This window comes from Dasypus novemcinctus, chromosome 14 (assembly GCF_030445035.2).
Source record: "Dasypus novemcinctus isolate mDasNov1 chromosome 14, mDasNov1.1.hap2, whole genome shotgun sequence".
In the NCBI taxonomy this organism is placed as follows: Eukaryota; Metazoa; Chordata; class Mammalia; order Cingulata; family Dasypodidae; genus Dasypus; species Dasypus novemcinctus.
In genome coordinates, this window is record NC_080686.1 from 51091008 (window position 1) to 51235186 (window position 144179).

The 144179-nt window shown below is 35.3% G+C and overlaps 1 long non-coding RNA gene and 1 pseudogene across 2 annotated transcripts; one reads left to right on the forward strand and one right to left on the reverse strand.

Annotated features, from left to right (window-relative positions):
- Positions 1–22354: 22354 nt before the first annotated feature.
- On the reverse strand, positions 22355–112492 carry LOC131273275 (uncharacterized). 2 transcript variants are annotated; one of them, XR_009180445.1, is made up of 5 exons: positions 112407–112492; positions 86921–86999; positions 82121–82238; positions 77311–77443; positions 22355–22958 (listed from the first exon to the last, which is right to left on the reverse strand). It is a non-coding gene; the product is annotated as an uncharacterized lncRNA (long non-coding RNA). The 2 variants fall into 2 exon arrangements; XR_009180444.1 differs by lacking the exon at positions 77311–77443.
- Positions 24166–25126, forward strand: LOC101410874 (Y-box-binding protein 1 pseudogene; annotated as a pseudogene).
- Positions 112493–144179: the final 31687 nt, after the last annotated feature.

The following is a 144179-nucleotide window of genomic DNA, read 5'->3' on the forward strand; positions in this document are numbered from 1 at the left end:
GCACTATGAAATCCTACTACTTATAAGTAGACATTTTCTTGATTCAACACTTGCCCTGTTACTGCAGTCCTTTAATTATTTTCTGGAGCTTTGAGAAAGATGTTTCTGCCTGTTCCAGCTGGTTGTTCACAGTTTCTGTGGGGGTACTGAGACTTGAAACATCTTACTCTGCCATCTAACATATTCTTCACTGGAAAATAATGTAATTCAGTAATGTGTTTGATGTCTCAAGAAAAGAAACATATTGCCTCAAAAAATTAGATTTGATTTGGGCTCCAACAATCCTTAGAAATACATTGATTTATATGTCTGCTACAGTTCAAAATCAGCAAACAAGCTTTACTTCTCTGTAGTGGGCATCACTACTGGTCCACTTGGCCTCTGTACCCTTGGTCTCTTTGCACATAAAAATGAAAGTGGCTGGAATAAAATTCTAAGGAGCAAATTGTTTGGGGGAAATATCTAACAATTTTAGCACTTGCTTTACTTTAAAGATCAAAATAATAAATAATACAACAGTTTTTCATCTTCTGGGGGAAATGTGTGGCTTTCAACATTTTCTCAAAGAAATTTGATTCACAGCTTAGAAGAAGGAAATCTTCTCCTTCAAATATTTTCATATTTTATTATTTTTATCTTAGAACATGGAACTAATCCATTTTTTTACAGAAAGTTAGTGTTCATCCAATTTCATGCAGTTATTGGTTCATATCACAGATGTAAAAGTGCAAGTGTTGGTTATTTCATCTTTTCTAAAAATACAATCCACTGTAGGTCAGAGTAATGGCATTTGGCTTATCTATAAAACACAAATATTACTTGGGGACCACTGATGCATATAAAGAAAGAGGCACCAATTCCTTATGCAAAACCTTATAGTTATTACTATGGTCTTTCTATTGCATTCCCTATAAATAAAGTATTTCCAATAGCCACCAGAATGCTGTTCCTTAAATTAAAAAAATACAGGTATTATTTCTAAAGTTCCACACCTTTAAAGGTCAATTCATTTAGAGGAAAAAAATGATACTTAAGATTGATAATAAATCCATCCCAAGCAATTTTTAATTAATTGCATCTTTTTTTAAAAAATTAATTTCTGCAGAATAGATTGGTGGTCACTGTAATTTGGGGGTATTTGGCATGCATACCACATTTGCATAAATGATAGCTTAATGTAATAGTTATAATACTTTAGTGCACACCTATTATCCATCTCCTTTTATTGAATGTTTTACATGCACACTGTGGTAGATTGTTTTGGTTACTCACAATTATGAATTCCCTCCTGTCCCTTGCTATGCTGTGGTATAAGCCCTCTTTCCTGCACACTTGGGCTTGGCTATGTGACTGGCATTGACTAACTGAATGAGAACAAATACAAAAATGTGGCACTTCCCAGCAGAAACATTAAATGCACTTCTGTTATTTTGCTAAGTCTCTCTTGCTTCTGTCCTCTACTATGAGAACATCATGTCCTACAAAATGGCCACTGATTAAGCTTGGTTTCCAAATTCAGAAGACAAATATAGCCCAGCTGAGTCCTAGGCTTCATCTAAACTGAGAAATAAATATTTTTATTTTAAGCCTCCAGTATTTTAAACTGATTGTGCTGCAGAAAATCTTAATAACATAGTAATTGATACTGGAAGTGTGATGATGAAATAACCAAAAAAATTAAGATATGCTTTACTAGATTTGGCCTGGCAATTAAATAAATGTTGTTCAAGGCTGATAAAACTGTTATAACTTTAAAGGTAGGTAGTATATGTAATGGACTTATATAGAGTTTTCTTGAAAACCTGTTAGCAGAGTTAGTTATTTCTTATCTGTTGCATTTTTAATTGTGGTACGAGAAAGATTAGCTTAGAAAACTGTTTATAAGTAAGACTAAAAAGCACAAAGAGAAAACCTAGAATTTATGGGATTTTTTCAGAGTTGAAAAAAGCATCTTTATCTCATCTCCAACTAGTAAAAAAGCCCTGAAATTATGACATCATCAGAACAAAGTCCAAATTACTGGTAGATATGAAGGGCAAAGACTAAATCATGGCTGTGGCTTCAAACCCTTGGGTCTGTAATTGATAAATGTACCCTTGGAAAGTATTTCAGTGGACAAAATTGAGTAAGGATTTTAAAAAGACCAAGGGTGTGTCCACAGAACTTGGTAAACTTCAAGGACATATATATTAGGCCAGAGCTACCAGAATGTCTCTGGTGTGGCTATGCGCACATGGAGGTGAGTGCAATCAAATGGATAAAAACAACGAAAGTGCCAAAGTGCTGCCAGCTTAGCTTTAACAAAAGGCTTTGTTATTTGTTATTATTTGTTATTTCAATATAAAACAACCCTTGAACTTTGAACTTTGTAAGGGCAGGAAACAGGCTGAAAAAACTACTTAATGAACGGAAAAGGCATATTCTCCAAAGATCTCTTCAGATGTAGACCAGTAGGGAAAAGATCTCTTCGGATGTAGATAAGCAGAAAAGGAGAGCAGAACCAAGATCCATAGAAAATAATGGATTGGATGTTTACAAGGAGCATAATCTTGAATAATTTCTAACCCTATGTTAGGGAGTCCTTTACAACCATGTGGTGGGATTGTAGAATTTCTAAGTGGTAGTGTCCCTTTCCAAGTGGGAGTATTTGTTGTTTTAATATTACTATTCTATGAATGTATGTTGTGTGTAAGGCACAAATAACTTGTTTTTTAGTTCACTGATCTTTAGATAAAAAGGATCTGGATATGAATATTATGTAGATCAAAATCTTAGATCTGAGTCTAAGGTTGTGGTTGGATAAGACTTTTGAGGTGTCTTGGGAAGAGGTTGTATATTTTTTTGCATGGGAGGGAAGCAAATATTTGTAAACAAGAGCATAGAGTATTGTAAATTTTACTATATGTTCACAATTATTTAACCCCTCCCTACCCTTGCCATGCTTCTGCGTAGGTATAGGTAGAATACACACTCTTGCCTCATTGGGCTTAGCCATGTGACTGGCTTTGGTCAATAAATGTGAGCAGTCAGAATGTATGCCAATTGCCGGTGGGAGCTCATGGGATTTAATTCCATCTTTCTTGCTTCTATCCTTCACCACAAGAAAAGCACACCTCAGGAAATGGCTATTCCTTCAGCCCAGGATCAGGATTGAGGAGACATATGAAGCTGACCAATGCCCAGAGAAACCATGGCAGATCTAAATCCCTCAAATCCCTCATTTAACATAACCAAGAGATAATTGCTAATTTTTCTAAGTCACTGAGAATTTGGGGAATTTGTTGTTATACCAAAGGCTCATTGATAAAGATATGTTATTTCACTCAAATGTGACAATGTAACTTCGCTATATTTATTATATATACTTGTAGATGCACTAACTGTGGCTTAGAGAAGACAAATAAAAGTATTTAAGTTAAATAGCTGCTAAGAGACAGAGATAAGTGTCATTCAATTCTGAATCTAAACCGCTACTTATTCCATTAGACTATACTTCCTTGTTCTGTCAATGTCACAGTTAACTATCTAGTTTCCTAATTAAAAGCAACACTTTTCTTTCTTCCCAAATTACTTGAAATCATATTCCATAATTTAAAAAATCACATTACACTTACTTTGATACCAAGAGTACATCATAATTATAAAGTCTGATGACTTGAAAATACAGTACATTTAATAATATATTATTTTTCAACTAACATTAGAAAGGCAGAAATCCATATCATAGTAAAGGTACCCTAGGACATTTAGGCTTGTTCAAAGAGCATGGTGGAATTCATTCTCCAACTGCTATTAGCAGTTTATTGGAAGAATAGAGTAACTGTTGCCTACTCTTTATATCTCTCAAAATTAGTTTAATCATGTCTTTGAATATCATGGTTCATCTTTTACTGAATATCTGAAGAATAAATTATGAGTTTTATATTTTTTTTTTCCTGAGAGGGATTCTAGAAATAGTAATTCATTTCCATTGTTATAGATCCTACATCATCCTTGACTTTTTGAGTTGACAAAGTCAACAGTAAAACTTCAGCAAGACTAGAAAGAAGAAGAATCATCAAAGTATAAAATCTGAGAGCCAAACCCTTCATTTATAGAAGAGCAAACTGGGGATTAATAAACCATGTATTTGCTTCATGGTCACAAAATGGAAGAAGTATATAAAGTTGCTCCTTTAAAAGTGGGGTTCTGAAAGATTGAAGAGGAGTTGAATATCTTTACATTCAAGTTGTTTCCTGAAACTTTTGCTACTGAATAGGCTGTGAGTCAGCATGGCAGTTTGCCATATTGCATAAGAAAATCTCAAACACGGATGACTAGCTTACAGAATATATTTCTTTTACAGACAGGTACTTGGCAACTGGAAAGAATGAGTAGTGATTTTAAACATTGACTCTTCAATATAAGAGGCCACAGGGTGACCATAGATGAGGAAGGTAATAGGATGATAGTGATGGCTTTCTGACTTTCACATGCCTACCAGAAATGAGAATTCTGGGTGATGACAAAACCTGTGTACATGGGGTAATCTTTATTGGACAGCTTCCCATTCATCTTGAAAACATAGGTAAAGGTTCTTTGGACATTGATTATAGCAAAGAGCAGCTGGCTTTTTTTTTTTTTTTCCTTCATCATATACCTCCTATGAATTTGACCCATTGAAGGATATGATAGAGAGAGGGAAAAGAAAAGGAAGATGAGTGAATGTAGTCCTAGAGGACAACAATTGGGTTTTAATCAAATTTTAAGATTTGTATCTTGTATGATATCAATTGGCCAATCCTGACAGGGCACCAAAGCTGTTTATTAGCATGGCATAGACAAATACAGCAGAGCCTTTGTAGAGTTTGGACACTTTCAATATAGGTCAAGAGTTCACAGAACTAATTATAGTTCCAAATATAAATATATTCAAGTTTATCTTGAGAAGACATCCCAAGATATAGGTCACAAGCTTGTAACCAAACATCCATGTAATAAATGACTACTTCACCTGATTAGCCACTTATTCCATAGCTTGGCATTCACTCTTCTCTTTTTTTTAACGTACTTTAAAAATTTTTAAAAAGATGGTTAAAGTACATACAGATTACATTAAAAATATAGGGGATTCCCCCATGCTCTGCTCCCTACCCTTCCACATTTTCCCACATTAACAACATCCTTCACTATTGTGATACCTTTGTTAAAACTGATGAACACATTTTGGACCATTGCCACTAAGCATGAATTACAGTTTACACTCTCTCCCTCACAATTTTGTGTTATAGCAAGTTATATAATGGCAAGTATCTGTCACTGCAATGTCACTCAGGGCAATTTCCAAGTCCCAAAAATGCCCCCATATTACACCTGTTTTTCCCTCTCTCCCGCCTCAGAACCTCTAGTGGCCACTGCCTCCACATCAATGATATAAATTCTTCCATTGCTAGAATCACAATGTCTACTATAGAATAGCAGTGAATCAACTCTAGCCCTTCATTCATTCCCCAATCCTGAGGCTTCTGGGATGGTGATGCCCACTCCACCTCTAAGTGAGGGGAGCTTGGATCCCATGGGGCAGATGGATGGGAATATTATGCTTGCAGTTGCAGACTCTCTCTATTCCTTGATATGGTCGTTGGCCATCATCGTCTATTTGTTAATTGTGCTCGGTGAGTCCAATGAACTGGAAAGTAGGTGTTGCAACTCTGTTGAGATTCATGGCCCAGCTGGCACATGGACAGCACAAAGGCTTAAATCTCTTGGACATACACTTACCAACTCTAGTACTACCTATAGGTTCAAGTAGAAGGGACAGAAGAGCCATGAGCAGGGAAACCAGAAATGAAATGAGTCCAACTCTGGCACACTGAGGAGCATAAATTTTAAAGCAGGGCCCACTGGCAGGGTGCCAAACTCCTGAGCTGCCTGGATATGTCTCCCCAGCCCTCAGGAGCCATACTGTTTGTGGCAATATTTACTTTGGCAGTCAATGAGATCCTACTGAGAAGTACATAGGTATAACTGCTTGAATGACCTCCTGACTCACTTTATCTGTAAATAGTATGAGATTTTCTAAGATTCTCTCATGTGACCATGAGGATGCACAAGTCCAGGTTCCACAGGCAGACTGCAAACCAGGGGCTCCGATCAAAGTCCAATGAAGATCCTTGATAATTTTCTGGGAGATTTTGGCTGTTCAAAAATGAGTTGGGAAATTTGGAGAGAATTTCTGAGCCTTCTCCCAGCCCTGAGGTAGGTAACAGCCAAACTCCAGCCTATAAGGCCCAGCCTCTGGCCTGCCCCAGGGAGTGTGAATCTCCTTCCAGCCCTAAGGCAGGTATCAACCAAATTCCAGCATGCCCTTCCCAACCTCCACTCTGCCCTGAGGAATCTGCCTTCCTACTTCTGCCTGAACAGATTAATCCTGTCTCACCAGAAAGAAAAGCAAAGGAACACCCAGAGGTCAGTAGCTTGCAAGATATTTCTAATAGTTCTCCTTCCCTACCCCCACCACCTCTCTTTTCTTCCAGATCGATTACTAGACTAAATCACAACTTGCCCCCAAAGGTGAAATGCAAGGTATGACCCATGAGGAAGTGTACTATACTCTGAAAGAACTGCACACATTTTCCAACTTACATAGACAGAAATCAGGGTAATACATATGGGAATGGATACTAAGGGTATGCAATAGTGGTGGAAGGAAGATAAAGTTGGATCATGCTGAATTTATTCATATCAGCACACTAAGCAGAAATTCTGTGTTCAACACTATAGCTCAAGGGGTTAGAAAGGGCTCTAACAGTTTGTTTGAATGGCTGATTGAAACATGGACCAAAAGATGGCCTAGCATGCTTGAGGCTGAGATACCCAATTTGCCCTGGTATACAGCAGAAGAGGAAGGTTGAACCCTTGCAGAGGTTGGCAGCCATCTTGCGCTAACATATGGAAACAGACTTTGGTGAAGGAAGTAACTTACGCTTTAAGGCCTGGTAACTGCAAGCTTCTACCCCAAATAAATGCCCTGTATAATAGCCAACAGATTTCTGGTACTTAGCAATAGCACCCCTTTGACTGACTAATCCAGAATTCGGTACTGGACAGTGGGATCATGCCTTTGCAATTATTTAACCAAAATGCTAAAATGGCTTTATAAATACATAAGGGGTATTTTTTGGAGGAATTGTGAGATGTTTTATAGAAAAGACCTAGAGTGCTTTGAAGAGACTTTTTATGATGACTTAGAAGTAAATGATGAAACTATTATTGGAAATTTCTGGAAAGGCAATCTGTGTTTTAAAGTCACAGAAACTTAGTGAGATTAACTCCTCATATTTTTTGGAGGGTAGAACTTGAAAATGGCGAACCTGAACATTTAGCTAAAGAACTTTCCAAAGTAAACTTGGAGAATGTGGCTTGGCTTCTCCTTGCAGCTTATAGCAAAATGCTAAATGAGAGAGATAAGCTGAGTACTGAACTGTTGAGCACAAAAAAACAGAAACTGATTCCAGAAATAGCTGAGGACTGAACTATTGGGCACAAATAAACCAAACACTGATTCTAGAAATTCCAAGCCTCTGGAAATCAATTCCCCAGATGATAGTGCCCCATTTGAGGACTTAACTAAGCTTGAAAATTGTAAATCAAGATTTAAAATGCAGTTATCTAGGAAAGACTTGTGGAATGTCTTACTGTCTGATGGCTTAGAACCCTGCTTCCTGCATGCTAAACCAACAAAAACTTTTTGAGAATGCTGTATGAACAAAAATGACTGTCAGTCTGGAATAACAGGGACATGAAAGGGAGAGATTAAAGAGGAAACAGCTTTAAGAGGAAAACCATGGAAGCTGAGATCTGGAACTAAGACATCTCTTTGGACCAAGAGAGGAGCCGCACCCATGTTTACAGAGAGGGTGAATTTCTGCCTAGCAGTTGAAGAGGGTGGATGTTCCCACTTGATGTTCAAGGAGGGTTTTGCCACCTCATGGTACAGAAAGGGTGGAGCACATTCCCCAAGGATTAGGGAAGTTAAGCTTAACACCCTATAAATCTGAGAGGTGTGGGCCTGTCCCCCATTGATTGGGGAAGGCCAGGTCACCAACTCATTGCTCTGAGAATGTTGGGCCTATATGCCAAAGTTTAGGGATAATCTTGTCTTTACTTCACTGTACTAGAAGGGTTATGACTCTAACCCAAAGATTGGGTAAAGTGTGGCAATCACTCCATCACTCTTGGACGGTGAAGTCTGGAGCTTGGCCTCCACCCAGATGCTTGATGAGAAGGGAAACCAAGAAAATGGGCAAGGCTGTGGGAAGGGTGGGTCCCATAATGCCCCAGGGAGAAGAAACCATTATTTTAAGAATGACTCTCAGACTTCAACATTGAATGAAGTATGCCCTCCAGGATTATGTAATTGTTCTGGACAATCCCAGAAGAAAAACAAAATTTATCCCAACCTACAGGTGATATTGGAAGAAGTTGGGACCATGGAACCTTAAGAGGAAAAGAAAGGGATGCTGACATTGGCAGACATCTTGCAGACATTGGCAGCCATCTTCTTCCAACATGTGGCAGCAGACTTTGGTGAGGAAAGTAGCTTACACTTCATGGCCTGGTAACTATAAGCTTCTAGCCCAAATAAATACCCTATAAAAGCCAACAGATTTCTTGAACATTGCACCAGCATACCATTGGCTGACTAATACAACATATAAACTTATTTGTCTTTACATTTTCCCCTTTTTGGTCAAGGTCTTCTTCCAGTTGCTTTGCTAGTTGGTGCTTGGTAGTAATCCCTCAGTGCCAGGAAGGTTCATCCCTGGGAATCATGTCCCATGCTGGGGGGAAGGTAACACATTTATATGCAGAGTTCAACTTAGAGAGAAGTCACATTTGAGCAACAAGGAGGCTCTCATGAGATAACTCTTAGGCACTCTATAATGCTAAGCTAAGTTTCAATTTCAGAAGTAAAGTTTCATAAGTACAGTCATCAGTATCAAGGCCCATCAATGGACCATCTTCCTTTACTAGTCATTGCCCCTGTACTTGGGGGATTCTTGCTATTCCATTAGAAAATGTGGCAGAGATCCCCAGGATGGGAATTCAATATTATTTTGGTTATTGTGTGACTCTCCACCCACTATGATAAAAACCCATGAACATTTGAACACATTTATATGCCTTATAGGTTTGCCCCAGGTGAACCTCCTCTCATGCATTCCCCCATCACTGAGACCTCACACCAATCACCCTCCCCTGTCACAATTGTATCCCGTCTGTGATCAAAAATATCATCTAAAATGAAGCCAACAACAACAACAAAAAAACAGTTACAATTCACAAGAAAATGAAATAATGATAATTTTTAAAATAATAAATACAAAAAATGAAAAGAATTTTGAATAATAAAAACAATGAGAAAATATTTTTAAAAACTTTAACATTGTCTTTCATCACTGAAAAATCTGTTGTCTTGTATGCACAGTGACATTTTCTTCCATTTATTCCCCAATGTCTTATTTTATTTTCATTTTGTCTTCAAAGAAGCTTTAAAATACAGAAACATAACATATATAATATAGGGGATTCCCACATACCCAACATCCTTCCCCTTTTCCCTTTAGCCCTATTAATAACATTTTTCATATGAATGGTACATTTGTTACACTTGATGTACAAATATTGAAACATTACTACTAACCACAGTCTTATTCTTAGAGAAATAAGATTCATAGTTACTTGCAACAGCATTGAGGGCTTGACATACTGCCTGTTCTCCCTTATTATGCATTGCCTATGCTGTCAAGAGACTCCCATCTCTCTATTTGAGAACATAGCAGGACTCCTCAAGATGGAAGTCTGACACCTTCCGCTCATTATGTGGGTCTCCACCAAATGATACAACCCACTATGACAAGATGAATGCTCACACACTCTCTAGAGGCCTGCCCCAGTTTTGCCCTGTCCTGCATGTCCCCCACATCCAACACCCTAAACCAGTAATTCTCCCCTGCCATATTTGCCAAAAGAACATTCCCAACATTGTCATTTCAACTACCTACCTACAAATCCCCAGAATTCACCTGCTCCCTCACCCAGTCCTGCCCCCAGTTCCATGGACAACCCAACACACGCTCCCCATCCTACCCTCCTCACAAACCAGCACCACTCAACTGAATAGCATCACTGCACCACTGTCATGCCCATCCACTACACAGCTACACCTTTCCACCTTATCATAGATTTTGCCCATATGGGCTTTGGTTCATGACCTCCTTTCCCTTACTGTCTCCTGTAAAACTGTCTTCTAGAATCTTGCTCTGTGAGTCTGCTAATTTGTTCAATTCGTATCAGTGAGGTCATGTAATATTTGTCTTTCAGTGCCTGGCTTGCTTCATTCAATGTAAGGTCTTCAAGATTCATCCACGCTATCCCATGTGTTAATACTGCATTCCTTCTTACAGTTGAGTAATGTTCCATTGTATACATATACCACAATTTGTTTATCCATTCATCTGTTCATAGACATTTGGGCTGTTTCCAACTTTTGGCAATAGTGAATAATACCATTATGAACATTGGTGTGCATATATCTGTTCAAGTTCCTACTTTCAACTCTTCTGAATATATACCCAGCAGTGGGATTGCTGGAACCATATGGCATTTCTGTAATTAACTTCCTGAGGAACTGCCAAACTGTCCTCCACAATGGCTACACCATTCTGTATTCTCACCAGCAGTGTATAAGGGTCCCCTTTCCTCCACATCCACTCCAACACTTGTAACCCTCTGTTTTTCAGTCCACCAGTCTAATAGGTGTAAGATGTTATCTCATTATAGTTTTGATCTACATTTCCCTAATAACTAGTGATGTTGAGCATCTTTTCACATACTTTTTAGCCATTAGTATTTCTTCTTTGGAGAAGTGTCTATTCAAATCACTTGCCCATTTCTTAAATGGGTTGTCTGTCTTTTTATTTTCAGGTGCAGGATTTCTTTATATATGCTGGATATTAGGTCCCTATCAGATATATGGTTACTAAATATCTTCTTTGATTGAGTAGGCTACCTTTTCACTTTCTTGATAAACTCCTTTGAAGTACAAAAGTTCTTAATTTTGAGGAGGTCTAATTTTGTTTTATTCTTTCACAACTTGTACTTTGGGTGTAAAGTTCATGAAACCATTTCCTACTACAAGATTTTGCAGATGATTTCCTATTTTATCTTCCAAGATCTTTCTTGTCTTTGCACTTATATTAAGATCTTGGATCCATCTTGAATTAATTTTTGTGTAAGTTTTGTGTATTAGTCAGCCTAAGGGGTGTTGATGCAAAATACCAGAAATTCGATGGTTTTTATAAAGGGTATTTATTTGGGGGAGGAGCTTACAGATACCAGGTCATAAAGCATAAGTTACTTCCCTCACCAAAGTCTATTTTCACATATCAGAACAAGATGGCTGCCAGTGTCTGCGTGGGTTCAGGCTTCCTGGGTTCCTCTGGGCTCAGCTCCTCTGTTTTCTCCACCAGATCAGCTGTAGACTATGAGGCTCTCTAGGCTTTGCCTCTCTCCACAAGGTCAGCTATAGACTATCAGACGAACCACTCTGCCTCCCTCCCTGGAGCACTAGCTTCAGCATCAAACTCCAAACATCAAAGCTCCAACATAAAACCCCAACTCTGTCCTTTGCCATGTCTTTTATCTGTGAGTTCCCACCCACTAAGGGGCAGGGACTCAATGCCCTAATGACATGGCCCAATCAAAGCCCTAATCACTCAATCATGTTCAGGTACAGACCAGATTACAAACATAATCCAATATCTATTTTTGGAATTCGTAACCATATCAAACTCCTATAGTGTGAAATCATGTTCCTCTATCATTCTTTTGGATATGTATATCCAGTTCTATAAGCACCATTTGTTGAAGAGGCCATTCTCCCAGTTGAATGGGCTTGGTGGCCTTGTAGAATATCAGCTGACTGTATATTCAAGGATCTATATCAGAACTCTCAATTCAGGTCCATTGCTCACTATGTCTATCTTTGTGTCAATACCATGCAGTTTTGACCACTGTAGCTTTGTAGTATGTTTTAAAATCAGGTAATGTGATTCCTCTGATTTCATTTTTATTTTTCATTATGTCTTTGGCTATCTGGGGCCTTCTGCCCTTCCAAAACATTTCAAAGTTAGCCTTCCCAATTCAGTAAAAAATGCTGTGGTAATTTTTATTGGGAATGCATTAATTCTGCAGATCAGTTTGGGTGGGATAGACATCTTAATGATGTTTAGTATTCTTAAACATTCTTCCACTTATTTAGGTCTTCTTTGGTTTCCTTTAAAAGTGTCATGTAGTTTTCTATGTACAAGTCTTTTACATCTTATTTAAATTTATTCCTAGGTTTTTGGTTCTTTTAGTTGCTATTGTAATTGGGATGTTTTTCTTGATTTCTTCCTAAGATTGCTCATTATTGGTGTACAGAAATGCTACTAATTTTTGTGCATTGATCTTATAACCTGCCACTTTACTGAACTCATTCATAAGCTCTAGAAGCTTTGTTGTGTATTTCTCAGGGCTTTCTATATATAGGATCATGTCATCTGCAAATAGTGAAATTTATACTTCTTCCTTTCTAATCTGAATGCCTTTTATATCTTTTTCTTGTATAAGTGCTTGAGCAAGTACTTCCAACACAGTGTTAAATAAGAGCAGTGACAGTGGGCATTCTTCTCTTTTTCCAGTTCTTAGAAGGAAAATTTTAGGATTTCACCATTGAATATGATGTTAGTTGTGGGTTTTTCATATATACCCTTTATCATGTTGAGGACGTTTCCTTCTATTCCTTTCTTTTGAAGTGTTTTTATCAGGAAAATGTGCTGTATTTTGTTGAATGTTTTTTCTGTGTCTATAGAGATGATCATGTGATTTTTTCTTTCAATATCTATATGGGGCATATTATATTTATTGATTTTTTAAATGTTGAAACTTCCTTGCACACCGGGGATGAAACCCCCTTGGTCATGGTGTATAATTCATTCGATGTGTTGTTTAATACAATTAGCAAGTGTTTTGTTGAGTATTTTAGCATCTAGGTTCATTAGAGAGATTGGTTTACAGTTTTCTTGTGGCATCTTTTTTTGGCTTTGTATTAAGGTGGTGTTGGCATCATAGAATGACATAAGCAATGTTCCTTTCACTTCTATTTTCTGGAAGATTTTGAGCAGGATTGGTGTTAGTTCTTCCCAGAATGTCTGGTAGAATTCACCTTGGCAGCTGTCTGATCCTGTTGGGAATTTTTTGATGGCAAATCCAATCTCATTACTTGTGATAAGTCTGTTGAGTTCATCAATGTAGGCTTGTGTGTTTCTAGGAATTTGTCCATTTCCTCTAAATTATCCATCTTGTTGGCATAAAAGAGTATCTTATTATACTCTTCCTCCCATGGAATGCTTCCTCCCAGTTGGCTGGCTGGTGTGAGGTAGGACATCCTTGGAGGCTATTTGCCTTGAGGGTGGAGTTAGCCACCTGCTGTTTACAGCCACAGGGGTAAGCAACTCACAGGTTTCCCTTGGGTTCTTTATCTCTTTGTCCATCTCCCTCCAGATCGATGCCCTGAAGCCTCCTGCTCTGTGGATTCCCAAAACAGTTTGCTTGGGTAGGATTTGCCTCTTCTCTGCCATTTTTTGTGAAAGACCCAGGCAGTGCCTGCCTATATTGACACCATTTTCCTGGAACTCTAAATATTGAATTATTTTAAGTCCCTTTCTTCAGTATTTTACATGTGCTATTCTGGCATTCAACTCTATTAACAACCAGGTCTCATCCTTTCATAAATGTTCATTCTCAATATTGTCATGAAATTAACTTTCAATCCATTCAAATGGAACTTCTTTGATTTGCATATTCATACACTGAGTTTAAATCTCTATTAATCTTTTCTAATTTTGATAACTATTTTACAGTATGCCCAGTCCAAAGGTATACATTTCTATCCTTTAACACTTTGGCCTAATAGATAAAAATAATGGCAATTATAATAATAGCAATAGTACTGTATTTCGCAGTTCCTTTTAGAATAATTTAATATTTTCAAAATGACTTTATAAGTCATAAAATGAATAAAATGATATATTTACACAAAATTCCAGCAAAAAGCAGCTTTTGAAAAACATCTGAGTATAAAAGCCTTGATATTTCATAGTGTTCTTGCAGGTATCTCTTCAAATATTTCTCAATAAATTCTTGGAAACATTTTGTTTTCTTTTATCCATGTCTTTGTAGCCTGCTAAAAGAAGAGTGATTACAGCTATACAAATAATATGAGAAAAACAATTGGGATATTCATTTCTCGGTAAATAATGCACTGTAGATTGAGTCAAGGGTTATTTCTACTTTGCCTTGCCTTCCAAAAGCTTACTGCTTTGTGGGAAAAGTAGTCATATACAAGGTAAATTTTGGGCCTAAGTTACTTTCTTAAACAGTTAATTCCTGATTCACTTTCTCTACTATCACATCAATCTCAGTACCTTTTCCTTATATGCATTCCCAGCTTTGATTGGAAGATAGATGAAAGTAGGAAATGAGTATGGAATAATAGGTTTTGCATCAGAGTCTTAACTAATCCCTAATTTCAACATGGCTTCCTTCAAAATCTTTAATTGAAGCTAAAAATTTGTCACTGATAGTATCTTTACATTGTCATTTCTGATCAAAACATATGATTTAGTAAGAAGAAATATTTACTAAATGTTGTACTCAGAGTTAAATTTTCTTATACTGTCAGAAAAACAGTTCAAGAAAAATCACAGTCATACTCGAATTAGTAATCTCTCTGTCAACGATCAAGCACCACTCTCAGGTAATACTGAAATCGATGAGAAAAACTTAGAAAATGGCATATACACAGATTCCAGAATCTCATAGGAACACCATTTGGGAGTCATATTCATTCTCTTAATATCTCAGTGGCAGTATTACAGCATTTGAATGCTCAACATAGGACTATCTTTATATTTGGCTAACAATGAATGGTTTTAAAATGATGCTAATAAGAAACTTTATGAATACATAAGCTGTGTATATGCTGTGTGATCACTATATGTGTGTGTCCAAAATCCTTCCATTTAAAATATCATACAGTGATATAAAGACCATTTAAATAAGATAGGAAAACATCATATAGATACCATAAACTTAAAAAAAATTTACTTTTTATTATTTTGGCTACACTTATACTTTGCAAAGTCAAATAAAATATCTGATAATCCATAAGTTAAAAATAGTGAAATACACAGAACTTTTCGATAATTGAACAAGAGAAGATATCAGTGCTATTGGTAAAAAGTGTTCTCTTTAAGCTTTTGTTTTTCAGACATTCAATGAGTTAAAAAATATATTTATTCTTCTACAAACTATATTTTGATGTTCATAATATGATCTTGAGAAAGTAAAAACAGGCTAAATTTCCTACCAAATTGCTAAATGAAAATTAGATTTGTTTTAGTGTAATGTTACTGAAAAATGTATTTAATGTCAAAATTATATAACTTATGAGCTCTTGTAGGAGTGTAGGAACTCAAATCAATACCTCTCATTTGTTTCTCAGTTATTTACATTCTGGTCTTGAAAACTGTTTTAAGTGTTACTGTTAATGCATACACTAGCATGTTTTGCATACACAGTGCCAGCTATACTACATTTAATCAATAAATCAGTGTTGATCCGAATTCATCTTCAAACTCTAATTACCAGAATATTTAACCTGAAAGCCTCATTCCCAAGGCAATCAAGAAAGTATCAGGTACATATTAATTTGGAAAGAGCTAATCTGGAATTGATTTTCAGATAATGAAAAAATATTTCACCATCTAATCCCTTTAAAATATCAAATCATTTAATTTTTTAATATACATACTTATATGTGAATATTTGAAAATTTCTCTTTTTAAGTTGGTAGGTTATTTCTTTCTGTTATATTAGTACTTAGTGATTGTTAAAAATATTTGTTGCATTTAATAGGAGTAGGAGGTAGAGTAAATCTCAGATGTTCTGTTTTAAAAAATCAGGACTAATCATGATAAAAATTACACAATTCCACTGAGGCACATAGGATAAAAAATGGGTAACACACACAACAGATGCACACACACAAACATGCACATACACATTCCTTCAAAGGAAAGCAACATTTTGAGACAGTTGTGTTTACCCAAATAATTTTATAGTTTGCAGTAGCTTAGCAACTTCAATAAAAATTTCGGTGTAACTCTTTTGATATTTGACTACATTGTTGTAAAGCTCAGCTGAAATTTTCTGGTTCAAGATGAGGACATAAACACATTTAACTCTCCCAAATCCCATTAAAAAGACAGACTAAGTATTAAAATAAGCATAAAAACATAGAAATATTGGAAAAGAAAGAGCAAGTCTGAAGCAAAATAGAGCACTTAAGTACTCCTGCTAAACTGAATCATATGAATTGACAACAAAACTCATCAGAACTGAGGAATTAAAAATTCCATACAGGCTATAGAACAGACATCTAAACAGTTTCCCAGAAAAACACTGGAATAATTCCAAGATCAAGTCAGCCAGTTCTCAGAGAAAGAATGGTCCATTTTTGGTGGATGGTGTGAGAGTAGAAGAACCAATCATTGCCTCCATAATCTGATAGGATGACTCAGGTATTTGTCAGCAACAGATTTAGGAGACTAGTGTAGGGATGGTAAAGAGCACTGACTCATTAGCCAAACTCTGGGATATTCTACTTGTTAACGAAATAAATTCAGACAAGTTTTTAAACCTCTCGGTATTATTGTGCCAGGTCACAATGACAAAAACCAAACAATCGTAGGTTTAAACAATGGGAATTTATTGTCTCACAGTATTGAGGCTAGAAGTCCAAAATCAAGGCATCAACAAGTCTTGCTTTTTAAAAATATGTAGTCTTCAAATGCTGACTGCTGACAACCTTCTCCGTTTGTTTCATTGCTTGGTTTCCATTATGAATAATCAGTAAAGAATTTCTTACCACTTACTCATATACATTTGTATGAGGCCATTGACAGCACTTATTTCTGGGAAGCAATTTTGTTAAATTGATTTCTCATTTCAATGCAATGCTCATTAAATACCATCATGATTTTCACGGAACCTGACAAACTGACTCTAAAATTGATATAGAAAGGAAAAGGCCCCAACCAACCAATATACAGCTGGTGAAAAGCAGTGAGTTGAGAACAGTAGCATAATTAAATATTAATACTTACTACAAAGTCATAGAAATTTTAATATTTGTGCTTTAATAAACAATGGAACTGAATAGAGAGCCAAGAAACATACATCTACATATATTATATGCATACATATATATTAAATCTTGATTTATAGTTAGTAGACACTAAAGATAAGTGAGGAAAGGATTGACTATTCCATAAGTAGTGCTAATACACCTGATTTATGGAAAACACAAATTTATCCCTACCTTACACAGTATCCAAAAACTCTATCTCAAGTAGAAAAAAGACTTAAACATAAACTCAATGCTACAAATATTTGGGCATCAATTAATGAGATATCTGATTTTAGAGTCAGCAATATTTCCTTAAAAAGACACAAGTAGTCAAAATAGTAAAGAAATATAAATAAATACAAATATATTAAACTTAATTTTTTTCATCAGAAGACACTAAATAAGAGTGAAAAGACAAACCACTTCTGAAAGAAGATATTTGCAACCCAATTAACTGATAATGGATCAATATTGAATTACATAAATAAGTTCTAATAATCAGTAAGAAAAATATTATCAATACCATATAAAATGGACAAAAGACATAATCAGTTAAATCAGAGGAGAATAAATAATGGCAAAAATATATTAAAAAGATACCGATCATCATTATTGCACAGAGAAATAAAAATTACATACAGAATGAGAAATGTAATATTTTTCCAGAATGGTAATAATTAAAATGTTTGACAATACCAATTGTGAGTATGTAGATTCACCAAACTATTTATATACTGTTTGTTAGAATGCAAGTTGGGCATAATCATTTTTTTTTTTAATTTGACAGTATGCTGTAAATTTGCATATGCACAGACTCTATCATCCAACCATTCAATTGCAAAACAAATGCTGTGAAGAAACTCTTGGACATGTGCTTCAGAAAACATGTACAAGAAAACTCAAAGTGGCAACATTCATAATGTCATAAAAAGTGTAGGAAAAAATCAATATCCGTAAAATGGATGGATAAATTGTAGGATATGCATTGACTGGAATACAGCACAATGAAAATGAATAAAATACAGATTTACACATTGCCAGGAATGAATTTCACATCAGTGTTTAACAAAGGAAGTAATAAAATAATGCATATTATATTATTCTATTTATGTGTAGTGCAAAGAAGACATATAAAATAAGTGTTATTTTGAGAGGGGGAAAGAGGGATGAAATTGGAGAGTCATATCCAGAAAGCATCCTATGTACAGGTATTTTCTATTATTTGAAGCTATGTGGTCCATTCATGAATGTCCATTTTATTTATAAACTGTTCATGTGTTATAGATACTATTTTCATTTTGTTTCTTTATTTAAATCTAATAATTGATGCTACCATTGCCTTGTTGCTGATGACTTAGGTGGTCATCTTGGTACTCACCAGGATATTCTTCTGGATATTATGCTGGATAATTTTTATCACACATTTCAGGGTCATTTCTTTTTGAATTCTATTATGAGTGATCACACGGATTTATTGTACCCATCTATAGGAATATTTTGAGTTTTCTACTATTTGTGTTAGTTGCTGTTCATAGATGCCTCTTCTGGGACCTGGAGTTATCTTTGCTTTGGTGGTTCTTTTGTCAGCCTAATTATTTTCTGGGGGAAAAAAGTTTGTGGTTTGTATTCTCTCTCTCTCTCTCTCTCTCTCTCTCTCTCTCTCTCTCTCTCTCACACACACACACACACACACACACACACACACACACACACAGTATCCCTTTTGCCCATAAAATGCCATATCTACCTTGGTGACATATTTGTTGGGATTTACCTACAACTGATTGCAATTTGTGCAGCTTTTACTCATACTTCATCAAAATGTTTTGTTTTTATGAATGCTTGACAGCAATGTCACCTATGGTCATAAAATTCCTTTCATTTCAGCCAGTCTTCTTACAGCTATTAGAGTGGGCTGAACCTAAAGAACGTTTCTATTGATGTGGGCTATGGGTGGAAGGCTCTTTGTCTCTTCAGAGATAACTAAGTTGTTTGACTTGTGGGTGTGGAACAGTAAGAGGCTGCAGTCCTGCCCTTAGGGACAGTGGAAGCGGCTCCAGTCCCAGGAAATGTTTAACAATGCAAGGGCTATAAACTTTAAGTATTTAGGGGAAATGCAAAAAGTAAATATGCTAAAAGCTTATCTAGAATATCTGGAGTCCATGCTAAAAGCTTACCTAAGATGTGGAAGAGATATATGCTAATTGAAGCCTATTGAGAACTGAAACAAAGGGACCATTTGGCCTTTCCTCTCTGTATAAAAGACGTTTGAAAATCTTGTTCGGGGCTCGGGATTCAAACAGAAGTTCCCGAGTCCGGCCGGCTGTCAATAAACCATTTTTCCTTCAAAAAACCATTTTTCCTTCTCAAAATCATTCCTGAGTCCTGGCCTCTCTATACTCAAATAATTGAACTTCTCTTAAATTCTACAACACTATCTGTTAAAATAAATAAAATTTTTCCTTCAAAATGTCATGCAACGTCATAATTTAATAACTTAACTCAAGTTGCCAGTGTTCTCTGAAGCCAATTTAATGAAAATGCAGTCTTTTTTCATTGAATCTTAGTGTAGTTCAATATATACCATTTTTAGACCACTGAAAGTTTGTCTCAATGTAAATACTTGTTTTCTCTTCCAGCTAGTAGTGGAGGATTTCCCCTACCTAACGATAATATTTGAAGGCAATCTATTTTTTTTTTAAAGATTTATTTATTTAAATCCCCCCCTCCCCTGGTTGTCTGTTCTCTGTGTCTATTTGCTGCATCTTGTTTCTTTATCCGCTTCTGTTGTCATCAGCGGCACCAGGCTGCACCCTTCTTTCGCGCTGGGCGGCTCTCCTTACGGGTGCACTCCCTGAACGTGGGGCTCCCCTACGTTGGGGGACACCCCTGCGTGGCACGGCACTCCCTGCACATGGGCCAGCCCCATACGGATCAAGAAGGCTCTTGGTTTGAACCACGGACCTCCCATGTGGTAGACGGATGCCCCAACCACTGGGCCAAGTCCGCCCCCCTGAAGGCAATCTAAACTTGCTCACCACACAATGATCTGTAGGAAAATGTTTTAATAAAATGAAGCTGAGCAATTTCCTACAAGGTGAAAAGCTGTTGTTGAGTCAGAGTGGGAGGAGTGGGGACCTCCCATTCAAATTTTCACCTCCCTGCAATAGATACTGTGCTCTAGGTTATTTTCAAGAGAAGTCTCTGTGGAAATAGTGGCTTTTTTTTTCTTTTAATATACTTTTTTTTTTTTTAAGACATTTAGATTACATAAATGTTGCATAAAAATGTAGGGGATTCCTATATGTCCCACTTCTTACCCCTCCCACACTTTCCCATATTAACAACATCCTTCATTAGCTTGGTGCATTTGTTAGAAATGATGAACATATATTGGAGCATTGCCACTAACCATGGATTATAGTTAGCATTATAGTTTAAACTCTCTCTTGTACAATTTTATAAGTTAAGACAAAATATATAATAATCTGTATCAGTCATTGCAATGTCATTCAGGACAATTCCCAAAAATGTCCCCGTATTACATCTATTTTTCCCCCCTCTCTCCTCAGGACTTCCAGTGGCCACTGCTTCCACATGAATGATAAAAGTTCTTCCATTGCTAGAATACCAATAAGTCTACAGTAGAATAACAGTAAGTCTACTCTAATCCATCATACATTCCTCCCATGTCTCCTGGGGAAGTAGTTAGTAGATTTGACACCTAGATTCTGTTAATACCTTGAAGACTCCAGGTTCAATCCGTAGAACACTCGTGATGTTTCTTCACTTTGTTTTTCCATAAACCATTCTTCAACATGTAATTCCTACATTTAATTGTCGATAAATAGAAAACTGCAATTGCTTATTATCTATTAAAGTTTTTCTTTTGATTTGGTGACAGTATGGGTAAAACAAAATGGCAGGTAAATTAAACAGGAAAACAGAAATACACCCACACAGACTGCCACCACTACCACAACCACCACCACCACTACTGCCACAGCAACAACTTCAAATTGGGGTTATGGGGGGGAAATAAATCTAGAATGATATGGCATTTCCAGATATATAAAGGTGATTAAATATTTGAAAATTAGTGGTTTTGTTTTACTTAAATGTAGTTACTACTCAGCAACATCGATTCTTATAATTAGTTGATACTTCTGAGAAAAAATATGAAATATGATGTTCAGGTTGTTATTCACGAGTATATTTTAGAATCAATTTGCAACTAGAGAATGAAACTAATTCAGATGCACCAAGTTTTTTTTTTCTCTTTTACTAAATTTGACCTTCTCAGAATAAATGCTATTTGTAATAGTTAACAAGTCTCACACAAAAGCTGTCTGAATCCAGGATTTGAAAGTGTGAATTTGGAAGAATTACTTTACCTTCTGGATTTACCATATATACCTGAGTTGAATGTGTTTGTGACTGACTTTGATAAAAAATAAACTGGAGCCTGATCCTTCCCCGACTAATGGAGTTGGATATTGCTAAATCTACAAAGACACTGATTAAATCTTGACTCAAAAAGCTGTAATGCCCATGTTACTAATATCTTTTTATTTTAATGTGCAAACTGCTCAAAACTAGTTATTTACCATAGTATTAAATATTGCAGTAAGAAAAAGGCCAAAATAACTCCTCAAATCTAAATTAGCCACAGGAAAAAAAGTACTAGAAAAACCATGAGTTTGGGTTTAAACAGGTCTTCATTCTAATTTTTTCCATAATTTACCCTTGTATGATCTGAGGCAACATACTTAAATTTTCTGTATTTGTTTCCTATAACTTAAAATGAGGACAGTATTGTTTACATTAGTGTTTGCAAACTCTTCTATTTATGACACATAGCATTAAAATGGAGGGAATTTGTGTACATTTTTATTGGGCTCTGTGCACCAATTAGGTTTATATTACATATTCACTGGAAAAATAAAAATGTTAGAGAATATATTAATATTAAATTTGTATAATGCAGTTTCATAAGCAAATTAAACTTGATCCACGAACAGAAGTTTTATTTTCAAAATCAAGTTTATGTTTGAATAAAATTTTAATGATAATGTCTTCTAAGTATTGACAGCTGTCATCAACATAAAACTTTGCACTGATGGGTAAAAAAACTGTAAATCATGTTTAGAATCATTCAAAAAATTACAATTGAATTGTATTATAAGATTGAAATGCCCTTCTTTTTACAACTAAAAATATTATATTAAATTTTCTTGTAAGAGTATGAATATATTTTGAAAATAACTGAATTTTTATAACAATGATATCAAAGTAAGATGAAGCTTTTATATGCAGAATTCTCATGTGCTTTCTGAACAATTACTCTAGAACAAGTTTTTACGGGACTCCTTGTTCTAGTATTTATTGCTTATAAGTTACCCCTAAACTTCATGACCTAAAGCAACAATATTCCCTCATTTTTTTCACAAATCTGCAATAAGGATGCAACATCTTTCCTCCAAGTAGTACCAGCTGGGACAGCTTGACTGAGGCTAGAGGATCCACCTTTAAGAAGAAACATTCACATAGTTGACAAGTTCATGCTGGCTTCCATTTAGGAGCTCATCTAGGCCCCATCAGCCAGGGGTGTTGGTTAATCTCCATGTGGGCATCTTCATGTATCTCCTTAGGCTTCTTGCATCATGATGATGGGTTCCAAGAGCTAGTAGTACAAGAGAAATGAAGTATTAGTCTCTTACAATCAGGGCTCATAAGGCTTAGGGAAGAAGCTCATGTAAAGATGGAGGCAAATATTAGAGAAATATATCTGCAAACTAAGGAATGCCAAGGATTTAAGCTGTTACAAACCACTTCTTGAAGGGCACAAATTGGAGAGGCTATGAGACCAAAGAATGCACCTGGTACTTGGTCAGGTGTAAACTTTATTGGGACTTATGAACAGGAGAGAACCTATGATGGCAGCAGTTCAGAGAATGAAGTAACGCTCCTCAAAGTGGCAGGGAACCAACGGATGATATAAGGGGTTTCAGAAGAAGGACAGTCCATAAGGTATAAGAACAGAGTCCCTGCTGAAACATCACATGAAACATCACATGTTTGGTGATGTTTTCACTATGCTTGTAGGAAGAACATTTACCAAGGACGTTTACTGCTTTGGGAAGACTATAGCTTATGATACCCATCTATGCATCCTCTCCCCTCCAGGAAGGGTAGTAACCTTTAACATATGTCTGGGTCACACAGGCAGCTGTGTGCTGAGGACTTAGAGGGGGGGCTTTGGGTCCCCATGCCAGCAGACACCAGAATCAGGAAGAGGCAAGGAAGGATTCTCCTCTGCACAGTTCAGAAGGAGGATGGTGCTGCCCGAAACTCGATTTTAGATTTTTACCTTTCAGAAGGGAGATACAAAATTTTCTCTACTTTTAAGTCACCTAGTTGTGGTAGTTTCTTTTGACAGCCCTTAGAAACTAAGAGAAAGGTCAGGTCCTGGTGCACTGGCAACATAAACCTCTTCAAGTTTGCCTGATGATAGGATCCATATTTTGCCATACACCTATAATTAATTGAGTCACATCAGTTGTGAAACAGATTTACCTGATAGAATGATTAGTCTTGATGCATATAAAGTGCATAGTAGGTCATAGAAGATATTTACATAGTTTTTAAATATGTGGGCTCTGGATTACACTATCAGAATTCAAATTCTGGTTCCCCCTTCCTGCAGTTGTGTGAACTCATGGATAAAATAGAGATTAAAGTAGTTTTACATAGAGTGGTTATAAAGGAATAGAAGAAATAATGCATATAAAGAATGTAGGAGAGAGCCCTGAGCAGTCCCGCCGCTTCTGCTGGCCTAGTTACCATCATATCCCAGGAGTAGCTGCAGATGCCAAACCATCACCTCAAGCATGAGCAGTGAGACTGAGACACAGCAGCCGCCTGCCACCCCCACTCTCACCCAGCAGCCGCCTGCCACCCCCACTCTCAGCACTGCCAACACCCAGCCCAGTACCAGGGGCAGGGGTGGTGTCCCCAGAGGCCTTACATCAGCGGCATCTGCTGGCAGGGACAGGAAGGTCCTCCCACCAAAGGTTTTGGGAAAGTAAAATGGTTCAATGTAAGAAACGGACACAGTTTCATCAACAGAAATGACACCGAGGAGGATGTACTTGTACATCAGACCTCCATAAAGAATAATAACCCCAGGAGGCACCTTGGCAGCGCAGGAGATGGAGAGACTGTGGAGTTTGATGTTGTTGAAGAAGAAAAGGGAGCGGAGGCCCTGGTGGAGTTCCAATGCAAGGCAATAAACATTCAACAGGCCAAAACCATTACAGACATTGTCCACGTCTTAGGGGTCCTCCATGCAATAATCAGCAAAATTACCAGAACAGTGAGAGTGGGGAAAAGGAGGGATCAGAGAGTGCTCCCGAAGGCCAGGCCCCCCAACACAGCCCAGTGGCAGGAGCCGATTCCCATCTTACTACAGGTGGAGACCCTGTGGGCTCCACCACAGGATCCCAGCCCTCCTTTGAAAAGAGAAGTTTGGAGGGTGCTGACAACCAGTGTGCAAGAGAACAAGGTAGACCAGTGAGACAGAATATGCATCAGGCTTACAGTCCACGGTTCCCCAGGGGCCCTTCTTGCCAAAGACGGCCTAGAGGGGACGGCTATGAAGATGATAAGGAAAATCAAGGAGTTGAGACCCAAGGTCAGCAGCCATCTTAACATCAGTACCAGTGTAACTTCAATTATGGATGAAGGTGCCCAGAAAACCCTAAACAGCAAGATGGCAAAGAGACAAAAGCAGTGGATCCATCAGCTGAGCATCTGTCAGCTCCCGAGGCTGAGCTGGGTGGGACTGAGTAAATGCCTGCTTACCATCTCTAGCCATTATCTAGTTTTGGCAACCAACAAGAAGAAATGAATATGAAATTCTAGCAATATGAAATGAATAAAAGATTGGAGCTGAAGACCTTCAGTGCCTGCTTTTTGCCCATTGACCAGATAACTAGAACTAACTACATATCTATACAGCATGGGGTTTTTATTATTTTTACCTAAAGACATCTCTTTTTGATAATGACAAACATGTTTTGTAAAAAGGCTAGTTTTTCCTCAATACACCTTTAAAGGTTTTTAAATTGTTTCATATCTGGTCAATTTGAGTTTTTTGAAACTCATCTTTAATTTGTAATAAAATTTTACAACTTGATTTCTTTTTAAATTCAACAAACCGCAAGCACCTGTTAATAAAGGTCTTAAATAATAGCCCCTTATCTCCACATCCTCCCCAACACTTGAAGTTCTGTTTTTTTTTAATAGTTGCCAGTCTAATATGTGTAAGATGGTATCTCATTATAATTTTGATTTGTATTTCCCTAATAGTTAGTGATACTGAGCATCTTTTCATGAGCTTTTTAGTCATTTGTATTTCTTCTTTGGAGAAGTGTTTATTCAAATCTCTTGCCCAATTTTTAAATGGGTTGTTTGTCTTTTTATTTTCAAGATGTAGGATTTCTTCATATATGCTGGATATTAAGCCTTTATTGGATAGATGGTTATCAAATATTTCCTTTCATTGATCAGGCTGCCTCTTCACTTTCTTGACCAACTCCTTTGAAGCACAAACTTTTTTACTTTTGAGGAGTTTCCATTTATCTCTTTTATCTTTCATTGCTTGTGATTTGAGTGTAAAGTTTATAAACTATTTCCTACTATAAGATCTCATAGATGCTCCCTTATATTATCTTCTAGAAGCTTTATGGTCTTGACTCTTATATTTAGGTCTTTGATCCATTTTGAATTAATTTTTGTATAGGGTATGAAATGGCAATCCTCACTCATTCTTTTGGATATGGATATACAGTTCTCCAAGCACCATTTGTTGAAGAGGCCATTCTCTCCCAGTTGAGTGAGTGTGGTGGCCTTGTTGAATATCAGTTGACTGCATATACAAGTATCTATATTAGAACTCTCAATTCTGTTCTATTGGTCGGTATGTCTATCCTTGTGCCAATATTGTGCAATTCTGACCACTGTAGCTTTGTAGTATGTTTGAAAGTCAAGTAATGTGATTCCTTCCTCCAGTTTTGTGTTTCTTTTTCAATATGTTTTTGGCTATTCAGCAAGGGTCCCATCCTTTGCAGGCTTTCCTTCTTTCATGCTTTCATAAACACATATTCTACCAACACCACAAATGAGAACAGCAGCAAGGCTTGTACAATTCTAGACCATGGGAAATGTGCACAGAGTTCCTAGGACACATTCATGCTTCATTTTTTGTAATATGGATGACTTAGTGAGAGCTTTAGAATTTAAGATGTAACATCCACTGAGAACTTACTCTAGGAGGTGATTTTAATTCCCATTAACAACAAAAGATTAAAATTCCTTCATTTTCCATTCAGGGAAGCAGACTTGGCCCAGTGGTTAGGGCATCCACCTACCACATGGGAGGTCCATGGTTCAAACCCCGGGCCTCCTTGACCCGTGTAGAGCTGGCCCATGCACAGTGCTGATGCACTCAAGGAGTGCCCTGCCACGCAGGGGTGTCCCCCGCGTAGGGGAGCCCCACGCGCAAGGAGTGCACCCCATAAAGAGAGCCGCCCAGCACGAAAGAAAGTGCAGCCTGCCCAGGAATGGTGCCACACACACGGAGAGCTGACACAATAAGGTGACGCAACAAAAAGAAATACAGATTCCTGTGCCACTGACAACAACAGAAGCGGACAAAGAAGAAGACGCAGCAAATAAAGACAGAGAACAGACAACTGGGGTGGGGAGGGAGGGAGATGGGGAGAGAAATAAATAAATAAATCTTAAAAAAAAATTTCCATTCAAATACAAACATCCAGGAGGTTTGATTATATCGATAATGTATCAAAAGTTAACAGTGAAATAAACTGATAGCCAAAAAAATTCTTTTCAGAGATACCTTTTTTTTTACAAGTATATTTCTAAGAACAACGTATGTACATATATATAATAGATCAAAACCATTGAAACATTTTGACATGTTATCTTAATTGCTCTAAGCTACAATAATATTTAACAATTTTAAAGATGATGAAGCTAAAGCTTAAAGAGTTCATATTTAGCAAGTCACTAAAGTTGAATTTAAATCTAATTTTTTAGACTTCTAACTCCATAGTTCATTGTTATGCATTTCTTAAAGTTGTTAAATACTATATGTGTATCCGTTTGATTGTCTGAGTTATATTTAAGCTTTTTAAGGAAAGAAATATGTTTTATGCATCTGTATTTCCCCACATAATCCCAGATTTTGTTATATACAACATTGCTATGTGATATTTATAGCCGTATGTGAAACATAAAATTGATCTGCACAAATTCCACTCACTAGCCACATGTAGAAAGCATCTCTCTATTTCAAATGCAATGAATTACATGGAATATGTCATCTGCTCTTAGTATCCCTCAGCTGGTGCTCAAAGCACTTCTTACTGAGTCCAAAGCACATACCTCATGTGGAAGGTCACAAGATGATTTGTGTCTATACTATTTGTAAATTTATTCCAGAGTTTTCTGAATGGCAGCTTTTGATAAAGTGATTGAGAGAAACTTGGTCAAATAGAAGTATAAAAAGTAAAAATAAGTACATGCCAGAGTAGTTCTGAGAAAGGAAGGTATAAGTCACTTAATTTTACCTATATTAATTCCTTAACACTCTCTGTCTCTCTGTCTCTCTCTCTGGATCTCAAATTCTCTCTTGTGAAGTTCACAAGTGAACATTAGCACCAATGTTTCCAATACATTTATGCGGCTTGCTATCTACCACAGGTTTAAATTTTTACAAACTGAACTGCAGGCCACTTACTAATGGACAGAATTAATTTGTTTGATTAGCTTGACAGACATTAAACTTGGAATTTCATGAAATTTTTTTTGTGAAAGACTAAATCTACGTTTGTGCTCCTCAAATGGACTTGGGTTGGGTTTAGTAGTACATTTTTCTACATAGCATTCAACATGTAGTTTAATGTTCTGCTCTTACCCGTTTTCTCTCTAAAGGGCCCCAGATATGATCTTGAAACATTTCCTTTTAACTTATAATTTCTCACACGTAACCATCTAATTATGAACCTTCTGTGTGTGTATTTATGTGTTGCACATTCCTGTTGTACACACATTCATTGGTAATCCTATAGTAGTGAAACATGGGCAGGACCTTGTAATCATAAAGCATTATTTTACAAGAATGTGTAGGGTAACAAGTCACATGACAATAGCACATTTGTTGCTAGCTTGATGCAGTCAGTTAGAGGAATAATGTGCTTCCTTATGGTTAAAATGCTTCAGTAGCTACTTTTCAGGAGGTAGAATACTAGTTGAACATTTTCCTGATCATCTCTGAAAGAGTTCAGAGGGCCTTTATTTTCCCAAATGAAAAGAGAAATTCAGTCTGGGACTGGAGGGAATTTACTCATGCCTGTCCTCATCATAGCCTTGGAACTGCCTCCCCATTGTCACTGACATCTTATTGCAAAGAAGCGTTCTTTGAAAGATAAAAATGCTGAAATTTATTATTACTCTTCTTCCCTAATGCGAATTGATGGCATCAGAGTATTTTGTTCTTACGTGCCATTTTTCTCCATTGGAATCTAACTGTGTTGCTCCATTACAATCTATTCTATCCATCACTATACAATCTTTATAAAATAGATGAGAAAATAAATGTTACTCTCTTCACCATCTAGGATAACATAAGCACATAGTTTAAGTGACTTGACAGAACCACAGCCACTTAGTTGTCGAGGCTGCATTAAAGAAACATGATATACAATTCAGAGCTATAAATTAAACTGTGTAACCTGATAATTGAAACATCGGTTTGTACTCACACTTGTTAAAGGGTCTATAATACGACTTGGCAAAGAAGTTCTTACTCTCCACAACATCCTTGTTAGCTAAGTTGAAACTATTAGGAAAGACACATTATCAAGAAATTTATCCATTAGCCTGATTAGCTTGCTGGAGCGTCAATCCTATTTATGAATCAGGAGGGGCTTGTGCTGATTCTGGCCTCTAAAGGGAATTACATATTAATGTCCTTCCTACATTCTCTCATGGCATATCATTTTATCACACATCACTCATACCACAGTTTTGAACACAGTTTTGAATAATTGTTTGTTTATTCATTCTTGAATGCACTACCTAATATTTATCACTCTATCCTCAGCAGTTAGCAGTTAAAAGATACTCATTAAATGTGATTATGAGTGAATAAAAATAACCCAACAATTCGAAGAGTAGACTGTAAGCTTCAAGAACATATAAACAGTCTGTCTTGTTCTCTCTCCTGTGGCCTACCTCAATGTCTTGCACATGTTTAATAAATGTGCTAAATTTATTGAATTTCACACACACAAAAAGATGGTTTTCACTATGCAATGATTTTTCTCTGAGTCTCAAACTTGTATTATCCAGTTTTCTTGTGATTGCTGGATACTTTGGGAGTTCCGTTGAATACTGATTTGCGGTTGGTAGCTTTGTTTAATAGAAAGAAAAAAAAATCAGCAAAGAGAAATTGTTCTTCGATGTCTGTACACAAAAGTTCAGCAAACATTCTCTCTATTCTTCTACCAGTGAAGATATCATACTCTTAGGTGGGGTTTTTTTAATATGTGTTTAGTTTTATTATGTATGTAAGTTATACATTCATTCACATGCCTTCTAGTTGTGAGATAAGCACCTGAAAAGTGGCATGTTATTAATCTCTTTTCAAAACATTATGTAAAGATCTTAAATTGTTGGAGCAAATAAAATTTTTTTCATTTCCTCTCTAATGTCAATAAGAACTAACTGTAGAAAAGAAGTGAAAAGATATGTAGGAGGAAGGAGACTTTAGAAGACACTAAGGACATTGTTGAATATGACATTCTGAATTATACATTAAGGACATGGGAATTTGTGGAAAGTCAAATATTCCTTCTGGTAAGTTGGTTTTTAATCAACTATTGCCTAAATAAAATCGAATAATACTGCCATCCAAATGTTATGCACATAGCAAAATAATGTATTTAATATTAATTTTGTTAAGTCTCCTATGCCTCAGAAAATATATTTAAAATATTATTTTAGAATATCTATATTTAAAATATTTTTTAAATTTTCAGTTTTCCTCTATAAAAGTTAAGTATGGGAAAATTACCAAGTATTTTGAAAGAAACTGCATGCATGTATCATAGATGTTTATATATAGCTTACATTTAAAACTAGACTACTTTTTCCATTTCTTGGTTTCATTTTACATTTGATAATAGTTGAAGCCATCGTTTTGTTCTACCTTTTGTATAGGAAGAAAGTCTCAATGAGAATTCCAGAGATTGCAAACTGTTAAACAGATATATTGATTTTCAAGGTTTCACTGCACAGGAACTAGACTAAATCTCAGTGCCAAGAAAAAGCAATTTAAAAAGTAGAAACGGAAATTCTTTAGCTTTCTAGAAACTTTAAGAAAATACTAAATAATCCTTGAGTGCTTAACCCAAGAAAAATTTAGCTTTGTTGTTCTCTAAAACTTCCCTCATCTATAAGACAGAGTTAGTAATACTTTCTACCTCTCAGGGATGTTGAGAGGATTAAGTGGGATAGTGCTTTAAAGTACTTAGACAAGGGCCCGGCATATCCTAAGTCCCTAATAAATGGCAACTATTTTTATTTTATGTCAAAAAGATTAGTTCTCTTCCTTTTTTCTCACCTATGCTTTAAAAGTAGCATTGGTTGTTTTTTTAACCACCTTTTTTTAGGTATAATTTACACATGATAAAAGTCCCCATTTTAAACCAAGTTAGATGAGTTTTGACAAATATATACAAATGTGTAACCACTACCACAGCCAAATTATAGAACATTAATATCACCCCAAAAAAACATTCTTTTTGGCTCCTTTTTGGCTCCAAGCAACCATTTAGCTATTTTATAAATATAATTTCATAAAATTATATAATACAATATGCTGTTCTTTGTTCCCTTTCTTTACTCAGCATATTATTTTGAAATCCATATAAATTGTTTCAATTTATTGCTGAGCAGTAATCCATTATTTTAATATACCATAATTCTTTATCCTTTCACCCAAAATGGACATATGGATTATTTCCAGTTTTGGGCTATTGTGAATAAAGCTGTTATAAATATTATCACAAAGGTCTTTTATGCAAATATATTTTCATTTCTCTTTGGTCACTTCTTAGAAGTAGAATTCCTGGGTCATATAGTAAGTGTATTTTTAGCTTTATAAGAAACGGCCAAACAATTTTCCAAAGTCACTGTACAACCCAATCAGCAATGGCTGAGGGTTCCAGGGGCTCCACATCTTTGCCAGCACTTAATATTGCCAGCCTTTTTTATTTTAATGAGCAAGCACTAGTGTCTTGTGGTTTATTAAGCTTATTGTTATAGCACCTTCCTGTGTATTCAGCATGATATTAGATAGTTATTAATCTTTTTTGTACCTTCTATGTGAAATGTCTTTTCAAATATTTTATCAATTTTTATTGGGTTGATTTTTTTTTGTTATTGAGTTGTAGAATTTATTATTTATTCTGGATACCAGTCTATTGTCAGATATATGTATACTTTCTCCCATTTTGTGCTGCATATTTTCATTTTCTCAGAAGTCTCTTTCAAAATGTAGAACATTTAAGTTTTGATAAAAGTGAATGTATTTATTTTTCCTTTATTATTCATGCCTTTGGATTCTCCTCTCTGAAAATAAAAAAGAAAAACAGAACCTATGACAGATTTTAGAAACTGTTCTTCCCAATGTTCCTTCAAGCAATAACATACTTACATTACTTATATTCAATTTGATTGATCTCTACAACTATTTTTATACTAAAATCAAATTGTGTTTATTATTTTAGCTTTACTAGATCTTGAAATGAAGAACCACATTGTTCTTCATTTTCAAAATTATTTTGGCTATTCCAGATTCTTTGTGTTTCTATAGAAACTGTACAATCTGTTTCTTCAAATATAAACAAACAACAATGAAAAAGAAAAATCCTGTGGGATTTTACATGTATTGTGTTGATTTCTTTGATCAATTTGAAAATAAAAGATATCTTAAAAATATTATGTTTTCTAATTTATGAACTTAGGATATATACCTCCATTTATTCATGTATTCTTTAATTTCTCAGAGAAGAATTTCATTTTACAGGTCTTGCACTTGAAAATTCACTCACAAGTATTTCATGTTGTTAATGCTATGATAAATGACATTTTTAAAAATTAATTTATTGAAATATATTACTCATACATAAACAAATATAAACAATAAATATAATAATAGTTGTGAACTTACAAAACTAACATATGTAACATCATACAGGACTCTCATAACTTACCCTACCTCCAATAACTTTCATTGTTGTTAAACCTTTTAAATAAATGATTAAAGAGCATTGTCAAAATATTACAACTAACCAAAGTATTTTTCCCCCAACCAACCCTATTATTATTATCTTTATTTCATTTATATATGAACATACATAAACAAAAAGTGTATACTAAAATTTGTGAACTTACAAAGCAAACATGCATAACATCATACAAGGGTCCCATACATCAACACTCCACAAACACCTTGCATTGTTGTGAAAAGTTTGTTACAAATTATGAAAGAATATTGTCAAAATCTTACTATTAATCATAGTCCTTATCTTACATTTGGTGTGTTTTTCCCCCAACCCACCCTATTATTATTTAAGTATATTTTTTATGACAGAAGTTGTAAATTTATAAAACAATCATGCACGTGGGTAGAATTCCCAAACAACACCCCTCCATCAACACACCACACTGTGGTGGGACATTTGCTACAGATAAGATAATATCATCTGATTGTTACCATGTCCATGTACATTTGGCTCACATTTTCCATACTCCCTCATTATCAACACAGTATATCTTTTGCATAGATACAAGAATATTATAGTATTACTACTAACCACGGCCCATAGGTCACATACTGTATTTTTCCCATTCTTCTCCAAATTCCCAACACCCTGCAGTAGTGATGTACATTTGCTCAAGTTCACAAAGAACACTCTTGCCTCTTACCATCAACCACAATGCTTATCCACCTCTTGGTTTACTGTGTTATTCAGTCCCTAGATTATTATCTAACATTCTGTCAATTGGTATTTACATACCTAGACTACCATTTTCAGGCACACCCCCATTTATAAACTAGCTGTTACTCACTATGTGTTACCATCCACTCTATACATTTCCACATTTTTACAGTAAAGCTAATTAAAACTTCTACATATATTAAATATCAGAAGTCCATCTCAGTCCTCCTCTTATCTCCTTTAAGAATACACCACCTACCACCAGATCTTGAAGATATTTTCCTAAAATTTCTTCTATAAGTTTTATGACTCTTGCTTTTATTTTTAGGTTTTTGATCCATTTTGAGTTAATTATTGGATAAGGTATGAGATAAGGGTCCTCTTTCCTTTCTCAGCTATGGATATCCAATTCTTTCAGCACCATTTGTTGAATGATTGTTCTGCTCAAGCTGTATGGGTTTGACAGGCTGGTCAAAAATCATGACCATACATGTGAGGGTCTGTTTCTGAACCATGAATTTGACTCCATTGGTCTATGAGTCTGTCTTTAGGCCAGGACCAAGCTGTTTCTACCACTCTAGCTAGGTAATATGATTTAAAGTCTGGAGGTGAACATTCACTTTTCCTTTTATTGATGTTTCTAGCTATTCAGGACCCCTTACCCTTCCAAATAAATTTGATGATCATGTATTCAATTTTAAAAAAAATTATGGTGGAATTTTTATTGCATTGAATCTGTATTTCAATTTGAGTAGAAATGACATCTTAATGATATTTAGTCTTCCAATCCATATGCATGGAATATTCTTCCAGTTATTTAGGACTTTTTAAAATTTCTTTTAACATTGCGTTGCAGTTTTCTGAATATAAGAGCTTTACATCATTGGTTAAGATGATTCCTGAATATTTGAGTTTTATCTGTCATATTTTATTTTCATCAGTCCACTCTTTTTACACTTTCAGTTACTTTTATTGATATAATCTTTATTTCTAGACTCTCTTCCAGTTCTCTCTCTCATGTCTTTTCTTTTCAGGCTCTAGCACACCCTTTAGTATTTCCTGAAAATCTGGGCTCTTGCTTAGAAATTCTCTCAGTTTCTGTTGATCTGTGAATATTCTAATTTTGCCCTCATTTTTGTAAAACAGTTTTGCTGGATATAAGATTGGCTGGAAGTTTTTCTCTTGTAATATATTAAATATATCAGACCACTGCCTTCTTTCCTCCATGGTTTCTGGTGAGAAATCAGCACTTACTCTTATTGGATATCCCTTATGTATTATGCATTGCTTTTCTCTTGCTGTTCTCAGAATTCTCTCTTTGCTTTGGCATTTGACATTCTGATAGTATCTTGGAGTTGGTCTATTTGGATTTTTTCAGATGGGAGTATGTTGTGCTTCTTGGACATGGATATCTATGTCCTTCAATAGGGTTGGGAAATTTTCTACCACTATTTCTTCAAATATTCCTTCTTCCCCTTTTCCCTTCTAGTCTCCTTCTGGGACACTCATGACATGTATGTTTGCAATTTACTTTGCTGTCCTTTAGTTCCCTGAGAACTTGTCAATTCTTTTCCCTTCTTTTCTTCATCTGTTCTTTTGTATGTTCACTTTCAGAGGCCATTTCTTCAAGCTCACCAATCCTTTCTTCTTCCTCCTCAAATCTGCTATTATATGATTCAATGTTTTTAAAATTTCATTTATTGCACATTTCATTTCCATAAGATCTGCTATTTTTCTATTGATGCTTTCAAATTCCTCTCTGTGCTCATCCAATGTCTTCTTAATGTCTCATAGCCATCTCATTGAATTCATTAAGGAGATTTGTTTGTACATTTCTGATTAGTTGTCTCAACTTCTTTTTGTCATCTGGAGGGTTATCTTGTTCCTTTAACTGATTCATAGCTTCCTGTTTCTTGGTGTGGATTGTAATTTTTTGTTGGTGTCTTTGCATCTGGCTTACTAGAATATTTATTCTGTAGGCAGTTTTTCTCTTTAGTCTTGGGCTTCCTGCCCTTTCTCCCTTACTGGTTGTTCAGTAGGAGTCAAGCATGTAGTTGGTGCTGTGAGCTGTGAAGGCTCAAGCTGCCCTCATTGCAGCAGGGACCAATGAAGTTTCTTCCAACTTTCTCCTTTGCCAGGGGTAGGGACAGAGTCACAGCTGTGTGTAATAATTTAAGTCTTGTAGGCCTATACTGTAGTTGCCCAGAGAGTCTAATGAAGCTTCATTCCTTTCTCCCGTGTCTGGGGCAGGGATGGAGCTGCAGGTGTGGGCTGCAATTTTTGCAATGAGGGTCCAAGATGACTGCAGTTGCCCCTGTAGACTTCCAATTTTTAGTCTGTGTCAGGGAAAGTTATCTGCAGTTACCTGGATAGGCTGGTGTAGGGCCCACCAGCCTCTTCCCTGCCAGAGGCATGACTGAAGTCTAGTTAGGACTGTAGGCTGATGCAGTTCCTACTCTCACTGTAATTTTTGGTCCTGGTTTCCCCTCAGGCTGGAGGTGAAGTCAAAATGGTGACTACCAGCCTCTTTCTGACTTGAGCTGATTCACAACCCAGCTATTCTCAGTGTTATATCTTAGCCAGTCAAGTCTACCAATCAGTAGCCAACATCAACAGCCAATCACCTCCTCCTCCCCTGTTTTTGGGAAATGGAGCTTCCAGTTCCAGCCACAGAATAGCTCCTGGGGTGGCTCGCATGGTCAGAGTATGATAACCACCAGCCTCTGTGGCTTGGTTGGTAATTTCCTGGAGAAGCTGGCACAGTTCCCCACAGCTTCCTCCCTGCTGGAGGTGGATCTGGGACCTAGGTTAGAGTTGCAATCTAACCTGGATGGAAAGAAGCTGGTCCCCACCAGCACTGTGATTTTCAGTCTGCCCCACTTCCCTTTGTTGAGAAATTAAAAGCATAACCTTGCAGAAAATATCTAACAAGCCACTCCTGCTCCCCCCCCCCACCTCTGTAAATCAGCCCATGAGAACATGGTCTTGCAGGAGACTATCAAACAAACCACTCCTGCCCCCACTTCTGTAATCTAACAAACCACTCCTGCCCCACTTCAGCAAATCAGCCCACAAGAGCATGACCTTGCACCTGCCTTCTGTTTCTGTAACTCTGCTTACAAAATTTTGCCTAGCAATGCCTTAGCAATGAGAGCCATGCTAGTCCTGCATAAAATCCTTTATAAACCTATGTAAACTGAGAAAAAGGGCTCAGAATTTGGAGATTGACTCGCCTCTGGCCCACTCATAATAAATCTCTTCCTCTGTCTCTCTGAGTGCTGTTTGGATTTTTTCTGCTGCTCAGAACTCCTGGCTTTGCTGCAACATTTAATTCCCTGACCAGGAAACCAACTGCATTGGCCCTTTGAGCCTCTGGTTTGGACTGGTGGGTGCTGCCAGTGGAGATCCTGTGATGCCAGTTCAGGGATGGGATCATGACAATCCAAACTCCCAGTCTTAGATTGTACATTAAAAAACTTCAAGAAAGGCTTTTCCATGGATTATGGTGTCTGTATGTCCCCTGGAACTCCCCAAACCTTGTACAAGTTAGAGTGGCCCACATTTAGTGTTAACTGGCCCTCAGAAGGGACCCTAGATTTAACCAAGGTTCGTGCAGTTTGGCATGTAGTTACTGTGACCCCTGGCCACCCTGATCAGTTTCCCTACATTGATTCTTGGGAAGAAATCTCCCAAACCCTGCCCACTTGGGTTTGATTCTGTGTCAGAAGGAAGGATCATGGTAGGGTCCTAGTGGTTCAAATGGACAGACCTTGAAAACCTATTATTCTACAAGAACCTCCAAAGGAAGACCCATTACCACCACCATATGTTCCAACCATTCCAGGACATCTCCCTGCCCTGGAACCTCCACCTTCAGTCTCCCTGGGCCTGTCAGCCCCCCCCCAAGGAGGAATCCTGAAACCCTTTTGGTGAGGAGACTTCAGTTAGTGCAGTCTGCACTTCAGATGCCCCTCTGTAAAACACAGGGTTCAGCCCAGATCATTGTAGATGGGACAGCCCAACCTGGGAGGCCAATCCTGTTTTATCAGCCTTTCACAACTACAGATCTCTTAAACTGGAAGCATCACATCCCTTCATATTCAGAAAAGCCTCAGGTTCTTACTGACCTCATAGAGTCCATTTTCCAAACCCACCACCCCACTTACAATGATTGCCACCAACTCCTCCTAACCATGTTCAATATGGAAGAGAGACACTAGATCCTCACAAAAAGCAGAAAATGGTTGCAAAAACAGGCCCCTGCAGATATCTTGGAGTCAGAAGAATGGGCCCAAGAGGTGACACCAGAAGTTCAACTGGCCTGGGACTTTAACACAAATCAGGGATGGGCTGCCCTTCAGTGGTATCAAAAAGCCCTCTTAAGCGGGGTACAAGAAAGAGTGAGGCAGCCCACAAACATGTCCAAAACATTCTCCATCATCTAGAAATCCAAAAAACCTCCAGGAGATTTTATGGGCAACTCTGCAAAGACTTCAAGATCTACAATTCCTACAACCCAGAAGCCCCAGAAAGTCAGAGGATGATCAATGCAGGTTTCATCACCCAGGCGGTGCCAGACATCGGATGGAAACTTCAGAAGATAGATGAGTTCACAGAGATAAACATCTCCCAGCTCCTTGAAGTCACAAAGCATTCACCAATCAGGACAAAAACTGCTGAGAGGGAAGCAAAAAAGTGAATGAAATAGCAGGTCTCCCTGCTAGCAGCATCCTTAGGGAATCCAGACCCAACCAATTGAGGAGGGCCACCCCAAAAGGGGGGAACACTTCACCCTGGAACACTCCACTGCTGCCAGTAAAAAATCTGACGGGGATATCAATCCATCCAAGACTTGCAGGCCATCAACGATGCTACCATCATCCTGCACCTGGTCCCTAACCCATATACCTTAATGGGGCAATTACCACCTGGGGCTGCCTAGTTTACTTGTCTGAACTTAAAAGACTTTTTTTTTCTGCCTGCAGGTGGCTCCCCAGAGCCAATTCCTATTTTGCTTTTGAATGAGAAAATCCCAAAACTCAATAAAAGACTCAATTAACTTGGACTCAGCTCCCACAGGACTTCAAAAACTCTCCCACCCTCTTTGGAGAAGCCTTGGCAGCAGATTTCATCTCCCACCCACCGAAGAACTTAAAATGTACTCTCCTTTAGTGTGTAAATAACCTCTTGCTGGCTACCAAAACAGAAAAATTGCTGGGAGGGAATTTGGGCCCTTCTACAACTTCTAACTCAAACTAGCTATAAACTGTTCTGGAATAAAGCTCAAATTTCCCAGCAAAAAGTTAGGTATTTAAAGTTTGTCATCTCAAAAGAGTACCAGATCCCAGAGGAAAACTGGCTACTCCCAAATAGCCAAGTCTTTATCCCAAAGGGGGCCACCTGCAACCTTGTTCTCAATACCACCAGCTCACCCACTTGGAAAAGACTGTGTTAAGAGCCCTGCTCAGAAAATATTACTACATTGCCCTGATGGCCTTGTTCTACACCACCATTAACAGCTGATGCCAAATCTGCACTAAAAGCAACCCCTCCAAAGGTCCCAAGGCCCCAGCTGGCATCCAACACACAGGAACTGCCCCTTTTGAAAACTTAACAATGGACTTTACAGAGATAAAACCAAGTTGAGGGTATAGGTACTTATTAGTAATAATGTGCACCTTCTCTGGCTGGATCAAAGCGTTTCCCACCTGTGCTGAAAAAGCAAGAAAAGTAACTAAAGCTTTGCTCCAAGAAATAGTTTCCCAGCATGGAATATCCTTATCCATAGGCAGCAACAATGGCCCAACTTTCATACCAGCCATTGTCCAAGAGCTAGCAAAGCTGTTAAGAATTAAGTGAAAACTCCACACTGCATATAGGCCCCAGAGCTCAGGGAAAGTAAAACACATAAATCAACCCTCAAAACCACCCTAGCCAAGGTCTGTCAAAAACTGGCCTCCCATGAATAGATTTGCTCTCATTAGCCCTCCTTAGGGACAGATGCACCCCTGGGCCCTCAGACTATTCACCTTTTGAAATTCTGTTTGAACAACCACCTCTAATTATTCAAACCTCCAAGGGAAATCTCAGACTCCTAAGAAAAATTGACCAAAGTTCCACCCTCCAGCAGTTAAAAAACCGTAGCCCAAATACACAAAACTGGCTGTCTCGTGATCCCATCCCATTAAGTCACCCAGAACACCCACACTTACCCAAACATCTAGTTTGGGTAAAAACCTAGAAAAAGGTACCTCTCCAGCCCACCTGGATGGGCTCACATACTGTTATACTTGTAACCCCCACTGCTATCAAAGTTTCAGATACTGAGTTCATCATACTAGAGTTAAAAAGGCACACTCCAAAAAAAAAAAAAAAAACAACAAGATGACAAGATAAGTCACCCTGTACCTGACTGTCCCTTGAAAATCCAAATTGCCCGATGCCACCGAAAATCGCCATCACCTGACTAAATGGACTCCTGTTCCCTGAGGTTCCCATTCCTCTTCAAACTGCTTGACTTACTCTTTGGGATTTAACTAACAACTACAGCTCCCAGAGACTGGAATGTAGTTAAAAAAAAAATACTAATCTTAATAACATACTTGTGTCTTGTAAAATGCTTTGCTATCTTAAGTTGTTTTTCCACTAAGCACAAGTGATGCCCTATAAAAATTATAAGGGCATCAAACGGGGTGGGGAAATGTTAAGAAATAAAAAGCATAAATTTGCAGAAAAATAGCTAATGAGCCACTCCTGCCCCCCCACTTCTGTAAATCAGCCTGTGAGAACATGGCCTTGCAAGAGACTATCAAATGGACGACTCCTGCCCCTGCTTCTGTAATCTAATGAGCCACTCTTGCCCCCTGCTTCTGTAAATCAGCCCATGAGAGCATGACCTTGCACCTGCCTTCTGCTTCTGTAACCCCACTTGCAAAATTTTGCCAAGCAACACCTTAGCCAATGAGTGAGAGCCATGCTAGTCCTGCATAAAATTCTATATAAACCTATGAAAACTGAGAAACAGGGCTCAGAATTTGGAGACTGACTTTCCTCTGAGCCCATGCATAACAAATCTGTCCCTCTGCCTCTCCGAGCACTGTTTGGGTTTTTCTGCTGCTCAGAACTCCTGGCTTTGCTGAAACACCCTCAGGCAATGTGTGGAGTTAAGATGGCTGCTACCAGTCTCTTCTGCCCCCATTTTTGGGAAGTGGAGCTTTCAGTTCCAGCCACAGAAAAGCTCCCAAAGTGGCTTGTGCCTCCAGTGGAGGATGGGCACTGGCCTCCATGGCGTGGAGTGCTCTACTTATGAGTCTTTTCTGCAGATGGGCAGTCTCCTTCTTCCATTCCTTCAAGGATGTTGCAGGATGCTCTCTTGTCTCCTGGAGCCCCCAAATATGTGCATCAGCTAGCTCCAGATAGCTCTGGGTGTTTATTAACTGCTCTGTAGCAGGAGCTGACTCTAGGAGCTCCTTACTCCACCACCATCTTGCTGGTTCCTTCTGTAAATGACATTTTAAAATTTCATTTTCTTTTTCTCTCTCTGTTAAATATAATTGACTTGTATATACTGACCCTACATTTTTTAATCTTGTTAAAGTCACAATTTACTGTCTTATGGAATATTTCTTGGAATTTTCTCTATTGATGATCATGCCATTAGCAAATATATTTTTATTTATTCTTTTCCTACCTCTATGATTTTCTTTTCCTTTTTCCCCTTATTGTATTTACATAACCTTCAGTCAAACATTGACTAGAAATTGTGAAAATAGACATCCTCAACTTGTTTCCAATTTTAGGAGAAAAGCATTCAATTTTCCTCAATTATATTTGATGTTAGCTGTAGGTTTTTCATAGATGTTGTTTAGCAGGTGAAGGAATTTCCTTCTAATACCACTTTGTTGATTGTTTTTTTCTTAATCATGAATATAAGTTAATTGTTAAATGTTTCACTAGCATCTACTTAGATATCCTTAGATCCTGGGGGTTTTCTCCATTATTATGTTAATATAGTTACAGCAATGATTTTTTGAATGTTAAATCAAGTTTATGTTCCTGGGAGAACCCCTACATTACAATGTATTTATCCCTTTTATATATTGCTAGATTTACTTTTCTATTATTTTGTTAGTTATATTTGCATCTACATTCATGGGGGAAATTGTTCTGGTATTATAATGTTTTGTTATCAGGGTAAGGCTAGCCTCCTTTGATGAACTGTGGGGTATTCCATCATCTAGGAGTGGGACTTGAGTGAGACATGTGAAGTACCTAGGACACCCACAGTCAGGGTTTTATAAGCACTGGTTGCATATGGATCACATACCCTGCTAATTCTCATGTCTAGTCACTTTTGATTCAATGCCAGACATTCTGAATGTTAAATTGTTTGGATTTTGTAATGTTTCTTTAAAGAGTGCTGAAGCTTGTTTGGCAAGCATTTAAGTTATTTTTGGATCAGCTTGAAACTTTTAGGCTTTTAAAATAAGATTTGTTGGGCTGGTTCAAGAGAACCCTGTACTCTAGGGTTAATTAACCTCTACTAGTAAGTAATTCCCTTTTGGGGTCTCTTCTGAATGACCCAGGTATTCAGTGAGGTCTTTCCTTATACTGGTTGGAACTCAAATCTCCCAGCCCTGTGTCAGCATTGGAAATTAGTCACTTCAAAGCTGTTGGTAGTTTTTATTTGCTTAGTCTCATGGGGTTACACCCTATGCATGTGCTAATTAGTTTCCACCCACATACTGGGGAAGACCTCCATGCAAACCATTTTGTTGTTGTTTCTCTTTAATACTTTGTCTCACAAACTCTAGCCATCTCTGCCTCCACAATCACCTATCTCTGTGTCATAAACCCAGAAAAAGTACCCTGATTTGTTTGAGTTTTTCTTCCTGCACAGATGTTAGGACATTGCCACCAAGGAAATGTCAGTGCTATCTTAAAGCTTCCATTGTTTCCCTTCTCTCTGGGATCACAATCCTGTTCCATCTGTTGCCTAATGTCAGAAAACAGTTTTTCATCTATTTTGTCCAATTTTATAGTTGTTTACAGCAGAAAGGCAAATCTAATACCAGTTGATCCTCCATGGGCAAAATGTGGTGAATCCTGTGAATTTGTATCAGGTCAACAACTACTATGAGGGTGCTATAAGTTTCTATGAGGTACCATGTCCTCCTAGAGCTGAACAAATTTCCTGACCCCAAAATAGTATAATATTGGGAACAAGAGGCTCTAATAAAGCAAGTACAATTGTAGTGGTATGTACGGGGTGATAAGACAATAAAGTATAATAACTATTAGTCCAACCTGCCTATAACCTAAGCAAGAGCAAGACGTCCATCCTGAAGTACATGCTATATGAACTAATCCTTAAAGGGTGAGTAAAAAATTTAAGAATAAAAAATAAGGCTAATATAGATGCAGCATGCTAAGCAAATTGTTAAAGTATCACAAGAAACAAGATTGGAAATATAAGGAAGGGTCAGATCACACCCTTGCAAAAGAGGTTAAAGATTTCATATTTTCCTCTAATAAAGTCATGAGAAACCATTGAAACATTTGGGATGGAAATGGCATGATTTTAGTTACATTTGAGTACAATTTATGGTCATTTTGGCTGCTGTGTCAAGAAAGGCTTGATAGGAACAACATGGAAATGAGCATAACCATTGGTAGATTCTTTTACTCCAGTTGAGAGATGATTTTAGCCTGTTTTATCAGTGATTCTACATGTGGTTTAGAGGTAAACATGACAGTGCTTCCTAATTGAGGATAGGAATAGTAGGAGACAAATAACAGGTAATGACTTCCAAATCCTAGGATGACATCTATGATGGCTGCCAGGTACTGGGTATGGATGGCAGTGTTGCTTACTGAAATGAACAAGATCTCAAGAACATTCCTTTTTTGTACATGATAAATGTGTGATACACATGAGGATCCTGGAGCACAAAGAAGAGGTCTGAGCTTGATATTTACATTTGATAAATTTAGAAAATAAATGATATTTAAAACAAAGGTCTTTCTAAGTTTTTCCTTTCACCTCCAGGGCTTTAGCACTTCTTCTCAAAGTCTGATATTTTATTTCATTTCTCGGTTCAACCTTCATCTCCTTAGTATAACACCTACTTAAGTGTTCATTATTAGCTTAAATACTTTATCTCAAGGAAGTCTTTTCCTAATCCCTTAATCTAAATTACAGTACATATTAAACTAAGGAAATAGACTAAAGTGATAATGTAGAGGAAAAAAAAAGAGGACTTGGAATGGAGCCTTGAGAAACTCTAACATTTGTGAGTCAGGCTGAAGAGAAGGATCTATCATATTCATATTCAGGTTTCACAAAACTCTAAGAGCTCTTTCAATAATGCTAAGTGTGATACAATGTGTAATTTGCTTCTGAGAAGGTAAATAAGAGTGGAATTGAAAAGTTTTCAAAATTCTTTAAACTAGCTCTCCTAAACTACCTATTGCAAACCTTGTGATTAAACTTTGGCACTTAATATTTCACATCCAGGGCATGTATCAGAGGCAAATTCACTTTTTCTTTCCTCAGCATATTCAAAATCCTAAACAGCATCATTTTTGGATTGTGACAATGATATATCCATCGATGTTTAATAATGTAGGGTACAAAAAAAAAGGAAGGAGACATGGGAATTGCTATATAAAACTCTAAAATGGAAAAGCCAATCTGCTTTTCACTTAAAAGATATTTTGTGGGTGATATTCCAAAGCAAAGATTTATATAACTTTCCTTCTAGGAAGGAATTAAAATGTGATGGAAAAATACCAATGCACAGAAAATATACTTAAGGTAATTTTAGGAAACTGGAAATAATTCAAGTAAAAGAGAAAATAATTTATCTGTTTATGATTTCCTTTATTTGTGGAAACCTGAAAAGCTATTTTCCTTTCATGATAAATACATTTTAATGAGTCATCCAGATCTGTACAACAGTCCATACAAATAAACACACACCAAAGTCTAGCAGAGAGCTTTATTTTCAAAATGAATCTTTGGGTACTCTGCCTTTTGTTCTATGTTCAAAAGACTCAGAATCCCTGGAGCCACAATTTAAAATCCCCACAGGGTTGATGCAGCTCTTTATCTTTTCAAAGATAGATACAGAGTACTAGCAGTTTTATTGTCTGGGAAGCTGGTGTTTATAAAAGCTTAGATATGCTATACAAGTTTAATTTACTTAAACTTGAATTGACAGTCATTTTTACCAGACTTTGCACTGGTGTTTTTGTTTCAAAAATAAAGGCATCGTCATCTTGTAAACTACATCCTAGATGTGCCTCTTTTTTAGCATCTGAAATGTCTGTTTCATATGAAGCAGAATAAGTAGATAACTACTTTAGAATTATTTTTCCTGAAAAGGTATATGCTAAATGTAGTTATTTCTTTCTCTGTATTTGTGTTGTTAATTTAGTGGTATCTGTTTATAATGTATAACTAACCTCTTAGGTACTGCTGACATAACCTTGAATTGTTATGTGATAATATTTGACAAATACTTGAGATTTTATTTAGATGATCAAATATAGTACTTCTAGGAGCCGATTTAGCAATGATAATGTAACTGGTCTTTTCTGGAGACCTCATCAACTAATATTTGGAATTTAAAAAATGCCCACAGGGTATTTGTTGCTGTTGTCATTTATTTGGTATCTTTGTTTATATATTTACTGGGTTTTTCCTATGGTCAGTTTTCTATTAGTTGAGTTGATAGAAACTGAGCTCCCCTTTGTTTCAAAGTAGATGATTCCTGAAGTGTTTTATAATATTGGTGGTCTGCTTAGTTCCATGTTTTCTCATTCCCTTGGTTCCTAGGTCAATGTATTAAATGTCTGAAAGTAACAACCGAGTCACTTCCTGAAGATAAATGTGTCTCCTGAAGATCCCAGGTATTACTCTACTTTGCAATCATTGCCCTTAAAGAACAAACCCCTGGCTGTCAGTGCTGGCAACTAGCCAAAGAAAAATCAACCACTTCTCCTTCCTACTTTCTAATACGTGTGGTCTCTGTCATTTGTATTGTGTTGGTAGTGGCGATTGTGTTTTTTTTTTTTCCTTTACTGGTAAATTAAACTGGTTCTGACTCCAGCTATCAGATATGATGTCTAACTGACAGGTTTATGTTTTTTTTTTTCATAAATCATGACATCTCATACATTAAGCTCCAGAGGTTGGCAAACAAACATACCTGTACTGGAGTGAGAGGTGGCAGGTGTGATTTTTAAGGACTGGCTGTTACCCTGCTGCCTCTGGAGCCAGTCCAATGACTGTCCAGGAAGGACAATACCTGTCTAAAGACCAAGTATGCAAGTATGGGTAAATCTACCTTAAATATAAAGATTTTAATTATTACTGTAATTAATTATTCACAATAACACAGTTATTTTCAAGTAACCTGAGTTTTTCTAAGCATTAGCAGGACATAATTATAACAAAACATTAATAGCAACAGCTCAAATTACATTGGATTGTTGCCCTCTCCTACTGAAGAATATCAATTGCCTCCTCAAGTCATGGAAGTTATTTTAGGAATTCCTTAAGCTCTCTCATAAAAAAATCTGCTAAAATTAATATCAGTATCCTTGGTGATGTCCATTGTCCATACATGCACTTGAAGGCAATTTCTTGCTTCTGCTTCTGCTGCATTTCCCTTTAGAAGATACTGATCCCAGGGGTCCCAGAGCTGTAACCAGCAAGTGCCCAAGCATTGTTATATTCCCTTTAGTTTTCACGACCTTAAGAGTTAGGATTTATTCTGCACAGAGAAGAAGGGATATCTACCTCATTTTGAATCTCCCATGTCTGCTGGAGTTCCATATTTCAATGACTTAAAGAAACATCTATGTTTATACATCCTACCACTTCACTGTCTCTAAGTCTCAGACCTAGCCCAGTTCACCAGAAAGGGAAGCAGCCTGTCATGGCCTCCTTCTTCAAAGACTCTTCACATTCATGAATATAGCACTTAAAACAGGTCTCCTCATTTTGGAAATGAAAACAGTAAGCATGGTTAAGGATATAACATAAAAAGATAAAATAAGGAGACTATTTTTTAATCTGTTCAAATATTGTTCTGTTTTTTCTTCTTAAGGATACATAGGAAAGGATTGGCGTTCACAAATGGATGAGCTTAAGTTCAGGCTCTGACACTTATCAGTTGTATAAATCTTTGGAAGTCACTGAAACATTTGAATATTAATCCTACAATTTTTATGAAATAATAATTAAACCTTCATCGTGTAGTTACTGAGGTGGTTAAAGAAGTTAATGTACAGAGAAGAACTGAATAGAGTACAAAAAATAGTAGAGGCATTCAATAGAGAAGATTTTCTTCCAACCAGGCAAAATACAATGCTCAGATCTCCATTTTGTCCCGGAAGCCTATGGGATAGGAGCATTATAATTTAAGACGTTAATGGGGAGTGACCATCCCCTATATGGAATTATTTCTTTAAGATTGCTACAGTCTATATGAAAGTACCAATTTCAAGTTGTAGTGCAGATAAATAGAGTCTGAGCAGAAAAATAGAAGCCAAGCAGAAAGTAGTCGCATGGGGTCAGAGAAAACAGATATTAGAGTTTTGAGGTTTCTAAGACACCTTGAATGTGGAAGCATAGTTTCATAGACATAGATAGTGAAGGAGGAGTAAAAAAAAGCCATATAAAATCTCTTTACAATGTGAGCTGATTCCTAAAATGCGCAAGAGTAGCACAAGACTTAGGGAGGCTATGGGAGAGATCTCAGAAGTAGCAAAGAACTGGTGAGACACTGGAATTCTGGCCCAGTAGAAAGTTCCTGCTGAACACCGCATTAAGTTGAGACCCCAAAACAGTCACACAAAGAGGTAAGGGCCACATTCTCAATGTAATGCCTAAGCCTAGGATTAAGTCTAGTACTAGGATACAAACTGAAAGACATCTTCCTAACAAAGCATAAAAAATCAATTCCAACATAATCAAAATAATCTGAGGATTATTATCTGCCTGCCAGATCAAAATGCAGCATCTTTTAGATAAAAGTTTAATAATGCAGAAAATTTACATTTTTAATCAATAATTTCCAGAATAAAATTTTAAAAGTGTATTAGACATGCAAAAGAGCAAGAATAGTAACTGATAATTAAGAAAAAAAAAAAACAGAAATAGACTCAGAGATGATCCAGATGTTAGAATTAACCAATAAAGAACTATAAATAACTATGATTAGTAGATTAAAGAAAATAGAGGAAATAGTAACATGTATTATAAGTAGAGTATTTCAACAAAGAAATGCAATCTCTAAAATACCAATGGAGAGTCTAAATTTGGAAAATATAGCATTACAAAACTAAGAACTCATTGTGTGATTTAAATTCAGAAAGTCAATGGAAAATAGCCACACTGGAACACAGAAAAAAAGAATGGGGAAAATGCAGAATAAAGTGTATAGACATGTGGAAAACAGTTAAAAAGTATAAAATTAAGATGACTAGATTCTCAAAAGAGAAAATGAGGTGGAAATGTTGGGGAAAAAATGGCTAAGTTTTAAAAATATGATTCTAGACATCAGTCCACAAACTTAGTATGCTTAATGACTTCAACTTACCCAATTTACAAATAAAACCTCCTTAGTAATTTTATAAACATGAGTTGAAAATAAAAAATAAGGGGAAAACCTTAAAAAGCAGCCAGAGGAAAATTACTACATATATCAGGGAACAGCAGATATTACAGAAGCCAAAGTCCAACTGAAAAACATCTTTAATGTTCTAGGAAGTGTGGCGGTGATTGCCAAGTTAGAAATCTATAATTAGCAGAAATATCCCTCTAATGTGAAGGTGTATTCATTATCTGTTGCTCCATAATAAATTACCTCAAAACTTAGCAGATTAAAGGAACACACATGCATTACTTTAGAGCAATCAGGACACAGCTTAGCTGGATCCTGTTTCAGTGTCTCTTACAGCTTGTAGTCTCTTCTAAAAGCTAAACTGGGAAAGGATCAGCCTCAAAGATTGCACACATGGTTTAAGGCAGTGGACAGTTGGTGGCAGTGGACTGAAGAACAAGGACCTCAGTTACTCACTGGCTATTGGCCATAGGCTGTCCTCAGTTCCTTGCCATAGAGACCTTTCCAATACAGCAGCTTGCTTAATCAAAGCTAGTGAAAGAGAGAACGTGCTAGTATGACAAAAGTCATAGTCTTTAGTAACTTAATCATCAATCAGATTTGCTCTGTTCTGTTGGCCAGAAGCAAGTCACTTGATCCTCCCCATGCTCAAGGGGAGGGTATAGTACAAGCGTGTGACTAGGAGAAGGTGGCTAGCATTATGGACCATTTTAAAAAGTCAAAAGCCATAGAAGGGAAAATAAATAAATATTCTGTGTCCCCCATTTGACCTCCTGCTAGATACCCCCCCTAGAAAAGAAAAAGGAAAGCAGGGGAATTGGTTGTCCACAGACTGCACTTTGCCAATGACCAATTTAAAGCATCAATAATAAAAAGGTCCTGTGGGTGTATAATGTATATTGAAATGAACTATATGGAAAAATGGCAGGAAGGATAAGTGGAATTAAACTCTTGCACTATTCTTGTAATGTTTAGGTTATTTTACAAATAAGCTAATAAAGTTAATTTACAAATAAGTTTGACATGTGTATTCAGCTGTAAAACCATCACATTTGTCACAATCATCTTGTCACAAATCAAGATCACGAACATATTCATCATTCCAAAAAGTTTTCTTGTTTTCCTTGCAAACCCCTTCTTCCTGCCTCCTCACAACCCATCCTAACTGGCCAGGTAAATACTGGTGTATTTTTTGTCACTATAGAATAGTATGCTTTCTTTTTTCAGTTTTATGTAGCAAGAATCATACAGTGTGTACTTATTTTGTATAGCTTCTTTCATTTAAATATTTTAAGATTCAGTCTTCTAATATACTTACTTTGTTGTCAGAGAGTCCTTTTAAATTTGTTGGACTCTTTCTTTAGCAAAGAATGTCACCTCTCTTAGTAAATGCTCTGTGTACATTGGGAAAAAAAAAGTTATTCTTCTTTTTTACAATACAATAGCTATTATTGACCATTCAGTCAACTTGAGAGTGTAATTTAAGAGCTCTAATATATATATTTTAGAAACTGTCACAGAGGAGGTTAAGTCATTTCAGTTACTGAAAAACAAATTGAAGTATGAGAATGCTGCACTAAGTAGAGTGTATCAATAAAGAAATAGAAATCATTAAAAATTAGAAAGTTTTGAGTTGAAATGTACTCTAAAGGTAATGAAAAAATCACTAGAGGAACTCACCAGCAGATTTGAACAGGGAGAAGAAAGAATCAGCAAAATAGAGGATAGGTCAATTGAGATGAGATAGTCTGAGGAACAATACAAAAAAAGAATGAAGGAAAAAGATCAAAACTTGAGAAACCCGTGAGACACCATCAATATGCTAACATATACATAACAGGTGTCCCAAGAGGAGGAAAGAGAGATAAAGAGGTAGAAAGAATATTTGAAGAAATAATGGCTGGAAAATTCCTATACTTGATTGAAAATGTTAATCTATACATCAATGACTTCCAAGTGGGATAAATGTAAAGAGATTCAACCTAGATCCAATACAATCAAAGTAGTGTAAAGCTAAAGTGATAATCTTGAAAGCAGCATAAGTAACCCACAACATACAAGTGATCTTTAAGATTAACATCTGATTTTTCATCAGATACTATGGCACCCACAAGTCAGTGGAATGACATATTCAAAGTCCTGACAGCAAAAGATTGTCAGTCAAGAATGTTATAGCCAGCAAAATTGTCCTTCAAAAATGAAAGAGTTAACACATCCACAGATAAAGAAAATTGAGAGAAATAATTATAAGCAGATATGCCCTACAACAAATACCAAAGGAAATTTTTCAGGCTAAAATATAATACAATAGACAGTGAAGTAAATTCACAAAGGTAAGAAAGAACCACAGTAAATATAGCAACATAGTCAAATATAAAAGATGATATAAATGTGTTGGGTTTTTTTTGTTTTGCATTTTTTGTCCTATATCAATTTAAATACTTCATAAAGCAATGGTTTTATATCTTCACTGAAAGGTACATAATATACAGAGATATAATTTGTATGATAATATCACATAAGGCAGTGAGGGAATGGGGAGGTCAGGGATAAATTTTTTCCATTTTATTGAAATTAATTAATATTTCTCTGCACTAGATTGCTAAAAATTAAGGTAATTGTAATTGTCAGGGCAACCATGAAGACCATAACTAAAATATGTATGTAAGTGAAATTAAGAGGGAATTATAATATACACTAAAAATATCTATTTTACACAAATGAAGGAACTAGTGGAGGAATAGAGGACTAAGAAATAAACAACTCATGTATCAAATATAGCAAAATACCAGCTATAAACCCGACTTTATCAGTAAGTACATCAAATGTAAATGTATGAACTATCCAAACAAAAGATAGAGATTGGCAGAATGTATGCTGGCTATATTGAGATATACTTTAGATTCAAACACACATGTAACCAAAACACAAAAGTTGGAAAAAAGATATACCATTCAAATGTTAACTAAAAGAGAGCTGGAATGACTATGCTAATATCAGACATGGTAAGCTTTAAGACAAATATTGTTACTAGAGAAAAAAGGACATTCTATAATGATAATAGTGTCAATCCATCAAGAAACAAAATAATTATAAACATATATGAACCGGAGCATAGAGGCTCAAAATGTTTGACGTAAAAGTGACACAATTGAAAAGAAAAAAGGCAATTAGGTAATAATAGGTGAATGCTATACAGAAAACCAACAAAAATGTAGGAGACATGAGCCATATAAATCAACTGCACTGAACATACATCTATAGAATACAACCTCCACCTAAAAACAGTAGAACATAAATTCTTCTCATGACCATATATGATATTCTCCATGAAAGATCATTTGTTAAGCAAGAAACCAAGTCTCAATATATCTTAAGGATTGATATAATACAAAGTATGTTTTCTGATGACAATTCAATGAAATTGGAATTTAATAACAATAAATCAAATCCAACAACATATTAAAAAATTATATCATAGCAAATGGGATTTATAGCAAAGCTTGTTCAACATATGAAAATCAATCCTTGTGATACAACCCATTAAAAAGGACAAAAAGCACACAGTAATTTCAGTACTCACAGAAAAAAAAAATCTTTGGCAAATTCTAACAACTTTTCATCTGGTATAATTCCTTTTGCCTAAAGGACTTTATTGGAGTGTGTTTGATTCAACTGGTAATACAATTCCTTCAGTTTTATCATTTCTGAGAATGTATGTTGCCTTCATTTTCGAAAGATATTTTTCTTGCTAATAGAATTTTATCTTGACAATTTCCCCCACTACTTTACAAATGTTTCTCCAGTGTTCATTCATGTGGATTGTTTTCACAATAAATCTGTTGTCATTCCTCTATATGTAACAAGTCTATTATGATTATTTAATCTCTGGCTGCTTTTTAACAGTTATTTAGAATTATTCTCTTTTTTATTGCAATTAGTTCAATTTTTTGAAATTTTATTATGTTGTGTCTTGGTGATTTTTCTTTCTTTTGCATTAAAGTTGAGCTTTTGAAACTGTGGGTTTTGAGTTTTGATAAATTTGGAACATTTTTGGCCATCATTCTTCATATATGCTTTTCTATTTGTCTCTCCTCCCCTTTATCTTCTGTTCAAGGACTCATATTACTCTTGTATTAGTCTGCTTGACATTGGCCAGATCTCACTGATGCTTTTATTTTCTTTCTTTTCTTTGTGAATCATTTTGGATATTTCTAATTGTTATATCTTCAAATTCACTAATACTTTACACAGAAATTTCTAATATCCTGCTATTCCCACCCAGTGTATTATTCTTCTAAATCATATTTATGTTCTTCCCTAAAATTTGATTTGGAATACTTTATAATTTTCACATGTCTACATAACTTTTTGAACGTATGAAATACAATTATAATAGATGTTTTAATGTCCTTGTATGATAATTGCAATGTATGTGTTGGTTATGAGCAAGTTTTGATTGATTATGTACCTCATTATTTATCTTACTTTTTCCTGTTTCTTTATAGGACAAATATTCTTTGATTGGATGACATTGTGAATTTTACTTTTATGTGATGTTCTATATTTTTGTGGTTTTATAAATATCCATGAACCTTGCTCTAGGATTCAGTCAAATTATTTGCAAATTTTTTAAAAAATTTATTGATACATATTAATAAACATAAATCATACAAAGTGTACAATTAATGGTATTCAGTGTAATTGCATATTTGTGCATTCATAGCTTCAGTCATTCTTAGAGCACTTTCATTATTCCTATAATAATAATAGTAAACAAACAAAACTCATCACCTTTCAATCTCTCCATGCTTCCCTTGACATACACAGTTGCTATTCTTTCTCCTTCTCTCTAGTATATTTGTATTTATATTTTGTAGAAACAGGCTTATATATGCAATATCACTCATATTCATGTTTTACATGAGGTTTCACTATCTTATACAGTTCCATGTTACAGGTTTTAGCTTTCCTTCTAGTAATACACATGCCTTTAGATTTTCTCTTTCAACCACTGTACTCCAGGTTCATATATGTTGTCATAGGTTTCACGACTTCATTTCTTCTTACTGCTGAAAAATCTTCCAGCATATATATATATATATATATCACAATTTGTTTATCCATTCATCAATTGATGGTCAACTGGGTTGTTTCCCTCTTTTGGCTATCATGAATAATGTCACTATGAATATTGGAGTGCAGATGTCTTTTCGTGTCTCTGCTCTCAGTTATTCTGTGTATATACCTAGTAATGGTATTGCATGGCCCCACGGCAAGTCTATATTCAACTTCCTTAGAGACTTGTTCAGGTCTTTTATATTCCTATCTGCCATATATTTTATGGTGCTCCTAATTCAGTTTCAAATAGTATTTTCCACACTTTTAGTTATTTTAGTTATTTCATTAACATATTAACAATTTGTTAAGCATTTCTACCTTGTATTCTTACCAATTTCTTTTTATATGCCCAATATTTTCCACTTATATATTATGGCGATTGATCAAGTTAAAAGTTTCATGGCTATTTACTGCTCAATACGGATTTTTTTTTTTTTAATAACTCAACTAGTTCTAGGCCCCAAATTCAAATAAAAGAATAAAGGGAAAAATGGCAAAGTGTATTTCTGCAATCAAACAGGCTTATATGATTAGGGAGAGAATGAGATGCATCAATGCTAAAGCAAATTTACAACTGCTCTCTCTTCTACCTAATTTTCTAGTTCTTATTAATGGTAGAGATTTTTGTATGTATAGAACCTTAGTGGCTTTTTCACAGTGTCATTGTTTTCTTGGAATACTTGGGTGTACTGTATTCAGGAGGGGTCTACACTTCAGCCCCCCATAAATTCCTCTAGTCCAGCATCCCTAATAATTATTACAATAATATTTAATGGAGTGCTCAGGTCCTCTCTTATGTAAACTATACTTGCCACTTTCCAGTGCTAGTGCATATTTCCCTTTGTTAATGGTTTTCTTGATCCTGGAGTACTTACTTGGTTATGAATACGGTTGGAGGTAAAAGGCAAGAAAAATAGATTTCGCTGAGTAAATTTGCCCTCCAGACTCCAGCACTTACTAGTAACTGTTTAAACACAGTGGTTACTTAACCTTTTTCTGCCTACTTATGTCAACTCTTAATAGGGTTTTGTTAATAGCTAAAACATGATGATTATGTAAACAGAATGGATAGTAACTGGCACAAATTAAGTACTGAACAAGTGTTTCCTATTTTTATTATCTTCAACTACTATCCATAAATCCAAAGAAAAACCTTAATGGAATTAGCACCTATTTTATGCTCTTTTCTATTGAAAAGAAAAGGATTATAATATTCACAAAATAATGGTTGTAGAAGAGTTCTTCTAGGTGAGAATAAATAATTCAAACTATTGTAACATTTTTTATAAAACCTTGCCCTATGAATATATATCCCGTACTTTTCAATTAATGTTTTAAAAGTTAATTTATATTTTATTTTTATGGTTGCTGAGTGTATTTCTCTGAGATTAAAATACTTATGTTTATTAGAAATTAAATTAAATTAAAATTCACTAGACATTTTTTCTTGGGGCAAAATAAGAACTAAAGTTTTTCTTATTTCTCTGAGCTTCAATTTTTCTCTTTTAAAGCCATAAAATGGAGATTACAATACCTAGCTCATAAGAAAGAAAATGGCATATAGTAAGTCCCCCATAACTAATAGTTATTATTACATAAAGGAATGAAGAATATGTATATAAATAGGTAGGAACATCATTTCAGAGACACTGAGTATATTCTGACCATACATCTGGAAGTCACATTCAGAAAGCTCTTCGTTCAGTGAGGAAATGTTTTATATTATTTATTTGTTTTTGTCTCTTTTATTACTTACAATTTCTGATAATTAACTTTTCTGCATTTTAATATTTATAATTTTTCAAAATCTTAAAAAGTAAGTGTCCATCCTTCACAAACTGCTAACCCCTTAATTAATACCACTGGCAATATATTGGAGAATATTGAAAATCAACTTCAAATTTCATTAACTACTTATAGACTTATTTGTAAAGCATTTTTCAACCTTTTTTTCCCATAATTTTATATGATTCAATTTCATTTAAAGCAGTAATTGTCTTCTTAGCATAAAACAATCATCATACTGGGTAAAGGTCTTCTACACAGTCTCACTAATTGACTAAAAATGATATTTTAAAAGGCCATATTCCAGATGGAAATTTTCAATTTGCATCATAGGAAGTTGCATGTATTTTCAGAACTCCATGATTAAAAATAGAATAAAGTAGAACTTAGATAATATCAGTGAGAATTTCCTAAGACTCTGGTCTTCTCACTACAAATTAAAAAAAGATTATTCAGTAAACTATAAAATTGATAAGGAAATGGTATTTAAAGAAAATGAGACTCCCCCCACACACACACACACAATTTAATGTGAGATTAATCTATATTTTCAACCTGACATATTCTCAGCTAAAAGAAAGCATAAATAAAAATAATAGCAATAGTCATCACACCTAAGTAACATCTAAGAGAACTTCAAATCAAGCCTTAATATTTAAAACATTAACATAGGCTCATCATCATGACAAATCCTTTCTGTTCATTTTTTAAAATGGACACTTTAAGTATTACAAGAAAAAATAATAATTGATACCATCTTTCTAAATGTGCAAAGGCAAACCTTTCTTCCTTCAAAGCATTTGACAAATAATAAGACGTCTTTTAACCTTGAAAGGGTTTGTAAAAGTTTAAGAAAGTTAAAGCTATAAAGGTATATCAGTGGGCACTGTCCTTTACCTGATTGGAATGCTGGCACTGATTTATGTTCAGAAGATATTTATCTTGACCCATACCCTTCAGAAGAATCTTAGTAACCTTAGTTACAATATCCTACTTGGTTTCTAACTTGCATGAGAACATATTCTCAATATTCACATTCACGGAGGAAGGTATCCATCTCAACTCATATTCTTAGAAATGTTCTCCCAGAACCTCAGTAAGCCTCCATAAAACACTGACGGCCTTGGTTAAGATTTTATTAAAGACCTCATTAAATCCATGGATCTAGACTTGCTACTTCAATGTGAAGATGTAGTCACCAAAAAAGATTATGTGTGATTATATCACAAAACAATGTAAGTTGGTGTATAATAAATTGTTTTGACTTTTTTTCCTGAATTTAATTTTCATTCAAAATTTCCTTTTTCAAAAAAGTGTATTTAAAAAAATTTCCTTTTCATAAATAATAAACCTGTCGTATTATGTACTTAACAAAGTTGGGAAAGGATAGGCTTTAACTTTTTTGACTTGTAGGTGAGTTAGGTGAAATATAATTTAAAAAACAAATTGAACAGATACAGTCCTGAATTGGGGGAATACAAATGTCACTATAACTGTTGGTTTTCTTTTCTACAAAGTTTTAAAGACAAACCACTTAATAAAATGCCACAGATATTCATGGCTTTGTAGAAAGTCAGAGTTCATCATTTCAAAGTAAGTTTGGTTGTTTGCTCGGCTTTTTTTTTTTTTTCCCCTGCTATACTTCTTGATGATTTTGAAAGAATATACTTGGTTATGATCATTTGGATTTTAACATTAATCTAAGTTTACCCATTATATCAGGTAAACATAAACTCTTTTTTTTGCCTCTGTGTTATTTTTCACTTCCTTATCATCTCCTTATATATTATGATTTCTAATGATATATTTGCTTCAATTATTTTTCCAATGTGTTTCTGAGCAGCTATCCTTAATGATAGCAAACCCATGGTAGTTGAGGAAATGACCAGTTCTGTCACCGTTTGGATTCCTTTTCTTAAAACTCATGTTATAAATTCGTCATTATCTGCACCCTGTAGCTCTAATCATTTTTAAATATGGCCCAAAGCCAGGTAACTGTTAGATATTACATTCCCTTATCTAAGATAAATGCAAAACCAGGGCAAAACAGTGAACCAACAGATAATTGTAATTACTTGAGAGAGTCATAACTGGACCAATAATTATTCCCCACATTGATTCCAACCTGATTCCAACAGTAAAATTTGCTTTTATAACTGGACAAACTAGAATATTTCTGTTTCTTCCCTAAACACATTGTGTCATGATATAGATATAGGCTTAATTTGAATAGGAGCACGTATTATACCATAACTGGGATAAATTGGGTTAGATTTTAATGACATTGCTCTCTATACATTTTAGAATTGTTTTTTGGATCCCTTGGATGAAACAAAAAAAACACGTTCCTGGCTTTACTTTAAATCAGTTGATAGACATGTAACAGGATGAATTCCGCCACAATTAAAGATGAATACCTTGTAAAATGAGCTGCAACTAGCCATCTGCAGGTAATAACCATTACCTATTCTTTAGAATAATCAGCCCATTCAATTGTCCACTGAAACTTGGACCTCAGAATCATTTTCAATAATATGCCTGCTATTATTCCAGAACTATTCTTTATATAACAAAACAAATATGAAAACAGACATTAGACAAACATATTGCTGTGCTTGGAGAGTCCTTCTGAAAAAAACTATATGCCCACAGAAAGAGCCTTTAGTTAGACAGTTTTGAAAGGAAAAGGGATGAAATCTGCTGTAAATTACAGCAGTATTTTCTTGGATTGAGGAGAAAACCTTCAGATGCTACTTTCCTAATTATGCCTTTGCAGTCATTGTGAAATAATTATTTTGATAGACAAGTACTCCCTCTTATCTGTATACCACCTTTAATTTATATTCCAAAAACTGGAAAAACTAAAAGCCTGGCAATCTCACTCTGGTTTCAAATTACTGGTATTTTCAGTGAGCTAACAGCAATTGTAACATATGGTGTGCTTTGTCACCATTCTTAGGTGATTTCATCTGCTCTGCATATTACTTCCCAGTAGTCCCTTGCCACTAGCTTGTGATACTGAATATTGTGTCAGGCATGGCACTGGACTTAAAACAGTGGAATGAGCTCAGATTAATTCTTGAAATGCATGTTATTTACCCCAAAGGAAGTATATGCTAAGGTCACTTCTTTAAAATATCTCTCCTCCCTTAAGGTAGAGAAACAGTTCCTGTTTCCTTTGAATATGGGAGTAACAACAAATGCAGAAAATAAATCTGTAATATATAATTAAAAATAAAAATAAGTGTATATATTTATTTGTGTGTGGGCATTTAATTGGGTTATAATGTACATTCTACTATAGAAACTTAATAGCATCTAAAGTAATAGAGAGATTATTTTCCTTCTTTTCATCACTCCAAAAACTAAGAATATGATCGATGGGTTGCGATTTATATTCTTGGTTAGGTATTTGATATATATTAGATTTTCAGAAGGGTGGTTTCCAGATCATATTTTTACTTTTTTTAATGTAAACCAAAGAATTACAAGAAAAATCTAGGAACTCTAGTTGCAAAACATTGCATTGCAATTTATTGGTGTTTCTGGTAGTAGATTAAATATTTTCTTTCTTAATATATTTTACCATTCAAAATATTTTTTAGCAGACTTTTGGGGAAGATGGCAGAGTAGGGAGCGCCAAAAGAACAGGTAGGGAGGATCTGAAACAACTATTTTGAAGCTCCAGAGGTCAGAATAACACTGTCCAGCACCCAGTGAAGAGCAGGAGAAAGAAGCTATTAATTATGATAAAGAACTGTAAATTGTTTCCCCGTGCAGTGACTACTGCTGCCCATCCTCCACTCTCATGATAGTTGTAGGGTCCCTGGTTAGAAACTGCTGACAGAAAGGGACATAAAAATCCTCTTCCTCAAGAATAGGGGTATACCTGGCTGATCAATGATCGTGGCTGCTTTTTATTAGCAAATTCAGATCGCTGGGTCCCAGCTTTGAAGGCAGATATTATTTCATCCTGTCCTAGACAAAGGCAGTGGCAGTCATTCTTTCAACCCTCCATGGACAGGTGCAGAGGTAGCAGATATTTAAAGAAAGAGGACTTCATCAGGGTTGTGGGGGAAAGTTAGCTAAATTGCAAAATGAGAGAAGAAAGACCTGTATTATCAGTAGTGACTTTAAATGTAAATGGATTAAACTCTCTTATTAGGCAGAAATTGGCAGAATGAATACTAAAACATGACCCAACTATACACTTTCTGCAAGAGACTCACCTTAAAGTCAAAGTTACAAGTAGGCTGGTGGTGAAAGAGTGGAAAATAGCATGCAAATAATAACCAAAAGAGAGCTAGAGTAATATACTAATACTGGATAAAACAGACTTTAAGTCAAAAACCGTTAAAAGGGACAAAGATGCTCATTACCTACTGCTAAAGGGGACAGTTCAACAGGAATGGTAACAATTATAAATATATATGCACCTAACAGCTCTTCCCCAAAATACATGAAGCAAATACTGACTGATTTGAAAAGAGAAATTGACAGTTCTATATTAATAGTAAACATTAACATACCACTCTCACTAATTGATAGAAGATCTAATCAAAAGATCAATAAGGAATTACAGGACTTAAATATAATTCAACTAGACCCAGTTAACCAACTAAACCTAACAGCCATATAAAGAACACTGTACCCCCCTCCCCCTCAAAAACACAAAATACACATTCATTTTGAGGTCACATGGATCATTCTCCAGGATAGATAATATATTGGTTCACAGAGCAAGTCTCAATAAATTTTTTAAAAATTGAAATTACACAATTCATATTATCTGGCCACAATGGAATCATGATAGAAATTAATGAGAGGGAGAAAGGGAAAATTTATAAATACGTGGAAATTAAACAATATACTCTTAACAACCAATAGGTTATAGAGGAAATCAGAAACAAAATTAGGAAATATCATAAGCCAAAGAAAAATGAATAAACATATAAAAACTCATGGGATGCAGTGAAAGCAGTGCTGAAAGAAGAAATTTATACCTCTACATGCTTACATTAAAAACGAAGACTTCAAATCAGAAACCTAACTGCAAAACTAGAAGAACTAGAATAAGAAAAGCAAACAGAACCCAAAACAAGCAGAAGGAAGGAAATAACAATGAGAAGAGCACAGATAAATGAAATAGAAAATATATATATATACAGAGAATCAACAAAACCAAAAGTTGGTTCTTTGAAAAGCTCAACAAAATCGACAAACTTTTAGCTAGACTGACAAGGAAAAAAAGAGAGGGGATTCAAATAGTAAAAGTCGTAAATGAAAATAGTAATTATTACCATCCTGACTGAAGTGAAAAAGGACTAAAACAACTGTATGCCAATCAAATTAATCTAGCTGAAATGGAAAAATTCTTAGAAACACCTACATTGACTCAGTAAGAAATAGAAGATCTTGACAAACCAATTACTAGTAAGGAGGTTGAAACAATCATTAAAAATCTTCCAACAGGAAAAAAAAAAAAAAAAAAAAAAAGCCCAGAATCAGATGATTTACAAGGGATTTCTATTAAATATCCTAAGAAGACTGAATTCCAATTCTGTCAAACTCTTCCAAATATTGAAGAGAAGAGAACACTCCCATGAAAACTACAGCCAATATCTTTTCTTAATATAGAAGCAATAGTCCTCAAAAAATCATAGTAAGAGCATATTAAAATAAACACACACCATGATCAAGTGGGTTTTATCCTTTGTATGCAAGGTTGGCTGAACATAAGAAAATCAATTAATGCAATACAGCACATTCAAAGATGAAGGAAAAAACCACTGATCATCTCAATTGATATAGAAGAGGCATATAACAAAGTCTGGCACCTTTTTTTGACAAAAACACTTAGAACATTAGGAATAGAAGGAAACTCAACATGATAAAGGGCATTTATGAAAAGTCCATAGCTAGCATCCTACTTAACCATGAAAGACTGAAAGTTTTCTCTCTAAGATCAGGAACAAGACAAAGATGTCCACTGTCACCACTGTTTTTCAACATGGCACTGGAAGTTCTTGCCAGAATTAGGCAAGAAAATAGAAGGCATTCCAATTGGAAAGGAAGAAGTAAAACTTTCCCTCTTTGCAGATGATATCATCCTATATACATGAAATCCTGCAAAATCCACTAACAAAGCTCCTAGAGCTTATAAGTGTATCCAGCAAAGTGTCAGGGCACAAGATCAACACCCCCAAAAATCAATAGTCCTCCTACACAAGCAACGAACAATTGAAAGAAGAAATCAAGAAATAATTCCTTTCAAAATGGTACCTAAAAGAATGAAATATCTACAAATAAATGTAACCAAGGATGTAAAGAATGTATATACATATATCTACAAAATATTGCTAAAATTAATAGACTGGACAGAGTAAATTACAATGTAAATTATAACCCATGCTTAATTGCATTGCTCCAAAATGTGTTCATCAATTGCAATTAATGCTCTGGACTGACAATGTGATAGCCAGGTCCTGAGCCTCAACAGACTCCAGCACCTACAATCTGACTTATTGGGCTCACCACACTCAGCTAAGATGGAGTTGAAGAAGGACAACCACCACACCATGGAGCCTAGAGTGATTACAACTGAAAGTGGGAGGATTGTATCCAGCATCCAGGTGGAATCTGAGCCTCCTCTTGACATAGAGGTGCAATGGACACAACCAATCCAATGTCCACATAGAAAAGGTGGCATTGGATTGAGAAAAGTGGACATGATGGCTGATGGGTATGGGGAAAGGCAGGAAGAGATGAGAGGTGGAGGCGTCTTTGGGACATGGAGCTGCCCTGGATGGTGCTTCAGGGGCAATCACCGGACATTGTAAATCCTCACAGGGCCCACTGGATGGAATGGGCGAGAGTGTGGGCCATGGTGTGAACCGTTGACCATGGGGTGCGGGGGTGCCCAGAGATATACTTGCCAAATGCAATGGCTGTGTCATGATGATGGGAGGGAGTGTTGCTGAGGGGGGGGAGAGATGGGGTGGGGGAGGTAGGGTTCAATGGGACCTCATATATATATATTTTTAATGTAATATTATTACAAAGTAAATTAAAAAAAATTGCAATTAATGTCCCACATTAATGAAGGATGTTGTTAATGTGGGTAAATGTGCATGGTATGGGGAGTGGGGCATATGGGAATCCCTATATTTTTTATCTAACATTTATGTAATCAAAATATCTTTTTAAAAAATTAAAAATTAAAAAAAAAAAGGAAAAAGTAGACCTGAATAAATGGAAGGAAATTCCATGTTCATGGATTGGAAGATGTGGCAATTTGACACTGTTTATGAATTCCAAAAATAGATATTGGATTATGTTTGTAAATTGATCTGTCCCTCTGGGCATATTAGATTATATTGGATTCAGAGGTTTCACTTTTACTTGATTAAATAATGATTAAAGCTCTGATTGGGCCACATCCATAGGACATTGCATCCTTGCTCCCTTGGTGGGTGGGGACTCACAAAGAAACTGCACTGCAGAGAAGGGAGTTTGGAGTTTTGATATCAGAGTCTGAGAAATAAACACAGAGAGAAGGAGACACATGAGGAAGGAGAGAAGTCTCCATTAAACACAGGCAGAGACCTCAGGAAGCGAGACTAGTCAGTCACCTAATAGTCTGAAGCTGGCCTTGTGGAGAAAGCAGAGCAGCTGAGTCCAAAAAGAAATGAGCCCCAGGAAGAGAGGAAACCAGGAAGCCTGAACCCTTGCAAACATTAGCAGCCATCTAGCTCCAACACGTGGCAGCAGACTTTGGAGAGGGAAGTAACATATGCTTTATGACCTGATAACTATAAGCTTCTACCCCAAATAAATACCCTTTATAAAAGTCAACAGATTTCTGGTATTTTGCATCAGCACCCCTTTGGCCAACTAATACAGAAGAGTAAATATTGTCAAGATGCAAAGACACCCAAAGCAATTTAAAGATTCAATGCAATACCAATCAAATTGCAACAACCTTCTTTGCAGAAATGGAAAAGCCAGTCATCAAATTTTTGTGGAAGAATAAGGAGCCCCAAACAGCTCAAGCTGCCTTGAAAAAGCAGAATGAAGTTAAAAGACTCACACTTCCTGATCTTAAAAGTTATTACAAAGCCAAAATAATCTGAAAAATAAATACAGTACTGGCAAAAGGACAGATATACATATTAATGGAAAAGAATTGAAAGCTCAGAAATCAACCCTTACATTTATGGCCAATTGATTTTTGGCAAGGTGGCAAAGACCACTCAATTGGAAAAGAATAGTATTTTCAAAAAATGGTGCAGAGAAAGTGCATATCCATTTGCAATAAAAAGAATGACTCCTACCTCACACCATATGCAAAAATCAACTGAAAATGAATCAAAGACCTAATATAAGAACTAGAATTATCGATCACCTAGAAGAAAATGTAGGGAAGCATCTTCAGGACCTTGTGTTAAGCAATGGTGTCTTAGACTTTACACCCACAGCACAAGCAACAAAAGAAAAAAACAAACAAAATGAATGAGACCTCATCAAATCAAAACCTTTTGTTCCTCACAGGACTTTGTCATGAAAGTGAAAAGACAACCTACACAATGGGAGAAAACTTGGAAAACATATACATGATAAAATAAAATATCCAGTACATTTAAAGAAATCCTTCAACTTAACAACAAAAAGACAAACAACCAAATTAAAAAATGGGCAAAAGACTTGGACCGACATTTCCCCAAAGAATATATACAAATGGCCAGAAAGCACATGAAAAGATGCTCAATATCCTTAGCCATCAGGGAAATGCAAACCAAAACAACAATGAAATAAAATTTCAGGGCCATTGAAATGGCTACTGTTAACAAAACACAAAATAGTAAGAAATGGAGACGATATGGAGAAATAGGTAAAATCCTTCATTGCTGGCAGCAATGTAAAATGGTCTATGTAGTCACTGTGGAAGAGAGTTTGTCAGTTTCTCAAAAAGCTAAGTATAGAACTACTATATGTCCCAGCAATAACAAAACTCAGTATTTACTCCAAAGAGTTGGAAGTGAGAGTTTGAAGAGACATTAGCAAACCGATGTTCATAGCAACCTAATTCACAATTGCCAAGAAATGGAAGTAACATAGGTGTCCATCAACCAATCAATGAATAAACAAAATGTAATATATATACACAGTGGAAAATTATTCAGCTATTAAAAAAGGAATGATTCTGGTACATGCAACATCATGATGAGCCTTGAAGACATCATGTCGAGTGAAATAAGCCAGACACAAAAGGGCAAATATTGTATGATCTTACTGAATTAAAACAATTTGAATAAGGAAACTCATAGAATCAGAATCTAGATTACAGGTTATGAGGGGGTGGAGTTGGGATAGGGAATGAGAAGTTAAGTCTTAAATTGTACAGAGTTACTATGTAGAATGATGGAAATATTTTGGTAATGGATGGTGGTGACAGTAGACATTTTGAACACAATTAACAGGACTAAAATCATACAATATTTATCTAAATATGATTAAAAGGGGAATATTAGATTGTATATATAGTAACAGAATATTTTTTTTAAATCCATGCAATTAAACTACATAAACAGTAAACCCTAAGTTAAACCATGGGTTTTAATTAGTAATACCACTACAAAAATGAGCTATCATCAATTGTAACAAATATTCCACATCAATGCAAAGTGTTGGTAGTTGGGTTGTACATAGGAATCTTGCATTTTAAGCATAATGTTTTTTGTGAATCCACAATTTCTCTAATAAAGGAAAAAAGATATAAAAATATTTTGAGCACCTGCTGGGTAGCAAGAAGTATATCATGCAGTGTGATATATTTCTGAACAGGATAGACCCAGTTTCTACCAACATGGAGCTGATGCATAGAGGAGAAGGGGAAAACAAAAATTCTACATATGACAAAGACTGTCTGAATAAAAGTGCAGATAGTGATACAAGCATACATTAGAGATATTATAGGATTGGTTCTAGACTACTTCAATAAAGAGAATGTCACAATAAATATAGTTATACAAATATTCTGGTTACCTAGTGCATATTTGTGGCAGTTTGAGATTATTTATGAATCCCAAAAAAAGATTGTTTGTAGACTGGTCTGTTCCTCTGGGTATGGTACCCTTTGACTGTATTAAATTCAAAGGTTTTAAATTTTTTGATTAAACCAATTTAGGTCTTCTGGTTCATGTCAGTAGGGCATGACTCTGGCTGAGTGCCTGCCCCTTCCTGGGCCTATATAAATGAAGACTCACTCAAGAAAATACACAGAAGAGGAGAGAACTTGGTCATTTCAGTCCTGCCATGTGACAGAAAAGAGAAGGCTGAAAGAGCTAACACCCAGGGAAGAGAGATGTGCCATTTGCCTGATAGTCTGTAGCTGAGGAGAATAGATCAGCTGAGCAGCTGAGAAGGCCTGAGAAACCAGGCAGAGATTGCCCGCCATCTTGCTTCAACACATGGCAACGGACTTTGATGAGAAAGCAGCCTTGAGTTGGACTCTTTAGGACTTGGTCATTGCAAGCAATTACCCCAAATAAATTCCACATTTAAAAGCCAGCTGAATTCTGATACTTTGCAACAGCACCCCTTTGGCTGACTAAAACAATATAAAAGTAATGCTTATACTATACTGTGTTCTATTGAGTATACAATAGCATTATGTCTAAAAATCAATGAATGTGCATACCTTAATTAAAAATTACTTTATTGCCATCATCTAAACCTCCAGTCAGTCATAATATTTTTGCTGGTGGAGAGTCTTGCCTCAGTGCTGATGGCTACTAATGGAGCAGAGTGGTACTTCCTGAAGGTTGATGTGTCTGACAGTTCCTTAAAAAAAGACAACTGGGTGGAATGCGGGAGAGTGTGGGCTATGATGTGGACCATTGACCATGAGGTGCAGCGGTGCTTAAAGATGTATTCACCAAATGCAATGAATGTCTCATGATGATGGAGGAGATTGTTGTTATGGGGGGAGGAGTGAGGCGGGGGGGGTGGGGGGTATATGGGGACCTCATATTTTTTTAATGTAATATTAAAAAAATAAATAAAGACAAAAAAGGGGAAAAAAAGAGTAAAAAAAAAAAAAAGACAACAATGATGCTTGCCAAATTGACTTTTCCTTTCAAGAAGGATTTCTTGGTAGATAAAGGGTTTATCTATAGCATGTGAGGCTTTTTGATTGCATTTTTACCCACAGTAGAACTTCTTTCAAAATTGGAGTCAATCTTCTTAAACCTTACCACTGATTTATCAACTAAGTTTATGTAATATTATAAATGTTTTGTTTACATTTCAACTATTTTCACAGCATCTTCACTAGTAGAATCTGTCTAAATTATTTTTTCTTTATTTATCCATAATTATAAACTCCTCATTCACTCAAGTTTTATCATAAGTTTACAGCAATGCAGTCACATCTTCAGGCTCCATTTCTAATTCTACTTCTTCTGCTATTTCCACCACATCTGCAGTTTCTTCCTGCATTGAGGTCTTGACTCCTCAAAGCCATCCACAAGGGTCAACTTCTAAAGTCCTGTTGCTATTGATATTTTTACCTCCTCCCATGAATCACCAATGTGTTTAATGTCATCTAGAATGGTGAATCCTTTCCAGAGGTTTTCAATTTACTTTGCCAAGATCCATTAGAGGAATCACTATCTTTGGCAGCTACAGCCTTATGAAATGTATTTGTTCAATAATAAGACTTGAGAGTTGAAATTACTCCTTGACCCATGAACTGCAGAACGGACATTGTGTTAGCAGGCATGAAAACATTAATCTCCTTGTAAAGCTCCATCAGAACTCTGGAGTGACCAGGTGCATTGACAGTGAGTAGTAACATTTCAAAAGGAATCTTTTTTTTTCTTCTTAGCAATAGGTCTCAATAGTGGGCTTAAAATATTCAGCAAACCATGATGTAAAATGATACACTGTCATGCAGACTTTCATTGTTGTTCCATTATAGAGACCAGCCAGAGTTGATTTAGCATAATTCTTAAGGGTACCAGGATTTTCAGAATGGTAAATGAGCATTGGCTTAAAATTAAAGTCACCAGCTGCATTAGCCCCTGAAAAGAGAGTCAGTCTGTTCTTGAAATTTTGAAGCCAGGTATTGACTTCTTTCTAGCTATAAAAGCCCTAGATAGCATTCCAAACGCCCCCCCACCCCCCAATACAAGGTTCTTTCATCTATGTTGAAAATCTGTTGTTTAGTGTAGCCACCTTCATCAATTAGCTTAGCTACATCTTATGGGTAACTTGCTGCAGCTTCTATATCAGCACTCAGCACTTGTTGCTTCACCTTGCACTTTTATATTATGGAAGCAACTTCATTCTTTAAATCTCTGCTAGCTTTGAACTTTTCTTATGCAACTTCCTCACTTCTCCCAGACTACACAGAACTGAAGAGAGTTAAGGCTTCTCTCCAGATTAGGCTTTGGCTTAAGAGAATGTTGTGGTTGGTTGCATCTCCTATCCAGACCACTTAAACTTTCTATATATCAGCAATAAGGCTGTTTTGCTTTTCTTATCATTCATGTGTTCACTGGAGTAGAATTTTTAATTTCCTTCAAGAATTTTTCCTTTGCATTCACAGCTTGGCTAACTGGTGCAAGAAGCCTAGCTTATAGCCTATTAGGACTTTCAACATGCCTTCCTCAATAAGTTTAATCATTTCTAGCTTTTGAGTTAAGGTCAGAGATATGCAACTCTTCCTTTCACTTGAACAATTAGAGTCCATTGTAAGGTTATTAATTGGCCTAATTTCAATATTACTGTGTCTCTAGGAATAGGGTGCCTTGTGAACAGGGAGAGAGAGAGACAGGTGCATGGCAGGGAAGTGGAGTAATCAGAACACACACAACATTTATCCATTAATGTCTCAGTCTGTTGGGGCACGGTTTGTGGTGCCCCAACACAATTACCCTATTAACATAAAAATAGGTCATCATAAATCACCATAACAGATAGCATAATAATGAAAAAGATTCAAATATGGCAATAATTACCAAAATGTGATAGAGAGATATGAAGTGAGCACATGCTGCTGGAAAAAATTGCACATATAAACTTGATCAATGCAGGGTTGCCACAAAACTTCAATTTATAAACATTACAATATCTGTGAAGTGCAATAAAGCAATGTGCAATAAAATGAGATATGCTTGTATTTGAAAGGAAGAGGCAAAAGTGTAAATGGAATAACTTCTTATCCCAGACTATCCAGAAAACCTGTCTGAAAATCCCTGAGACTCTGATTGGCTATTAAAACTAAGAAGTTATTGAAATGTTGATATGAATCAATAGGTAAATGCCATGAGAGTTGCATGCATTAAAGTTAAAAATCAGGAAGATATATATATAAAACAAAAAATATAAAAATAGAAGTAAGCAGTGGAAGAGTAGTAAGATTGATACCAAGAAAAAATTAATGTCTATAACACAGGAAATTAAAGTGCCTTATTCGACTATTACCTGTGACTAGAAGCTCAGCATTTCATAAATGTTCAACAGCTATTTCATCAATCAATATGTATATATGTATACATAACCTATAGAATTTTCTTTATGACAAGAACATCTGAGTAAAACTTGTTTCTGGATAGGTAAGTGATCTACTCTTTTTTTAAGTGCCAATTCTGCATTAATTAATCAACACCTTCAGCCAAATACTATTGAAATCCTAAATGAATTTAATGAAATGAGATGACATGTCCAAAAATTCATACATATGAGAAATTATAGAAGAATAGCTAAGAAAAGTTTGAGAAGTATATAGGAGAAATTTTTGTATTTCAATGTATATTATAAATCCTAAGCAATTAAACTTGTTATACTGATAAGTTAATAGCCATAGAAATAAATGAAAATAATAGAGAATTGAGAAAGAGATATATAAATATAATGTTTAAGCTTGTGGTATTTCAAATAAATGAATATTTCAGATAAGCATTTCACTATAGTATTCAAAATATTAACTATCCTTCTAGAACAAATAATACCGGATTTCTGCTACACATTATACACAGAGTGACTAACACGTTAGAATATTCTGATTCTATTTAGGTTCATGGTAAGAATGTACTTCTATGATTTGTATGAAGAGAGGCATGGCATGTGACTCCTTTGGATAAGAAAATCAACTAGATGGTTGATATTAAAGAGTAGGGATTTTTAAGATCCATTGTGAGAGTCTCTGCCATTCTTTTACTTACTTCAGGCATCTCAGAAGCATGTGGCTGCTGAATGATGTTCATGAGCAGAACCTTTCTGCCTACCAATAAGAGAAAACAGAGGATGGATACGAAATAAACTTTGGTTGTGTTTTACAACAGAGATTTTGGTGGTGCTTGTTAAAATAGTATACAATTTTAACCTGTTTGAGTGATACAAACACATATGAATTACTTATGTATTTAAAAATTATATATAAGAAAAAACAAAATATTTGAAGACATGTAGCAGAATATGATTTTAAGATAAGAAAGGACTTCTAAAGATTAAAAAACCTGACTGGATAAAAAAAACTCTTATATATTATAAAATAAGACATTAATAAATTCAAGAGATGAGTAAAAGATGAAAAGGTTTGTAAGGTATCAGTAACTAAGGTATATGAAAGTTGCCTACTTAAAAATCAGAAAAAAGGTAATTATCAACTTTATCAGCACAAAGAGAAATAATATGGGCAAACAATAAATGGAAATACCATTTCCAAAGAAGGGCAACCACTTACTTATGGGAAAATGTAAAGTAAATGTTATATTTTTTATGCTTCATATTTTCAAACATTGAAATAGTGTATTGTTAAAATCCAGTGCTGGCTAGAGTATGGAGGTCACTCTCATACATTCTGCTGAGATTCTACATTAGCACACTTTATTTTTGAAAGGCCTTTGGGCTAAATTTATTAAAACTTAAAATACACTTAACCTCTGTTTCAGAAATTCCACTCCTCAAATTTTATGTAAATAAATATGGAACAAGGATAATCTGTGAATCAATATATGTAAAGGAATAAAAACTGTTTTTTTTTGGTCCTTCCCTATGTATTTTATATTTTTAGGTCATTATAAGTAGCATTTTAAATTTTCAATCTCCAATTGTTCATTGCTAAAAATAGAAATGCAATAGAATTTTTTGTATTGGCTTTGCTTCCTGGAAACTTGTTAATCTTACTTAATAGAAACTGTAGCTTTTTTTTTTTTAACCTCCTTAGGACTTTCTACAGAGAAAATCATGCAGAATGTGAATGAAGTTTCGCTTCTTCCTTTTAAATATGAATGCCTTTTATATAATTTATTTAGCATATTGCACTTTTCTAGGAACTCCAGTAAAATATTGAATAAATGAGGTGAAAGCCAACATATATGCTTTGTCTCTAATTGCAGAGAGAAAACATTTAAGATTAAGTATAGTTCTAGTTGTATTTTTGTTTGTTTTTGTAGGTGCCCTTGAGAAAATTCCCACATGTACCTAATTTGCTAAGGATTTTAAAAAAGAAATGTGTATTGAATTTGGCTAAATGTATTTTCTACATCTACTGAGATCACTACATTTTAAAAGTTTCCTATTTTGGTCTGATAACATAGTTGGAGCTCATGATTTTCAAATGCTAAAATTATGCTGCATACCTGAGAAAAACCCTATGTACAGATTGGAAATAGCCTACTTTATGGTCATGATGTAATATCATATCTTATATTGCTGATTTTAATCACTATTATTTTATTAAGGATGTATATATGCATGTCCATAAAGGATATCAGCTTGGAGTTCTACTTTGCTGGTAGTGCCATTTTCTAATTTTGGTATAAAAGTGATGAAGATATCACAGAATAATTTAGGAAACATTTGTGTAGAATTGATATTTCTTTCTGAAATGTTGGGTAGAACTCCCCAGTGAAGTAATCTGGATTTCAAATCTTTCAGATATTTAAGGGCATTTAGTTTACTCATTTCATCTGAAGTGAGCTTGGTATTTTATTTCAAGGACTATATCCAATTCATTCAAGTTGTCAAATATATTGGTAGAACTGTTTATAATATTTCCTTATTATCATTTAATGTCTGTAGTAGTCCTAATGATGTCCCTTCTCTTATTCCTGACATTGGTAATTTGTATCTGCTGAGATTTCCAGAAAACTCAGATTAACCCAGTTCTTTATTAATATTCTAGAGGAAGATTTTAAAATTTATTTTATATTTTGTATTTCATTGACTCATGCTTTTATACATATTATGTCCCACATTCTGCTTAATATAGATCTATTTTTTTTCTAAGTTTTTAAAGCAGAAACTTACTTTCATCTGCTTGTAATACTTAGGTTCAGGCTAAATATTTAGGTTCAGACTACATATTTCCCTGTAAGCACTGCTTTAGCTGAATTCAGAAAGTTTGATGTGCTCTTTTTATTATTTTTAAATTTTCAAACTATTTTCTAGTTTCTTTTATGATTTTTTTCTTTGAACAATGAATTGTTTTGGAGTATGTTTAATTTTCAGATATTTGAAGAGTTACAAAACTGTGTGTGCCATTCAATTTGCAATTTAATTTAGCTTTGGGATACATACTTGTATTACTTTGATCTCTTTAAATCCTTGAGATTTGTTTTATCCAGTGAAGTAAGGTCTACTTTTAAAAATGCTCTGAGTGCACTAGAAAAATTGTGTATTATCTTGTTTTGGTAGCTGAGTGTTCTATACATGTGAATTGGGTAAAGTTAGTTGTTAATGTTGTTCAAGTATTCTATACTCCAACTGATTTCATGTCTACATTTTCCATCAATTAATGAAAGAGTGGTAGTGAAGCTATCAGTTATAATTGTGGATTTTTCTGTTCTTCTTTTTCTATTTTTATCAGGTTCCGCTTCATGCAATATGGAGCTCTTTCATGAGATATATACACCCATATGATTGGTATGTCTTTTTGGTAAATTGACACCTTTATAAAGCGTTATTTCTTTCTTCCTGTTTTCAAACTCTTTTTTCTTTCTATTTGTGCTTTTCATCATATTGATTATGACATATCTTATTTTTATTTTCTCCAGTTTGCAGACAATTCATACCAGCAATATTGAATCAATTGAACAATGAGAATGGTGTATCTTTCCATTATAAGATCTCATTTAATTTCCCTCAGTAATATTTTGTTTTAGTGTACAGGGTTTAAAAATGACTGCCTCTAGAAATATACTGTGTAGAAAATAAAAATACAAGCCATAGCCTAGGAGAAAATATTTTCAAACATATACCTGACAAAGAATTTATGTCCAGAATATAAAAAGGACATATACAGCTCTATAATAATAAAACAAAATTATAAAAACTGTCCAAAACATGAGCAGAAATTTCATCAAAGAATATATACAGATGGTAATAAGCACATGAATCAGCATTTATTAGAGAAATTCAATTTAAAACTAGGAGATAAAGCCACTAGAGTGGCTAAAACTTAAAAAGACTAACAATACCAAGTCCTAGTGAGGATGTGCAACAGCTGGAACTCATATATTGCTAGATGTATTAAAATATGAAATAATATCATTACATTTGAAAACATTGAGAAAATTTTGTACAAATTTCAACTAACACATATAGCATGTAATTAATTCCATTCATAGGCATTAATCCAAGAAAAATGAAAAAACATATGTGTATTCAAAAATTTAAATGCCTATAGTAGCATTATTCATAATAGCCAAAAACTGAAAACAGTCCCAAAATCTATCAAGAAGGGAATGGATAAAAAATTATAGTATATATTCATATAATCAAAAATGATTTGACAATAAAATTGAATGAACTACAGATTCGCAGGCAACATGCATGAATCTCAAAAGTATCATGCTAAGTGAATAAAGCCAGATGAAGAAAAGGTAATGCTATACAGATAAAAAGCATAATAGTGAATGAGAATGGAGTGTGAGAAGGAGATTGGCCACAAAGGATCATTACAAAGAGACTGTTTAGAATAACAGATATGTTCTGTATATTGAATTAATCATGGTTATATTGGTCACATATTTTTCAAAACATGCTAAATTGTACCTTTGAGATTTGTGAATTTTATAGTATTCAAAATATACCTAAATCATTTCCCATGGGGCAGATGGATGGAACCATCTTGCAGTTGCAGACTCTCTCTGTTCCTTGGGATGGATATTGTCCATCCACCTTGTTAGTTGTCCTGGGAGAGTAGGTGTTGTAACACTGCTGAGATTCAGAGCCCCACTGGAACATGGATGGACCAAAGACTTAAGTCTCTTGGACATACACCTATCAAGTATAGTATTAAGTATAAGTTCAAAAGGGGCAGAAGAACATGTGTAGGGAAACCATGTGTAGGGAAATGATATTTCTATTAGAAAGTGATACATCAGACATCCATTTCTTGAAAGATGGATTATTTGTATTCTTCTCTATTTATCTTTCTATAGAAAGCTAAAATACGTGTAGAATAAATTAAAGAAAACTGGAAAGATATGGAAAATAAGGCAGATGAGCTTTTGACCTCAGGATTCAAGGAAGAACACAGTGGCGAATTTTTCTGAGTATTCTTTTTGGCCCATACACCCTTGACCAAGTGCTTAGAGAAGCAGGCATCTTAGAAATGCCACATGAATATTTTAAAAGCCCCAATAAATGTTTACTCTCTCTAGCTAAAGAATAAGGAAAGGGGCAGCTAAATAAGCCAGAAACCTTTCAGACAATAACCCTTCTACTCCAGCCAAATCGTGTGCGTGAGGACTAGGGATAACAACAAATGTGGCACTAGCTCCACCCTTGCCAGTAAAGGCTTAAAGATTTGATTTCCACCCTCTACAGGCTCTAATAGGTGACTCAACAACCCCACCTTCAGAATGGTATAAATGAGTGTGGTAAAGAGACCTCTTTGTATAGTCAGTGGAAAACACATGGGAGATTGGTCTTCTACCTCCATCGGGGGATATTGCAGACCACTCCCCGTTCCATCTAGGGTAGTATCAGCAAAGTCCTTGTGGAGATTTTAGCATCTTTTAGTGGTAATGATGCCATATCTCCTCTGCTTCCAAAATAAGACGGGCATGTCTGAAGCAGTAACAGGTTGCCCTGCCTCTTTTTTTTTTTTTTAATGTTTTCTTTAATTAGACATTGCCTATGTTCTAGAGGGATTCTTGTTCCTGTAATTGAGAACATAGCAGGACCCCCCAGAATGGCAATTTAACATTTTCTTGCTTATTTTATGGATCTCAGCTTACTGATATAATACACTATGACAAAATGAACACTTAGAAGCCTACTCCAGGTGGACCCTGTCCTGTATACCCTCCCCACATCTAACATCCTACACCAGCAACCCTCCCCTGCCATATTTGCCAAAAGAACATTCCAAGCATTGTAGTTTTAACCACAGACCTGCAAATTCCCAGAGTTCACCTACTCCTTCCCCTGGAACCTCCCCCCAGTTCCATGGATAGTCCAACCCAAACATCCAACCTGTTTCCCCCTCACAGACCAGCACTGCCGAATCCAGTCATATCACTATACCAGTGTCATGCCCATCTACTGGAGAATTACACCTTTCCACCTCATCATAGATTTTGCCCATATGGGCATTGGCTCACCACCCTCTCCTCCCTTTTTGTCTCCTGTTAACCTCTCTTCCAGACTCTAGTTCTTTGAATCTGCACAATTTGCTTAAGTCATATCAGAGGTCATGTAATATTTGTCCTTCAGTGCCTGGCTTACTTCACTCAACATAAGGTCTTCAAGATTCATCCATGTTATCCCATGTGTTAATACTGCATTCCTTCTTACATCTGAATAATATTCCATTGTATGTATATATCACAGTTTGCTTTTCCATTCATCTATTGATGGATCTTTGGGTTGCTTCCAACTTTTGGCAATAGTGAATAAGGCCTCTACGAACATTGGTGTGTATGTGTCTGTTGATGTCCTTGCTTTGAATTTTTCTGAGTGCATACCCAGCAGTGGGATTGCTGGATCACATGACAGTTCTATGGTTAGCTTTTGAGGAACTGCCAAATTGTCCTCCACAATGGCTGCACATTCTACATTCCCACCAGCAATGGATAAGTGTTCCCTTTCCTCCACATCCTCTCCAACACTTGTAAGTCCTCTGCTTTTTTTTAATAGATTCCAGTCTATTAAAGATGTAAGATGATATCTCAATGTAGTTTTGATTTGCATTTCTCTAATAGTTAGTGATGTTGAGCATCTTGTCATGTGCTTTTTAGCTATTTGTATAACTTCTTTGGAGAACTGTCTATTCAAATCACTTGTCCATTTTAAAAATAGGTTTTTTGTCTTTTTATTTTTGAGATGTAGGATGTCTTTATATATGGTGGATATGAGGACTCTATTGGATAGATGGTTACCAAATATTTTCTCCTATTAAGTAGGCTGCCTCTTCACTTTCTTGGCAAACTCCTTCAAAGTGCAAAAGGTTTTAAATTTGAAGAGGTCCCATTTATCTATTTTTTCTTTCATTACTTGTGCTTTGGATGTAAAGTTTATGAAACCATTTCCTGTGGGCTCGCTGGCAGTGATTAGCGGCCCACGAGGTCCGGGCAGCCTTCCACGGCTCGGCGGGAAGCCCCTAGGCCAGCGCGTAGGCCTAGGTTCTCCAGGCGTGGGGGACGCGCGGTAAAAACCACGGAGACAGCCTGAGCGCAGGAACAAGTCTGCTTTATTGCGGAAATACACTTGGTTATATAGGGTTGGGTAGAGGGAGGGGCAGGAGCTGGGGCGGGTTAACTACGGGGCGGTAGTGGATAGGCGGAGTTGTGCAGGCGGCTATGAGGTAGGCAGTAGCCAGGGAAGAAGGCAGATTATATATTGGCAACGTGGGCGGGACTGGCGGGAAGGACAGCAACGGCTGGAGGAAGGAGATAACAAAGGCTGGGGGAAGGGATGCAGCAACAATTTCCTACTACAAGATCTCCTTATCCTTTCCGCCAATCTGTGTCTCTCAACTGGAGAGTTTAATCCATTAACATTCAAGGTTATTACTGTCAAGACATTACTTATATTAGTTGTATTTTCTTTCAGTTTATATATGAATTTTGTTGTTTCTATTTCCCTTTTTTAAATCATTTTAGTTATTCTTACCAATAATCTTCCTTCCTACATTCTCCTCCTACCTCTCTGTCCTGTTTTTCCTTTCTACCGGCAGACTCCTTTTTGTATTTCTTGAAAGTCAGGTTTTCTTGTCAACAAACATTCTTAATTTCAGTTTATCTATGAATATTTTGAACTCTCCCTCATTTTTGAATGTCAACTTTGCTGGATATAGAATTCTTGGCTGACAGCTTTTTCTTTTAGTTCCTTAACTGTGTCATAACACCATCTTCTTGTTTCCATGGTTTCAGATGAGAAATCGGCACTTAATCTTATTGCACTTCCCTTGTATGTTATGGATCTCTTTTCTCTTACTGCTTTCATTATTCTTTCTTTGTCTTGAGCATTAGACGATTTGATAAGTATATGTCTTGGGATAGGCCTTTTAGAATTTATACTGCTTGGGGTGCACTGTGCTTCCTGGACATGTACATCCATGTCCCTCAAAAGAGTTGGGAAGTTTTCAGCCATCATATCCTCCAACACTTCTTCTGCTCCCTTTCCCTTCTCTTCTCCCTCTGGGATACCTATAATGCATATGTTTGTGTGTCATGTTGTCATTCATATCCTTACTTTCCTGCTGGCGTTTTTCTATCTTTTTCTCTATCTGTTCTACTATCTGCCTGATTTCAGATGTACTATCTTTGACATTTGACATCACTGATTCTTTTCTTTGCCTGTTCAAATCTGCTGTTAAGTGCTTCCAGTGTATTTTGATTTCTTGCATTGTGCCATTCATCATCACCAGATCTGTTATCTTTTTATGTGTGTTTACAATTTCTTCACTATATTCCCCTAATGCCTTCTTAATATCCTTTATTTCTTCCTTCAGTTCATTAAGTTCATTCATGATATTTGTTTGTACATCCCTGATAAGTTGATCCATGTTCTGCATCTCCTCCTGTTTCTTAGTTTGCTCATTATACTGGTCCAGCTCTTCCAGTTTCTTAGTATGGCTTGTAATATTTTGTTTGTGCCTAGGCATTTGTTTATCTTGATGGGCATATTTTCGTTGGTTAGCATCTCCTTCTATTCTAGGGTTTTATTTTGTTGCTTGTGTATGTTAAGTTTCCTTTATGACACTTGGTTCCTCTTATTCTATGTCCTTGCAGTTATCTGTGCTCTGGTTTTCCTTTGGCTTCTTTATTTGTCTTGCATCTTCCTGGGTGATACACAACACTTTTCTATTCTATTGCTCCCCAAAGAGCTCCCTTAGGTAGGTTTTTGTCCTCTCTCAGTTTTTGGGAGAGAGTAGAGCTCGACATACCTACTTCAATGCCATCTTCCAAGGAGTCTTTCCTGCTTCTTCCAATCAGATTGGTATCAGCAAGGCCTAGTTCAGAGTCTTAATATTCATCCATGCCCAGTAGTAATGAGGAGATGTAGCTCTCCTTATCCAGCTGGAACAGAATCAGAATAGATCTGCTAAAACACAATATTTAAATAAGGTCCAGAGTCTCCTGACGTAATATCCACAATGTCAACACTAATATGTTATCATAAGTAACATTTATATAATACAATGTTTAGAGCAACTGCTGAAAACACTATACAAAAAAAAAAAAGAAAATCACTATATCAAAATGGAATTCCAAAATTTGTTTCATTAATCCACAGAAAAGAAGAACAAAAGTCATAAAAATAAAAATAGAAAGAAACAGAAAATAAAAATAAAAGGAAAGAACTAATCCTAAAATATCTATAATTTTATTATATGCAAATGCTCTTGATACACAAATTAAAAGACAGAGATAAACAGAATAGATTATAAACATGAACTATATACTATTCATAAGGCAAATCCACTTTTAATTCAACAACATAGGTAGGTTGAAAGTAAAATGATGGAAAATATATACCTTGTAAACATTAATTTAGAAGGGGCATGAGAAGCTATATTTATTTCAAACAAAATAGACTTTGGAGTCCATAAAATTATCAGGGACAGAAAGGAATATTAAATAATGATAAAAGGTCAGTTTATCAAGAAAACCTAACAATACAAAATACATATACACAAAACAATATACTTGAAAAATAAATGAAGGAAAATCTGATAGAACTGAAAGAAGAAATTCACAAATTCACAATTATGTTCGGAGACTTCAAAATTAATAACTGATAAACCATGAAGGCAGAGGACTTTAATTTATTTTATACTATATATATAATTATTTAATACTTTGATATTGCCAACTCTAATTTCTTAGTTCTCTTATGATGAAAAAAGTATCCTTGAAGTATTTCAACTATTTACACCAAAACTGGAAACCCCTATCACCTTGCATCAATTTCCTGTTTTGTAGGGTTAGAAAAAAATTAGAAAGTTAAAACATAGTCAGATTAAAAATACTGGATCTTCTCACTGCTTTCATTGCATCAGGCAACAAATTTGAATGACCCTACCACCCTTGCTCCAGAACTTCTCAGCAGCCTAAGTTTAGACACAGAAGAATAGGGTAATTAATCTTTATGATTCATAGTTGAGAGTTGAGTTTTACAAAGTGAGTTATGTATTACATGGTTAAAATACAATATAAAACTACATGATCTGAATCTTCACACAGATAGGAGTTTTATTTTCTTGGATCTTTTTTGAACATATTATTTCATGATCAGGAAAATATGACAGTAATTATATTTAAGAGATTGTGAAAAAATCTAGCATGATACTTTTTCTATAACACTCTACAGTCATTTGGGTCAATTGTAAACTTTAACATAAATCTTTATTCAAATCATGTCAAAACTTTCATTTTTATGTTACTTTACATAATTTTGTGGATGCATCTTTCATTGACCTGCTCTCCATATGTGATATATAAATTTTTAAAGAGAAAGCACATGGGATAAAATGGAATGTTGATAAAAGGACAATGTCAAATTCTTAAGTATATTGTATCATCTGACTCACAAACAGGAAAAACATGATAGGTAGGTAGATAGATAAGATTATAGATGTATAGATACTTCAAGAATTTGCTTCTGTATATTATTCCTCAGGAAGCTGAAATAAATTTATTCATGATGAACTGGCTGAATAACTAGATTTGTTCTCACACATCTGGAAAGTGAATAGTAATTGTAATTATTAATGATTATCTTTGATTTTTGGAAGAGAATGCTATTACCAAAATAACACCAGGGCTATTTTGAAATAGTGACATTTTCTTTAACATCTTATGGATTAATAAATCTTGATCATAAATAAATATGCTACACCAATCATCTACATTTAGAGTGCTCTATAAAGTGTTGCATATAATTATCTTTTATATATATATATATATATATTTTTTTTTTAGGAGGTATTGGGAATTGAACCCAGGACCTTGTACATGGGAAGAAGGTGCTCAGCCACTGACTACAACTGTTCCCCTAATTATTTTCTTATACTATGCATCACTTTTACTTGAAAAGAAGGGTATGAAAAGGGATAAAAGTAAATTTAAAATAGTGAGTTCTTACAGTTTTTATCTTAACCAGTGATCCATGTTAGCATCACCAGTGATAAGTTATGTGGAAACCATCTATGCCCTCATATGAGATGACAAAGAGAATACCTCACCTCTGTGGTATTCTTCCTCCAAATTCAAAACCCCAATTGCATCATTAGAGTAGCATCAGGCAAACTAAAATTGAAAAATATTCTACAAAATTTCTGACCAGTAATCATCAAATTCTCAGGTCTCTATAAGACAGGCAAATACCAGAGGACACTAACAAGAAATGATGACTAAATAAAATGTGGTATCCTGAAAGGATGCTAGTGGAAAAACTGATGAAGTAGAAATAAAGTTTAGATTTTAGTTAAATTGGTAGATAATAGTTAATGTGCCAATATTCATTTGTTAATTTTGATAAATATGCTATAGCTATGTGAGATAATAATGTTAAGGGAAGTTGAGTGGAGAGCATAAAATGGGAACTCTTCATAATCTTTGCAGCTTTTCTCTGAATCTAAAATTATTCCCAGAACAAATTTAATACAAAGTTATATTGTGTAAAAATATATTAGATTATGAACATTCCTGCCTAATTCTCCCAGATCCAAGAAATTTACTTCTCCAGTTTTATAAGGAGAATGTATAAACATTATTACCTAAGTTTTAGAAGAATGTTTAATAAATTACCAAACTCTAATTTGAAATTAAATATATATTTGCTTCCATTTTCCTAGAAAATCAATAGCTAGCATTATAACATTTTAATGGGAAGTATTTATCATCTAAGTCTTAGCTAAAAACAAACAGAAAACCAGCTGTACACACTACTTTTAGGTGACTAGTTGAAATTGTAGATGACAATATGGAGTGGCTTGGTTGAATCCAATATATGAAATAATTACATCAACAAATGTGCTTGACTGATAAGTTGATAGTCTTATGTCCAATTTATTCATGTTGAAGTTGTTCAGGGGCAGTTCTATTAGTATACTTACCTTTTTTTTATCTTTCCCATATTGTTCAGAAATACAACTTTGTATTCCCAAATATGCTGCCAAGAATAATTAATTTGTTGGAAAACCTTAATAATTGTGTGATAATTTCATTGTCAATGTCACACTGGCTAATGCAATCTTATGGTGTCTGAATATTTCCATACAATTTTGTAGCTTCCAAAAGCTAGTTCTAAAAATTAATTTGTTATGGAGGGAAATAATTTCTCACAGTGGGAAACAGTACACATACAGAAATCATACTAATCACTATGCCTGATTTACACAATGAAAGTCTCATACTGCGGCACAGCCAGCAGGTATTATGATATATTATAATTTATCTAAATTTAACTTTAGATTTATGCAATATAGTTCTTTAAGGAATGACAATTATTAAATTGATGCTATGGGGAACCACGTTATTGTATGAATAACCATTAATTCAATCCTTTATTCATTGAAAAAATATGCATTAAGCTCTTGTAAAGTACAGACTTTCTGCTAGGCTCTAGAGCTTAATAGTTAAAAAAAAGAATATGACCCTTACCCACAGCAAGTTAAAACATAGTGGGAAGAACTGGCTAGAAACAGCTTTTAAAATTACTAATAATATTATTTACTATGTTCTAGGTAGAGTTCAAAAATCTTACCCTAAAAGGCCTAGCAAATAAAATGTGGTTATTACTAAAAATACACAGGATATTATGATAGATAATAATAGACAGTGATTGGCTGATCTGTGAGGGGCCAAGTTAGATGGGATGTTCAGGATAGGGTGTTTTGATGAGGCAATATTTATTGAATGAAAGATTGAACAAAAGCTTGCCTTGCTAACGGCAGAGAAAGGAGTGTATAAGAAAAACTTATCAACAGGTACAGGTCTTGATAAAGAAAAGATATTAGAATATATAAGGACTAGAAAGAAAGTTATAGAAAATGGAATTATTGTAAGCTTTGATTATCACAGCCCTTGTGGAAAAAATGAGATTAGTGTACATAGTAACAGGGGAAGGGCTGGAGCTTAACTGGATACATCGAGCGGTCTTAATTTGTGCTACTATGGGCTGGGCTTGATGCTAAATTCTTTGGACAGGTGATCTTATCAAAGTTTATACCTATAGCATATGGTTATAATCATATTTTAAAATTGCAGTAGGTGAGTATTAAAGTGGTTATCTAACTTGCTGAAAGCCACGAAGCTTAAGAAATGATTCTTCCAGGACTCCATACCAACAGTCTCACGATGAAAACATTAGCAATACCACTATAGTGATCACCACAGTACTTAAACAGTTGTCATTTATCTGTTTCCTAAAAGTCAGAAACCAAAGAACTTTCTGACAGGAATTATATCTGATTTTCAGAATTACTAAATTATTTTTAAAATTTCTATTCTGATTTTCTGATAAAAGGTTATTCAAGAAAATCCAACCTGCTTCATGTAAGGTTCAGAGTTTGAGAAAGTTTACCTCACTGACTTACACATTAGACACTTTTGATATGCTTGTGTTTTTTCCCTCAATGATAGAAAGAGCCTGTGTTTAAATATTCAAATTACACTATAGTGTTTAGGGTTAGAAAAAGAACAGCCTTTTGATGAGACTTGAAAATAATAAGTTCAAGCTTAGGTTTATACCTGAATGGTTTGGAGATGTAGTAAGAAGGTTCTCTTCTTTGCAGTAGGCATGAGGAAAATGCAGATCATTTTCCTCTTAGGAGTCTTCCTATTTACTGCCATTAGTCATACCAAGCATCTAGAAATAGAAAAACAAATTGCATCTTTGATTCCCTTCAATAGTCTACCACCAAGTCTTGCTCTTCTTCTTTAGAAATACCATTCTTCCACACACTGCCTCACTCCTACCACCTCAGAATCACATTCAAACATCCCTGCCAGCTGGACTGAGACTTATTCCTGTTTTCTAAATGAAACTAAATAGCATTATTAGATTAATAGTTTTGCCAATTGCTCTTGTAAGTGCTTTACAAAAGAGTTGTAGTCCAAGCTTGAATTCAAAATTTATGAAAGACTTTTCTACTTACTTCAGTCCATTCTGAAACTCTATCTTCTACAACCTAATACTTAATGTACTTGGTCATTCAATGTGCATTTATTTATACCTTCTTGATATCAATCTTACATATGAGTTACACACAAAATATTTGTTACCCCTGTCCCTGGCCAGAGCCTAATCAGGAAGACCAAAACCAGTTATATCCTACCATTCAGCACAGTGTAATAAACATATTAGATTTCCAATAAATATTTGTTGAAATAATGAACGAATGAGTGGAAAATAATTGTGAAATTGTTTGAAAAATGTAAAATCAGAAAGTTTTATATACAATGGTAGCAGAGGACTGGACAGTTTTTCCATTATAAAAAAGGCTTCATAACCTATTGAAACAAAGGCTTAAAGAATAAGTAGAGATAACAGCCATTTCAGGGAAGAGGGAATATAAGTAAATGTTCCAAATCATGAATAATCTGGAGGTTTGAGGGTTCGAGGATCTGCAAGTATTCTATATTGAGTGGGCCTCAGAGAATGCAACAGCCAAGTGGTGATGGGGGGATTTAGGGTTCCCCAGAGCCAGACTGAGAGCAAGGCTGGAGGGTTTCAAGGAGAATGACAAGGGGAGATTTCCTTATTAAGACAAGCATCAGTCCAGGCAGAAATGTGGGGGATGTATTGGAGGGAGATTAAAATATGGGCAAAGAAATCAGTAAAAGAAATGTGCATTTACCCATTTACGAGCTAATGACGACAGTGACAATGGTGTGCAACAGAATTCGATAGGCTGAGAAATCAGAGTTAAAGGGAAGGAATTGTTGAGCATTTGTACATGGAAGCTGGGGTAGAGGAAGAATATAGGAAGATCACTGATTTTCTGGATTGTAAAATTCAGTGAAAGTTGATAAGCTTAAAAATATAGAGAGGTTGCATACAAAATTTTATTTATAAAACTTACCACACAATTGATTGTTTCAAATTGTATTGTAAATTGAATGACAGTTTGAACTCAATGTTGTACTTCCTTTATTTTATGGGGATAAAACTAATGTTTGCATCAAACATGAGAGTCCTGTAGCTCTACCTGTTGGTAGATACTAGGGTGCCAGTCCAGAGAATAGATTATATATTCATAACATGAACGACTTGGAAACTGTTTAAGTGTGTAAGCTTAAGATAACGTGGACTTGTTTTAAATCCCAGCCTCACCACTTACTAGATGTGAGACCTTGGATAACAGACATAAGTCTTGATTTATTTAGCCATGAATTATTGATAATACTACCAACTATCTCATGATATTTTGATGGATTAAATAAAAATAATAGATGTCAAATTATAGTAAACACTAAAAAAGTGACCTAATAGCATTAATATGTATTAATATTTATAATAAATATTAAAATTATATCAGTAATAATATAGAGTAATGAAAATATTATGGTATTATCTATTTTTTAAACCTTAGATTTTAACATTTCTTTCCACATAAAAAATAATTACCGAAGATTTTTTATTTTTAATTATTTGCATAAATTTACTCCTCTGTTAGAAATGTAAGCATTTTTCAGAAACCCAGACATAACTTAATATCACCCCAAAACTTCAGTTTGCAAAAAATTTCTTGAAAAGAATGTTCATAAAACTGATGTCCAAAAGGTTTGCTTAAATCGCCATAAATGCTTGCCTGATACTTCCTGTTTAAATAAAAGTTTAGAGAGATCGTTACAGAGAATCGTATTTGAACTAAAATTTTAAAGAAACTTGGAAGCATGAAAGAATTTTTGTTAACTGAAGAAAGTACACGTGTATGTTGAAAGAGAAGTCTAACAGAGAGCCTTGAACCAAGAAAAATCAGATTAAGCTGTTTCTATAAAATGCTTTGGAAGACTTACTGTGTGCTTCTATGTGAGTGCGGAAGAAGAAAGTGTGTGATGTGAGATCCCACAGCTCCACAATCAATTTAGTAATGTCATAGAGAAATGAAACATTGTTTCTTGGTGCCCTCAAGCTTACCGTGAAAATGAATAAATCCCATTACAAGAGATGAAAATTAATAGAGTGTACAACACAATAATTGAATTCACTTTGTGAAGAATTTTTAAAAATTATTTTAATTCTTGCTTTGGAGATAAAAGATGACTGCTTATCTTTAATCTGGAAAAGCTTCAGTTTGAAGGTGTGGTTGAAGAGGTAACAAAGGGCCCAAAGTGGTAAAATGTCTTAATAAAAGATAGTAAAAACAGTATATATTATACATATTATATATTGCATATGTATTGTAGGTAAAGATAATGAATTAACTCAGTTTTTAAAAAGCATTGAATATTTCAGTTGTATATTATTCAAACTACTATAAATGTTAGGTGATTGAGAGGCTGTGATATCCACAACCACTAAATACAAACTAGCAAAAATATTTGCTAAATTCATTCTCATCTTTTCCAGTAATTTTCTTGTGCCATCTCTGAAGCAGGTGATAAACGAAAATACATTTGTATAGTACCTAACCTATTTAATTCTCATAGTGTTTTTTTACATAAATTATTAACAGGGCTAGAGAAAAGAATTAGATCATTATATATAGGAAAAGTAACTATAAATACAAGTATTTATAATCATGACTATAAAACGTAGTTTTTTCAGAAAAATCTAACAAAATCTAAGAAGGTATCATCGTGAATTTTTGAATATGAGAAAAATTTAAAAGAGTATAGGAATTGTTTCCTAAGCCAAATTGATTACATTAAAAAATCTATTTAATTTGAATATGTAATAGGGGGTGGCCAAATAGGCATCATCCTTTAAGGCTTGATTCGCAGGGATTTTTGTTTGTTTTGTTTTGTTCTTAATAATTTTCTTAGGAAAGAAGTGAGCTGGTTATTCATGTGCTATATTAGAAAATTACATTATTGTTAATAGCTTTTGGGTTGGCTTCCTCCACTGTGAACTCTTAGTCCTGAACAACATTTTATTTACTATTGCAAATGCAATTTCTAACACAAAGGTAGGCACCTGGGAGGCATGTTGATGGCTTTATTAAATGAATTAGTGAAGAAATGAATGACAGGATATTCAAGTAATGTACTTCACCATTATTTCCAGTGTAGGAAATAATGTAGGAAGTGGAAGTGTAGGAAGGTGGATGTTTCATGTATATCTCAGATTTTCATTTTAGAAAAACAAGCTTGATTGTCCAAGCAAGCTATCATTAAATTATGCAAAACAAGTAAGTATGGTTCTTTTTTGTCTAGTAATCTAAAACATTAAAACAAATCCAATTATTTTTCAACCTTTTAAAATAAATCATTATACTCAAGTGCATTCATTGCTTTGTGTGGCTCCCAGGTAAACCAAGTGTATCTTGGGGATTGAGAACAAATACAGAATCTTGAAACAAAGGATGAATCAAGAAAACATCCTATCTTCAAGCAAATATTAACTAGTTATAAAAAAATATAACTCTCGATGCGATTACATAAAAGAGTTTCTTTTCAAAATGTTCTTTAAAATTCTGGACCAGGTGAATTCTGGCGCCGAGCCGGTGTCGCGCTGCTGCCGGGCGGTGCCGGGCAGGTGCCGGGCAGGTGCCGCTGGAGCTGGCGGGCGCGGCGCGCGTGACCGCCCTGGGGCTGCGAGCGCGGGCCGCGTCCCCGAGCACTAGGCCGAGTCGCGCAGCGCGGGCGCGAGCTCCGCGGACGCGCAGAGCTGCGGCGAGCGCGTGGAGGTCGTGAGCCTCGCGCCACGCTGCTCGCGCCAGACTCCCGGGAGGCCACGACTTCCTGTTCAGCTTCCAGCTGCCGCCGGCCCTGGACTTGTGCCCTCCAGGCCAGGAATTTTACAAGCATTAGTGATTTTCCCAGCTAATCATGTCTTAACATCTCATAATTCAAAAATCTGTTTTTCACACCTCCTGATATTTTGACTAATGTAAACTACCTAACTTAGGTTTAACCAATTTTAATTAACATCTTTTACATTCCTTTATTTTTGTTAGTGTGTTGTACGAGACTAAATATACTTGGAAGGTTTGCGGGAAATTGCAAACAATACTTCCCTTTTAGTTACCACGAAACAATGAAATAGTCCAGTCATTGTGACAAGTGTCTGCTCTGAATCTCAACATGGAGTGACAACATTGTGCATGCCTGAAAAAAGAAAAGGCCTCAAAAGAAGTCACTGACTGAGAAAACTTGGATAACTTACACCGTTCTGAGTTTCACTAACTTCTGGAAAAAGAAAGGAACATAGATACTCCACATAATTACCGTTAGTTTAATAATCATAACGGCATGTAAAACACCTAGCATGGTGCAAGGCACTGGAAAGATCTTTACTGCCATTCTCCTTAACTAGTACAGTTAAATACATTCCTTTTTTCTTTCATGCATTATTCATTCATCCAACAAATAAATGTTCAATACCTGTTTGACAATGTGCAAGGGCCATGGGAATGGAAGGCAAGTAAGACCCAATCCTTGCTCACAGGCATCTTGAAGTTTACTAGGAGGAAAATATACAAATAAATTCAGCACATTATTGAAGAAGCTAAAGAGAGACTGTTCTTAGGTGTATGGAAAAGGGAGTGCTCGATTCCACCAGGAAGAGTGAAGAAGTGGAATCCAGAAAGATTCACGGAAGAGGTGACGTAAGAAGAATTTGGGACTTGGAAGCATGGTGAACAAAAATGTATGGGCCCATAGAAAGTTTTGTAAATTTGGAATGATAAGTTTTGGGCATGGGGGAGCATGAGAGGACCTGCAGTGGAAGAGGTCTACAGTTTTCAAATCCTAGGGAACGTTTGCCTATGGAGAGTAATTTTAATGCCATAGACAATAGGAAAGATCAAGAGAGTTCAAATAGGACATTAACATGAACAGATGTTAAAAAGAGCCATTGCTGCCTTTGTTATTTGCAGTTGTATTGCTTAATTCTAAGGCGTGCTGTCGTTACACATTTATCATAGATTTGGATAGTTTCTAAGGCAATAATAGATGGAAGTAGGGTGTCTTGAGGGAGGGAGAATTCATAGCAATATTGGGTTGGTATTAGAAAAAGAAAAATTAATTATGTGAAAAATCAAGTGAAAAAAAAATATTTAGAGATAATGGGCTGACTGGAGATACAGCAATGAAATAGAATTTATAGGAATTGGTCTCCTATTAAAAATGAGAGGAAAAAGAGAAAATGTTCTAATTTCCAGGTCAATTTGCTGGTTTTGGTGACTTGAGAGAAGAGGGAAAAGTAGTATATTTGGGTAGGGAAAAAAAAAGGATAATGGTGAATTTTACCAGAGTTGTTTTCCTGGAGTTGGTGGGTTGAAGACCTTTTATGAGGTAAAGGTGAAGAATAAGTGGAGACATTTTATGATTTTATGTTTAGTTTTTCCATATCATTATTATTCATTCATTATCTTAGTTTATTATGGAATTAGAGGGCTATTTCACACTCAGGATATTCTACTAAAAAATTCTCTTCCCTCTCTTCTTTCTCCCTTCCCTTCTTTCCCTCCCTGCCTCCCCATCTCTTTCTTTCTCCCTCTGTTCATTGGGTTAGACAGTGAGCAAGAATACCAAGGCCAGAGTATATTTGTTATACTAATATAAATCATGTTTTGATACAATCAAAATTTTGAATTACATCCATAAAGTCCCCAGAGAACTATAATTCCAACATTCAAGTGTTCAGTCATGTCTAAATAATAGAAGTGTCAAGTGAGGCTTAAAATATTTTTTTTCTGCCTTGAATTTAGTAAAGAAGAATATGGAAATACAAAAGGCTATTTTCCTTTATTTTCATCCACATGTTTTATTTAGATGGGCAAACAAAAGGAAGAAAATGATACAATTGATCATTTTAAGCAAAAAACTTTAAATAATCTCAATACCAATCAAGCATATTTAGAAATTGTGTCATTGCTATTCGAATAAAACACATAAGAAACTAAAATCCAGAGTTAGAAGCCGTTCAGAATGATATGTTTTTAAGTTTAAAAATCAAGTTGTTATTTTATTACTTTCCCACCCTGAGAGAACTAATGTAAGTTTAAGACTTATATAAAAAAATTTAAGAGCCATGGCAATTTATATTAGATTACCTATTATACAGGGTTCAGATATGCAATTTTATGTTTTCAAATATTTGAAAAACACAAAGGCATTACTTCCCTGTTGGAAACCATTAATGCAAATGACTTATTAAAAAAGGACAATATATTATTTAGCATTACTTTCAGTTGGTTACTTCAAGCAGCACTTTAATAAGCATCAAGTAATTTGAAATTGAAGGAGAAGAAGATACACCATGCCTAGGGCTAAAATGTACTTTGATTTTTTTTTCTGGAAAGCTCTTCTGCCAATCAATCCCCAGGATATTAGATTCTAATCATTAGAAAACACTTGAATATGGTAAACAAAATGACGACCAAAAGAATAATTACCTTATGTTTTGATAGAATCATACAGATAAAAGCCTGTATTCAAATAGAGTTTCTAAGTTGCTTATAGGTCCTGCAATGGCCAGTGGCAGTCTGTTCTGAATATTGTATTATGCTTTGACAGTAAAAGTGACCCTTTAAAAGTTCAGCCCTTGACTATATTTTCAAGTTTATTTTTTTAACCTACAAAAATATTCACTTTTTGTGCATAGGTCTTTGACAATCAAGATAAGGAACAGCTCAATCATTCCCCAAAATAATCCTTAGTGCTACTGCTCTGTAGAGATGGAGAGATTAATGTTTAACAATGAAAACTCCAAAAAATTTGTATGTATACCTATATTTATTAAAAACTATATTGATAACAGATGCATTGGCATAATTTAAAAATACTAATAAATTACGTGATTCCTTATTGTAAGTTCCAGATAGCCAATTGTCACAAAATACTTTTATTGTATTTTGCTAAATTCATGTAACTGAAGTCAAACTATAATGGTAAATTATGGAATATAGTTCTGATGACAACTGACATGTTGGTTGGTATGTTTTGTTTGGCTTATGAGTAAAGTGAAAGTGAAACAATGAAGACATATGTCTTTAATGACATTTATATAAATGGAAACATACTATATGGTCTTTGTGTCTTGGCTTCTTTTATGTGGCATCATTTCTTTGAGGTTTAGTTACTTTGTTGCATGTATCAGTACCCCATTCCCTGTTGTACTGAACAATATTCCATTGAATGGATATTCATCTTTTGATTGCAAATTCACCAATTGATAAGCATTTGAGATATTTCTACTTTTTGGCTCTTATGTGTAATGATTGTTTCCATACTCTCCCTAAATAAAGCCAAAGTCCTGCCACAGAAAAGCACATCTGCCAATTATCATGGCCTTCACCTCCAACCTGGAATAGAAATTCCATGCCATGTAGCAGGAGAGAAAGATTGAAATATTTCCAGATAAACTGTCATGGGTTCCCAAAGCTATAAATAAGATTTAGTATATTTTCTTTTGGTCAATGCTTCTTAATTTCATATATTTCTTTTGGTCAATTTCTAGAGACCACGAAGAGTTATTTTGATACTCTTGTCCAGTTTTATCATGATTTTGGGGAGAGATGGTTTGCCAAATTCTAGAAGTCCCACTCCCAATAGTTTTTTCCAGGTATTTAGTCAGGGAGGTTCTTGTCTTGTCTTTTCTTTTTGACATTAGCAGCTATACCATTTCAAATTTTAATTAAATTTAAATCATGTATCTATTGAGTCCCTACTGTATCCCAGGTGTAGGCTAGAAGATTAGTGAAAGGAAGGAGGAGGGAAAAGATGAATTGTTACATTTTATGTCCTTAAGGAATGCTATATTTAGAAGGAGAAATGGACAAACAATTTTGTGAAGGAGTAAGTGCTAGAAGGAAGAATGTACCAAGCACTATCGATCACATCTAAAATGTAATGATTTATTCTTGGGATGGGAATAAATTAGATTAAAAAATGGAATGAGGATTTTCAAATAAGTGAATATCATATATAGAGGCAAGGAAGATTAAAACGATAAAACATTGAGTGGGATCAAAAGTAGTTCTATATGGCTCAAATATCAGGAATATGAGTGGAGGGTAGAAGTAAGGTTTGAAAGGCATATGCTGGAATTATATAGTGAGGACACTTCAATACTGTGGCCGTTTGAGATTATTTATGAATTCCAAAAAGAGATATTGATTATGTTTGTAAACTGTTCTGTTTCTCTGAGCATGATACCCTTTGATTGATTTAAATTCAAAGGCTTTACATTTACTTGATTAAATCAAGATTAGGGCTTTGATCCTACCACATCACTAGGGTGTGCAGGGTTGAGTCCCTGCCCCCTTAGTGGGTTATATAAACAGACAATCAAGGAGACACACAGAAATAGATAGAAGAAACACACAAGGAAGAGAGCTCTTTAGACATGGCAGAGGAGAGAGCTTTGATCCTGCAGCCCTGGGGAAAGATGAGCCATTCACCTGATAGTTTGCAGCTGAAGAGACCAAAGTCCTGAGCAGCTGAGCAGGCCTGGAAAGAAACAAGCCCTCCAACCTACAGCTAAGATCAGAAGAACCAGGGCCAACAGAGCTTAAGGGGAAAGAGGAAGACTGAACCCTCACAGATGTTGCCCACCATCTTGCTTCAGCACAAGGCAACAGACTTTGGTAAGCCACTAACCTTGAGTTAACTCTTTAGGACCTTGTAATCTTTTACCCAAACAAATACCTTTTATAAAGGCCAACAGATTTCTGGTACTTTGCATCAGCACCCCTTCTGGCTAATACAAATGCCATATTAGAAATTTTGGGTTTCCATTGTTAATTATGGAAATTATATGATCAGGTGACTTTAAAAAAAAAAAGAGAAAAAACTTCCAGACATTGCCAATAGATAAAACGTGAATGAGACTAGAGTATTATCTAGAAATTGTTCATGAAGTCAGATTTGTTTGTCATTCCACTGAAGAAATTGAACATTTGCTACACCAAAAACATGACTTGGGAATTGGAAACCCTCAACCTTCTTCATCACTAAAACCACCTCATATTGAATGTAATTTAACTGTAGACTGGTATTTCTATGTAACTGTAGAATTAAGAGTTGTCCCGAAATTTATGCTTCAGTTATCTCTCTCACCTGTACTCCCCCATGGAATTCTGGAGTAACTACTGCCTACTTTAGACAATTCAGTTTAGGATTAGGTGTGAAAAAAAAAGCATCTTCAGTCTCTTTCATAGTGTGGTTCATTATGTTTACATGGGGTATACATGTGCATTCTTGACTCATACTCTAAAAAATATTTTTGGCCCCCTTTCCCATGAAATAACATGGCTACTTGAAATACAGATATTACTTTGATTCCAGAATTTTCATTTCCTGGAAAGACCTCCATTCCACAATATGAGCAAGCAAACACCTCAAGATCTGAGAAAAATATACTAAATACATAGTGCTAATAAAATAATCACTTGGACTGAATTAACTGAAGTAGTAATGAAAAATGATGGAGAATGCATTTACTGCCCCAGTTGGGTTGGTTTCTTTATCTAAAAAGCAAGGGGAATATTATTTCATAGGGAATTTGTAAGGATTAAAGAAAATAATGTACTTTGACAGTCTTTAGTAAGCTATAAGTGTTGAACTAATTTTTGTTATTGTGCTAATATTTTAATTTATGGAGGGAGCAGAGACATCACATATAGGAGTTCTGTATTCTAATCATGGCTCTATCATTCGCTAGTTTTGCAGCCTTATGCAGTCACTCAGAGTTTGTGAAAATTCGTGTATGGACTAGAAGGTTGCTATAATCTCATTTGTCTCTCATATGCAGGATTGTATGAATTAGAAAAGCAGATAAACAATACAGAGCTATATCCCAAAAATATGGATAACTTCCAGGGTGATCTTTGTTGTCAGTGCATGCTTCCTATTCTACAGTAAGTGTTTGTCTAAGAAATAAATTGTAATTAACAAAGGAAGATTGAGATGGTGTGCAGCGTTTCAAAAAGGACAAAAGGCTGTGCCTGATAGACTAGGTGGCAGTAGAATCTATTTCAATTTATTTATATACCTAGAGAAAGAATATAGCAAGTCTAATGAGGTTGTTCTACTTGCAAGCAAAGAAGGAAATGCCTTTACTCAGGGATATCCATGGAGAGTATCAGCACTGCTCACACACAAAAATAATTTATTTATTCATTAACATTTATTTATTCATTCATTCAACAGATAGTTTTTAAGCATCTATTATGTTCCAGGAACTAAGATATGGATTCTGCCCTCTAGGCACTTATCATGTGTCTGAGATGTGTTAAGTTTTATAAAAGGAAAGTTTAGGGGCTATATGTGTTCATTGCCAAGAAGAATTACTAGGAGTGTCAGGGGAGGCATCTCAGAAAATAACACTTCTAGGCTAATGGCATCTAAGACGAGAGTGGAGGTTTGACTCAGTACTGCAACTCAGAAAACCAGATAAAGGATTTTGGTATCAATACTAAGATAGTGAACAAAGAAGACTGGCATGTTGGAGAGACAACTTAGAGAATGTCTAATGGACAGTTCAATATGACACCTCAAATGCAAGAGTAGAAAATGTGAATTACTAGTATATAAATAATAATCAAATTCATAGTAAATATGATTGCTTATTGTCAATAAGTAGAATGAGAGGAGGAAAGAACCAAGTAAATAAGCCCAAAGAAAGGTTCCCAAAGAACAAGCAGGGGAAGAGGAGCCCAAGTATTAGGAGACAACAGGGAATACCACCCAAGTATGAAACCAAAGAATAAAAAGAACACTGTTTCAAGAAGGACACAGTCAAGTCTCAAATTTTATGGAAAAGTTAAGAAAGATTGTATCTGGAAGATATACCATAGTAGAGGTGAATGAATTATTTTATTTTCGCTTATTTTCGCCAAAGCAAGAAACATTAGTTACTACTTGTGTGTGATTCTATGAACAATGAAACAGATTTTTTTTTTTTAAATTAAGCTTTCCATATGCCATTTCTTTGGAGGAAAACAACACTGCTCATAAGACTAGTATTGTCCAAAACCATAAGCAGCTTTATTTCTCCTTATACTTACAAAATTGCTTTTTTATAAAAATAGATTTGTATTTAAGTAACTTAGTTAAAAGTGCTAGATTGATGACTTAACTCTCTGATCCCTTCTGCAGTTACATTTCTTAGAGTAAACTAAAAAAAAAAATACATTTTTTATCTGTTTAGTACATTTGATTACAACACTTTTAAATGTGGACAAATAAAAGTTTATGAAATGGAATGAAGGAGAAATGTCAAACAATGCTAAATTTAACTAGATATTTCCTTTTCCTGAGCTTTCTTGGGATACAGTCACATTACTTTCCCCAGATAAATTTTCAAGTACAGAAGAGTAGTTGGGAGCACTTTTGTTTTCCTTAGAACTTCAATGCCATTCATACCTGTAAGGCTCCAGAATAATCCAACATCTCGCCCAATCTATTGAATAAGTCTCCTGAGATCAATTCTGTCTAGTTATTTAGCAATCCCATGCAGAAATAAGTCCAATAGAAATTTTTAATAAATCCCCTCACCACCTTAATTATACATTGATGGTAATCTACAAAATAAAAAGAAATTAAATTTTTTCTTAAAGATGCTTGCTAAAGTAAAGCAGAATTCATGAATATGCCTCATATCTCAAAGGTAATAGGTAAAGATGGTTTGGGGATATATTGAATTCCCTCTAAGAGAAAATAAATGTGATTTAGTATATATTTTATTTAATTATATGATTCTGATCTTTCAAAATCAAAGATAATGTTAGGTAATACACCTATTACTTCATTTAATATGTTCAGCACTGTGAGTTGCAACATTGATAAATCTTTGGAAAAGATGTTTACTAGCAATCTGACATTTCTAATCTTTAATTGTTTTATTGTTAAATAGAATATATATGAGTTTCATAAACAAAGCATTTGATTAGGGGGCATATATGAGTGATAATTTAGCTTGCCACCTTTTCTTTGATGCATAAATGAAAAATGTTAGCCCAAGTAAAATGGACGGTAAGTTCCTTTCTAGAAATGAAGATATATTAACATTTTCTGAGAACCAGGTAGATTTAGTGGTTAAAAGTAATTTATCTTTCATAATTGCAAAACTTTCCTCTAAGGATTAAATCCAAATTGTGATATCAATTTTACTGGAAGACATAATATCCGTTCCATTGAAAATAGATCTGATTATTTTTCACATTGAATTATAAGACACATATTCTTTTTTCTTTTAATTAGTTAATTAATTGATTTCTTCCCTCTTCCCCCATTGTTTGCTCTCTGTGTCCATTCACTGTGTATTCCTCTGTGTCTGCTTGTATTCTCATTAGGTGGCTCCAGGAACTGATCCTGGGACCTTCCAAAGTGAGAGAGAGACAGTCATTCTCTTGTGCCACCTCAACTCCCTATTCTGCTATGTCTCTTATTGTCTCTCCTCTGTGTCTCTTTTTTGTTGCATCATCTTGCGGCATCAGCTCTCTGCATTGGCCAGCACTCCTGTGTGAGGTGGCACTCCTGTGTGGTGTGGCACTCCTGCTCTGGGTGGCCCTCCATGTGGGCCAATACTCAACATGGGCCAGCATTCCACATGGACCAGCTCTCCACATGGGCCAGCTTGCCTTCACCAGGAGGCCCTGGGTATCGAGCGCTGGACCTCCTATATGGTAGATGGGAGCCCAATTGCTTGAGCCTCATCCTCTTCCCAAGACATATATTCTTATAATAGAGTTAATAATGAAGATACTTGTGGACTTTTTGGACATCATCCTAGTTTATCTGAGAAAGCTATAATTTCCATTTTTGCAACTAAAAGAGTTTTATACTTTGTCTATAAAGTACTAGATGATGCATATGAAATAAATATTTTCAATATTGATTTCATTCTTTAAAAAATATTTCCTTCTTCCTCTAAGCATGACCAGAACTTATTGATGGTCCATTGTGTATTTTTCCCTGTCATTAAAAGAGGGAAAATAGGTCATCAAGAGAAAAATTAATTCTGGGAAAGTACACCCATGATGCCCAATACCTCCCATTTCCCTTTTAATTTTCTCTACAAAGTGGTGCAATAGCTGATGCTGACAAAGTGTTAACACCTAGGGAGTACATGTGAGGCAAAAGATCAGTGGAGTGCAACATTCCTCCTGAACATAGTGATTCACTTCTAGTGAATGGAATGAAGCACAGTATAAAAGGTAATGGGAAAAAAGAAACCAGGTGTAGAGGCATAAATGAATTCTGGGCCCAAAGCTACAGTTAGAAGAGTGTTAGAGAAACAGATAGGGCTACATCCTTGAGCTCCAGGGATATGATGCTTGTCTAAGACCAAGGCATAATTAGAATACAGAGAATTCCTCCTTCACAGTCCCCTATGGCAAGTATAACAAGGTTTGAGTAAGAAGTAGTAGCAGAACATTTCTTGTAGAGGGATAAAGGTGGAACAAGAGCAAGCAAATGACCTTTTGTAAAGCAAATAAAAAAAGAAGATCTAAAGTTGGAAGTTGAGAAGATATTACTCTAGCAAAGCAACTTCCATACTAAACATAATTTATCAATTTATCAGGAATTTGAAGTCACTGTTGCACTTAGGGTAAGTATAGTAACAACAAACTTCAAATCCATATCCTAACTAGATAGATTCAGAAACACACACTAGCAGAAGAAATAGCTCTCCTATTTCCAGGTATAAAACAAACAAAAAAAGTATTAAATACCTCATTCTTTACTATCCTACACAAGAGGCCCAGTTTAAAAACAAACAAATACAAGACACACCAAAGGTCAAGTAAAAACACATTCTCAAGACACAAACAATTATAATAACCAGACTCAGATATGACATGGATGTAGGAACGATTTGGTGGAAATTATCTGGTAAAATTTAAATTATGCCAAATATATTAACATATCTAATGAAAAAGTTGGAAAATATACAAGATAACAATAATTTCAGCAGAAAGATGAAATGCTAGAAATGAAAAATACAGCAATAGAGAGGAAGAATGCCTCAATGAGCTCTCATTCAGTCACCACAACCAAGAATAGAATCAAAGATCTCAAAGACTGGTCAGTTAACATTAGCCAATTAAAACACACACACAGAGAAAAACAATGAGAATAGTACAAAGAATCCAAGAGCTATGGAACAATATGAAACGTTCTAACAGACACACAATTGAGATGTGTGACAATTTGAAGCTGGATGGACCCCGGAAGATCGTATTATTAAAACTAATCCATTCCTTTGGGTGTGATCCTATTGTAGATGGGACCTTTTGATAAGACTACTTTAGTTAAGGGCCTTTTGATTAGATTACTTCAGTAAGGCATGTTCCAGGGTGGATCTTACTGGAGGCCTTTATAAACAGGATGAATATATAGAGAGATACAAAGAGGAACACAGAAGTGGAGAGAGAAAGCAATGAAGCAGGAAGCTGAAGAGTAGGAAGCCTGTAAAGAAAGGAGATACCACCATATGCCTTCCATGTGAGAGAGTCATTCAGGATCTCCAGTAGCCAGCAGTCAGGGAGAAAGCAGTGCCTAACAAAGCCTTGATTTGGACATTTTTCTCAGGCTTGAAACTGTAAGTTCTTAAACTAATAAATCCCCATTGTAAAAACCAACCCATTTCTGGTATATTGCTTGCTGGCAGTAAAAAACTAAAACAGAAGGAAAAAAGAGAATGGGATGGAAGAAATAGTTGAAGAAATAATGGCTAAAAATTTTGAAAACCTAATGTCTGTGTGAAATCACATATTCAATAAGCTCCATAAACACCACGCATGAAAAAACACACACACATACACAAACACACACATTCTGTAGATTATCATTTTGATGTATTTGAAGACAAAAAAAAAAGACCCAACATTTTGAAGAAATCCAGAAATAAAATGATTCATTGCATATAAAGAGGAAGCCATGGTTTAAAAAACAAACAAACATGGATTTCTGAAAACAATGTATAAACATCACTAAGGTGCTGGGCAGTCTGGAAATTGCATGGAGAAAACTGCTTTTAGGTCTCTCTTAATCTGAACTTCTGGAGAAAATCTATGCCCCATTAGTGAGTCCCTATCCCAATTTTGATAAGTTATCCTAGGCAATTTTAAAGACTCAAAATAAGTTGAACCAGATATTGAAGAAGAGCTGTGAGAAAAAAAATAGGTAAGAAAGAGAATTTGGCCATCAATGTAAATCCACCAACCTATTCAGATGCCTAGACATCAGCAAAATATTACAAACCATACTAGAAAACAGGAATACATCACTCAGCCAAAGGAACAAATCAAATATCCTGAAGAGATAAAGGATTTAAGACAATTAATCAATGATAATCACACAAATCTCTTAAGCCAATTCAAAGAATTGAAAGAAAATATGACTAAAGGATATTAAGAAGGCAATAGGTGAGCATACAAAACAGTTTGAAAGTCTGCAAAGAAAAGTAAGAGGGCTTATGGGAATGAAAGATACAGTAGATGAGATTAAGATACATTAGAAGCACATAAAAGCAGATTTGAATTGCTCAAAGACAAAATTAGTGATTTCAAAGACAGAACATCTGAATTGGAAAAGATAGGTGAACAGAAAGAGAAGAGAATGGGGAAAATGAACCAGGTTCTCAAGGACTTGAATGACAATGCAAAATGCACAAACATCCACATTATTGGTGTCCCAGAAGAAGAGAATAGAAAAGAGGCAGAAAGAATATTTGAGGAAATAATGATCAAAAGCTTAACCAACTGTTATGAAATACATAAATATCAATATCCAAGGAAAACGCACCTCAAACAGAATACACCAAATAGATCTACATTGACATACCTACTATTCAGAATGACAAATATCAGAGATAAGGAAAGGATTCTGAAAGCAGCAAGAGAAAACAAAGCATCATAAACAAGGGAACTTTGATAAGATTAAGTGCTGACCTCTCATCAGAAACCATGGAGACAAGAAGAAAGTGGTAAGATGTATTTAATAGAAAAATTGTCAGTCATGAATTCTGTATCCTGAAAAACTGTCCTTCAGAAATGAAGGTGAGTTCCAAGTTTTCATAAACAAACAAAAACTAATAGAATATGTTATCAAAAGACCAGAATTATAAGAGATACTAAAGGGAGTGCTGCTGCCTGATAGGAAAAAACAAGGGAAAAGACTTAGAGAAGAGTGTAGAATTGAAGATTATTAAGGAGGGCAAATCAAGGGGTAAATAAACAGGCAATAGTAAGAAATGAAAACAGAAGACAAAGGACAAAATAAATGAACTAAGTAATGCCTTTACAGGATAAAATTGAAAAGCAATTGAACTCTCCAGTCACAAGACATAGCCTGATAGAATGGATAAAAATATGAGCCTTCATTATGCTGTCTATAAGAGATTTACCCCAAAGTAAGGACACAATCAGTTTAAAAGTGAAAGGTTGGGAAAAAAACATTCTATGCAAATAGTAACCAAAAACGAGCTGGAATAGTAATACTAATACAAAACAAAATAGATTTTAAATTCCAATGGTAATAACAATAAGAAAAGTCATTATATATTAATAAAAGAGGAAATTCATGAAAAATAAATAATAATTCTAAATATTTATTATTCTAACCTGAGTGCCCCAAGATATTTGAGGCATACACTGGCAAAAGAGATGGGAGAAATAGATGTTTCTACAATAATAGTTGGACACTTCAATACACCACTGTCAGTATTGAATAGAACATCTGAACAGAGCATAAAGAAACAGAGAGCTTGAATAATATGATAAACTAGACCTAACAGGCATCTATAGAGCAATGTACCCCAAAACACCAGGATATACATTCTTATCACATGTTCATGGAACCTTCTCCTGGATAGACCATATATTGGGTCACAAGACAAGTCTCAATAAATTTAGAAAGATTGAAATTACCCAAAACACTTTTTCTGATCATAACGAAATGAAGCTGAAAATCAATAACTGACAGAAAAAGGGAAAATTCATAAATATATGGTGATTAATCAACACACTCTTAAATAATCAATGGGTCAAAGAAGACATTGCAAGAGAATTCAGCAAATATTTTGAGATGGATGAACATGCAAATACAACATATCAGAACCTATGGGACAGGGCAAAGACAGTGCTGAGACAGAAATTTATAGCCCTCAATGCTTATATTAAAAAAGAAGAAAGAGCTAAGATTGAAGATCTAACTGCACACCTGGATGAACTAGAAAAAGAGGAGCAAACTAATCCCAAACCAAGCCAAAGGAAAGAGTTAAGATCAGAACAAAAATAAATGAAATTGAGAACAACAAAACCTAATGTCAATTCTTTAAGAAGTTCAAAAAAATTAACGAACCCTTTGCCAGTCTGGCAAAGAAAAGGAGAAGATGCAAATAAACAAAATCAGAAATGAAAGAGGGGATAATGCCACTGATCCCACAGAAATAAGAGAGATTATAAGAGGATACTATAAACAACTGTATACCAAAAAAACTAACAATGTAAAGGAGGAGGACAAATTCCTAGAAACACATGAACCACCTGCACTGACCCTATAAGAAATAGAAGACCTCAACAAATCAATCACAAATGAAAAGATTGAAACAGTCATCAAAAACCTCCCAAAGATGAAAGCCCAGGAACAGATGGCTTCACAGGTGATTTCTACCAATTATTCAAAGATGATCTCATACCAATCTGTCAAGCTCTTCCAAAAAAATTGAAAGAATGCTATCAAATTCATTCTATGAAGCCAGCATCACCCCAATACCAAAACCAGATAAGGATACTATGAAAAAAAGAAAATTGCAGACCAATATAACTAATGAATATAGATGCAAAATTCCTCAACAAAATACAACTCAAATCCAAAAGCACATTAAAGAAATTATACATCATGATCAAGTGGGTTTTATCCCAAGTATGCAAGGGTTGTTCAACACATAATAACCACATTGTTAAATTGAAGAAGAATAATTGCACGATCTTCTTGATTGATGCAGAAAAGGCATTTGACAAAATACAGCCCCCTTTCTTAGTGAAAACACTCAAAAACTTGAATAGAAGGAAGCTTTCTCAATATGGTAAAATGCATATATGAAAACCTACAGCTAGCATTGAACTCAATGGTGAAAAACTGAAAGCTTTCCCTCCAAGATCCTGAACAAGATAAAGATGTCCACTGTCACCATTGTTATTCTAGCAATATTGTGCTAGAAATTCTAGCTAGAGCAATTAGGGTAGATAAAGAAATAAAAAGCACCCAAATAGGAAAGGAAGAAATAAAACTTACACTATTGCCTGATAGGTCCTATATTTAGAAAATCATGAAAATTCCATAACAAAGCTACTAGATCTAATAGATGAGTTCAGCAATATGCTGGGATACAAGATTAATATGCAAAAATCAATGGCATTTCTATACATTACTGATATGCCATCTGAGGAGGAAATCAGAAAAATATCCATTTATAATAACAACTAAAAGAATAAAATACTTAAGAATAAATTTAACAAAGGGCATAAAGGTCCTGTATTTGGAAAACCACAAACTATTGCTAAGAAAATGATGAAGCCTTAAATAAATGAAGGATATTCCATATTCATGGATTGAAAGACTAAATATCTTTAAGATATTAATCCTACCCAAACTGATTTACAGAGTCAATGCAACCCCAATAAAAACCCCAACAGCCTTTTTTGCAGAAATGGAAAAGTCAATTACCAAATTTATTTGGAAGGTTAAGAGGCCCCAAATAGCCAAAAATATTTTTAAAAAGAAGAAGTTGGAGGAGTCTCACTTCCTAACTTCAAAACATATTATTTAGCTACAGTGGTAAAAACAGCTTGGTATTGGCATAATGATAGACAGATTGATAATGGAACTGCATAGGTAACTCAGAAATAGACCCTCATATCTATAGTCAAGTGGTTTTTGACAAGGCTGTCAAGCCCTCCCAACTAAACCAGAAGAGTCTATTCAACAAATGGTTCTGGGAGAACTGAGCACCCATATCCAAAGGAAAGAAAGAGGACCCATGTCTCACACGTTATACAAAAATTAACTTAAAATGGATCGAGGATCTACATATATAAAAGTGGCAACCATAAAACTCCCAGAAGAAAATGTAGGAAAACATTTTCAGGACCATGTTGTAGGTAGTAGTTTCTTAAACCATAAACTGAAAGCACAAGCAACAACAACAAAATAGATAAATGGGACCTCCTCAAAATCAAACATGTTTGTACCTCAAAGGACTTTGTCAAAAGTGTTATAAAGGCAGCCAATTTAATGGGAGAAAATATTTGGCAATCATATATACGATAAGGGTTTAATAAAAAAATCCTACAACTCAACAATGATACATAAAGAAATCATACAACTCAACAATAAAAAGACAAATTACCCAATTTTAAAAATGGGCAAAAGACAATTGTCCAAAGAAGAAATACAAATGGCAAAGAAACATATGAAAAAATATTCAACATCACTAGAGATGATATCACTAGAGATTAGGGAAATGCAAATCAAAACTACAATGAGATATCATTTCATACCTATGAGACTGGCCACTATTAAAAAGTTAGAAAACTAGTAGTTGGAGAGGATGTGGAGAGATATAAACACTTATTCACTGTTGGTAGGAATGTAGAATGGTGCAACTGCAGTGGAGGACTGTTGGGCAGTTCCTAAAGAAGTTGGATATGGACTTACCATGTGATCCAACAATACCATTGCTAGGTATATACACAGAAGAATTGAGATCAGTGACACGAATAGACATCTGCACACTGATGTCCAGAGTGGCGTTATTCACAATGGCAAAAGCTAGAAACAATCCAGGTGTCCATCAACTGATGAATGGATAAACAAATTGTGGTGTATATACACAATAGAATATTATGCAGCAGTAAGAGTATTAAAGTAGTGAAGTATATGATAACATGGATGAACCTGGAGGACATTATGTTGACTGAAGCAAACCAGACATAAAAGAACAAATACTGCATGACTGTGCTATTATTAACTCAATATATTATGTAAACTCATGGAGTTAATAATTAAAATAGTGGTCACCAACAAATGGAATGAGGACAGAGAATGGAAAGCTGAGGGTCAGTCTGTGCAGTATTGGTTAAAAGGTTGTTTGTAAATCTTTGGAAATGAATGGAAATGGTGAAAGCACATCATGGTGTTTGAGACTAGCAGAGCTATTATATGGGTATGACAGTGGTTGAAAGGGTAATTCTAAGGTCATGTATATTACTAGAATGAAAACCAAAAAATGTAACATGGGAGTGTATAACATAGTAAAACTCATGCAAAATATGCATATGCGTGATATTACATATATAAGACTGGTTTTACACAACATGAATGCAAGTATACTACAGAGAAAGAAACAATAGCAGCTATGTACAGCAGGGGAAATATAGAGAGATCAAGAGGTGATGAGCTTTTGCTTGTCTGTTTTTTGTTTTATTTGTGTTATTATTGGAATAATGAAAATGCTCTAAAATGATTGAAGTAATGAATGCATACTATGTGATTATACCAAATGCCATTTATTGTACACTTTGGATGGATTTATGCTTTCTTAATATGTATCAATAAAATTGACTTGTTAAAAAATGGGAGGGAAGAATTCAGAATATTTTGTTGTAAGAACTTTTCACTAGAAATGATGCAGTATAGTATTATTTGAATTCTACTAATAAAACAAAATTTTTAAAAAATTAAACAAAAACATAAAGGATAAATCAGGAGCAAAATGTATGAGCGTTGGAGAAATATCCTGAAGCATATGTAAAAAACAGAAATGTCAGAGCAAACAAAACAACAGAAGGAGGAGAGGCAGCAAATCTCCCAACACACCTTGCCGTCTTCTTTGTAGTAACTTTCTATTCAGGTTTTCTATTTATTCTTGAAAAGCCCAGTCATATACTGAAGTTTCCTAGATGCACGGATCTGTTTTGGATTTCACTGCTCTATTTGTTTATCTGTTACAACCATATGGTTTTGATCACAGTGGTTTTAGAATATAACTTATCCATGACTTAGTAGGTAGCTGTCCTATTAAGAGGTATATAACTAATATTCATTTTCATCACTGAAAACGGAGAGAAAATATAGAGATGCACATCAATTTTAAATATACTCATAATTTTGACAAGGTTTCATGCCACACAAGAATATTGTTTACATTTGCTAAGATTTTTGTTTTATATTTTTCAGAAAAAATAGTTTTTCATCTTCTAAGTCTTATTACTTCCTTATTGAATTTATTTCTTTTGCTTTTCATTTTAATGCTATTATTAACAGTTATCTTACCTTTCAACCTCTTTCTGATCTTAAGTGTGACTTTTGTATATTAACCCTCCTCCATGCTTGCTTTCCTGGTAAAATGGAAAACTCAAAATAATCAGGTGTCAGGCCAAGTTTCTAACAAAATAAATGGAAATATTTTTATATTCCCTAGTGAAAGAATTTCCTCTAAGAGTTTTAATGCATTGAAACCAGTAGAACTGGACAGCAAAATTTTTGTCATTAGGTCAAAAGGTTATCAATGAGACATGATATTCCCACATCTTCTTCTCATTTAGTCTCAAAACAATACTCTCATATATATACATATACATACATATACATACATATACATATACATATACATATACATATACATATACATATATATATATATATATATATATATATATATATATATATATATATATCTTAGAGATTATATATCAGCCCATAAGATGATATTCCAACCTGGCAAAATATTCTTTCTCAGATAGCATCATTATAACTGAATTGATAATGAGCTATAATTAGCTTTATTTAAATACAGCTACTTCTGGGTAACATGGCCTGTATCATGGCCAGTGAATTCCTTGGGCATTACCCTGTACCATTTGTTTTGTTTTGTTTGCTATAAAATGAAATCTGGTTCAGAAGCAAGATGGTATGAGATAACATGGCAGTGTTTGAGGCAGTTATTCCCAAATGATAATAAGGACATTAACATGATGTGTAAGGAGAGGAACTCAAATTCAGAAAAGTTATTATTTCATTGTGGATAAATCACTGAATTTTTCATGATGCAAGTGGGACAAAAGAAGCAAACTTTTGATTCTTTAACAGTTTGTATATTATTTTAACCAACTGTTCCCCTAAGGTAGTGGAAAACAAGATATGGTATTTGAAGTTTTGCCAACACAGGAGGATATTTGTCCTCCACACTCTTTTAGAACTTCCTCTGAATGCAAAAGCAATACTACAGCAATCTAATTCTGGTTAGTGTCATCATTTCAAGAAGATTCATCCAAAGCCAGACTTAATTTTTTTCTCCTCATGGAAGCCCCATGAGGCCAGATAAAGTGTGAAGGATGATTGGCTGCATTGCATGTCTGGTCCTACTAGGAGAAAAAGTAATCTGTTCATGGGACTTGCTTGTATGACAGAATTTGCTTAAGCACAATCCCACCATTTGGGGGTAGATTGCTGCTGCGTATAACCAGATTGATGACTAGTGGTTAGATAATACCTAGTTCATAATGCAAAGTTTAGGCTGCTTGATCATTTAGTATTCCATTGTCAAATGTTCAATAACCTCCTGGACAGAGAAGAAAGCCAAACTCATTTTCTCCTAAAGAAGAAGCATCATTTGCCAAAAGAGGACATGATTTTTGGATTCCTACTGTTGGTATTCTATTAGAACTTATTTTAGACTCAAAACAATCCTTGAATTTGACAAGGACATTTTTCTCAGCACTGGGCCCCTTGAATCATAAAAGCAGAGGATTGCATTGAAATGTCGAGCAGTATAGAGTCTCGGTTTACTCTGGGTTCTTCTCAAAGCTGACAACCTTTGTCTCACCAGCTAAATCAGTCAGATATAAATATACATACAGACTCCCAAATCCAAAACGACCCACATAGAATTATGCCTCTTTCTTGGTGTAGGGGCACAATATAGAGCAACTTACTCTTCACATTATAGAAAATGGCCAAACATGTCCAGATAACTTAAGCTTAAGAAATCATGCTGAGGTAGCAGTCTTCTTTATTATTAATAACTATCTCATCTATATTTTGGCACATTTGCTGTTTTTCTTCAAGGCACTTATATAATCTACTGTGGCCTTGCCTCCAAATCCTATCATCATGATGTTATCAATGTACTGGAGCAGATTAAGTCATATGAGATAGAGGTATGTCAAGGATCCTGAGAATTAGTGTTTCAAAACATGCAAGTTGGCATCACCTAGAGATAAGATAATAAAGATCTACTACAGCCCCTGCTATATAAAAGTAAATGGGATCTAGACAGTAAAAAATATCAAATGTTGACTATGATATGTAACCATATTTTTAAAAATTTTAAATGAAAAAGAAATGAAATGACCAGAAATGAGTTAGTTTAAACATTTTCCCATCCTTTATTATTTTTACATAGGCAGGATTGGGATTTTTCAGGCAGAAAATCTTCTTCAAAATAACAAACTACTGGCAAGCTTAAATTTTTAAGGATTGAAAGTGTTTTTTAAAAGATTTCAGAGACTGAAAAAATTAGATCACACACAAATATATTTAACCCATATTACCTAACCCATCACTGCTGCAAAAGAACCTAAATGTATATAGTTCTTTCTAATCCACCTGAATGAAATAAAAAATAGACACACAGATGCACACCTACACAGATATTTAAGAAAATCCTCACGTGCCATCCAGTGGATTGGTGTGAATTTCTTGGATAAGAACTTTCAATTAAGTCCTCTTTTCTGCCTACATAAAGTGTTAACTAGAAGGCTAATAGTATCCACAAGTGAATGGAAATATCAGAATTTCGACATAGGACAATAAAGCCAACTAACAATAATAAAAATGAAATTTAACTTACGATGATATTATGGTCTTTATAACCTCTTCAAAACAATTATAAATCATATGGACCCTTAAGGTAAATTTATATGTTTATCCCCTTTATTTCACAATCAGCATATAGATGAAATTATATAATGCATTTCATGTTCATTTTTATATCTTTCTGTATATTCTATTTAAAGTTATATTTGAACCATATTTTGTGATGATTGCCACTTTGTGCCAGCAATTTTGTTTTAACAAGTAAAATATTTACTCCAACTAGCCAACTGCATGTTGTATTCAGTATTATGCAAATACAAAATTCTATGTTACAACCTTTTGAGAAGTTATCTCCAAATATTAATGTGTTGTAAATGACCCACATTAAACCAGAGATATTACATTATGGTTCAATTGCTGTGCACATTCTAAACTTATTTATTTTTCTTTATGATATAAGATTCTGGGCATAGACTTTGAATATTGTGCACAATTTCAATCAAAGCAACTTCATATGAAAGATGAATTCATATGAGGCAGTCTCATAATGAATGCTTTAAATCACTGTGAGCCCTGTAAATGAGAAGCCCTACTTTCTTTGCTGTCCCTTGAGAACTAATTAAGACAGCAAACATGTTTTTGAGAACAACCCAAATCATATGCAGAACACACTGGCTCTTGTATCAAGAAGATCTAATGCAGAGGGAAATACTGTAACTTTTCAGCGAGGAAGCAGCTTTAGAGATGCATTTCATCACAGTGATACTTTCTACTAGGACTGCCAGTTCTTGGTCCTGGATTTGGGTCGAAGTTAATTGATCCCCTATGTTGGTGTTTAATGATATGTGCCTCATTATAACCCAGAACACACAATACTAGACTATGAGCAGATTTATTGATGATTTTGTAGCAAAAAGATCATAGAATTGAATTCTTTTCTGAATCCAAATGTTGTGACTATGAAAAAGCAAACATTGTCCACACACTGATTGATATTTATTTTCTTAAAATCTGAAAAAAGAAATGATCATAATCCTAAGTGTTTCAGATACATTTAAGCTTTACATATATTATCAAAATCTCAAAGTGGGTTAGATAGAATTATCTTATGATATTCATATTCAAATAAGATTTGGTGCTTTTATTAATCAAAAAAGTTACCAAACAATCAATAAAAAAGTTAATTTAGATTAGTGAAAAAAGCTCTGCAGCTGTATTCAGAACCTGGAATTTAGGCACATATATGTAAATTAATATAATAACATTAAGCTTTCTCTATATTGGTTAATAGTAATGACCTTGCACTGTTATTACACAGTCCATATGAGACAATGCATTGAAAGTCATTTCTACACTGAAAAGCAGAGGAAATATTAGTGGCCCTTACAGTATCACACAAAGTTTGTTCCACAAAAGGGATAAACAAAGAAGATAACGCATGTCAAAGTGCTCAGTAAATTACACATCATGAAAAATGATTATATAGAAATTCATACATTTACTAATGCATTTAGTAAGTCACATATATGTTTAACAATTTCACTTGCAATAGCAGAAGTGCTCAGATAATAACGCAGTTCTGACCCCCAAAACATGGTTCTTTTGTATACTTGGTGAATGAAAGGAAAAAGTTATTTAAATATGTTCAGATTTGGAAACAGCTAGCCCATTATTCTTGACTAAAGATGAATTTTCCTTGATTTGGGAGGGCAATATTATTTAAATAAGGAAGGAATTCACATGGAGATGTTTAGCAAAAAATGCGATGCCTTCCAATCTACTATAATCAGCTGAAACTGGTAAATGGAGGAAATATAAGAGATAGACTACCCTCATGTGTGGACAGTTGATATATGAAAGTAGCTATGATGGGCAAATAAAATTTCATCATCACCAGAAAAGGGACAGTGGGATGGCATCAGCAGAAACAGAAGAGTAAGGCCCTCCAAAAATTGGCATGCCAATACAATCAGTGAGAACACTTTAAATTTCTCAAAAACACCTTCAGAACTCTGGTAAATAATCAAAGCCTTCAGATAATTGGGGAACATTTATTAAAGACAAATGGCTGAATCTTAATAAAAGGGGGGAGTTTTACTTTGCCCTTTTATTTTATCTTGCCTTTTGGACATCTCCCTGTACCCAACTCTGCAGTAGCCTAAAACCAATAACCCCACAATCACAGTAAAAATAGCAGCCTAGAAGACACTGGATGGAGGCACATTTCTCTTAAGAGGACATATATAGGTGATGTATTAGTTAGTCAAAGGGGTGCTGATGCAAAGTACCAGAAATCTGCTGGTTTTTATAAAGGATGTTTATTATGGGTAGAAGTTTACAGTAACAAGGCCCAAAAGAGTAATTCAAGGTACCATAAGAGGTACCTTCTCAGCCAAAGTCATTTGCCACACATTGAAGCAAGATGGCGGTGATGTCTGTGAGAGTTCAGCCTTCTTTCTTCCTCTTAAGTTTCTGTGGTCGCAGATTCTTCGGATCTCACCGTAGGCTAGCATAAGCTCATCTTTCAGGGTTTCCCGGTGGCTCTGTTCTCTTAGCTGTAAACTATCAGGCTCATCTCTCTTCCCCAGGCTTCTGCCATTCTATGGAGCGATCTCTCTTCCTCTGTGTTCTTCTCTGTGTATCTACTTCCGTGATCTTGATTGAACATCCTTTATATTGCCTGGGGGTGGGGACTCAACCCTGCATGCCCTAATGATGAGGTTGAATCAAAGCCCCAATCTTGATTTAATAAAGTAAAAGTGAAATCTCTGAATTTAATACAATCAAAGCAGTGTCATGCCCAGAGGAACAGACTAGTTTACAAACATAATATCTCTTTTCATAATTCACAAATAATATCAAACTGCCACAGATGGATAATAAGACCATAGGAAAATAGTGAAAATCTTTGGCATCAGGGAAATGCAAATCAAAACCACAATCACTTACTACTTCACACCCACTATGATGGCTATAATAAAAAGGATAGGTGCTAACTAGAGTTGACAAGGGTGTGGAGAAATAAGATACCTCTTAAATTACTGAGGGGATATAAAATGGTACAGGCATTTTGAGAAATAATGTGGTAGTTCCTCAAAAAGTTTAACATTATGTTATCATATAACCCAGATTTTCCATTCCTAAGTATATTCCCAGTACATTTGAAACCATATATACAGACAAAAACACATACACACAGTTCATAACTTATGTATTTTATGTATTTATAATAGCTTAAAAAGTGGAAGAAACCCAAGTGTCCATTAACAGATGAGTAGATAATCCAATTGTGGTAATAAATGAAATAGAATTATTCAGCCATATTAAGGAATGTAGTACTGATATATGCTACAACCTGGTGAACACAGAAAACATGCTAAGCAAAGGAAGCTAAACACAAAAGGCCACATATTCTATAATTCCATGTATATGAAATGTTCAGAATGGGCAAATCCACAGAGACTGAAAATAGATTAGTAGTTGCCAGGGTCTAGAGGAAGGGAAGTATGCGGTCTGTCTGTTAATAGTTATGGTGCTTCTTTTTGTGGTAATAAGAATGTTTTGGAATTAGGTAGTTGAGTTGGTTGCACTAGTTTGTCAACATACTAAACCACTGATTTGTAACCTTTAATAAGGCAAATTTCATGGTATATGAATTATGTATGTATTTTTAAAAAACTAAAAATTATGGAACTTATCATTACAGACTTTAGAAACAGTATACAATCCAACTGGCAGTCAATCAAAAATCCACTTAACCAAATCAACAAATACTTATTGACTTCTTATTTGCAAGGTACTAGATTAGGTCCTAAGCATACAACATGAGGCAAAACCATACCCAGGTTGTTCTCTCAAAGAGCTTATTGTCTGATGGGGGAGAAAAATATTAAGTAAATATTTACACTAATGAAAGTGATATTACAAACTGAGATGCATATTCTAAAGGTTGAATACATGGCTGTATAAAAGAATATAGGATGTTGATATAGTCAAACCCTATTAGCAGATGCTCACTACAGAACGGTTAAGTAAGCAGAAATTGGAAGAATAAGACCTTGGTTGTATGTATTTGTGTGTATATGTGTGTTTTATGGAGAAGGAAAAGATGAAATGGAAAATGGATTGGAAGGAGGAGAGAGTTGATGCAGGAGACCATCAGAGACATGGTTATGTAGATCAGATAGGTGGTGGCAGTACTGGGACCATCAGGCCTTCCATTCCTGTCTCTTCATGACCAACACCCAAAAGTCAAGCCCTTCATCCACATATTCCTTTGTACCTTCTTCCCCATCTTGTCTCCTACACTTGACTTACTTCATTTTGCATTGTGTTTACATTTCATTCCATTTAAAGCACAGTCTCCTACAGCTTTTATTGTTTATTTGAAATCTTGGCTTTAATTTTTGTCAGTTTCTCTATGAAAACCCTATTTTCCTCCCATTGTCTTCCTAAGAAGAGATTACACTTGTCTCATATTTAGAAAGCCACAGAGCCAAGTGTAGAATGCATAATATTTTGAAAATAATATACTGATGAATATTATTAAATTCATAAATGTATATTATTCTGAAGCCTATCTGCAATTATGGCCTCAGGAAATAAACCAGATTGAATTTAGGAAAGAAGGAGGCCGTGACCAAAAGCAATCTCTGCCAGAGAAGAAAAGGGAGAATAGCGCCTCTACTTCCATAAGGAAGAAAGGAAGAAAGACGAAGGGTGGGAAAGAAAAAGGAAAAAAGAAAAGAGGGAACAAGAGCAGAGAGAATATGAGCAGGGGGGAAAGGGGCAGTAGGTCAAAAGCTACTATGCTTACTGAGGCCTGCCTCACTTCTCAGGGTTGAAGCTTGTTTGGAATTCTGGAAGGAGACTGCCTAAAAATAGCAATCAAGTTGTTACAAGGCTTCAAAATGATACCTAGGAACAACATTCTCAGGGCTTCCTTTTTTTCTTGTATGTCATGGAGAGAGTCCAGATATTTCCTTGAACCTCAGGATAAGCAAATGTGTAATAACTGAAGGTGGAGTAACAAGGCCTGACAAGAATTTGCTTTGCTGAGAAGGTGTGGTGGCTAAGCCTGTCTACATTCCATCCTCTGCTATAAGATGATGTTATGAAATGAAGTTTGTGGCTGATAATTAGAAAAATTTTAGAGCCAGAAGAAACTGAAAGGGACTTGAGTCCTCAGGTAGCATGGAGGAAGAGTCATAGACTTCGGCAGCTACATACTTCCATGCCATTTCAGATGCAAATTGGCTGCCAAATGGATTGCCTGGGCAAGAAACATTGCAACTGAGGCCAGGAAGGATCCAGAAAATAGCAGAGGACTCACATGTGAGAGTGAGTTCTCTGTTGCCATCTCTTGAGGACACAGAAAGCTCTTCTTTAAATTAGGTGCCATCCTGAAAAGTAGGAGAGGGAGAAGAATTTTGACAGTGAGCTGAAGCTTGGAGTGCTTAACCATATACGCAGAAGAAGCCTGCTTCAAACCAGAGAAGACTGAGATATTTTTAAATAGTAAATTTATATTTTTTTCTCACTTGAATAGTATTTTAGATGCCAAAGTATTTGACTAGTGTTTGGAGTGATGGAGATGTTTGTAGATGGCAACAATATGGGAAGGGCAGGGGGTGATTTAAGTACAATGTTAACCTTAAGTGAGGAGATGATTTTATATAAGGACATGGTATCTATCAGAACAAAGTTATTAGAATCAAAAGAATAAGTGCTATAGCAGTTATAATCCAGTCAGAAAAATAGGAACCACAGAAGTAAATTTAACAGAGAACGTTAATATAGATTCAAATGGCACTGGTTGACTAAAGAAAAGGGGAACTGTGAAGTAAAAAAATATAGTTTACAAGAAGTAGTAATCAACCCCATTGCTGGAAAAACAAAGGGAAGTGTTTGGGTTATAAAAAGCTAAAAGTTTGGAGGAGGAACCATGCACAACCAGGACTCAGACTACTGAAGAGGTGTCGTTCTGTTATTATCGAAAACTAAGGAAGTCAGAGGAAGGGACCCAGGGAGTTAGTACTTAGCTCTGAAGAGAAGGGGCTGCCTGGCTGCTTCGGCTGCTGCTGGTACTTCTGAGGAGACACTGCAATGTTGCTTCTAGGAGTGTTAACAAAAAACAAAACAAAACTGGGCGCTGGAACCATCTGCTAGTTAGAAGAAAATGTTATTGCTAAAACAAAAGCAATTGCTGGGGCAACATTGACAGGAGTGGTAAGCAACATAGAAACAGCAGCCCCACGCACCTCCTTCAAATTTCCCTCTAGCACCCTGTATTGGCATAACCTAACAGTTGGGGGTGGGGGCGAGCAAAGAAGAAAAGTCGTTTGCTGAATCTCTGCTCCAGCATCATGGAGCAGAAAATACCAGACAGGGTTTGGAATTCAAAGGCAACAGTTTAATAAGTAGTTTAGTTACCAACTACACTGTTAGGGTACAGATGGATTAAAATTTATAGATATATACAAATATAGATATGCAAAATGTTATAGTTTCTATATTTTCCTATCTAAGATCTCGATTTTAATTTTTTAATAAACCCATACCCTATTGAGAAGCAGCTAAATTTAATCATTTATGATTCTCCAGTTGAGGCAGATTCCCAAGTTGTAGAAAAACTGAAATGAATGTAAGACAAAAAGGCCTGTAATGGGAAGCTAGGTTGGTGAATGTTATTAGTTTATGAGAATGAGCACTAAAGCATAAACTTTTTGCATTATTCTACTTAAAAGATACATACCTTAGAAAGGAACACAAAGAACAAGAGAACTTTATTTTAGTCCAGAAACACAAGTACATCTTTCTTAGAACAATAGAAGTGATCAAGGTCTCAGTGTTTTGAGGAGTTTCTGAGAAAGCCAATGAAAACCACAAGAATATAGATGGCCTTGTTCTAAAAGCACTTGTAGGGATTAACTTAACTCTAAATGATTTCTTTCTGTTTTTTTTTTTTTTTTTTTTTTAGTGTAAAGGAAATAATATTGGAGAAAACTCTATTAAGAGGATCCTTAGGAAATTATTTTCTTTAATAGAAAATTGACTTCCAGAATTTATAATTGAATTCTAGATCCTGAGTAATATATGCCTTTTTTTTCTATTTCTACCTTAAATAATAGCATTAACATTTTTGTGTTAATGGGACTCCTTGTAAAAATTATCTGCGACTACAATGATTGTAACAACCTTCACCAAAAATGCCACAAAATATTAACTATTATTTTTTATGAGTCTTTGGGTTGGCTCAGAAGTTCTCGTCAGCTGGACCAGGCCCAGATAATTCTACAGTACAAGTGTTTGTAGTCACCTGGAACATCACCTGGAGACAGGCAGGTCTAGGAGACACTGGATTTGGAAAAGTCAGCTCTGTCTATGTGTCTCTCACTTCCTGCCAGGAGGACATCATCTCAAAGTTGGTATCAGGAGGCTAAGAGAGAAAGACTTTGCTTGTATTATGCTTGATACTCTCACTTTGGCTCAAACAAATCACATGTCCAGGCCCAGAGTCAGTCTGGGAGGGAGCTATCCAAGGGCATGAAAACTGGGAGGTGTAAAAAAATAAGATCCATTAATGCAATCAGTATACTGCAATTTATGCTCTGGTCACATATATTAATATTTCTTCCACATGCAAAATTTGCTCATCCCCACCACAGTATCCCCAAAGACTCATCCAGTCATAGCATTAATTTTGACATCTAGGAATTTATAATCTATAATAGCAATTACTCCTCACCTAGGGACCTCTAAAATAAAATTTCATTTTATCTTTACTTCACATATACAATGTACAATGATAAATAGAAATAGGCCAACTATAATAATCACTTCCATTAGAGAAGAGGAAGAATGGGAAGCGTATAGTAATCCCCGATGCACAGAAATCATGAAATACAGATGGGAAAAGTTACTTAATCATCCTACACTAGGGGGAAGAAAATTCCTAAATTAGATTAGGTTATACTCTTTGGGTTTGGCTCTCTAGTTTATAGATTTCCATGGCCCTGGACTTCATGTTCTGGGATGCCCTTCTTTCTCTTTTGTCATTCTTGAAAAGTGCATTGCAAAATAGGTTTTATGAGCAACTTTCTCACCCTGCTTCCTGTTCATATGAAGTTGAAGACCCAGAGATCTTTTACACTTTGAATATTCCCTTCACAGTTTTTCCAGCATCTGTCAATTTCCTGATTCCAAAAATGATGTTATATATTTAAGGGTTTTGTTAAAGCAGCACTCTAATTTCTGTATTTGTTATCTCTTGCCAAAATTATTCTAAAGTCAAGGGATTTCCAGAGCAGTTCTGCTTACCTGTGCTGCACTTTGCTGATCTCAGTTGGACTAACTCAGATATATACACTCAGGTCATATGATACGGGCCTGGAAACTGTATCAGATTGCCTTGACTGCAAAACTTAGTCTTCATCTATGTTTCCATGATTATGGTGTGAGTACAAAAGGAAAAGCAGAAATGTACACTTTTTTTAAGACTATGGTTTCTTGAAGGTTGGCTATATCTTTTTGGCCAAAGCAAGTCACAAAGTCAAGCACCGAATCAGTGTGGGAGGGCACTAAGAAAAGGCAGTGGAATAAGGTGGAGGAAAAATCAGGTCCATGCATATAATCAATCTATTATACTCCCCTCCAGGAATTTTCATATGACCCTTGGTCCTCATTGTCCATTGCACTTTACAAGGAATTTGTTCTTAAGAAAAGTATTGGCCATTCAAATTCTGAAATAATTCTTGAATCCACCTTCTCTTCCTCAATCCTCATTACTAACATTCCCTTCATATTAGGCTTGAAAAATCACAATGGTTTTTTTTTTTGTTTTTTTTTTTTTTTTTTACCAAGCACAATTAAAAGTCCCTGATCATGAAAGCCAGTTTTTAAAATGGCTCCCAGTGCCCAATGATCTTTGCCTCCTGGTATTTATATCTTTGTCTGGTTGTCTCCCATATTTACCAGGATTGGACTGTGTAAATAATAGCTTTCAATAAAAGTGAGAGGATGCCACTTTTGAGATTAGATAATAAAAGAATTCAGCTTCTGTCTGGTGCTCTCTGGCCCACAATCTCCCAGATTACTCACTGTGGGGAAATACATCTAACTACCTATTCAGTTGAGTAGTTCTACGCAGAGGTCCATGTTTGAGCTGCTGAGACTCCTGCTAAGACTCAGCTGATTAGTTTGGAAGTGGATTTTCCTGTCCCTTCAGATGACTGTAAAACTGACCAACAACTTAACTAAAAGCTCATGGAGAACCTGACCCAGAACCACCCACTAAGTCACTTCCACATTTCTGACTTTCAAAATCTCTATGAGATAATACATGATTTTGTTGTTTGTTATATATTGAGGTATTCATTTAAAAAGTAATAGACAGTATGTACATTCAGATTTTGATATCTGAAAGTGAGCTGCGGTCACAATAAATATACAAAATGTGGAAACAGCTTTGGGAACAGGCAGGTCTGGAAGAGGGTTTATGAAAGTCTAATATTCCAGGAAGCCTCAGGGTCTTTTATATGGCTATAGGTATGGGCTTGCAGGAAAGGGAGATTCAAGTTATTGAAAATTGAAAGAAGGAGGGAACCTTGTTAGGGAAGGACAAATTTTGGCAACCCTATTACTTGAAGTTCTGTGGAAATTGCAAGATAGACCTAATTAACTGGGTGATTCAGATAAACCAGAATTTTTAAAGTGCCATCTAGTTACCTCTTGATGCTAATAGTGACAGATTAGAGGAAAGGGATAAACTAACAGAGAAACCATAAAATAAAGATGAGTCAGGAGTTGATGGTTTTGAAAATGCTGAGTCTATGCATGCACAATTAAATGCAAAAAATAAGTGGCTTCTGAGCAAATATCAAAGATGGAGTGAGTTTTGATATGGTGCATCATGGGAACACAGGCTCAGGCACAACAGAAATTTTTATCAAATGACTATTTTATGACTTACACAGCACAAAGGGTCCAAAAGAATACAGGTAGAGATCCCACCTTGGCTGGTCTCCCAGGGAGGTCAATTGCTTGGGTAGGAGTGTGTGGATGGCAGCTCCCCAAGTATTAGAGAGGAGAGACAAATCTGTGCTGCCCGAGGGAAGGGGTATTTACACAACCCAGGGGGAGGGTCCCTGTCTCTGAGGATTCCCACCTTGAGGTGGGGCTACTTGTTCCTGGTTTCTGGGTTCAAGGTATGGACATGCCTTTTCATTAGACCTAACATCTCCCTTGGGGTGCAGAATGGAAACATATAGAAATTTCTGCGCACAATACAAAAGAGGGCAGGGGTAGGTAAGGACCTGGGACATCACTAGCCATTTTCCTGAATTCCCCAGCATCAAATCCAGCACACTTCCAGGAGAATAGGGTCTAAAGGTGAAATAAAGGGTGTGACTTGTAAGTTCTTTTGTTAAGACTTCAGAATGATGAAATTAATTCAGAACAGTATACAGTCAGATAAGACTATACCTAACAGATCCTCTCAACCAAACAACAGGACTTCTAGGAAGCTTAAGGACTTTGTCTCTTAGTCATCTGAACAGGATCCCAAGGGAGACTAGGCCTTATCTTGAAGAATTTTGTGGCAGCCTTCCAATGGATCAAACCCTAATGTTAAGATTCGTAGAAGATATAGAAAACTTTTAAAGTAATTATACATGGAAAACTTCCTCCACTTGACCTGAAAGTTAAAATGTTAAAATGTGAAGAGGACTTTGATCCCTTCAGAGTCTCCTGGCTGGAAGGTAGCTGATAAAAACTATTCAACTGTAAATATACGCCACCTTTCATGAAGAAAGAAGGATGACTCAGAAAATGGGATCAATGGCCCAGAGGCTAGAGCTTAAGCCATGGAGAATTTTTCCCAGAATTTGAGTCCTAATAAAAAATAAATAAATGTCTCTGCTGGATTTTAGAATTGCTATGGATCAGTGACTCCTTTATTCCTTTCATTTTCTATATTCTATAGAGACTAACCTATGCCTGTACATCATTATTTGTTGTATGGGGGAGACTAATTTATCTCTATATTTTCATAGGCTGGGAATAACTGTATTTGAGAATCTGTACTTAAGAAGTAAATCTGAGGAACTTTCTCTGCACTTAATTCCTGCTTTGGATGATAGGATTTTGGACTTTGAGCTGGTGCTATAATGGAATAAGACTATTGGGGATCTTAAGAAGAGAGAAGTATACTTTGCATGTAGGAAGAATGTGAATCATCGGGAGCCAGAGGGTAGACTGTGATACTGGACAGCTTAAAGGTAATTTGTTAATCATCAATAGACATTAATATAATGATAATTCTATTCTTCACACCACTAGACACAAATTTTTCTAAAATTCAGATTGGAACCTAATGCTACCTAAGGTTACCTACTACAGAAGAAAAAGTCAAAATCTATAGCTTGATGTATAAATAGGGACTTTCTCAACGTAACTTCAATCTGTCTTTCTAGCTACATACTTAAGTCCCCTCATTAATCCTGAGAGCCACACAGGAATTTTTACCGTTCTCACAATGAGTGCATGCCTCTGAGTTAATACAAGATGTTCCCTCTACCTGGAATATGGTCTTCCACTTCTATTCCTCTCTTGCTCTGAAAAAAAAGATCAAGGTGGGCCTTCACATATGCACTGCACAATCACCTTTCCCTAATTCCCCTTACTTTTATGTCAGGAACTCCTTCCTACAGCATTGTACAATCCTTGATGATAATACTTATCACAGACGAGATGAGTTTCTCTCATTTATATCTAGACAAAGGACCATCAGTTAACAGCGTAAAAATCTCATTTTCAATTTGAGAACAAAGGGTGCAAAGCTAACAAATATCTGAGCTTAGAGAAGACAAATAGAATTAGTGTTAGTCATCAATGCCACTTGTCATGAAGACAGACTTCATGCACTTGGAATCTCTGAAAATTAAAAATAAATCCATAAAGGAAAGGCAGAATTATTTGTTGTCCTTGATGTAAGTCTGCTGACAAACACTATAATCCAGAATAAACCTGTTTTTACTTTAATATAGGAAGATGCATCTTAGCTAGTTTTTATTTTTTCTTTTGCCTTTCAAACTCTGAGGATACAGAGATAAAAATCATTTATCTCCTGGGTGCAGAAGTCAGTAAATTTCAAGTAGAAGAGAAATGAAAAAGAACATCACACAAACCTAGAATTTAGATTCAGAAAACATGAGGGTCATTTCTTTCTCTGAAAGGAAAGAAAGAGATTTGTTTTTCAAGCCTGTTAAAATTTTACTAAATCTATCCAATATTAGACTTATTAATTTTGAGTGAAGTAGAATTTACCTTAATGGAATATGGTTCTGGCTTCAGTCTAGGCAAGGTTAGAATAAAATACAGTGTCACTGTGCTAAATAGTCACTGAAAGTTTTAACTAATAACTTTGTTGTAATTATAATTTTAAAAATAATACTGTTTTTCAAAAAAACTTGTTGGCCATGATAGTTTAAAACACACTGATATTGCTTAGTATCTCCTTCTTTCTACCCTAATACCATTAATATATTTTTAAATTCTGTTAAATAAAAAAAGCAATAATATTATAAAAGCTTTTATTTGACATCTGAAATGGGACTTTTCCTAAACATAGTTATTACTATTTTAGAGTATTATATTAAGACTACCTTGAAAGGAAGAAAGAAATTAAGTAATTTTATACAATATCTTCCTTTTCAGCTTTCAGCAATTTTAGTGTTTTTATCTAAAATTGAAAACTTTGGCAACATTAAGTTACATCTTTTTCCTAGATTAAGCTTGTTTTAACATAATTTATTTGGTAAATGGAAAATTACACCATTTCAAGGAATGGCATGAAAGCATAAATAAAAGGCTAAAATCGGTAGTCTCAGAAGTAGTAGTTCCATCTAAACACAAGTTCTTGGCCTTATTCTGAAAATGGGACAGAGATCCAAGAGATAACTTAAGCTTAGTTCAAAGAGTTTCAAAAAGCAAAGGAAGTGCTTTGTTAAATATAGTTTAAAATTTAAATATAGAATTGCCATATGACTCGCAATTCCATTTGCTAGGTATATAGCCAAAGATTTGAAAAAAAAGACCCCAAAAGATACTTTACACCATTGTTCCAGAAGGAAACTACAAATGCCCATCAACAGATGAATGGATAAATAAAATGTGGCACATATGCACAATGGAATATTATTTCCACCGTAAGAAGAAATGAAATTCTGAGACATGCTGCATCATGTTCATGGATGTACCTTGAAAACACGCCTAGTGAAATTAGCAAGGCACGTAACTACAAATACTGTATGAATTCATTTATATGTATTATCTAGAAATAACAAGTTTGCAGAAACAGAAAAGACAGAAAGTAGATTAAAAGTTACCAGTGGGTGGGGAGAGGGAAGGGAAATTGTGTGAAAGGTATAGAGGGTTTATAAATTTGATGAAAGTTTAAAAAAATATTCCACACATAGTAAGCATTTAAAGCAGTATCTGGCATATAGGAAGTGCACAATCAATGTTGCTATTATTGTAGTTTTAAGAGACAGCTGGGTGCAAGGCCAGGCTGCTGATCCTTTCTTTGGTCTAAATTAAGCAGGGCTTGGTAAGTTACCTAAAGACAGAAGGACCGGAAAAGAGACACATTGTCAAGCCTCTTTTCTACCTATCACTGTGGTATTTGAATACACTTTTTGAGGACCAACTATGTGCTAGAGCAGTAGTTGTCAATATCTGAAGCCCTATTCAGCAGTAGCAGCCGCAGCCGCAGCATCACCTGGGATCTTGTTGGAAATGCAAATTATCCCCCCACCCCATCCCATACTGAATCAGAAACTCTTGGGGTGGGGCGGGAGGGCAAGCAAGCTGTAGTTTAAGAAGCCCTTCAGGTGTTTCTGATGTGCTAAAGTTTGAGAACCACTGCCCTGGTTGTACTAAAAAATAAAAGAGAGAAAACAAAAAGTGAAGGAAGGAAGCATCATTTTTTCAAATTTTGTGAATAACTCAAAGCTAGAGAACAGCTGCATCACAGAGAGGGCTGCTTTCATTCGTCCAAAGACCACTACTCCAGAGCATGGGGTTATGGTGGAGTGAAAGCTGTTTGCTTTCCTCTTACCTGTATTGCTTTGTTTCTTTAAATACTCACTGAGCTTCTACTTTGTACTGGTACTTTTCTATGTGTTCAGAATATAGTATGTGAATGATTGTGGGTATATGGCTACAAGAAGGTAATAAAGAAAATAAAGCAGGTAAAGTGGAAAGAAGATGGTAGGAAGAATTAATTTGGACTGAGTGGCCAGAAAAGTTTATGTAATTATATCAAACCTAGCAAAGATCTGAATGAAATAAGTATTTGAGAGCACTTGACTCATGGTGCATTCCAGATAAATACTGTGGATGAATTAATTAATGAATATGACTGCTGCTGAAGGGAGGCCTGCAAGAAGCAAAGTTGTTGTGATTCCGATTTTAGAATATAGGCTTGTATTTGATATAGTGACAGGCAATGTTCTTCAAAAGCCTAATTTACAAAACTTTGAGGTAATGAATTGTACCTTCTTCTAGTCTTAATGAGACAAATAATACATAGTTGGGAGGACTTTGTAGATCTAAAGAAATAATTGCTAAGAAAAAGCTAAAATTTAAATTAAGTGCTGACTCTATGCAAGAAAAATTACATACATTTTCTCATTTAATTTTTACTGCCAACTTAAAAGATTATTTTCTCCGTTATGTTGGAAATGGAGGCTTGGGATGACTGAGGGACTTGAGAGTACATGTTGGCTTACAAATGACAGACCCAAGTATTGGAACTCAGGTATCTCTAACTCCAATGCTGCATGCGTAATAAAAAATGATTTATAAACTCCTATAATCAGAATAAATTTCTGCTTTAAAAATATATTTTAAGATTACCACTCTTAAACTTCAAGGTTTTCTATAGTAGTTTTAATAGTTAAAAGTGCAGTGAATAGGTCTATTATCCTATACTTAACTTTTGTAATAGTATAGTCTTATATCGTATCTCTTCTCATTTTCACATGTCTAAAATAAAGGCTTAATTCAGTTTCCTCTTTAATTATATGCCTTCTCTTCTACACTGATGGTTTTATTGTAAAGAAATAAAAAAGCTTATATTGAAAAAGTATACTGGCAACTAAACTAAAAATTAGGGATACATACAACAGTATAGATTAATCTCAAAAACATTATGCTAAACAAAGCCAGCAAAGACAAATTTAATCTATAGTGTTAGAAAGCAGATTTGTAGTTACCTGGAATAAGGATGGAGGTTGGGATTGACTGGAAAGGGGTATGAAAATATTTATGGATAAGTAAAATGATTTATATCTTGATTGTGATAATTACATAAGTATGTACATTTGTCAAAACTCATCAAACTTTGCATTTTTTTCCCTACTCCCTGCCCTGCTGTCTTGCTTAATGACTTGCCATCTTGCTTCATGACTCACTTGTGTGGGCACTGGCTCTCTGCACGGACACTCGGCTCGCTGCATGGACAATCACGCAGGTACTTGGCTCGCTTGCTGCACAGGCACTCGCCTGGGCACTCAGCGCACTGCACGGGCACTCGCCTGGGCTCTCAGCTCACTGCACGGGCACTCGCCTGGGCACTCAGCTCACTGCACGGGCACTCGCCTGGGCACTCAGCTCTCTGCACGGGCACTCGGCTCGCTGCATGGACAATCACGCAAGTACTTGGCTCGCTTGCTGCACAGGCACTCGCCTGGGCACTCAGCTCACTGCACGGGCACTCGCCTGGGCACTCAGCTCACTGCACGGACACTCGCCTGGGCACTCAGCTCACTGCACGGGCACTCGCCTGGGCACTCAGCTCACTGCACGGGCACTCGCCTGGGCACTCACCTCACTGCACGGGTACACGCCTGGGCACTCAGCTCACTGCACGGGCACTCGCATGGGCACTTGGCTTGCTGCTCAGGCACTTGGCTCGCCATGCAGGCACTGGCTCACTGTGCAGGCATGCTTTTTTTTTTTTAATCAGGAAGCCCCCAGGATCGAGCCAGGTCCTCCCATATGGTAGGCAGAAGCCCATTAACTTAGCCACAACTGCTTCCCATACTTTACATTTAAAATGAATGCATTTTAATGTTTATGAATTATAACTCAATAAATTTGGTTTTGAAAGTCAAAATACAACATTATTTAGTATGTTTCAATATTCAAGGAAATCACCAATATTTTGAATAACTTGAACATACCAAACAAAATATTTTCTGCATGTGTTATTCATTCAAAAGCTAAACATCTTAAAAATGTGTATTAGATGGGCATTTTCCCTTGATTATAGGGTTTCCATCTATTTGGCAAAAATTTCTAAAATCATAGAGCTTCAAACAAAACAACTAGCATCAATTTAATCAAATGCTTTCTTGGTATTTCCTGTTAGTATTAATATAAAATTTTCTTAGATGGTTGTGAAAAATAAATTAAGACAAGACGGTGTTGGCTGTATTCATGTTTTTAATAATGTTTGTCTGACCTTTGTTCATAGGTGGAAAGTGAAATGCAAACTAAAGACAAATACATTGAGCCTTGTATTACAGTCCAGGTATGTAAGTAATATTGGCTAGAGGGAGACATAAGAATCTAGGTTCATTTTCATATCATGAGAATAAATAATGACCATGTTTTTCATTACATCTGAGTTTTTTATTTTCTATGAGACCATTATATAAGTCAAATGGAGACTGAGGGCAACATTTTCTTGTAGTCATTATTGCTGTGTACCTATCCCATGAAAAGTTTGGATGAAACTCCAGTATATGGGGGCATTTTTGGGACTTGAAGTTGTCCTGAATGATATTGTAGGGACAGACGCAGGACATTATATATCCTGTCATAACCCACTGAATGGACTGGGGGAGAGTGTAAACTACAATGTAAACTATAATCCATGTGGTGTAGCAGTGCTCCAAAACCTATTCATCAATGCAATGAATGTGCCACACTGATGAAAGAGGTTGTTGATGTGGGAGGAATGAGGGGGTGGGGAGTGGGGTATATGGGAACCTCTTAAATTTTTTAGTGTAACATTTTGTGTGATCTGTGTATCTTTTTTAAAAAACAATAAAAAATAAATTTTAAAAAAGGAATAGTCTGAATTTGTTCTGTTAAAGTAGAGTATTTTAATTACTTGAAAGGGGCAGTTTCATAGAATGTGGGCTTATTTTGAGAAGTACAGTCAGTACATTTGACTGTGCATTTTGACACAGTAGGATATTTAATGACTCTATCACCTAACTGTTCTTATCCTCAGACTACCTAGATCTTAGTAATAGGAACATAAAAACTTCTAAAGGGACAATATTTAACTAAAAAATAGAATAAAAAGGATAAAGAAAGTTTAATATGAAACAAACCAAATGCTTATTTGATGTGTCACTGGTGTTCACTTGACATTGTTAAAACTGATGTTTTGCAGAGAAATTTTGCTGCCCATGCCGCTCACTTAAAATTATGCAGGAAATTCAAGCTTGAAATCATGTTAGATATAAATTTTCCAAACAATCAAGTGAGGTATTCACTTTAATTTCCTGTATGGAACAGGGTAACTACAGATATTCATTCCAGCCAAACTGCTTCTCCAAAACATGGTATATTAGAAAAGAGAAGGTCTTTGAGAGCATCAACTCCAACCCTACACTATGCAAATGAGGAAGACCATCTTCAAGAATGAAATCTCAATAGGTCTTTGGGTAAAAAAATTTTCCTTTCAGAATCTACAATGGTAGCTAAATTAGCTTGACAAAGGCTTTCTAAATGAGTCTGACTAATACATAAAAGCTACAAAAAGGATTTGTTAGAAATTGTGATTTTCTCTTGCACATCATTTTTTTTCCTTCTGACTTCCATAAGAAATATTGCTTTTCTAATCTAATTACCAGTGAAATGTGCATTACCCTCTTTTGTATTCAAAGAGGATATTGCTTAAAATGTGAAAGTGTGTGTTTTCTATATTTGACTTTCCATTAACTGCTAGTTTTATGGTTGAGAAGCTTATACTTCATACCTTCAACTCTCTTGCTCATGAACCTGTGGTCCAGTGGCATGCAAAAGAAGATAGCTGGCAGGGGTGGATGTAGCATTTATGATTGCTGGATAGATTTCCCTAGGCCATTCCTAGAGCAGATAAGTAATGGAATTTTTTTAGATGTATATTGAAAAAAATCGATTAAGTGAACTAACAATTTTAAAATACCTTTATTCTATTAACCATTCCTGAAAATCATAGTGAAATATATAATGTTTCTCTTGGTAATTCTTAAAACAGTATTATTTCTATCGTAGGATATTCATATCACACCTCTTTTTTACATTCTCATAAATGATAGAAGTCAGCTTTACATATTATTTCCTCAAACACAGGCAGCATTATTCAAAAGAAATCAGAAAAACATAAAACTTTACTATTTTATGAAATAATGTTTAAAATAATTTTATAGGAAGCATAGTTTATTCTACTGAAAACTGAAGTAAATTAGAAAAGAGGAGGGAAGCAGACTTGGCCCAGTGGTTAGGGCATCCGTCTATCACATGGGAGGTCTGCGGTTCAAACCCCGGTGTGAATGCCCCGGCCAGCGGGGCAGGGAACGGGGGCTTGTGGTCGTGCGGAGGAGAATGGTGAGACAGGAGATGCGAGGAATGACAGCGAGACAGGGTGAGCATCAAGCTGCAAAGTTTTATTTTGAGAACAAAGCATTTATACTCTTGGGAAGGGGAGGGGTAGTGGGAAGGATGGCGGTTAGGGATTGGCTATTGCTGTTACTAGGGGAAGTGGCAGGGTTTAGGGATTGGCTATTGCCGTTGCTGGGGTGGAGGGCAGACTTCAATTTCTCGCCTTGCGCCTGCGCGTTACTGTGTTAGCCTGGACAGTGGCGGGAACAGAGAACAAAGGAGCAGGGAGGGAGAAGAACCAGGAAATGGGCTCCGCTCTGGCGGCCATGCCATTGGCATTGCTGATCTCAGCGCACGCCCGCACCAATCGTCCCCAACACCCCAGTCCTCCTTGACCGGTGTGGAGCTGGCCCATGTGCAGTGCTGATGAGTGCAAGGAGTGCCCTGCCATGCAGGGGTGTCCCCCACATAGGGGAGCCCCATGCGCAAGGAGTGCACCCCGTAAGGAGAGCCGCCCAGTGTGAAAGAAATTGCAGCCTGCCCAAGAATGGCGCCGCCCACACGGAGAGCTGACACAACAAGATGACACAACCAAAAGAAAACACAGATTCCCGGTGCCGCTGACAACAACAGAAGGGGACAAAGAAGATGACGCAGCAAATAGACACAGAGAACAGACAACCGGGGCAAGGGGGGGAAGGGAAGGGAAACAAACAAACAAATAAATAAATAAATAAATCTTTAAAAAAAAAAGAAAAGAGGAAACTGAGTTTAGTTTTATGGCATGTGGCAGCTAGATAGTTAAATAATTGGTTATATCGGCTGTAAACTAATGGCCTCAATAATTAGAACAGCCAGCACTGAATTCCTGGACCTGCTATTCTGAATGTAGGGAAGGTTTGTAATATCTGTAAATCTCAATTTCCTCTTTCTGAAAGACATACTATAAAGCTACAATAATTAAGACATTAAGTACATAAGACATTATGGCATTGATATAAGCATAGAAAGGTACATCAGTGGAATAGAAAAGTTGAGAAATAAACCCTTAAATACATGATCAAATGCTTTTCAACAAAGGCACTAAGATAATTCAATGGGGAAAACATAATCTTTCAAATTATGTTTCTGGAATAAAGAAAGTGATGTTGGTTAATATTTAATAAGGTACATGTTTCCTTTTGACAGTTAACTCAAGCTCTATACAAATGGTGATCGGCTGTGTTAAAGGTGCCATTGGTCCAGAAAGCTATAAAACCAAGATCCTGACTACTTATCGTCATAAATGATTCAGGATAACTTATTTTTCTAAGAGAAAGTGAGAAAAAAAATTCTCAACATATTTGAAAGAGTTAGGTACATAAGTTTATGATGATAAATCTGCCTTTCCTGTGAGTACCTTGGGGGGATGAAACATTTTTAAATATACTTCTTTTTTTTTTTAAAGGGAAGGCTAAAATCAAAACGAAACTGAGGTTACTTAGGAGTTCTGGGTTGGAGTCCAGATTTGTTACTTAAACAACCCTTAACCTCTGTCGCCCAACTTCCTTTGCAAACTGGAGATGACAGTATCTATTCTGACTACTTGACAGGACTATTTAAAACAAACAGGTGAAATAAATGAATATGCAAGTGTGTTGTAAATTGTAAAAGCCAATACATAATTGTTTTGTGATAATTGCCTGCATTTTTATTTCTAGGTTTCCATTCCTTTATTCAGACAATATGTTTTTCCTCTTTTAAACGTTCTATATAATCAGTGTTTTCTTTTTGCTCTAAGATTCCATATATAATTTTTACTAATCTTATATTCTACTTATTTTATGAAATTGGATTTATATTAGACTCAGTATAACCCTATTTCTTTTCTCTACCTTGCACAGATCTTAGGATCAGTAGCCAGGTCTTACTTATGTTTATATGTTCCACAATATGATGGACAGTTTTGCACAAATAACAAAATCCCTTTTTAAATATGTGTTCAATGTTTTTGGTTAAACATATTATAGCTTTTAAGCAAACCAAAACTCTAACAAAGAGATTTTGTTTCATAAAAATCTTTGAAGGACCTAAGTAAAGGGTGTTTTTAAAATAAACATTTTACAGCATTTTTATTGAGTAGAATTTACATCCTGAAGAAGCTAAAAAGATATAACCGAGGAGCAAGCAGAGATTGGAGAAGTTCAGACTTCTTGCTATTGGTGAATGATAGAATTGTAATAGTTCATTTCCTGAATCACCCAAACACAAAAGACTAATTGTACAAATAGGTAATTTTACAAGCTTGACTATCAAATTTTACCATACAGTTATTAAGACAGGAAAAAAAATGTATAAAGGAGAGTTTTTTTTTAAGATATTTAACTTTTAATCACTGGCCATTATTTTTAAATAACACTAGATAATAAGCCCATTAACCTTTACTGCTTGATGAAACTATCAAATGAAAATATAACAATGACAAAAAAATTTTAATTATCATTCCCAAAGCAATGTTTATTCCACTTCTTTAATGGACTCCCTGTTTTAAGTACTTCTTTAACTGCATGAAGGAATATGAATGGCATTAATATTTTATGTATTTTTACTCTCTAAATCTTTCATGTTACTACTTACACATATATACAAAATTTATGGTTAAAACATTTAGATAACCATATTTAATAAAATTCATTTTTATTATTCTGACTTTATTGTAAAGTTGTTTGAATGTACAAACAACTGATAAAAGGCAGCTTATAAAATGGTGATTCACTGATTGGGATTTTGTTTTTACTTTACCACTAACCTGCAATAATATTGAAACAAGACTAACTTTTTGGTATTTTATTCATTTGGAATAAGACAATACTCATAAAGGATGAGCTTTATGCAGGTAGCAGGGAAAACACCTTGGGTGTATATTTTAATCTGGGAGAAGTGCCTGATTGACCTGCCATGAAGAGGGTGTGGAAACTTTTGCCATTGAGGTGAGGGCCATCTATTCTATTCAGCTTGAATAAATGAAGGCATGTCAAGCATGACAAAAATATACTATTTTGAGAGACTTCAAAATGTGATGAGCAGACTTAAAATAACCTATAAGCATTTCAGAGATATCATCTTCCCAAAAGAGTTTCATCTCAATTTACTGAGAGAGGAGATGAGCGAGGCACTGGTCAGTCCTGTCCCTGCATCCCATTTTCTGGGTCCTTTCCTGATGCCCATTGTATTGGAGCCTGGTCCAGTGAGACTTTATCAAGTTGAAGTAGCATGAGGGTTCCAGTGAACATAATGTCATAAGTTTTCAAGCAGCACAAAACATCATTTTCAAGGATGGTTGAATAAGCATTTTGAACTTCATAAATGAAGTACAAAGCAAATTATGACTTCCCACAAATATGTACGGTGTAACAATTAGTGCAATTGTGGGCTGATGCTTCAGAACCATTCAGTTAGGTCTTGAAGATATTTTTCCATGTGCAAGTTGAAATTTGACTACTAAATTCACTTTTATATGAGTTCCGGTAGCAGTTTGATATGGTTTATAAATTCCAAAAATAGATACTGGATTATGTCTGTAAACTGTGTACCGGGGAATGATTAAATTATGATTAGGGCTTTGATTGGGCCACAGCAGAACAGAGAAGTTAGTTGGAGTTTTGATGTCGGAGTTTTGATGCTGGAGTTTTTGATATTGGAGCACAGGAAGCAAGCACACAGAGGAGCTTGGCTGTAAGGAAAGAGAGAAGGCCCCAGGAAGAGAAGCAAGCCATTCCCCTAATAGTCTACAGCTGACCTTATGGAGATACCTGAGCAGGTGAGCCCAGAGAAAGACAAGCCCCAGAAGAGAGGAACCCAGGGAGCCTGAACCCTGGCAGACTTAGACAGTCATCTTGCTCCAACACATGGCAAAAGACTTTGATGAGGGAAGTATCTTATGTTTTATGGCCTGGTAAAGGTAAGCCTCTAACCCAAATAAATACTCTTTTAAAAACCAAACTATTTATGGTATTTTGCATCAGCACCCTTTTGGCTGACTAATACAGAATTTTTGTAATGGAAAGTGGAGTTGTGCTTTTGCAATGACCAAAATGCTGGAATAGTTTTATTAATGGGTAAGGGACATATTTTGGGGAATTTGAAATGCTTGATGGAAAAGGCCTAGATCGCTTTGAAGAGAATGTTGATAGCAATGGGGATGTTTAAGAGACTTTTTATGATGCCTTAGAAGTAAATGATGAAACTATTATTGGAAACTGGAGGAAAGGTGATCCATGATTTAAAGAAGTTGCAGAGAATTTAGCAAGATTGACTCCCAATGTTTTATTGAAGGCAGAATTTGAAAATGAAAATGGCGAGCCTAAACATTTAGCTAAAGAACTTTCCAAAGTAAACTCAGAGAAGCAGCTTGGATTCTCCTAGCAGTTTATAGCAAAATGCTAGACTAGAGAAATATGCTAAGGACTGAACTGTTGGACATGAAGAAACCAAACACTGATTCCAGAAATTCCAAGCCTCTGGAAATCAAGACCCCAGATGATAGTGCCCCATTTGAGATCTTTACTAGACTTGGAGCTTTAAATCAGGATTGAAGATGCAGTTATCTAGGAAAGACTTGTGGAAAGTCTTACTGTCTTCTGATGGTTTGGACTCCTACTTCTTGCATGCTAGCCAACAAGTCTTTCAGAAAGCTATATGAATAAAACCACTGTCACCTTGGACTAAAAGGGACATGAAAAGGAGAGAATGTAGGAGAAACAGCATTAAGCAGAAAACCATGGAAACTGAGATCTGGAATTAAGACATCTCTTGGGGTCAAGAAGTGAACCCCACCCATGATTACAGAGAGGGTGTTGCCCCAGAAGTTGAAGAGGGTAAATGTTCCTGCCCCATGTCCTGGGAAAGTTTTGCCACCCGAGAGTACAGAGAGTACCGAGAGCACATTCCTCAGGGGTTAGGGAGGTTAAGGTCAGTACCCCATAGGTCTGAGAGGGATGGAACTATCCCCATGGATTAGGGAAGGCCAGGTGGCCAACTCATTAGTCTGAGAGGATTGGGCCTGTATGCCAAAGGTTAGGCAGGATGTTGTCTTCACTTCACTGTACTAGGTGGGCTAATGCTCTAACCCAAAATGTGGGTAAAGTGTGGCAATCACCCCAATGCTTTTGGAGGGTGAGTTCTGGAGCTTGGTTGACACCCAGATGCTTAATGAGGGTGGAACAAAGAAAATGGCAGTTGGGCAAGCCTATGGAAAGTGTACATCCCCATGTGGCCCCAAGGAGAAGAAACCATCATCTTAAGAAGGATTCTCAGACTTTGAAATATAGTGAAGGGTGCCCTGAAGGTTTTCAGAACTGTAGAGGACTTTTAACTCATGTTTTCCTCTCAATCTCTCCTTACAGTAATGAAAATGTTTATCCTTTGTCCATTTGTGCATTAGAAGCAGATATATGTTTTTTTAAGTTTCAGAGGCCTATAGCAGATGGGACTTTGCTTCAAGACAAGCTGTATTTCTTTAAACTGATTTTGATACAGTTTTGTACTTAGCATTGTTACTGATTTAAGTGTGTGTGTGTGTTTTTTTAATATTGTAATTTTTTTTGGAATTCAGAGGGTGGAGTATAGGTTTGATATAATTGATGAATTCCAAAAAGAAATATTGGATTATGTTTATAAGCTGGTCTTTTTCTCTGTGCATATTAGAGTGTATTGGATTCAGAGGTTTTACTTTTACTTGAATAAATAATGATAAAGGCTTTGATTGGACTATGTCAGTAGGATACTGAGTCCCCACTCCCTTGGTGGTCAGGGATTCATAGAGAAAATGCGCCCAGAGAAGGGAGTTTGGAGTTTTTGAGCTGGAGCCCAGGAAGTAAGCACAAAGAGAAGCAGAGCTGCTGAACCTAGAGAGAACTGAGCCCTGGGAGAGAGACAGAGCCAGTTGCCTGATAGTCTATAGCTGACCTTTTGGAGAAAACAGAGGAGCTGAGCCTGGACAGAAGTGAACCCCAGGAAGAGAGGAACCTGGGAAGCCTGAATGCTGGCAGACCTCGGCAGCTATCTTGCTACAACACATGGCAAAATACTTTGGTGAGGGAAGTAACTTATGCTTTATGGCCTGGTGACTATAAGTTTCTACCCCAAATAAATACCATTTATAAAAACCAATATGTTCTGGTATTTTGCATCAGCACCCCTTTGGCTGGTTAATATAGCCCCCTTGCCTCTTATCTCTTGCTTATAAATTAAAAACTAAAAATTAAAAATAAATCTTTTTTAAAAATCATGAAGGTTATCCTGTTATTTTTTAATGTGGAAAGGCTGTCTATATATTAGATGAAAAGATTTTATCATAATATTTCTGCTAACAGCTTAAATAGCCTTGCCCTGTGACAGCTAAGAGACCCAAATGACAATTAGTTTATTTAAAAATGAAGGACGGACTGTTATTGGTGAATATGTATAAAATTCCTGCATAATTAAAACTGAAGCATCCTTTATTAGAAACATGCCTCAAATGACCTAGGTCCTCCTTCTGAGCTATCACGGAGAAGGTCGGTTGTGATTTTGATGTCGAAGACGCTTGTGGATAAGACCAAACTTAACTTCTTGATTCCTGTTCTTGATTAAACCATTAACCTCAGAAAATGAAAGCAACCATTTCCATGAGATATAGATTTCTTCTAACTATATAAGAAAGAACTTATCTACCTCTAATTTAATTGGTATATGACATTACTTTTCACCCCAACAATCACAGACCTTTAAGAATTTCAGTACAAAAGCAGGCTTCAGAAGAAAAGCAGTTCTTGTACATAACTTTGAATTAAATCACTGCATCCTCCCTTATACTGATAAATTTGGCCAAGCAATGCAAAAGGAAATGTGAAGAGCCTCTCTATCTATTTTGCTTAAAGCCAGAGTTTACTATATGAAATCTATTATTATAGCTCTCCCTAACATTCCTATCCTATGTTTTCTAAAGGTAAAGATACTTTCTTGGGTAAAGGCAAAGTAAAAAGTAAATAGGAAGAAAGGCATGGAAAGAAAAACTACCTGCATGACTCGCTCCCATGTTGTCTTCCATTCACTCTTCTATTTTTTACCACCCCTCAAATTTCATGATGCCTTGGGATAGGTAAATAGAAGATGGTATGAGCCCTCTTTCTCCCCTAAATTGTCCTTGTTTTTTCCTCCTTTGTCCAAATCTTCTCCATTTTCTACTTGTTTTACATATATTCAATTTTTCTAGTAGAATGTTTCTCTCTAGAATGGTTTTCTCTACAGTAACTGGAGGTTTTCTGCCTAAGGAGGCTGAGGTGATGAAATGTTGTAGGGCTTCATGATTATCATAATTACAGGTCAATAGCAGGTTCAGAATGACGGCAATAAAAGACATACAGGGTCATTTACCAATGAGTCCCGAAAGAATCAAGATAGTCAGGATACACTCAAAAATTATTAGCATCCTCCTTTGACACATGAAGGTGTAAGCTTCTTCATCCCCAAAATGCAGATGATTAATCTAAGTGAATGCAGATGATTAGTCTAAATGAATGGTCAAATCAAACCTCAGGAGACCTAACTGCCCCTCTCCAAGCACAAAAAGTTGGGTATGTTGGCTATAGACAGCCTCTCTAAGCCAGAGGTGTAATCATTCTCAGCCTTATAGCATTTACATTATGAGTAAAGAGCATCATAAAATACCGTACACTCAGGTCTGAGCAGTTCTCATTTGACAGGCTCAGCATTTCCAGGCCAAACAAATCTGGACCAAGCATTTCCTGAGCATTTCCTGAGCTGCCAAGCCAGGACAAGGATAGTTACCCAGTTATTTTTGTGAATCACATTAATAGGCATTTGGACTAACAATAAGATTTTTGTTAGATTTGCCATCGTGCTAACATATTCATTTTTCTTATTATTATACTTTCTGCACTAGCTTACAAATTTAACTATGAGAAGGCCTTTATTATATATGTCTCATTTAATTAGAATATTGAACGATTTTAGATATCTCTTTGGATGATATAGTTGTAGATATAGGTATAGGTATAGATATAGATAGATATATAAATATATATATAGGTATAGATGCATACACAGAAATACATATACATTGTATGATTATATTACACATAGTATATTATAGTGCTATACATACATTTATATATAGTGCTATATATACATTTACATTTACATATGTATTATATAAATCTATTAATAAATAAAACATATAGCTTTATATAATTTATATAATTTATAAAATATAAATTTTATTCATAAATAATATAAATTTAATAATAAATACATACTATATATATTGTATATTTAATTAGGTTGAGAGGTGTTCCTTGCCTTTATTTTTCTTTTAGTAATTGGTTGACTCAACAATTGCTAGATCCAATGGACTTTCAGCACCATTCTGTCTCCTAAAACACATCTAAAAGAATGGTAAATCTGTATTTTATGTACCTAGTCAAATAATTAATAGCATCATCACAAAACTATTTTAATTCCTATCCATTATTTTATTATTTTAGTTATTTTAAATTAATATACAGTAAAATTATTTTTGTTTTTTATTGTACAGTTCTATGAATGTTAAAATGCGTATAGATTTGTGTATTCACCACCAAAATCTTGATTAAGAACATTTTTATCACCTCCAAAAAACTTCCTTGTACTATTCCATTGTAGTTAAGCCCTCTTCCCATCCCTGACCCCTGGCAAGCACTGATCTATTCTCCAACACAGTAGTTTTGTCTTTTTGAGACATGATTTTTTGAAATTTACTTCTTTCAATTAGTATAATGATCTTGATTCACTCAAGATGTTTGCTCCTTTTTATTGCTGAGTACTGCCACATTGAATGGATGTACCAAATATATTCATTCATTAGTTGAAGGAAATTTAGATTGTTTCTAGTTTAAGGTAATTATAAATAGAGTTGCTATAAACATTCATGCACAGATTTTTTGTGTGCATGTAACTTTCATTTCTCTAGTGTAAATACACAGCAGTACTAAGTGCATGCTTAACTTTATAAGAAACTTCCATAGTGTTTTCTATAGTAATTATACAATTTTGAGCTCCTCTCTCAATGCATGAAAGTTCCAGTTGCTTCACATCCTTTCCAGCACTTGGTATTGTCAGTACTTTTAATTTTATGCATTTTTATAATTGTGTGGCAGTATCTCTTCAGAGTTTTAATTTGCATTTTCCTAATGATCTTCATGTGTTCAGTTTTTATCCATGAATCCTTTTGGTGAAGTTTCTACAAATTATTTTCTCTTTAAAAAAGTGGGTTGTTTGTTTTCTTAATGTTAGGTTTTGAAAGCTTTTGACATATTTGGATAAAAGTCTATTCCCAGACATTACTTTGTAAATATATTCTCCCAGTCCATTGAATTGCCTTTGAACAATCACAAAAAATTAATTGTGCCTATTTCTGGACACTCTGTTTTGTTCCATTGACCTATGTGTCTATACCTGCACCAATGCTACACTATCCTGATTACTATAGCTTCTTAGCAAATCTTAAAATCAGGTAGTATAATTCTTCCAACTTTATTATTTTTCAAACATTTTTTGGCTATTCTAGCTCATTTGTCTTTCATATAAACCTTAAAATCACATTATCTATAATTAATATTCTAGGTTTTTAAGTGAAATTGTCTGTAAATATGGGGAAAATTTAAATTTTACTATTTTCAGTCTTTCTGAGACCTGAATACAGCTACTGCCCCATTTATTTAAGACTTTGTTTCCTACCATCACTTTTTATAGGGTTTAGCATACTGATCTTATACATGTTTCCTTAGATCAATGTATTTATTTTTTTTGTTTGTTGTTTGAAGCAAATGCAAATGGTATTTTTAAAAATTTGTTTCTAATTGTTCATTGATATTATATTGAAATAAGATGATTTTATTTTTGCTTGTATTGACCTTGTGTTCTGTGGTTCTGCCAACTAAAATTTTAATTTTAGAGGAAATGATCCATTCCATCTAATTTGTAAAATAGTTGTGTAGAGTTGTTGTATTTTCTTATTAATTCTTTTAATATTAGTGAGGTCTGCAGTAAAATCCACTGTTTTATTCCTGACATTGATGATTTTGTCTGCTCTTTTTTCTTTGTCATACATTCAGGGTTTTATAAATTTTGTTTATTTGTTTCAAAGAACAAGCTTTGGTGTTATTGATTTTCTCAATAATTTTTCTGCTTACAGTTTCACTGATTTCTTCTCTTCTCTTTTTTTTTTTTAAAGATTTATTTTTCTTTATTTAATTCCCCTCCCCTCCCCCGGTTGTCTGTTTTCTGTGTCTTTTTGCTGCGTCTTGTTTCTTTGTTCGCTTCTGTTGTCCTCAGCGGTCACAGGAAGTGTGGGTGGCACCATTCCTCGGCAGGCTGCTCCCTCCTTCGCGCTGGGCGGCTCTCCTTATGGGCGCACTCCTTGCGCGTGGGGCTCCCCTACGCGGGGGACATCCCTGCGTGGCAGGGCACTCCTTGCGCGCATCAGCACTGCGCATGGGCCAGCTCCACACGGGTCAAGGAGGCCCGGGGCTTGAACCGCGGACCTCCCATGTGGTAGACGGACGCCCTAACCACTGGGCCAAAGTCCATTTCCCTCTTCTCTTATCTTTATTATTGCTTCCATACTCCTTATTTATAGTTTCTTAAGACAGAAGATTAGGTTCAATATCTTTTTTCTTTTGTGATGTTAGCATTTAACATAGATAGCTAAGTACTTCATTAGCTGCATCTGACATATTTTTATTATATGTATTTTTGTTTTTATTCAATTCAAAATATTTTTAAATTTTCCTTAAAATTTCTTCTTTTTCTCATGGATATTTAGGAGTGTGATATTAAATTTTCAAGTGTTTGGTGTTTTACTGATATCTTTCTCTAATTGAGTTCTAGTTTCAAATGGAAAGAGTACATACTTTGTGTAGTTTCAATTATGTAAACAACTGAAGATTTATTTTATGACCCAGGATATGACCTATTTTAGTAAAAGTTGGATGTACACATCAAAGATTGTGCACTTTTTGTAGGACGGTGTTCTATAAATACTCAGTAGAATGACTCGAACTCCCATGAACATTAATTAAATTATGACATTTGGCTTGTGGAAGGCCTTGCACAGAGTAAGTCTTCAATGCATGCTAGTAAAACAGAATTTCTCTAGGTTATATGTTTTTACTCAAGTTATTAAATCAAGCAGTGGACTTCTCAACATAAATTATGCAATTGTGTGCCAATGGATAAAAGAATTTCAGTGCATCTCATCCAATAGAACTCATTTTAGAATGCTGCAGACATGTCACTTAAGGTTTAATTCCATTATTCATGAAGAAATAAGGCAGTATTGTCCCATAGACTAGTCATAAGTTCTAGTAGTCCCAACTTCTGCCATACTGATGTAGATTTTATGCCTTGTACTTATCACCTTGACACTGAAAGGGAACAAGGAGGACGGGGAGCTACTTTCTGCATAATTTTTCAATGCTATATTGTTCCTTTTTTTACTCCTATGAAATATTCAGGATTTTACATTTCTCTAGGATTGTTGAGGGTTGCGAAACTCAGTGTTACAATATTCATTTCACATGAGAAACAGAGGATGCTCCCTAGAGGTTTCTGACAGAAACCAGTGTGCTCAGAATGCTTTTGGTGCCAAAGCAGCAAAAACACACACCTTTATGGTGCAACAGGAGATGCCAGGAACAAATGAGTTTGAGAGAAAATGCTAACCACAAAACAATTTCACTTCTACTTGAAGGACCATTTGAGTAAGACAATTAAGACACCATAAAATACACAGAAAGTTTTCGTGGTCCAGGTTTTCTAGGTATTCTATTTATTTTTCTGTGGATTTTGTCACATTATTATATTGTTCTTGAAGGTAGCTTGAATTTTCAGGAAATGTCATAATATGGCAGTTTCATTTAAAATTAAAATCTCTTTGAAGATGGCAAATAACAGGATCTATGAAATTCCAAAACAAAAACAAAAACAAACAAAGCAAAACAAAACAAAAAACTTATGTGAATTTTTCAACATTAAAAAACAAGTTGCTAGTGTGTGTACATAAATACATATATTACACATATGAGTATATATATGAATTTTGGAGTCATTTCTTCATTATGCTATAAGAAAAACATTTATAAAGATATTTTCTAATTTTATTGCTCTGTATGTATATATTTATATACACATTCACACTTACATAATATGAATATATACATATACCTGTATCTCACATACATATATTTGTGTATGTGTGAAACCATGTATGTATTAAGAGAGAGGAGGGGAGATTTAGATCTAGAGAGAATAAAAATAGATAATGTAAGGGTTTTAAGGATGGGCTAGCGTTTCCCTTCATTGGCATCAATTAGCATGGTGAGAAGAGCAATGAAGTTGGCCATATGTGTGAGAAAGAGAGTAAATAAAACAATTCCATGAATTTTTACTTTATGGTTCCAATTTAGGCAAAATCTTTATGATGCTTTCAGAAATATATGTACATTTCCTTGACAAATGCTTAGAGTGCTGCGCAATTCACAGATGTGTACATTTTTAATTCTCTCTCTCTGTAAATCTCCCTTCCTCTCTTAATGCATGTATGGCTTCACACACATACATAAATATGTGTGTGTAAGGATACAGATGTACATATGTATATGTACATATACATATTATATAAACATATACATTCATAGTAATAAAACTAGAAAAAATCTTTTATAAATGTTTTTCATAACTGCGTACTTGACTTTTAGTCAGATCTGCACAAATATTTCAATTTGGTGGAGTTTTTCTATATGACTTAAAAACTGAATTTTAAATCCTAAATAGAATGTATCCTGATTTATCACGAGTTCATATTATTTTGCAACCACTAGGATATGAAAACATTATTATTAGAACAGAAGCAGTTAGTGTCATTCTTTAATCTATGTACATGCCTTATAAGCAGTTGGAGTAGATAGTCACGTATCTGGAAATATTTGATCTGGAAAAAACAGGGACCTGTTCTTCAAAAATGCTTCCCAAGTGTTCAGAAACATTTTATGAAGTGCCATCTTTATTAATTCATTGCTTTAATTTGAGGCCTTTATTTCAGGGGCTTGCTATTAACATGAAATCACCACCAGAAGAATAAGTCTGAGGCTATTTATCATCTTAGCCTCGTTCAATTTGTTAGAATGCGTTTCTCTGAAAATCAAGGAGCAAAGTCATGAGGGAATGAAAGAGACATGGGGTCATGTATGGTTTGCTAGAGAAAAGAGTTACAGAGAGGTGTTATTAGGAGCTTTATTTGCCAGGGCAGAGGTTTGATTCTGGATTTAGTGAGAGAGAAGATGCCAGCAACAAATGTCAGTTACTTTCAAGATTTGCTTAGAACCAGTCTCACAATGAGGTACCTGAAATGACCATCTAGTCAAGCTAATATGGTGTTTGCAAATCTTGGACAAAACATCTTCATTACACATAAGACATGTATGTCACTTATTAAGGCAGACAAGGCATTTGACAGGGAAAATGCTCCACTTCTCTCACGTAAGATTCTATTGCAATTGGCTGCAAGCCCAAAAACAGTCTTCGAGAAAAATCAGTTATCATGCTGATGAATGGATCCTAGAAAAGTACACATTCATCATCCATGCCGATGAAACGATCCTAGAAATGCACATATAAGCACATATATGATCATATTATGAATTGTTTTGCAGAACCAGCACAGTGTTACAAGTTTGCAGCCAGTTTAAAAAGGATTAAAGTCATCCATTTAGTCTGTTACATAAGAACTCTAATCACGAACAAAATTCTGTATTGGCAGTACACATTTGAAGGCTGTCACTAAATAGCACAATCTTTGCAGTATTCTCTCTGAAGATGCATTTATTGACCAGGTTTTAGGAAGCTGTCAATCCATGATAATTTTACCAAATACAAAAAGGTAGTCGATATGACATATCAAAAATGTGGTCCTATTCTGATGGAAAATTGTACCACATTATCATTTCTAAATGTATGACATGAGGATCAACCAAAAGGTATTTTAAAAACATTCAGAATGAGTTTGTTCCCAGAAAGTAGACAGTGGATTATAGAAAGAAGGAGACTATTACCATTTTAATCAGAGTTGACAACTATATTTTTGCTAATAATATCGGCCTGCATAGCTAGTTCTGCTACATACACTGTTTAATTTGGTCATCTCTGTGTAAAGATGAGCCTAATATGAAGTTTACCTTTGCTTTATAATAATCTTTTTCGAGACCTTCATATCTGAATCAACCAATCAGCTATTCACTCTTTATACATTGAAAGTTTGATGCAGTGAATCACTAAGTACCTAAAAGATACTTAGAGTTATGGATTGGATTGTGTTCCCACAAAGAACTATCTGGTGTCTTTTTCAGATTCTGCTTGTACCGTCTGCCCACACTCTCTCTCCCAGTGGTACACTCAGAGATGCCATCAGGACTCAGGGATACAGGCGTGATGCCTGTATCCTCTGCACACGAGGATGGCACTTGGTATGAGGCTTTAATGTTCTGAAAATGACCAGATTCCTTGACGTCAAAGATCATGCTTTGTAATTAAATTGAGAGGGATAGTGCTAAGTTGTTGACAAATATTATATAACCTAGTCTGGGGACCACACACTACCTGCCAATTTTGATTTATAATCCTGATTCTTCAGGGTTATTACTTGGTTCCTCTCAGGGATCCATCAACAAATATTTATTCCAAGACCTCAAAAATGTAATCCCTTATTTCATCCAGAACACAGATTATCTACAAAACTCACTGCATGTGGTAATAATTGAAAGAGTGTACAGGTATGAGTGATAATGAGAAGCTAAATTGAATTTGGTACTGATATATGTTTACACACATAGAAAATATGATTATTTTTAAATTAATGAAAAAGGCATCTCTGCTTGTTACTGCATTTGTATTAATACTGTATTGCTACTCTCAAGTGCATTTTGTTGTAACAGCATGAAATGCATTTCATTAAGCTAAAGTGTGTTAGCATTAATGTAATGGCTGATGGCATCTCTAATTTGAGAGGCCTGCAGAGTTGGTTTTATGGTAGTATTTTCTTCAGGAACCAAAACAGGGCTATAGATTATCTGTGGGGTATCACTCCTCCTCGGGCAAGAATTCATCCCTTTGGTCTAGTAGATTTTTTATCAGCTATAGAAGTATTAAACAAAACATAGCACCCTTGTCACTTGTTTCCAGGAAGCAGCACGATATTATTTCTAGTTGTGTAAAAGAAAGCATCTTCCAGGATTTTAGCACTAATTAAATTAATAGTGGAATAGAGGATATTAGAAGCAAACATGCTGGGTAAATTTTTATGTAAAGTAAAGTGTTGAATGTCTCAGCATTTAAAAAGAAGGAAATAGTCTACAATTCAACCTAGGACTTAGTAGAATGAAGACAAAGAATAGCCTATCACTTGTTTCTGTAAGATTTATAAGATTCTACCAAGTTATGAGAATCAATATTGTTTGGTGTGTTGCAATTTCAAAATTGTTCCAGCTCCTGAAATGCCGGGACTGGTTAAGTGTAGTTCTCATGGCACCACATAATACAGCATTATACACAATTAGGTGCTCCAAAGAAGGTTGTGAAGATGATATGGCACAACCCAAAGCAGCAGTCTATTGCTGTGATGTGCCTATTATGTTTACCTGAGAACTTTCAAACAATGGAGAATTTTTCTGGACATAAAATTGCACAATACTAGTTCAGATTTATGGTCCCATCTTAGCAAGTACTAAGCTGCATGGCTGTTTCAGCCGCTTTGCTCTCTGCTTCAAAAAATAAAGGGGAAAAAAAAAAAAACTATACCACTGAGTATACACTATTTTTCTTTTTTAATTGAAAATATGAGAAGCTACATTATTGACTCTTTTAAACTGTCTTAATCAAAACTTATGTAGGAACATTTATCATATGCAAGCGTAGGCTAGGCTTCGTGAGGGGCACATAGCTATGAGAAGTGTTCTCCAGGCCTTCCAAGACCCCAGGGTTTTGGTAATAAAAAGTAATAGGGATGATATGATTAAAGGAATTGGAGTATAGGTAATTAAGGACAATGAGATGAGGGGATAACTAGCACTAGCTTTGTGTGTTCAAGGAAGTTATTTCAACAGAAGCCAGGACTCATGTGAAATTCTCTTAAAGGGTATCATAGATTGAACATAGGGAAAATATTCAGGAGAGTGTCCTTATGTATCAGAATATAGAGGTGGGAAGTAATAAAAACAAAACCCTCTCTTTAAATAGAATTTTTTATTCTTAAAGTATGTTTCTATCAATGACACATTTGGCTCTCACCTGTGAGAGAGTAAATACATAGGTACATACATTTATTTTATAGGTATAAAGTTTTAAGGGTAGACAGAAATAGTGGAAGGTTATCTGAAGGTGAATTTTACTTTCATCTCAGTTCCATTGTTTCATTTTTTATTAGTTGTCTTTGTCTCTGGGTACATCATTTCTTGTCTCTTGGCCTCAGTATCATCATTTGTAAAAATGGATGGTAATAACTAAACTGATTCACGGATTTGTAGGGAAATCAAGGATAATACCAGGGTAGGCTAAGAAAATGTCTACAAAAAGCATGAAGAAATTTGCCTTCGTAATCTTTGGCAGTGATTGATTCATTCATTCATGCAATTAATCATGTATTTATTCATTCCTGAAAAATTTATTACTTGCTTTCAATGTGCCAGCCATTTTTCTAGGAATTAAAGTTTCAAAGCTGATTCAGAGAAGTTTTCCTCCCTAAGAAACTTCCATTCTAAAGAGCACATATGCTTTTGGATGCAATTTTGTACTTTTTGCCCAAAAGCCTTTTTCCTGCCATTTCGGATAACCAGACCAAGTTGCATACTTACTTGTCCCATTAGGCAACTGAATACTCCTAGTATTCAAGAGGTGAATCAAACATAGATATTAACTGTAGTAGAGTTTGCTGTGAGGAGACCGGTTTACCCCTTGAAACACAAAGTTTTTCAGCCTTAAAACTGATGAGATCACACTTCCATACCTATAGGTAAGGGAAGTCTCCTAAACAATAAAGAAGTGCTTCTGTACCCATTAGAAGTAGTAATTAAAGTCAATATATATCCTGGAGATTTAAAACACTTTTTATCTTAAAGCTATCTTAAAATAGCTTTATAAAAGCTATTTAGCAGAAGAGGGAAAGCAGTTACTTTGAGAAAAACTAAAATCAGAATAGCTCATAAGTTCTCCTCAGAAACAATAAAATTTAAGCAGCTTGAATTGGAAGTATAGTCAAAAGTGTGTACAGCTAGCCAAAGGTTAACCGTGATTAATATAAAGTGTTCAGTACATGGAAAATTTGTAGTCCTGGTCTGCTGGGATTTCAGATTCAGAGGGTTACATAAGTTATTTTAATAAATATGCAAAACAATTAAAATATTAAGTTAATAGATTATCTATTGTACCCCCTCTCATACTTTTGCAGTTCTGTTCTTAGTCCATATAATTCTAGCTTATTTTCCCTCTTGATTTCTCTCTGCTTTACAAAAATCAGATGTGAATCAACAGACCTCAAATTACAAATATTAAGATAATTTCCTTTCCTTGAGATGTATCAGTAGTAGATTGCAAATTAATAAATTAAAATACAAGATATATTGTTTACTTTCTATCTTTAATTCGTGTATTAGTGAAGACCAACTTCCTCAAATCTATTTCTCAGAAATGGAATTTTTCTGTTGGAAATAAAATAAACTCTATAGTTATCTATCATTTTGGTTTCTGTACTTTTACAGGAATCTGATACAGAGTTGCAGCCAAGATGTTTTGATATGATAGCAAAATACATCATTTGGCCTCCTAATTTTTAATAAGACCATGTCTGCAAGCTGATGAACCCTGATAACCTGAAGTAGAATGTGGCATTTTCTATCATTTCATAAGTTTGAGTTTTCAAAGACTGATTTAGAGGAGGGAGTTCATTTCTTCCAATGTACTTTTCTGGTCACCAGAGAATAGAGGTGATTTCATTACAGCCTCCTGGTCTAACTATTGGAGCTTTCTGATTATCTGGCTCACTCGGAGAGAGTGAGAAGAAACATTTCTTACTTAAAACAATTACATATGAGCAATATTTTATTGCATTGCTTGAGGAACTGACCAAAGTGATTCTCTCTAATAAGTTTTATATTTATAATGGACATTAAATGTTCAAATTCATGTCATGCTGTCATAGAATAAATCTCCACATATGATAGAAAATGCTCCTATGAGGAAATAGTTCTATTTTTCAAAACATACTCAGAAATTCCAAAATCTCTGTTGACATTCTTTATCATTCCATAATTACTTCCACTGGTTTGGTTAGACTGTTGAAACAGAGGGTCAGCAGAACTGGTTAGAAGAGGGACCTTTTCACCCAAGGAAATAAGTGTATATATGTGTGTGTGTGTGTGTGTGTGTGTGTGCATATATTCTCTAGTATAACAACTAAACACCTTATAATTTGGCAATTGCATATTTATCCATTCTCTTCTATCATGCCTTATGGTTTGTTTCAATATTATTTAAACAAATACAGGAGCCAAGTCACCTTTTAACTACAATTATTTATCTAGCTATGCCACAAAAATGTGCTCTCCTTGAGAATAAAATTATATAATAAACACTGATTAAAAACTTGATTAAATATAATGGTGTCTAACTCATTCAACATTCAAAAAATAAATGCAAAAATTATTATTGAAATAATAGAATATGATAATCAATTGCCAATCTGTTTAGGTTTATTTTACTGCATTGTATATTTAGTATTGTAAAGACCATAGGAAAGAGTTGCTGTGCCACTTCTGTAGATGTACTTGTGTGGGTCAGCATTTTAAGATTAGGTGCAAGGATGATAAATATCCCCCAAATTAAGGAGCAGACAGTAAGTAGATGATATTTGTATCAGATACAAACACATAGCTAGGCTAGTCAAAATAAAATAATATTGTTTTAATAACATAGGGGAGCTAGAAATAAAGGGAAACCCCAGATTCAAGAAATGAAGAATTCAAAACCAGATTATTATTTTCTACATGTTAAATGTGCCACCACTCACAGAGAATGCAGTTCTCCT